The sequence below is a fragment of the Armigeres subalbatus genome, chromosome 3 (genome assembly GCF_024139115.2).
Source record: "Armigeres subalbatus isolate Guangzhou_Male chromosome 3, GZ_Asu_2, whole genome shotgun sequence".
NCBI lineage: Eukaryota > Metazoa > Arthropoda > Insecta > Diptera > Culicidae > Armigeres > Armigeres subalbatus.
This window is the reverse complement of record NC_085141.1, coordinates 366,380,870-366,525,048: the sequence shown is the minus strand read 5'-3', so window position 1 is coordinate 366,525,048 and position 144,179 is coordinate 366,380,870. Positions and strand designations below refer to the sequence as shown.

The window sequence follows — 144,179 nt, the reverse complement described above, 5'->3', positions numbered from 1 at the left end:
TGGTGGAAATGCACGTTTCGCGCACTTCAGTCAATCTCTCGAACTTCTCGTGATATACTGGCTGCCATCTGACCAGTTAGCATGGGTTGTTAAGCAAGCTGAAAGTCCATTCCGATTGACAATAACTGAACGCTGGTGTCTGGCTCTCTTCCTCTCTCAGTGCACTGACTCCCATAATGTACGGCCGGAATGGACAAAACCAACTGCTACCGGCCAAAAGTGTCGGCACATCGTTTAATCCACTTGGGAGCCACGATATTCCGGGAAATGATTTAGTTACTAACTTTTAAATTGAACGCTGATGAGGCGGTACTGGCCCCTCTACACTACAGTTGGTCGCTTTTTTAGCCGGAATTCGTTGGCGTAAATAACGAACCTAATTTGAGGAACTATCTTTTTGTAGCTATCAGCAAATCGAGACTCCACTTGTTGAACTTATTGAACTCCGATTAAGCGGATTATCGTTCAATGTCACGACGCGATGACGGCAATGGGAGTGATGCTTTATGTGTTGCGTTCGTACTTGGAAGACCATTCGACAATACGCAAACCACGAATTCCCAATAATGTAAACGATTTTCACATTTCTGCTGAATTATTCACATTTTTCCTCTGTTTACTCTATTTCTCGTGGTGGCGAACCTGATTACCCTGGTAGTGCCGCAATAATTACAATACGACGGTTGTACAGAGTAGTACTATTGGATGGTAATTGGCAAAAATGCATTGAAGTTCGATTCTAGGATGTTTCAATGTGTATGATGAATGGTTTTGGATTACAAATACAGTCTATATAACTGCTCAAACACAAAATTCTGCTAACTCAAATTTATCAAAAAGGTTTCAGTATATGTGAAAAAACATGACTTAGGCGCATTTCGAAGCATTTTAACCACGATTTCTATACGAATCGCCCATAGTGCACCGGTAGCAGCCGGGCCGAGGCTAACCAATTTATATTTCCAATAACACATCGCAAAACGGCCAATCAGCGGTGATCAGTTTTGCGTGAGGTCCTTCGTATCAATCACTTGACGAAGAACGTCTTGTTTTTAGGCGGTTTTGCACGCGGTAGCAGAAAGCACTTTTCTCCCTCGTCCTGATTCACCTTTTTCGAATGCACTTTTTGTTGCACTCCTTCGCGCACCGCAGCAGCATTCATCTTCCATATATTCCGCTTGGGATGCATTTATCTTTGGAGAATCACAGAAACCGCGCTGCTGCTGCTAGGAAGATTGCAGGCAGGTTGCCCTGCAACGGGTGTCGTTTTTGCTGCCGCTCTGTCGAGCTCATCTTCGTGCATTATTTGACCTCTTTCGACGGGTTTCGCATCGTGATTGTTCTCACGATCAGTTTCGTTCGTTATGTTTTAGCTTATCGTACGAATCGAGCAAACTTCATGCCGTGGAACTGATTCTCGAATTTGTGAATATCTTATTATGATTGTTGTTCAATGTTAGGCATAATTCAAACATATGCCTTTTGCAAGGCTGTTTTTCATTACAAGCCACTCGTCGGAATCTAAAGTTTGAACAAATTCGAGTTACGTAATGGATATTCCATACACCGGTCGATTCAAATTCTGTGACTGTTAATAAGGTGATATTCACAAATTACGCATTTGGGCAGTTTTGACTACCACATGAATTCGGGTTCAGAAAAGTATCCTCTAGTACCGGACACTATTGCATCAGGTTCAAATATTATCAAGTTCCAATTATATGATTAAAGACACCATTCAGAATAGTAATATTTTTCATTCTCTTTAGATTGTAGGCATTAAGATGTGTTAGTTGAGCTTATTTGACTCTCCAGCTAATTTTCTTTCATCCTACTTCGAATATCCAACTTTTTCAACGACATCTTCAATTTTTGTTTTTGCTTATTTCTGTGGCTTTATAATACCTTAGCAAGAAGAAGAAATTGAATTAAGGTAAGTTTAACAAAACAGGTGTGAAGAATTGCTATTTAATCACATGAATAATCTCCTCCTTAGCCGTGCGGTAAGATGCGCGGCTACAAAGCAAGACCATGCTGAGGGTGGCTGGGTTCGATTCCCGGTGCCGGTCTAGACAATTTTCGGATTGGAAATTGTCTCGACTTCCTTGGGTATAAAAGTATCATCGTGTTAGCCTCATGATATACGAATGCAGAAATGGTAACTTGGCTTAGAAACCTCGCAGTTAATAACTGTGGAAGTGCTAATTGAACACTAAGCTGCGAGGCGGCAATGTCCCAGTGGGGGATGCAATGCCAATGAAGAAGAAGAAGAATAATCTCACTGCCCGGACGGGGGACAGCTATCGAATACAGAAATTGATTTTGCACCAAGTATCTAACAAATCATTATCGTTATTTCAAATATGGCTTAACCATCTCCACATAATCAGAATTCATTCGAGTGATTTTATTATAGCTGATTGATACCTTCCAAAGCATGGCGAAACATCCAAATGTTTGGTATTTTGTTCAAGTTCAAATTGATTTCAAAGTTTACAACATGAAGATCTGCTGTTCCATGTTAGTTAAGGGATTTTTCAATGGCTTTCTTTTATACCACATAAGATAGCGGTGGGACCTCTGCTGGAAGTGTAGTTTTGAGAAGTATTAGGTATTGGGAGGTGTCCGGCGCTGGAGGATCTCCCCCTACTTTTCAATCCTATTAAACGAACGAGAAGACATCAACATTCTGAGATTAAATTTATCTGAATTTCTGAAGGAAAATTATTAAGAACTAACGCTGGGAGGTTTTTCCTACTTCCGAATGGATATTCTTCTGAATTTTCGAAGGGAGATTTTCAAATTTCCGAAGAGAATTTTTTCCGAAAAATTCCATTGAAAAGTTCTTTTGAATTAACGAAGGGATATTCTTCCGAAATTCTGAAGGGATAGCTTTCCGAATTGCCGATAAGAAATTCTTTGAAATTTTGAAAGAGGAGAAATTCTCTTGCTAGTGTCTTGAAAGATTCTTCTTCTACTTCTTTTTTTCTATGGCTCTACATTCCAATTGGAACTTAGTATGCTTTTGTAACTTCCGAAGGAAAATTCTATCGAAGGTTCCGAAGGTTCCGAAACGAAATTCCTACAAAAATTCCGAAGGAAAATTCTTCGAAAGAAGAATTACCGAAGGAAAATTCTTTCAAAGTTCCGAAGGGAAATTCCTTCCCATTTTCAAAGGAAAATTCTTTCGATTTTCCGAAAGATTTTTTTTTAAGTTTCCGGAAGGAAATTCTTTCGAATTTCCGAAAGGAAATTCTTTCTAATTTCAGAAAGGTAATTGCTTCTAATTTCCGAAAGGAAATTCTTTCGAATTTCCGAAGGGAAATTCTTTCAAATTTCCGAAAGGAAATTCTTTCGAATTTCCGAAAGGAAATTCTTTTGAATTCCCGAAAGGAAATTCTTTTGAATTTCCGAAAAGAAATTCTTTTGAATTTCCGAAAGGAAATTCTTTTGAATTTCCGAAAGGAAATTCTTTTGAATTTCCGAAAGGAAATTCTTTTGAATTTCCGAAAGGAAATTCTTTTGAATTTCCGAAAGGAAATTCTTTCGAATTTCCGAAAGGAAATTCTTTCGAATTTCCGAAAGGAAATTCTTTCGATTCGAAAGGAAATTCTTTCGAATTTCGAAAGGAAATTCTTTCGAATTTCGAAAGTAAATTCTTCGAATTCGAAAGGAAATTCTTTCGATTTTCCGAAAGGAAATTCTTTCGAATTTCCGAAAGGAAATTCTTTCGAATTTCGAAAGGAAATTCTTCGAATTCGAAAGGAAATTCTTTCGATTTCGAAAGGAAATTCTTCGATTTCCGAAAGGAAATTCTTTCTCGAATTTTCCGAAAGGAAATTCTTTCGAATTTCGAAAGGAGTTAATTTCTTCGAAAGGAAATCTTTCGATTCGAAGGAAATTCTTTTCGAAGGAAATTTCGAAAGGAAATTCTTCGATTCCGAAAGGAAATTCTTTCGAATTCGAAAGGAAATTCTTTCGATTTCGAAATTCTTCGAATTTCCGAAAGGAAATTCTTCGATTCTCGAAAGGAAATTTCTTCGAATTCCGAAAGGAAATTCTTCGATCTTCGAAAGGAAATTCCTCTGAATTTCCGAAGGAAATTCCTTCGAATTCGAAGGAAATTCCTTCGAATTTCCGAAAGGAAATCTTCCGATTTCGAAAGGAAATTCCTTCGATTCCGAAAGGAAATCTTCGATTTCCGAAAGGAGTTCCTTGAAATTCCGAAAGGAAATTCTTCGAATTCGAAAGGAAATTCTTTCGATTTCGAAAGGAAATTCTTTCAATTCCGAAAGGAAATCTTCGAATTCCGAAAATTCGATTTCCGAAAGGAAATTTTCTCGAATTCCGAAAGGAAATTCTTTCGAATTCCGAAAAGAAATTCTCTCGAATTCCGAAAGGAAATTCTCTCGAATTCCGAAATTCCGTTCGAAAGGAAATTCTTTCGAATTTCCGAAAGGAAATTCTTTCGAATTTCCGAAGGGAAATTCTTTCGAATTTCCGAAAGGAAATTCTTTCGAATTTCCGAAAGGAAATTCTTTCGAATTTCCGAAAGGAAATTCTTTCGAATTTCCGAAAGGAAATTCTTTCGAATTTCCGAAAGGAAATTCTTTCGAATTTCCGAAAGGAAATTCCTTCGAATTTCCGAAAGCGAATTTCCAAAGGGAAATTCCTTCGAAAGGGAAAGGGAAATTCCTTCGAATTTCCAAAGGGAAATTCCTTCGAATTTAAGGGAAATTCCTTCGAATTTCCAAAGGTAAATTCCTTCGAATTTCCAAAGGGAAATTCCTTCGAATTTCCAAAGGGAAATTCCTTCTAATTTCCGAAAGGAAATTCTTTCGAATTTCCGAAAGGAAATTCTTTCAAATTTCCGAAAGGAAATTTTTTCGAATTTCCGAAAGGAATTTTTTTTCAAATTTCCGGAAGTAAATTCTCTAATTTCCAAAAGGAAATTCTCTCGAATTTACTAAGGGAAATTCCTTCGAATTTCCGAAGGGAAATTCCTTCGAATTTCCGAAGGGAAGTTCCTTCGAATTTCCAAAGGGAAATTCCTTCGAATTTCCGAAGGGAAATTCCTTCGAATTTCCGAAGGGAAATTCCTTCGAATTTCAGAAGGGAAATTCCTTCGAATTTGCGGATTTATTTATCTTCAGAAATTCGGAAGAAAAACTTTTGAGAAATTCGGAGAGATTTTCTTCGTAAGTAATTTAGCTTTTAATATTTGGAAGAATTTAGCTTCGAAAGGTCGGAACATAATTTATTCAAAAATTTGAAAATTTCTCTAAGGAACTAAAATGATTTGGAACACATACCCTTCGCAAATTGGGAAGAATTTCACTTCGGCAATTCAATAGAATTTCCTTTTCGCAATTCAAAAGAATCTCCTCTCGGAAATTCTAAAAAAAATAACATTCGGAAATTTGAATAAGTTTCCTTTCGGAAATTCGAATGAATTTCCTTTCGGAAATTCGAATGAATTTCCCTTCGGAAATTCGATTGAATTTCCTTTCGGAAATTCGAATGAATTTACTTTCAGAAATTCGAATGAATTTACTTTCAGAAATTCGAATGAATTTCTTTTCGGAAATTCGAAGGAATTTCCATTCGGAATTTCGAAGGAATTTCCCTTTGGAAATTCGAAGGAATTTCCCCCCTTCGAAAATTCGAAGGAATTTCCCCCTTCGAAAATTCGAAGGAATTTCCCCCTTCGAAAATTCGAAGGAATTTCCCGTCGGAAATTCGAAGGAATTTCCCGTCGGAAATTCGAAGGAATTTCCCTTCGGAAATTCGAAGGAATTTCCCTTCGGAAATTCGAAGGAATTTCCCTTCGGAAATTCGAAGGAATTTCCCTTCGGAAATTCGAAGGAATTTCCCTTCGGAAATTCGAAGGAATTTCCTTCGAAATTCGAAGAATTTCCTTCGAAATTCGAAGGAATTTCGAAGGAATTTCCTTCGCAATTCGAAGGAATTTCCTTCGAAATTCGAAGGAATTTCCTTCGAAATTCGAAGGAATTTCCTTCGAAATTCGAAGGAATTTCCTTCGAAATTGAAGGAATTTCCTTCGAATTCGAAGGAATTTCCTTCGGAAATTCGAAGGAATTTCCTTCGGAAATTGAAGGAATTTCCTTCGAAATTCGAAGGAATTTCCTTCGAAATTCGAAGGAATTTCCTTCGAATTCGAAGGAATTTCCTTCGAAATTCGAAGGAATTTCCTTCGAAATTCGAAGGAATTTCCTTCGGAAATTCGAAGGAATTTCCTTCGAAATTGAAGGAATTTCCTTCGAAATTGAAGGAATTTCCTTCGAATTCGAAGGAATTTCCTTCGGAAATTCGAAGGAATTTCCTTCGAAATTCGAAGGAATTTCCTTCGAAATTCGAAGGAATTTCCTTCGGAATTCGAAGGAATTTCCTTCGAAATTCGAAGGAATTTCCTTCGGAATTCGGAATTCCTTCGAAATTCGAAGGAATTTCCTTCGAATTCGAAGGAATTTCCTTCGGAAATTCGAAGGAATTTCCTTCGAATTGAAGGAATTTCCTTCGGAAATTCGAAGGAATTTCCTTCGAAATTGAAGGAATTTCCTTCGAAATTGAAGGAATTTCCTTCGGAAATTCGAAGGAATTTCCTTCGAAATTCGAAGAATTTCCTTCGAATTCGAAGGAATTTCCTTCGAAATTCGGAAGGAATTTCCTTCTTCGAATTCGAAGGAATTTCCTTCGAATTCGAAGGAATTTCCTTCGAATTCGAAGGAATTTCCTTCGAATTCGAAGGAATTTCCTTCGGAATTCGAAGGAATTTCCTTCGAAATTCGAAGGAATTTCCTTCGAAATTCGAAGGAATTTCCTTCGAAATTCGAAGGAATTTCCTTCGAAATTCGAAGGAATTTCCTTCGGAATTCGAAGGAATTTCCTTCGGAAATTCGAAGGAATTTCCTTCGAATTCGAAGGAATTTCCTTCGGAAATTGAAGGAATTTCCTTCGAAATTCGAAGGAATTTCCTTCGAAGAATTTCCTTCGAAGGAATTTCCTTCGAAATTCGAAGGAATTTCCTTCGAAATTCGAAGGAATTTCCTTCGAAATTCGAAGGAATTTCCTTCGAAATTGAAGGAATTTCCTTCGAAATTCGAAGGAATTTCCTTCGAAATTGAAGGAATTTCCTTCGAAATTGAAGGAATTTCCTTCGAAATTCGAAGGAATTTCCTTCGAAATTGAAGGAATTTCCTTCGAAATTGAAGGAATTTCCTTCGAAATTCGAAGGAATTTCCTTCGAAATTCGAAGGAATTTCCTTCGAAATTGAAGGAATTTCCTTCGAAATTCGAAGGAATTTCCTTCGAAATTCGAAGGAATTTCCTTCGAAATTCAAGGAATTTCCTTCGAAATTCGAAGGAATTTCCTTCGAATTCGAAGAATTTCCTTCGAAATTGAAGGAATTTCCTTCGAAATTGAAGGAATTTCCTTCGAAATTGAAGGAATTTCCTTCGAAATTCGAAGGAATTTCCTTCGAAATTCGAAGGAATTTCCTTCGGAAATTCGAAGGAATTTCCTTCGGAAATTCGAAGGAATTTCCTTCGGAAATTCGAAGGAATTTCCTTCGAAATTCGAAGAATTTCCTTCGAAATTCGAAGGAATTTCCTTCGGAAATTCGAAGGAATTTCCTTCGAAATTGAAGGAATTTCCTTCGGAAATTCGAAGGAATTTCCTTCGAAATTCGAAGGAATTTCCTTCGAAATTCGAAGGAATTTCCTTCGGAATTCGAAGGAATTTCCTTCGAAATTCGAAGGAATTTCCTTCGGAAATTCGAAGAATTTCCTTCGGAAATTCGAAGTTTCCTTCGGAAATTGAAGGATTTCCTTCGGAAATTCGAAGAATTTCCTTCGGAAATTCGAAGTTTCCTTCGGAAATTCGAAGGTTTCCTTCGGAAATTCGAAGGAATTTCCTTCGAATTCGAAGAATTTCCTTCCGAAGAAATTTCCTTCGGAAATTCGAAGATTTCCTTCGAAATTCGAAGGAATTTCCTTCGGAAATTCGAAGAATTTCCTTCAATTCGAAGATTTCCTTCGGAAATTGAAGGAATTTCTTCTCCTTCGAAGAAAATTCCTTCGAATTTTCCGAAGGAAATTATCAATTTCGAAATTCCTTCAATTTCGAAGGAAGTTCCTTCGAATTTCGAAGCTTCTTCGAATTTCGAAGGAAATTCCTTCGAATTTCGAAGGAAATTCCTTTGAATTTCGAAGGAAATTCCTTGAATTTCGAAGGAAATTCCTTCGAATTTCCGAAGGAAATTCCTTCGATTTCGAAGGAAATTCCTTCGAATTTCGAAGGAAATTCCTTCGAATTTCGAAGGAAATTCCTTCAATTTCGAAAGGAAATTCCTTCAATTTCGAAGGAAATTCCTTCGAATTCGAATGGAAATTCTTCGAATTCCGAATGGAAATTCCTTCGAATTTCGAAGGAAATTCCTTCAATTTGGAAGGAAATTCCTTCGAATTTCCAAAGGGAAATTCCTTCGAATTTCCAAAGGGAAATTCCTTCGAATTTCCAAAGGGAAATTCCTTCGAATTTCCAAAGAGAAATTCCTTCGAATTTCTGAAGGGAAATTCCTTCGAATTTCTGAAAGGAAATTCCTTCGAATTTCCGAAAGGAAATTCTTTCGAATTTCCGAAAGGATTTTTTTTCAAATTTCCGGAAGTAAATTCTCTAATTTCCAAAAGGAAATTCTTTCGAATTTACTAAGAGAAATTCCTTCGAATTTCCGAAGGGGAATTCCTTCGAATTTCCGAAGGGAAATTCCTTCGAATTTTCGAAAGGAAATTCCTTCGAATTTCCAAAGGGAAATTCCTTCGAAATACCTTCCAATTTTAGGAAGGAAATTCCTTCCTATTTCCGAAAGGAAATTCCTTAGAATTTCCGAAAGGAAATTCCTTCGAATTTCCGAAAAGAAATTCATTCGAATTTCTGAAAGTAAATTCGTTCGAATTTCTGAAAGTAAATTCATTCTAATTTCCAAAAGGAAATTCAATCGAATTTCCGAAGGGAAATTCATTCGAATCTCCGAAAGGAAATTCATTCGAATTTCCGAAAGGAAACTTATTCGAATTTCCGAATGTATTTTTTTTAGAATTTCCGAGAGGAGATTCTTTTGAATTTCGAAAAGAAAATTCTATTGAATTGCCGAAGTGAAATTCTGCCCAATTTGCGAAGGGTATGTGTTCCAAATCATTTTAGTTCCTTAGAGAAATTTTCAAATTTTTGAATAAATTTTGTTCCGACCTTCCGAAGCTAAATTCTTCCAAATATCAAAAGCTAAATTACTTACGAAGAAAATCTCTCCGAATTTCCCAATAGTTTTTCTTCCGAATTTCTGAAGATAAATAAATCCGCACTACAAAAATTAAAGCTATTATGATTTATTGGAAAAAAAAAATTAATTTCGGGATAGAAATTATTCTAAACTTGAAAAGAAATTTTTTCAAAAATTCCACGGAAAATTGTTTGAATTTCCTTGAAAATTTCTTATCAATTTGTGAGCAGTCGAGAAGTAATTTTTATACGAATTCTAATGAATTTCTTCTAAATTTCCAAAACCAAAGGGAAATTCTTCCGCATTTAAAAAGAAAAAAAAATATGAATTTCAGAAGGCATATGGTTCTGCATTTTCAAAGGCAAATTTTCCTTAATTTCAAAAAGGAAGGTTGAAAGAACATTCTTCAATATTTATTTATTTATTTATTTCATTTTTGGTTAAAAACCACACAGACTACAGTATCTTAATCCTATTTTTGAAGACAAGCTTACTAACATTATAATCAAACACATATCAATCACATACATCGTTAAACAATCTATAACATCTGTCAAGTGGTTTGTTGTAACCGTAAGCAGTGCGGTGCACCGGGGTCCAAAGCAATCGGGGATTGCGTAATCGGCGGCTAGGTGCGTGGAAGTTGATTTCCCGGAGCACGCTACTGCAGTCAATGTTGTCACGGATCATGTCAAAAATAAAAAGTCGTTGTAAATACGTTCGGCGTTTGGAGAGTGTTTGCAAGCCAATGAGCGTACATCTGTGCTCATACGGTGGCAGGTTATCGGGATTGGTCCATGGCAGCTGTCGTAATGCGAATCTGACGAAACGTTTCTGGATGCTTTCTATGCGTGATGCATGAATCGCATGGTAAGGAGCCCATATTTGAACTCCGTACTCAAGAATGCTTCGGACTAATGAGCAGTATAGTGTTTTCAAAGCATAAACATCATCGAATTGTGCAGAGTTGCGGCGCAGGTAGCCAAGTATAGTTTTGGCTTTAAAGATTGTCTTTGAGATGTGCTCGTTGAACCGAAGCTTACTGTCCAAGGTAAGGTCAAGATCCTTTATGGAGTTAACTCTCATAAGCGGTAACTGGTCCATCGAATAATCAAATCTGATTGGTGAGTGAACACGGGAAAAAGTAATGATTCTGCATTTGGTGGCGTTGGCTTGCATTCCGTTTATCTGACACCACAATGATAAGCGCACAATGTCGGCTTGAAGTGCACAGCAATCTAAAGCTGACTTCACGACTCGGTAAATTTTCAGGAAGTTATTTCCAGAAATAATTCCTAATGAATATAAAAATTGACTTCCCTTCATATGAATTTTCGTTATACTTTAACATTTTTACATTAAATTTCACTGATTTACCAGGGCGAATTCTTCTGATTTGCTTCGAAAGATTCTTTAGAATTAATCCGAAAAATTATTTCGCGTTTCATTTGCTAAATTATTCCAAACTTGCACTGTCGAAGTTTTCAATCAGAAAACGAAATACGTAACTGTTGATACCAAGATTGATACGAAGTTAATCATAGTGGAAGTAGATGGGAGAAAAAGTCTCTAATAATAATGATTCATTGAAATTCCTTCGAGTATCCCGATGATGACTTTCAAATATTCTCTAAAATATTACGACGATATTTTTTTGTACAGTCCCCTCTCCACATCTCGATATTGAAGGGACGATCGAGGGGCATCAAGATAAGGAGAGATCGAGGAATGGAAGGAAAATAGAAACGGGAACTAGATAAAAAAAAAACTCGTTGCTAGGAAAAGCGACAACAAAACAAATGTCATTTCTTGTTTTCGTTGCGGGTTATTGGTTATTGTCTCAAGATGGTTAGTAGCCTAGAAACTTGAAAATATCGACATAGGGAGAAAGAGAACACTTCAAAATATGACCAGAACACATCAAGATAGAGAGGTTATCGAGATGTAGAAAGCAAAAATGTATGTAGATTAGAGGGACCAAGAAATCCATTGACATAGGGAGAGATATAGAACATCGAGAATTAGAGTTCCGGCTGTATTTCCCATAGATATTACTTCAAGGCTCCCAGGCGAATTTTTCTGTCGAGATACAGAATTTAACCGAAAGAAGAAAAAAAATTAAACGACCTTGTATGGACATGCATTTTAAAACCTCTCACACCCATGATGTCTGTGGAGCACCATCAAATTATGCACCTTCTAACCTTCATCGAATTGTTTCAACAACAAAAAGCAATATTTGGTTGCAAACATAATCAATTTTGAGTACGAAACAATCAAATATTAATTTACAATCAAAAACTGTTTTTCGTTTTCCACTAATTTAAGCTATGCCAAAAATCTTTTGCTCTAGCATTTTTCCCAAATTCCTTCCTATTGAAATCTTTAAAAAAAGTCATGACTGGAAAGAGTTAATCCCCCAACGTAATATGAATAACTTATAGCTTCACTCTAAATGCAGTTTCTGCAAGTTTAATAAATTTCCTATAAAACAGTAACGTTATGAGAAATTAAAAAATCAGAAGCGTGACGAATAGCAGGACTACGATACAAAAATATTAGCGGCGGCGTAATGCCAAAAATATTGGCAGCGGTGGCTTGGGACTCGATTTTTTAATTCCAGATTTTGTCAACCAGTGTTGATTACGTTTGCAACAATAAATAATTTTCCGATATTTTTTATATTTGGATATTTTTACAATATATATCCCTTGCCTCAGTTCTCGAATAGATTTTCGTTAACGCAGACACAACTTTTATCCCAAACAATGTAACGATTATCATAACTTCAAAACTCTTCAAAGATGAAGTAATTAAAAAGCCTCCGAAATTCCAATCACATTCTCCCGCAGTCGAGCGATTGTGAAACATCAAAATAATTGACGATTTTCTCATATGTATCATCGCAGTGCGGTCCAGCATCATCCTCCAAAAGGAAACCTGGAACTCCCTTGTGGTGTACCGAACAGAAGACCCGCACTGCCGTCCACGCTTCCCATACATGGCGGACAGTCATCCGAAAAACTCACAAGCAGTGCTCCCCGGTAATGAAATCCACACTTTTGACATAATCAGCCGCCTTGGGAGGGAGGACCCGCAAATAATGTCATAAATTAAGGCAATTTCGTACTAATATACAGAGCGAACCGAGGAGGGTAGCAAAAACCAATCGCATTCCAGAACGGAGCTCCGGTAGGGCTGCTTTCCTTTTTGCCTTATTTCCCATCCACCACTCGCACCATATCAGTCCCGGTAAATCATCATCGCGGAGCTGAACTCGTTGTGTCCGATGAGGACCATTGCCGGCCGCTTGTCGTTGCTTGATTTGGAAGGAATTTTCGCTGCACCTTTTCTTCGGTTACGGAGTCGTTCGAACTTTTTCTTCCAGATTGGTACCTTCTTACCTTCCTCCGAATCCCAACCAATAAATTAGTGTTGATGAACAATTTTCATTTTATTGCTGCACCGCAAAAGCCCGGGGAAGGATGACTGATTGAAGGGAGTACGCGAGCATTTCTTGCATTCTGACACGTACTGCACACATTGATCAGATTCTGATGCGGATTCTTGCACACACAATCCTCCGGTCGTTGATTTGCTACTTCTCTAGAGCTTGACAACGACGGACAGATTGAGGCACATTTCTCTGACACAATATCTCATTTGTTGAACGATGAGGCTAAGCACTGAGTTCCTTGACCTCTGCCTTCCAGGTTTCACTAGATGAGAAAGATGCTTTTGCCAAAGCCAGCCGAGGCAGGATGATTGATTCCAGACAGTGTTGTTTCAATACCCATCTGCCCGAAATAAAGTCCGCTATCTGAACCCGGCAACATCATCCCACCAGCAAATGATTCTATTATTCTCTTTATTGCTTTTCCCTCTGAGTCCTGTGAGCATAGATAGATAGATGCCCGTGCAATTCACGATGCTGTTGCAGTCGGAAGCAAGATTTTTTTATGTACAGGTTATCCGACTTGTCAATATCCCCAACTCAGCCATTTTGGATTTTTGTATGGAATTTATGCTTGTTTGTTTACGTTTTGCACTGAAAATGTATGTTTCCCCTCCGCGCTGGTTATTCCCATCTATTGACGAAGTCGGATAACCTGTACATAAAAAAAATCTTGGTCGGAAGCCACCGTATGAGACAGACATCCATCCAGAAAGTGAAGCGACGAGCGGTGCCGGACACTCATCAATCTGGTTGTCCGGTGAAACTTGCACCGAAACAGCGTCACATTTCGGGAAGCTTTTCCTTTCTGGGTATGAGAAGCAACAACCACCACTATGTGTCTCTGTCTCTGGTTTGGTTATTGTCTCATTCGGTAGTTGAAGCCCAATCCCATGACAAGCTGCCGGGGTGCGGGTGGTGGTGATGCGAGCTACACGTGAGGAGGATAGTCATCCGGCAAGCAGAATGCGGTAGCAATTGATAGCGATCATTTCTCCCCGGACATCCTTTTTATTATTGAGATGGTCGATATTTGCCGTCTGGTTGAGCGTCAGTTGACTGAAAGATGTACAATCGGGGACATCGATTTTTTGTTTTCGGAAATAAAAGTTTGATACTCCTCTTGAGAGTATCGGATTTGCATCACAAAACAGTCTGTTTTGGTTCTACTAACGGTCAATAAACACGAACTATTACATTGAATAAGTATCGGAATATTCACAGAATTGAAGATTGTAGTTTATTCAAAAATGTGCTTATTTCTAGACGAATGGAATATTCAAGGGACATCATGCGAGTAGAACTCGCACGTTTGGGCCAGCGGATGCTTACCGACATCCTAGTGGTCCGCTTCTTTCTAAACTCTGTGCGGAGCATGGCGACAGTCTTAGAGGAGGTGAAGAATGGTTCAATCTTCACTTTGGCGGGTACTTGCTAGATTGGGACGATTGATTTTCTTTTGCGCTAATTTCAATTGTTCCTGTAAAATACATGATGTCTAGTTCTTCTATGACTATTGTACTGACAGCTTTGTATCATATTGCTTTTATTGAACTAAAACTATGTTAGACGCGCTTCTGAAAAAGCAATTCGCCGTTTCGTAGCACCAATTTATAAAGCTGCTATTCCAACAAAAATGGCAGAACTTGTCCAAACACAACAAAACAAAACAGAGTGTGTAAAGTTACTTTTTACTCCTTCCTTCATCTTTGATGTAATTCGAACGATGTGAAAAATCTCGGAATTCTCATTTTCACTTCAAATCGCTTCGAGGAATCCACTTGACAACATAATTCATTTTTATGACTGCCCATTATCGCCCGATATCGCCCAGATCGGCAATCGGATCGACCGACGCCGCCGTTGTGCGTGCATCGGATTTCTCGATGCAACAATTTAGTCAATCCGTCAGCCGAACGGGCGGCGTCTTCTGCTTCAATTGAATCCGATAAGGAAAGTGAAAATGTTGTCCATCTTCGGGGCCGGCCGGTCGGATTCTGATGGCGAGCCTGTGGAGGTTGCACCCATCCATCAATCTGCAGCAGCATTTTGTGCTTGTTTTTGTTTGAACCCAGCCGCGTTCGATATTATCTACTCGGGAATGAAGGGTGTGATTACCATAGGGCAACAAAAGAGTTGCATGCGTACACGCGGCCGCAGAGCTGGTGGTCATTCCCCGGGGGCACAAAAAGCGCTTGCTGGCAGAGGCGATAAGTTTAATAAATTTCCTATACATACGCGTGATCTTAAAGGGAGGAAAAAAAAGAGGCAAAAGGCACTATGCACATAGTGAATGATAATGATGATAGTAGCTATCATTAAGGAGCCTACATATTTTGCAACAGCATTCCTGAGGTTAAAATCCGGAGAAGTTGAAACGGTAAAGAAAGTTGAGCTGCACGAATTTTCGACAGTTATCCTATATTTTACAAAATACTTTCTCTGGCGGTACATTTTCCCGGTATACACAATAACGTCCAGTTCATCGAAGCTCTTCTACTTCTCCTCCTTCTTCTTCTTATTCTTATTCTTATTCTTCTTATTATTTTTCTTCTTATTCTTTTCTTCTTTTTTCTCTTCTTCTTCGTGATTTGTTTCTATTATGTGTAAATAGCTGCTAATGTATACGGCTATTTAAATGTTTCAAATCACTTAATGTCTACTTAATGTTAAATCATCCTAAGCACACCAATTTCAGTCGTCACCTACCAATTGATTCTTCTAACTGAATCCCGGGTTAAGGTACCAAGAGGTCCAGCAGCGTCCTAAGCTTCCACCCACAACTCGTCTACAACAGTATCCTTCCGAATATCTCCGAGGATATCCACTTTGACTCCCAAAGCGTTCTCTTCGCTTCTGAGCAGCGCAACACAACTGGTACAACGTCATCGCACCTACATAGGTCGGGTACGGATCTAGGAAACACTTCTGCCTCTTTCCCAACCCCTACGCCCTCAACAGAGGTCAAACTTTGTCTTCGGTGGAATATTAACGGCTTTTGGAAGAACCTGCTCAACCTAGAATAGTTGTCAAACGATAGTTCACGCTCTCCAGGAGATCAACGGCACCTCACGAGATTCCAAAGATCGTTCCCTTGGAGGCAGATACAAATGGGTTTGCAAGGTAGGTATAAATATCCGGCACTCCGAGATCCCCTTTGACGTTCTTCAGCTCCGTGAAGACCTCCCAGTCGTTGGAGTCCGTCATTCAATTTCTATTAGCATTGCAAACTGTCTACCTCCTCTTTGGAACGCTTCCCGCCATCAAACAAAAGGTGAGTCACATCATCAGTGAGACCCCGTCTCCCTTTCTCCTTTTGGGAGATATGAACGCCTACCACCCGTCCTGGGGACGTACATGGTCGGACCGCCGTGGTGGTCCTCAAAGCTTTCGAGAAGGCAGATTTAGTTCCCCTGAACTATGGTTCACCCACCTTTTTTAACAGCCAATCGGCCACTGCCATCAACGTTACCATCATAAGCCGGCCCCTTCCTTTCCCATGTTAAACTGGCAATTCAGGTCACTGCCAACGCCTCTCCCCCTATCATTTCCAAGAGGCCATGATGGCGTTATGATGCCGCCGACTGGGAGTCCTTTGATAGCAGCATTCTACACGCGATGAAGCACACTACTCCGCTTACGCTTCCCGACTTCTCTAAGGTCTAAAGCTGGTCTATTCACCCCTCAGACCAGTTCTGGGCCAGGACGCAAAGCCCTTCGTTGGTGGTCGGATGAAAAGTCAGAAGAAAGGCCCTCCGAGCACCAGGAGGCTTCCCCCTGGGCACCCGAAAAAGGTAAGTGCATTGGAATACTACAAAAAAACACTATTAGTGCCGAACGGTCATCCTAAATAACCAGCCCTTCGCTCTTACCAGAAACAAGAAGAAATCTTCTGGCCCGGAAGAAATAGGGTATCCGATGCTAAAAACCCTTCCCCTAAGGCCAAAATAGTATTCCTAGATCTGGTGAAGCAAGCCTGGACCAATAAAACTTTTCCCGACGAGTGGTGGCTCAGCCACATTATTTCCTCCTGTCATCGAGAAGCTGGTTTACCGTGGGCTGCGTGAAAAGTTTGAGTCAGACGGAATACGTGGTTTCCACCAACACGCCTTTCGCCCGGAGTATGGGGCTAGTTCATACTTTGCTGGATTAGGAGACGTACTCCAAACGCCTTCGACCAAGGGAAACACGTCGATCTAATTTCCCTGGATATTTCGAAGGCGTTTAACCGCGCTTGGACCCCACTAGTGCTCAAGGTTTGACTGGTAACATCCTAGCTTTTGTGCACAACTTCCTCTCCCGTCGGTCCTTCCGGGTCTACATCGGTATTTCTACCTCCAGGACGTTCACAGAAGATACTGGGTACCTGCAGGGGTGTATTCTTATGGTAACCCTGTTCCTGGTTGCCATCAATGGCCTTCCCAAGAATATCTACATTTTCGTCTACGCGGACAACATCCTGCTTGTGGTAGTCGGAGACAATTCGGCGCGAACGCGAACGGAGACACTCCGAACCCAAGCAGCGATTAGTGCATTCCATCGCATCGCACAGTGGGGAAAATGCGACCCAAAAAGGTACCTATTTATTGCGGCTACTTGCTGCGCCGGAAAAATACCTTTCTTAAAGAGAAAATCCACGACAAATCAAATGGTGCTATTGTCATTCGCCGGAAATTATGGGAACTGGCCGTTTTGCCCCATTTACCCCTAAAAATCATATTTTTTCTATGACAGCTACAATTTAAAATCGATTGCGGCTAACTATTTCTATGTTTTCTGATGCTAATCAAATAGAAAATACTAATGGTATCTATTCCGACCTTATACCATGACTGGAAGTGGCTGTTTTGCCCCATTTACCCCTGGAATCGTATTTTTCTATGGCAGCTACAATTTAAAATCATATTCGGCTGACTATTTCTTTGTTTTTCATGCTATATCAGTAGAATATACAAATGGTATAAATTCCGGCCATAAAAAAAATACTAGAAGTGGCCATTTTGCCCCATTTACCCCCTGGATTCGTATTTTTCTATGACAACTACAATTTGAAATTGATTTAAGCTAACGATTTCTTTGTTTTCTTATGCTAATTTAGTAGAAAATACAAATGGTATAAATTCCGGCCTTGGATCATGACTGGAAGTTGCCATTTTACCCCATTAAACTTCGTATTTTTTTCTATGACTGTTACAATTTTAAGTCGATTTTGGCTAATTATTTCTATGTTTTCCGATGCTAATTTGCAAGAAAATACAATTGTCATATATTTCGGTCTCAAACCTTGACTGGAAGTGGCCGTTTTGCCCTATTTACTTCTTAAAATCTATTGTAGCCAGCTAATTCTATGTTTTCTGATGCTTAAAGTAGCCTTACACCTCAGGAAGATTTTCCGCTCTTCTCAATAATTAAAATGGAAATAGTAAGGCGCAATGGATTTCAAATAGTAGCTGTGCTAGAAAAAAAAAAGATTTTTAGAGGCAAATGGGGCAAAACGGCTACTTGCAGTCTGGATCATGACTGGAATATGTAATAACCGTATTTTCTTTCAAATTAGCATTAGAAAACATAGAAATACCTAGCCGCAATTGATTCTAAATTGTGGCGGTCATACAAAAAAATATTTTTTCTTGAAAATGAAGCATATTGGCCATTTTTAGTCACGATTCCAGGTTTGTAGTTCCTACTGAATTTGAATTTAGAATCATAGAAATAATTAGCCAAAATCGATTTTAAGTCTTAGCGATCATATGATAAATTGACTTTTAGAGGTCAAGGGGGCAAAATAGCCATTGCCAGTGACAGTCCAAGGCTGGATTATATACAATTTAGATCATTCGTATTTTCTACTAAATACGCATCAGAAAACAAGGAAATAGTCAGCCGCAATTCATTTTAAATTGTAGCTTTCATAGAAAAATACGATTTCAGGGGTAACAGGGACAAAACGGCCACTTCTAGTTACGGTATAAGGTCGGAATAGATATCCTTCGTATTTTCTACTGACTAAGCATCAGCAAACATATAAATAGTTAGCCGAAATCGATTTCAAATTGTAGTTGTCATAGAAAACTACGAGTTTCGTGGTGAATGGGGCAAAATAGCCACTTCCAGTAATTTTTCAAGGCCGGAGTTCATACCATTCGTATTTTCTACTAACTAAGCATCAGAAAACATAGAAATAGACAGCCGCAATTGATTTTAAATCGAAGCTGTCATAGAAAAAATACGATTCCGGGGGTAAATGGGGCAAAACAGCCACTTCCAGTCATGGTTTAAGGTCGGAATAGATTCCACTCATATTTTCTACTTAATTAGCATTGGAAAACATAGAAATAGTTAGCCGCAATCGACTTTAAATTGTAGCTGTCATAGAAAAAATATGATTTTAAAGAGTAAATGGGGCAAAACGGCCAGTTCCCATAATTTCCGGCGCATGAAAATAGCACCATTCGATTTGTCGTGGATTTTCCCTTTAGGAAAGGTATTTTTCCGGCGTAGCAAGTAGCCGCAATAAATAGGTACCTTTTTGGGTCGCATTTTCCCCACTGTGCATCGGTGGGTTTCATCGGTTGACTTCACCATGTCGGCCAAAAAAGCGTTCACGGGGATGTGTGCAATGGGCGGCATCGTCTCTCAGGCCCTAGTCTCAATATTATTGGTCAGCCGATCCCAAGCCGGAAACTCGACAAGGTCCTCGGAGTCTCCATTAATCGAGGACTTACCTTCGACCATCATTGCCATGGAGCGAGGAGCTGGCACTCCTTCACAGCCAACATAAACAGCTCCATTGCGAAGCACTTTAAAAGAGAGGACAACACCGAAGCTCTTCGAAGATCGATCGTCGAGTTGCTAAACACCGAGCTTAGGAACCATGAGCATCGCTACACTGACGAGTCTCTTTTTATTATCTTTTGTGTTCAGGCGTGTATAACACTTAACGGAACTGGGACTCTTTATGACATTTACAATCTGTATCATTATTATCAACAGTTAGTAAGGGGAAGGGGACATAGACCAAGATACTCGTGGTGACTCAGGGTTAGATTGCGTAATTTCAGGACGGATCAGGTTTGGATTTAGGTTTGAGGTATTACGGCTGCTCATCCGGGTATTTGACGTCAGTAACGGTATGGCGTAGCATCGTGCTCGAGTTGTGGTTCGTCAGGGAGCATCTTCCGGATGGCCAAAGCTTCGTGTTACATGGAACAAAAAGACAAAGACAAGAAAACTGAGAAAGAAAAATAGGGGTACCGTCAACTGGGGGAAAGATGATCATTTTTAAGACAAAACATGCAATAACAATGTGTGTTTACATTTTAAATCGAAACAAATATTTTCAAAACATGTAGGGTATCCAATCATGGTTTGAACTAGTGAAAAGCGTATCATGGTTTGAACCATTTTGAAATCAGTAGAAATTACCATCTCATTGGCAGGAAATAAACCTAAAACAGTATGAATGGAATATTTAAGTATACTGGAAGTGATAGAGTTTATTTAAACATTCGTACATATTGTTTGAGTAATAAAATAAAGCGATTTAAAAACGTCCTGAATTTGCGCCAAATCCCCCCTACCAGTGGCATAATTTCAGAAAGCTCGTAAAGGACGCATTTTATGACACAGGAGTAAGATCAATATATCAAAAGAACGCTATTTTCATCTGTAATCGATTGACGTCATCATACAATTGAGAAACAGTTTTAAATAGTTAATATAGTAACATTTATACAAGGTAAAAACTGATCATGGTTTGAACTAAATTCGTACCATGGTTTGAACTTGTAAATGCAGTAATGTTCTGCTGCTGTCCGCTAGGAGCGCTGCATGCGCCTAGCTGGAGCATTTTGTTTACATTTCCAATATGAGAAAATCGCAATTTTCATATCGATAATTTAGACGATTTTCACACGTTTCGAGTTACTAATCGAATGCGAGAAGATGAATAGTAAAACAAATTTGCTTTTCTACAGACTTCCTCAGCATTTCATGCATGTGATTAGTATTATATTTAGGAGCTGCTGGCTGCTGCAGTAGTTCAAACCATGGTACGAATTTAGTTCAAACCATGAACAGTGTAGTTCAAACCATGATACGAATCAAAGTTATGTAATTATTAAGTTTTTTCAATGAAACTAAGCATAAATATGTGCACCCAGGATGTTTTTAGAAAGATAATGAACTAAGCTTCCATACAAACTAGAAATCGCAGTTCTAACATGTCCCTTTAATGAAATAAATCAACTTTACTTTGACGGCTCATCTGAAACCCGCCATTTGGTTCAAACCATGATTGGATACCCTACTGCTATACGTTGCAATAATCAACAACTTTAGTTTTCTGAAATGCGTTATCATTTATTAAAATAAATTAAATTATTACACATTTTTTGAGTAATCTGGTTTGGGGTGAAGTTGATCAAGACAGCTGTACTAAAATCATTATGACCTAGTAGTCAAAATACACTAGGTTATTTGAATGAATGTTGAATTTACTACGTAAAGAATTCTACAAAGTCAATATTTGAAACAAAAATAGCGTCATTTATGACTATCTCTCTCTTACTTCCACAAAATACATTTTCATGATTATAATCGAAAAACTCGGATTTCTACCTAGCGGTAACATTACTTGAACGGAGAATATTGTTGACTACCGTTTCATAAAAAAAATTGGCTCTTTTGACTGACACATCAAATGATCATCTTCACCTCAATGATCATCTTCCCCCCAGTTGACGGTATTAGACTTTTATGTCAGACGAGCAAAGAAAGGCATAGATAGCCTGCATATAAATCACATCGCGATCGCCCAAAACATCTCTTACTTCCCTGTAGGGTTGTTTACCTCGGGCCAGAAGGGTATCCAATAGTTGCTCTCTGGAGGCGTCATTTTCCGTACAATACCAAACTACGTGATCGATGTCATCGTAACCGGCTCCACACCTACATAGATTGCTATCGACCAGGTTATTTCTATAGAGATTTGCGTTTAGTGAGTAGTGATTGGACATAAGCCTCGACATCGTGCGAATGAAGCCTCGACTTAAGTCCTCACCTGACGAGTCTCTTACGAGAGGGAACAACCTAACGGTCTCGGGCCAGCCTTCCTGCACAATGCAGTGTCTTCTCGGCGGAAATCGCAACACTGTTGATTGCTGCAACTACCCTCTCCGACAAACCGGTCCTATGTGATCTGTCGATTGTTGTGGATAAGATTGGATTTAGGAGCTGCGATAAAATTATTATTGAAATATACCATTGTTAGCAATGTTTGCAAAAATGTTTGCGGGTTTTCGAGTCGGTGTCAGAACAAATCGACGACGGAGCTTAGTTAGCTGAGTATTGTTATGACGGTTACAACGAACGGTCGAGCATAGAACCTCGTCCTGGTCACGACAATGACGTAGCCGGTAGAATGGAAAAATTGATTTGTTTAAGTTTGTTGTGCTCCCAGTGTACATCATGGTACATCTTTTGGAATATAAGTGTCATAGAAATCAGATAAACAAAATAATATGTGCTGAAAAATTTAAAAACAAATGGAAGCAAAAAGAAAAATGACTAAAGAATGCTAACGTCCCCGGTAGGCTCACTGGCAGAGGAATAGGCCGGGAAACAAATAAAGGATGCAAAACAAAAATGGCACAAAGAGAGAAACAAAAAACAAGTTAGCGAAATGGTAAACAATACAACGAAAAAGAATGCTAGATCCTGACGGAAGGGTAGCGGACTAGGCCACTTCCTGACAGTAAAGTACAGAAGTGGATAAAAGCACAATTGGAAAAACCAACACTGAAGGCTAAAATACGTGATCGATCGACTTGGATTTGGGTTTGAATTAAATTCGCATTCCATTTGGATTGGATTTGGATTGGATTTGGATTGGATTTGGATTGAATTTGGATTGGATTTGGATTGGATTTGGATTGGATTTGGATTGGATTTGGATTGGATTTGGATTGGATTTGGATTGGATTTGGATTGGTTTGGATTGGTTTGGATTGGTTTGGATTGGTTTGGATTGGTTTGGATTGGTTTGGATTGGTTTGGATTGGTTTGGATTGGTTTGGATTGGTTTGGATTGGTTTGGATTGGTTTGGTTGGTTTGGATTGGTTTGGATTGGTTTGGTTGGTTTGGATTGGTTTGGATTGGTTTGGATTGGTTTGGATTGGTTTGGTTGGTTTGGATTGGTTTGGATTGGTTTGGATTGGTTTGGTTGGTTTGGTTGGTTTGGTTGGTTTGGATTGGTTTGGATTGGTTTGGTTGGTTTGGATTGGTTTGGTTGGTTTGGATTGGTTTGGATTGGTTTGGATTGGTTTGGATTGGTTTGGATTGGTTTGGATTGGTTTGGATTGGTTTGGATTGGTTTGGATTGGTTTGGATTGGTTTGGATTGGTTTGGATTGGTTTGGATTGGTTTGGTTGGTTGGTTTGGTTGGTTTGGATTGGTTTGGTTGGTTTGGATTGGTTTGGATTGGTTTGGATTGGTTTGGTTGGTTTGGTTGGATTGGTTTGGATTGGTTTGGTTGGTTTGGATTGGTTTGGATTGGTTTGGATTGGTTTGGTTGGTTTGGTTGGTTTGGATTGGTTTGGATTGGTTTGGATTGGTTTGGATTGGTTTGGATTGGTTTGGATTGGTTTGGATTGGTTTGGATTGGTTTGGTTGGTTTGGATTGGTTTGGTTGGTTTGGATTGGTTTGGTTGGTTTGGATTGGTTTGGATTGGTTTGGATTGGTTTGGATTGGTTTGGATTGGTTTGGATTGGTTGGATTGGTTTGGATTGGTTTGGATTGGTTTGGATTGGTTTGGTTGGTTTGGATTGGTTTGGATTGGTTTGGTTGGTTTGGATTGGTTTGGATTGGTTTGGATTGGTTGGATTGGTTTGGATTGGTTTGGATTGGTTTGGATTGGTTTGGATTGGTTTGGATTGGTTTGGTTGGTTTGGATTGGTTTGGATTGGTTTGGATTGGTTTGGATTGGTTGGATTGGTTTGGATTGGTTTGGATTGGTTTGGATTGGTTTGGATTGGTTTGGATTGGTTTGGTTGGTTTGGATTGGTTTGGATTGGTTTGGATTGGTTTGGTTGGTTGGATTTGGTTGGTTTGGATTGGTTTGGATTGGTTTGGATTGGTTTGGATTGGTTTGGATTGGTTTGGATTGGTTTGGTTGGTTTGGATTGGTTTGGATTGGTTTGGATTGGTTGGATTGGTTTGGATTGGTTTGGATTGGTTTGGATTGGTTTGGATTGGTTTGGATTGGATTTGGATTGGTTTGGATTGGTTTGGATTGGTTTGGATTGGTTTGGATTGGTTTGGATTGGTTTGGATTGGTTTGGATTGGTTTGGATTGGTTTGGATTGGTTTGGATTGGTTTGGTTGGTTTGGATTGGTTTGGATTGGTTGGATTGGTTTGGATTGGTTTGGATTGGTTTGGATTGGTTTGGATTGGTTTGGATTGGTTTGGTTGGTTTGGTTGGTTTGGATTGGTTTGGATTGGTTTGGATTGGTTTGGTTGGTTTGGATTGGTTTGGATTGGTTTGGTTGGTTTGGATTGGTTTGGTTGGTTTGGATTGGTTTGGATTGGTTTGGTTGGTTTGGATTGGTTTGGATTGGTTTGGATTGGTTTGGTTGGTTTGGATTGGTTTGGTTGGTTTGGATTGGTTTGGATTGGTTTGGATTGGTTTGGATTGGTTTGGTTGGTTTGGATTGGTTTGGATTGGTTTGGATTGGTTTGGTTGGTTTGGTTGGTTTGGTTGGTTTGGATTGGTTTGGATTGGTTTGGATTGGTTTGGTTGGTTTGGATTGGTTTGGATTGGATTGGTTTGGATTGGTTTGGATTGGTTTGGTTGGTTTGGATTGGTTTGGATTGGTTTGGATTGGTTGGATTGGTTTGGATTGGTTTGGTTGGTTTGGATTGGTTTGGATTGGTTTGGATTGGTTTGGTTGGTTTGGATTGGTTTGGATTGGTTTGGTTGGTTTGGATTGGTTTGGATTGGTTTGGATTGGTTTGGTTGGTTTGGATTGGTTTGGATTGGTTTGGATTGGTTTGGTTGGTTTGGATTGGTTTGGATTGGTTTGGATTGGTTTGGATTGGTTTGGATTGGTTTTGGTTGGTTTGGATTGGTTTGGATTGGTTTGGTTGGTTTGGATTGGTTTGGATTGGTTTGGATTGGTTTGGATTGGTTTGGATTGGTTTGGTTGGTTTGGATTGGTTTGGTTGGTTTGGATTGGTTTGGATTGGTTTGGATTGGTTTGGTTGGATTGGATTGGTTTGGATTGGTTTGGATTGGTTTGGATTGGTTTGGTTGGTTTGGTTGGTTTGGATTGGTTTGGATTGGTTTGGATTGGTTTGGATTGGTTTGGATTGGTTTGGTTGGTTTGGATTGGTTTGGATTGGTTTGGATTGGTTTGGTTGGTTTGGATTGGTTTGGATTGGTTTGGTTGGATTTGGTTGGTTGGTTGGTTTGGATTGGTTTGGATTGGTTTGGATTGGTTTGGTTTGGTTGGATTGGTTTGGATTGGTTTGGTTGGTTTGGATTGGTTTGGATTGGTTTGGATTGGTTGGTTTGGATTGGTTTGGATTGGTTTGGATTGGTTTGGATTGGTTTGGTTGGTTTGGATTGGTTTGGATTGGTTTGGTTGGTTTGGATTGGTTTGGATTGGTTTGGATTGGTTTGGATTGGTTTGGTTGGTTTGGATTGGTTTGGATTGGTTTGGTTGGTTTGGATTGGTTTGGATTGGTTTGGATTGGTTTGGATTGGTTGGTTTGGATTGGTTTGGATTGGTTTGGATTGGTTTGGATTGGTTTGGATTGGTTTGGATTGGTTTGGATTGATTTGGATTGGATTTGGATTGGATTTGGATTGGATTTGGATTGGATTTGGATTGGATTTGGATTGGATTTGGATTGGATTTGGATTGGATTTGGATTGGATTTGGATTGGATTTGGATTGGATTTGGATTGGATTCGGATTGGGTTTGGATTGAGATTAGATTTGGATTTGGATTGGATTTGAAATAAATTTGCATTGCTTATGGATTGCATTGGGTTTGCATTAAATTTAGTTGAATTTAGATTAGATTTTGTGGAATTTAAATTGGATATGGATAAGATTAGGATAGGATAAGGATTTGATTAGGATTGGATTTTGTTGAATTTGGACTAGGTTTGGATTAGATTATGTTGAATTTGATTAGGATTTAAATTAAACTTTGGTTGTATTTAGATTGGATTTGTATTTGATTTGCAATGCATTTGGATTGGATTTAAAATGGAGTAAGATTGTATTTAAATTGGATTTGAGTTTTATTTATTTTTAGTTGGTTCGTTTTTCATATATTGTCACATGGACAATTCATAAATAGTTCAGAAAGAATCGAATTGATGTTTATTCAAGAACCAAAGATATTCGCAATATTGGTATTCTAAGTATAAAACATCTCAAGAGTAGAGGATGGGATCAATTTGGTGAATAAGATTAGATTTATGATCTATGATGAAATTATTATTGAAACATACCATTGTTAGCATTCCTCAGTTCGTTCGACATATGTTTTAATGACATGCACTTATTTATTGATTTTTACGGTTTTTCCAGTCGGTGTCAGAACAAATCACCGACAGAGCTCAGTTAGCTGAGTACCCCAAGCAACAAAGCTTGTCAGAACTCAGAAATCTCAACTTATTTACTGTTGCGACTAACGGAGTTTAGAAACCTCGTCCGGGACCAAAGTTTGTCATTCCTCGCTCCAGCTACAGAATACCGACAAACACACGAGAAGCCTTAGCTGACGATACCCCTACCCTTTCTGCCCTCATCTTATTCCTCAAAGATGGATGGCACCAGATATGGATACAGCTCGGGCCTCTCGGGCACCCCAACCTGGGTATCGTCTCTTCATCTTGATACCAACCGACCAAGTCCTGTGTAGCAGCAATACGAAAACTGTCGCTCTCAGAGTGAGCCACGCTTCCTGCGATTGTTTTCTTTACGTTTTAAATACGATCTCAATATTGCCATCGTTTTACTGATGTTCTGTTTAGTTTATTGCGGAAATCCTCCGCTCCAAATAGTTTTTTTTTTGCGGAATTCCTATGTTCTCAAAAGTTGTATGGATCGATGTTATGCGCTAAATTTGGGTTTCCTGTCTGGCTACAGTGATTGAACTCCGGAGAACAGCGCGACTCAACCATTGAATTGCTGAACATCCTTACAGCCACAGTTGGCCACACGGCCAAAGTTTATCGATGGAAACTTCCACCGCGGAGGACAACTCCCCCCTGCCGTGATTGATGTCCTTTGTCCTGTTCTGTCGACCAGCTTATTTCTACCAACCAAGATTTAACGTTTTTTAAAGTGCACAGAAAGAAATAATGAAAAGTAATCGACGCGTAAATAATAAAGACGTGGAAAATTACACTATTATGGGCGTACATGAATCTTTTCCAACAAGTTCGCCCTAAATGTATGCAATTTACATAGCATTATGACACTTATTCGTATAAAAAGTGTCATAATGCAATACAAATTGCATACATTCAGTTGATAATATCGTTTAAATTTACGCTCTTTTTGGCATTCCCTTTATGTGCATTACTTTCGTGTAAATTTCAACAACTTTTTCTATCTGTGTGTGTAGTTAAAATTTTCATTGTTAATTATTTTGTATTGTATTCTCTGCTTGCGGAATGTCCTTGGGTTGGACCTGACGGTCGCTGCTTCCAGCCTCTTCCCTTGTCATTGCTTCCTTAGCGCTGCCTGGCTATATCCCGACAAGTGAAGAACTTATGTCATTTTAAAATTCACAGATATAAAGAAAAATAAATTTACTGAATCGCACGAGCCTGAATCTTATTAACCTTCCGCTTCATATTGAACGACAAGCGTGCTTTTTCTAAGATATTGTAAATGTGTAATTATCCCAACGGTGCGAATCTACAAAGGTAGTACGAGAGTTCAGTATTGCATAGCTTTGCTACGATTAACCATCAAACACCCTTGAAATAGTTTGATGAAATAATCATGAAATTATTTATTTTTTTACGGACAAATAACACAGTTGTTTAGCTTGATACGCATAAATTTCTTCCTATAAAATTGACTCGATCGAGGCAGAATAGCGTGGTGAAATCTGAATTCTAGCCCTCGGGGCCCTTCCATTGGCTCGGTTCAGCGCACCACAAGACTCATAAGCATGATAATTTATGCACGGAATTCCAAAAAGTGGCAAAAGCCGTAAAATTATCGAAAAATTTAAATGATTTATTATTAAAACAAAGCAAAGATCGAAGAAAGCGAAACGACCAATCGCAAGCAGCAAAATTCGATTATCCTTACGCATGGAGCCTCTTTGAAGCAGAGTCGCATCTTGAAATAGCTTTGCCACTCATATTATGACAATCCATCAGATTCGACCCCTTCCAGTTGGGGACACCCCGCGATAGCCCTCGTTGGACGGGAGGCACATGGTCGCTGGGCACCCAGATATTAAACAATTACCGTAATTACAGGGAGCTACCAGATGCGATGATGGTCGCCACAGACCACGTTGACGGCAACGGCGATGACGACGACGACGACGACGTCGTCGATCGATGCAACAACGCAGTGCCTCCGGTCATCTTCGAGCTACGAGCTGTAAGTCGGGCCTCCACCAGTTTTTTTTTAGTCGAGCGAGAACTGCTCCATTACCTAAATCGACACGATGACGACGACGTGCAACTTTAGCCTTTGAGCGAGATCGTTGAGGCGTTTCTTTTGGGGTATCTTTCTGTTCCTTTTTCTTTGCGTTGCAACAAACCCCAAGAGCGAACTTTATCTAAATGTATGTTGCGTTTAGTTAGGGTGATGCTGAATCCAACTTTCCGAATTGATTTACCTACCATAGACTGTAGAATGACGACCATTTTTACGCTCATGTGGAAGAGGAAGCTACATACCTTTGCTAAGCAAAAATTTTTTTTTATCTTTATTAAAGAGATTTTCAGCCCTAGGCTGGCTCATCTCTAAAGCAAAATTCTTTTTCATTGCAATCAGCTTTTTGAAATAAAAAAAAAAAAGGGTGATGTTCTTTTGCAGAATTGTTCATGTCAACTGGTAGCTCTTAATGACCTGTTATTTATTTTATATTGATAATGCGGAGGTGTTAGTGTCTCGGAAACGTTTTGCTTCGCAGAATCGTTAGATGTTCCTATGGTATACCATTGATTAATTTCAGTTTTCTTATATCTTCCTGTCTAATTTCTTTCTTTTACTCATCCGATATGATTTTAAACCTCGATTTTGCTACATATGCTCCAATCTCATTCACGAAAAATATAATGGATTGAGTTTTGCCATGCAATCATGAAGCACCCTAATGTTGCATCGATTGTGGCCTTCTGGGTGCTGGTGGCATTTTACTCCTGTTGTACTCCGTGCGCACAACCTTATGCTGCATTCGCTCCTTATGTTGTACTCACTTAGGTACCGGCCGAGAGCATGTCGGTCGTTTATCGGCGCATGAATGAGCGTAATAATATGCGCTAAATGCTTAATTGATTTGTGATTGAGAGCGGTGGGTCGCGAAAATGATTGCGTTTGGTATGAAGCGTGTGTGCTGTGGAAGTATTGAACAGTAGTGACACAAAACTGCTCGGGGCGAAATTCTACGTATGGCAAACCGAGCCTTACGAAGGAAAACAGAAGTTAAAGCCAAATTACGCGTATGGCGATATGCAGATTTGACATATGCTTGTGTTGAAATGTGCGAGGAAAGGCAGTGGTTGAACAGGTATGCGAATGCTGTGTAACAAATTATGCTGATATCTAATGTATGTAATTACTGAGACATATTGTGAAGACTAGTTTTGATTAATGTAGAGAAAAAAAAGGCCATTGCTAATTAGCTACCATGATGCCCCACATGGATTACTGGTTACTACTTATTTCCATAACTATGTTTACTGACTGTCCTTTCCCTGCTTGCAGATTTCCGTTTATTTATTTTTTCCAAAAAAAGGCCGTCCAACTGCCTCCAAGGAAGTAACGATGGTAAATTTCGACAATTGAAAAAACGCCAATTTCCAAGCGAATAATGTGTTTGCAGTTATTGTTAACAGACAATTACTATACTTTACAAGAGTTAGGGTTCCCTCCAGTGGCGCCGGATTTCCATTTGAGATTTAATGGCAATCCAATTGAGGGTCCGAAAAGATAAAGCATGAAAGCTACCATTGCCACGCCCATCATCTCTGTTTCTAGGGAAGGGAACGAAAAGATGTTATGACATCTACTTTACGAGAGGCCAGCGACTCACCGGCGCCCTCATAGATGTCAGTGAGTTGGATGGTTGGTTACGCGGTCTCCACTGCGTACAAAAAACTTGGTGAAAATCCGAGTAAAATTACTGCGTAAATCCTGTTAACCGCGAAAAAATAGTCGCGAAAAAAAAACGACCCGCTTGGAAAATCTGAGTAAATAGCAACCCAATGTACTTGTAATGGGCCAAACACAATGAATACGTTTGCGTGCGTTTTGACAGTTTTCCCATGGGGAAACTTTAAAAAAAATATTCAAAATTTCATATTTAAAAACAAAGCAAGCATTTCCTTCATGAGTGCTTCTAAAGTAACTTAACAGTTGACAGTCTACGTTTTCATTTGGTGACTTGTCTCACTTGGAGGAATTTTCGAAGGATTCCTGGAAGAAATTTGCAAAAGACTTCATGAAAGACTTTCTAGAGGTATGACCGAATGAATCTCATGGAGAAGTATTTAGAAATGTCTCGGAAATTCTGAACGATTTTCATAGTAAAGTCTTGAAGAAGCAGCCGGGTTATTTTTTGAGAAATTTGCAATAAATTTCCAATCCGGAAAAATTCCTGGAGGAATATCCGCAAAATATTCTGGACGAACTTTCGGAGAAATTTCTGGAAGAACTTTTAGAGAAACTTTCGATGGAATTTCTGGAGGAACTTTCGATGGATTTCTTGGAGAAACTTACGGAGGAACTATACTGGAGGATCTTTCGGACGAACTTCTAGAGAAACTCCTGAAGGAACTTCCGATATAATTACAGGAAGCCCTTCCAAAGGAACTCTTGGTGAACCTTCCTGAAGAACTCCTGGACGAATTTCCTGATGAACTCTTGCTGAAGAAGCTTCCTGAGGAGCTGCTATCTCTTATTTTGGTGTTTCTAGGCGATACCAGAGTCCTAGTTTAGAGAGGGGCACTCTTAGTTTTTTTTTTCGCCTTGGCATTTTTTGTTTATTTTCCCGAGGTGGGCACCGCCGAGTTTCAGCAAACATTTGCGAGTTTTGCCGAGATCCCAGTAAAAGTGGCTTTTTGGTTACTGAGATATGGTTAATATTTTGCTGAGAGACTGTAATTAACGAATATTTCTGCCGAATGTTAGTTTTGAAATTAACTGAGCTACAGCGGTGCCCGATTTTGACAGGCTTTGGGACAGAATGTCGAAAGACAAAAGGTCGAAAGACAAAAGGTCGACGGGACAAAAGGTTGAATGAACAAAAAGTCGGAAGCCTGAAATTTAAAAATCTATAATTCTGTACACATGTACTAAATATACGACAACAAGTTTGAAAACATGTTTCTGAAGAAAAATCTAGCTTATTACATTTCTCAGAGATTTCTCCTTCTTTATTTCAGAGGCAGTTCTTTAACTAATTTAAATTGAATATACAGCAGCCAGGGTGAGCATTGTATGATTTTCATTAGTTCTCGGGACGATGAAGCTGAATAATTAGTACTTGTTAGATCGTGCTCTTGTAACACGTGTCGCTTCGAGTGCATGTTTGAGTGAAACATGTTGGTTTTGGTATTTTTGAATCATTGTCGTATAATGAATTATTTCACAACTAATCAACGCGACTTTCTATGCATTCCTATACATTACGTTCCGATGTCAATCATAGAGATACAGAAGATTGTCAGTCTCTTGTAGCAATGTGTGTCAAAATCATTTTCCACTCCTCATCATGTATCAGATGGGGATGTTATTGGTTTTAATTCAACGTGACGTCGATTTTGGTTTTAAATAAAGAAATAAACACTGAAGCTTGTACACTAAGACTGTCCTTATTTATAAATTGCATATTATTCGGTAATTCAACCGTAAAAATCATTTTAATCAATACTCAAACACGCGTGATGTTGTATTTTGTACAACAATCACGAAAAAATCTTTATAATAATACACAGCATTAACGTGCCTGCATGAGTGTTCCAGGACCGTGCGCGTCCCAAACGGTTTATAATCATGATTGCGCATATGCATAATGCTTATTGGTGGTAGAGTTTTGTGTAGAAATAAGAGGTCACGAACAGTGTGTAGGTCGGCAATCTGAATCGCTCAAAAAGATGTCTTATATCACAATTTCCTTGTGAACAGATACATAAATTTCATTATCAAGACATGCTAATTTTTTGAAAACATGGCCCAATTTGACCCTTATTTGGCCAATTGTCACCCCCGATGACGGTACCTACATCATAAATTTGATTTGTATTGTTCTCAATACTATGGCTTTTTAATTTTAACCAATTTTGTAATTTCAACCTTTTGTTCCTTCGACCTTTTGTCAATTCGACCTTTTGTCCTTCGACCTTTTGTCTTTCGACCTTTTATCCTTTGACCTTTTGTAATAGACTCATTTTGACAAGCTTGAAAAAGAAAAGCTTAGTGTTTTTTTTATAAGGAGTAATGCTAATGCACTGACCCAGCACACGCGTAGTAGTTGCCAAGCTACCACATGGCAGTGTACTGGAGTGTGGGATTCTCACCTACTAAACCCTCCTTGGGCTCCAAGCCTAATTCCCCCCCGGAACAGCTTTCCAGAATTACTTCTGGAGGATATGCTGTACTTAATGTACACATTTACACAGGCACTCACACCATTTGAGACTTGGATGCTCACTCCACTCCACTGCCATGCCTCGAGGAGTCTAGCGGTAACTGCCTAGGCCTACAGATACTCAACACAAGTAGATCACTCGCTCTCTGCTGAAGCAGCACATGCACTACCCTACCGAAGTAGGGACACTCCCAATGCCAGTTGGCACTCCCTGGGCTCCTGTGCGCTCCACGTCCTAGGAAGGCCCCCTAACTTGCACAGACCGTGGAAAGCCCTTGGACATAGTCCCTGCTGCCCCGGCAATTATGACTGCTTGTAATGTGACAAGTGACCGGGAGTCCGCTACATTTTCATTTGCTCTCTTGATCGCTTTCACATGACGATCACGAAAACTACCAGTACTGGCGACAACTAATGCACGAAAACCAAATTTCCGGATAAACTGAAACGGTTGATCAAGGCGTCGATGGATCAGGTGATGTGTGTGGTTTGAGTTTTAGAAGCATTCTCGAGTCCTTTCGAAACACGCAGAGGGTTACGACAAGGTGATGGTATTTCGTGCCCTCTATTAAGCATCGCTTTGGAGGAAGTATTATGAAGGGTTGGGGTAGTCACGAGTAGTACGATTTTCACGAAATCCGTTCAGCTATTTGGTTTTGCCGACGATATTGATATCACAGCACGTAACTTTGAGAAGATAGAAGAAACCTACATACAATAATACATACTTACAATAATGTAAACAAGTCAATTTGGAACCATTTTTAATGGTTCAATTAGAAAGGAATATATTTTTAAAATGGAAGCTATAGATACCAGAGAGAGATTTCTGAGAACTTTTGAGGAGCTCTTCTTTTATCTTTGTATATTAATAAAAAAAATTAAAAACTTTAAAAAGAAAATGTTTTTTGTTATTGAGGAAACAATAAAAACTATTTTTTAAATATAATCTCCCTTATAAGGAGAGTTTTTTATGCGAATTTATAATATTAATATTTAGTAAAAAATATTATAAATATTATTTACACTAATTTTTTTGCTCAATAATTTTTGGCACAGTTCCAGAGATTCACAAGATTGATAAAATTCCAAACTTGAATGAAAAAATAGTTAAATGATTCATAAAAATGTTCTATTTTCAAATATTTTCGCGGGGGCACGAGTGGGTCTGGGTAGGGTTAGCCCTTCTGACCCCCTCCCCCTAGTTTTTGCTCAAGTAGTGGCTACCCGACTCAACCCGCATGATATGAAGAACAGCATCTTTCAGAGGATTCCATCGAATTCCTACACATTAAAATGATAACCTTTTGTTACCAATTTTTATCAATGAAAATGTGTTCGTACTTCACGAGGGGATTACTTTTAAAATAGCATTAAGATCACCGAAATAAAGTCTTAAAAAAAATTCCTTAACGTGGACGTCTTACTTCCCCCACTAAAGCATTTTTTTTCCCTGTTGGGTATTTTAATCACTGCGACCATTTGTTAGATCTATTGTGATATATGCCCCATTTCATATAGCTTTGTCAAGTTGACGCATCATTGCTATGTAGAGCAATTGCATCACCTTGACTACCAGCGTCTTCCAATACGGTATTATGGTTCTGATGAATCGTACTACCAAATTGGGACTTGTTCTCCAAACTTCAGAGGGTTCTATCAACCCCCTGTTGAAGAACTGTAATCTTTTTCTAAAAATTGCCGGACAATGGCATAACAGATGTTCCGAGTCTTCCACATGTATACCGCAGAAGCGACATACATCATCTTGAAGTTTTCCTAGCAGCTTCAAGTGATAACGGCTCGGGCAATGGCCTGTTACAAGACCTGTATATGTGTTAAGATCTTTTTTTGAAAGATCTAAAATTTTGCGAGTGATAAATACGTTTGGTGTGATGAAACGTTTAGACTGCCTCGCAATCAAGGTGTTCTTCCAAATGTCCTCTATTTTTGAATGTTCCCAAGATTTGAGTTCCATTCTAAGAGAACACGCAGATACACCACAAAAAGGTTCTGGACCTATGAATTGTCGAGATGAACCAAGTCTTGCCAGTACACCCGATTCTTTTTTTACACGGGGGATGCGTGCCGTGTGAAAAAAATCCGTGTAAAAATAATCCGTGTTATTTCGAGAAACCGTGTAAAAAAAATCCGTGCTATTTCGAGAAACCGTGCAAAAAAAATCCGTGTTATTTCGAGAATCCGTGTAAAAAAAGCCGTGTAAAAAAATCCGTGTGAAAATAATCCGTGTAAAAAAAGAATCGGGTGTATATCAGCTTGTTCATTGCCGTCAATGCCACTGTCGCGACGAGACACCCCTGTCGTAAGTACACTGTGGCCGGTCAAGGGATTGGTCACAACGATGGTCAAATGTCAGGTTAAAAAACGAATAGCGCGAACGAAAGAGGAGAGAACTAAATTCGACACAATACGTGATCATTGCTGAGTCATCAAAATAGTAGTTCTTCGCACATTTGCTTCGATTACAAGTAATATTATATACATTTTTTCCAATAAGATCAGTTATTTCAATTACATTTGCTTAGTTATAAAATAGTTATCGTAAGTGCCTAAATTATTGTATAAATACTTCGCCAGATATCATCAATACAATAAGGTACATGCTTACTTCACTATATGTTTGACCGATCACGCATTCTAATAAGAATCACTCTCAGATCCAGGTTGAGTTTCATCGTACCTTAGTTAATATGCATCAGAAAGGAATTAGAATAGACATATGATCTGAACTGTAAGTAGTAGCATTGAATTTATCCAGAACTTATCTAAATTTGAATATGTTATGTTAGGGAAGAGTAGCTAATACGCACATTGTCGTTACAAAATCCTGAAGCAAGGGATTGCGTTGCGTTGCGTTGCGTTGTAACAGAGTATTTCGTAGATTGCATACTGATAGCTGTCATGTATTTTCTTTAACTTTCTTATCCCAACTGCTTATGGATTACTATTTGGGATTTAATAGCAACCCAATTGGGGGTCAAAACGATAAAGCATGAAAGCTACCATTGCCGGCCACGTCCATCTTCTCTGTTACTAAGGAAGGGAAGGAAATGATGATATGACATCTACTTAACGAGAGGCCAGCGACTCACCGACGCCCTCATAGATGTCAAGGAGTTGGATGGTTGGTAGGGAATATAGTTTAGGAATATCATCATAAGCAAATGATATAATGCGTTTAAACAGACGTTGGGAGTGACCATGCTAAGAAATTTTTGTCACTCCATTGTTAATTGTCCTGGGATGGGGCGAAGCTATTAAACTTGCCCTGGCTACCGAAGTACACATGTCCCACATAGATTACTGCAACGGATATGCGACTAGATTTGGTCACTATCAAGTTGCTGCAACCATTTTAGTCTGACTTGTGCTGCTCGGGTAATTAGCCTAGGTTTAAGCGCCATTGCTCGCTCTCTGAAACGAGAAAGAATATAAAATATATTAATTTTCCCTCCCCTTATGCGATCCCAATTGAAATTATGTACTCATATTAATATATGCCCTTAGTAAGCGAAAACCAATATGTAACTTTACAATCACAGAAAATTTTATCGAGAAAATAGGAATATTGAGGAAAGCCAATAACAGTCTGTACTTTGGTTGAATCAAAGTTAGTTGTATTGTTTCACTATTCACTATCACTATCACTTACAACCAATAACAAAAAATCAAAGTTTGGGTCGTTCAATAATGACGCCACATGTTTTATGGGGAGAGGAGGGCTACTATTTTGTGACAGTACATATTCTAGGCATACAAGAAAGCATTAAGGGGGTTAGAAATCTCAAAAAGTAGCGGACGGCATATTTGAATCGCCCCTAACGTTCGGACTTAACAAAAATTATGGGAAGACGAATTATTATCGTTGCTACATGGTGACTTATTTAGCTCTCCGTGATATTATTCACTGATAAAATCATTCTCGTCAAATTTTTAAAAGCTATTTAGGTGGTTAGATTAAGACATATTAACACACACGGGTTGTCCTGAATTTGGAAATCACAAGTTCTGCACACAACGCACAACAAATCTATCTATCTGAAGACTTAATTATCACATTTTAGGTTTAATATTTTTCAAGCTTTTACCAGGACATTTTAGAGAAAAGAAAAATGGAAACTGAAAAAATGACACAACGAAAAAAAAAACACAAATTACACTGATTTCCACGTGGATTTTTTTCGTAAATTTCATATAAATTTGTCCATTTCGAACAAAATATTTAACAAAAAAAATATTTTCGTACGGCCGAGTTGCGAAAAATATGCAATTAATGTGTGTGTTTCCATTCTATCTCCCACTGTCCGGCAGTGCTTTTATGGAAGAAACCTGTCTTTATATATTTGATAAGTGATAGCTCTACTGTGCATCCAAAGGCCCTACAACAAGAAGCTACAGACCACAACTTGAGGTAATTTTCAGCACAGTAAGCCCCGCATAAATATACTCAGACATCAAATGGACATTTGTAGTGTATTTAAACTTCCGGGATAAAGATTTACATCAATGATACACATCATTAATACATATGTGATCCTAGCGCGTATTTAGTGAAATCAATTTTATATATTACAAGTATGGAACGGACTCACCAAATTTGAATTTGATTGAACTTCATTTCAGTTTGATGTTATGTAAATATTCTTGAAATACACTGGATTTCTAGCCTCGTTTCATCCTCCAGTAACTAGTATGTGTGCCTGACTTCCGTGGAAGTGAACAAAATCCTGAAGCAAGGGGTTCACCAAAACTGTGAGTATGTCGCCTTGTAGTATCGCAAAATGCTAATTAAAAACATTTTTTAGCTTAAAGCTTACCCTTAAAAAACTGGTTTGCTCTTGAGATTTGGAATATCCACTCCCCCACAACATCCTTTAAGAGTTTTGTACGTGGGATTGAGATGACAGGACGTCATGACCGATCAGTGTATCAGTGTAAAACATGTTCCGGTCCGGATTCAGAAGTCGCTCATATGTTCTCATGTGACCAGTGTCGCCAATGGGAACACTTTCGTTGCGCAGGGGTTGATGAAGCCATTAAACGCCGTCCATTCATCTGCAAAGAGTGCAGACAGGAAGCTGACTGCAATCAACGTGTACTGAGGTCCCAAACAAAGGGAATCCAGGGCATCAAAGACGTTGAAGCGAGATCAGAAAAATCCAATAAAGGCAGCAAGGTGCCGTCTATTCGTAGTGCCGGTTCCCAGTCGTCAGTCACAAAAGCGCAACTGGAACTGGCTGAAGAAGAAGCCAGAATCAAGCAGAAGGAGCTCGACGAGGAAGAAAAACTAGAACAACTGGAACTCGAAGAAGCACAGCGGAAGCTGGAGGAGAAGAAAAAGCTACTAGAGGAGGAATCGCTACTACGTCAACGCACATTAGAAGCAAATCGTCTCCGTCTTGCAAAGCAGCAAACGATCCGACGTGAATCGCTAGAGAAGAGGAACGAAATTCTTCTACAGCTGTCCGAACGAGGGAGTGTTGTGGAGGCCACAACGGGTTCTGTTGAGAAAGTGTCAAAATGGTTGACAGCTCATCCATCCAGAGGGATGACCGACAGGAAATCAACAGGTGTACAAGGTGACGCTGTTACAACAATGGTTCCTTTGGCCCCGATCGAAGTACAGGATGCTTCGGCTTTTATGATTGCGAAGCCAGTTCCCACTGTCGCCACAACAATCTCAGTGCCTGCCTGCTGAAAAAGGCCGTATTACGGGAATGTACCCGGTCAGGAATCCGGTACCACAAGCTGTCATCACTGAACCATTCGGTTCATTGTCGTTGAACAGGTTTGTACGAGGTGTGCAATCCGTTCCACGAGACGTTCGTTCGGTTACGGTCAGGGAACCATTTCAACAATTCGTCTCGTCTTCACGTCCTCTTCATGATTCGGAGCCCATCCCTGCTAGAATTTCTTCTTGTCCACCGATGGTTTATCAGTCATTTAATCCACGAACAATAGGAGCTACTGCACAGTCGCAATCACATCTAGGGCCTTCTTGGAGCACACCCATCCAATACAATGCAGGGTCGCTTCCGAGGGCTTCGAATCTTCGTAATGCTATGGCAGTTCCACGATTTCAGTATCGGGATCCCCCGGCGGAACACAGCCATCCCAGCGAGATTGTGAATCCATCTGCAATTATAAATCCACCTGAAATGCGATCTGGAAGAGAAACATCTTTGTCGGAGGAGCCTCCAGCGGTTCTCAACTCACAACAGATAGTGGCGCGACAAGTTGTTGAGAAAGACCTGCCAATGTTCAACGGAAATCCGGCAGATTGGCCGATGTTTATTAACAGTTTGGAACAGTCTACCGTTGCATGTGGATATTCAAACGCGGAAAATCTCGTGCGGTTACAACGATGCCTCACAGGACATGCCCGGGAAACGGTACGCAGCAGACTTCTACTTCCAGCTAATGTACCTCACGTTATCAATACACTTCGAACACTCTACGGCCGCCCTGAACTACTAATTAGGTCACTCCATGAACAGATTAGAAGAACGCCGGGCCCTAGACAGGACAGGCCTGAAAGTATTCTCGAGTTCGGATTAGCGGTCCAAAATTTTGTCGACCATTTACAAGCCGCGCAACAGCAGGAGCATCTCTCTAATCCGATGCTGATGCAAGAGCTGGTGGAGAAACTACCCGGTTCTATGCGGATGGACTGGGCCGTATTTAAAGGAACACAACCACGTGCTACCGTTTTGACATTCGGCGAATTTATGTCGAAGCTCGTAAGCGCGGCTAGCGAAGTTAGTTTCGAGCTTCCGGGACTTTTCAAAAGCCAAAATGCCGGGAAGCAAGGACATTCAGCAAGAGTACAGGAAAGAGTACGAATTCAAACGCATTCCACGGAGGAGGCCCCTCGTGTCCAGAAAACGGGTGCGAACACGAAGAAAATTGTGAAACAGTGTATAGTTTGCGATCGCGAAGGGCATAGAGTTGCTGAATGTCTGAAGTTTAAGCAGTTGAGCGTAGATGAACGGTGGAAGACAATGCAAAGCAAAGGTTTGTGCAGAACGTGTCTGAACAGCCACGGTAAGTGGCCATGTAAGTCGTGGCGCGGATGCGGGGTTGAAGGATGTCAGTTAAAACATCACACACTACTGCATTCGTCGTCTGTGCCAGCAACATCGACTCATTCAGTGAACATTTCATCAAGTCTGGTTCCATGCGACCAAGACCAGACACTATTCCGGATCATCCCGGTTGTCCTCTATGGAAAAAGGAAGAGTATCACCATATATGCGTTTATAGATGAGGGTTCACAGATAACTATGTTAGAGGAAAAGGTAGCCAAGGACCTTGGCGTCACGGGCCCTATGAGACCACTCACACTACAGTGGACAGGGAACGTGAAGCGCAACGAGATGCGTTCACAGGAAGTGAGCTTGCAAATAGCAGGTAAGAGCAGTAACAAACGGCTGGAACTTCGTCAAGCTCGTACGGTGAGCTGTTTGGTCTTGCCCACACAACGGTTGGACTACCGCGAATTAAGCAATCGTTTTCCACACCTGAAGGGATTACCGGTAGAAGGGTACGATCATGTTCGACCAAAGTTGTTAATCGGGCTTGACAATCTTCGCCTTGGTGTACCGTTAAGATTACGCCAAGGAGGACCACATGATCCTATCGCAGCCAAATGTCTTCTTGGTTGGAGTATATACGGCAATGTGTCAGCCAACCCAACGCCGACCGTTGCTGTTAACTTTCACACTGCGGCTGTAGCGAAGTCTGAAGAGTTACTAAACGAGCAGCTACGAGATTACTTCACATTGGAAAGCTGTGGAATCGCGACTCCTGCTGATAAACTCGAATCCGAAGATGATAAAAGAGCAAGGCGGATACTCGAAGCAACGACACGGCGGATTGACACCGGATTCCAAACAGGTCTCCTCTGGAAATTGGACAATCCAGAGTTTCCGGACACCTATCCCATGGCACTACGTCGTATGAAATCACTAGAGAAAAAGCTGCAGAATGATTCAACGATGATGCAGCGAGTACAACAGCAGTTAAATGATTTCGAACAGAAAAACTACATACACAAGGTTAGCGAGACAGAGTGGACTACTATCGATCAACGGAGAGCTTGGTTTCTTCCTTTGGGAGTTGTCACAACACCAAAAAAACCGGGCAAGATCAGATTGATCTGGGATGCCGCAGCAAAAGTTGGAGGCGTTTCTTTTAACTCCTATTTGTTGAAAGGTCCCGATCTACTTACACCTTTACCGAGAGTCCTCAGTGGATTTCGCCTGTTTCCAGTAGCCGTTTCTGGGGACATTAGGGAGATGTTTCTCCAAATTAAGCTACAGCCGAAAGACAGAAATACTCAACTGTTCCTGTTTCGCCACAGCCCACACGAAGCAGTGCAGACCTATGCAATCGACGTCACTATGTTTGGGTCAACGTGCTCACCATCCTCGGCTCAATACGTCAAAAACGTAAACGCCGAACAGTTTTCCCGATACTATCCTCGAGCTGCAGTCGCCATCAAGGAACACCATTATGTCGACGACTATCTCGACAGTTTTAGAACAGTTGACGAGGCGGTACGAATGATAAACGACGTCAAGCACGTTCACTCCAAAGGTGGCTTCGAGATACGTAACTTCTTGTCCAACAGAGCCGAAGTACTGAGACGAACTGGGGAGATCGAACCAGGACCGTCAAAGGATTTCGCTCTCGTGCGAGCAGAAATCATCGAATCCGTGCTAGGAATGAGATGGCTGCCAGAGGAGGATGTTTTCTCCTACACGCTAGCATTGCGAAGCGATCTGCGACCGATTCTGAACGAACAACACGTTCCCTCGAAACGAGAAGTTCTTAAGGTGGTCATGAGCCTGTTTGACCCCTTGGGCTTCTTGTCATTCTTTCTGGTGCACAGTGTTGATGCAAGACGTTTGGGCATCCGGAATTGCTTGGGATGAGAAGATCGGCGAAGTACTTTTCCAACGTTGGCGCCAATGGGTATCTTATTTCCCCCAGTTGGATACATTACGTATTCCCCGATGCTATTTCCAAGATCCATTCCCTATAAATTTTGACCGGCTTGAATTGCACATCTTCGTCGACGCAAGCGATTCGGCATATGCTTGTGTTGCGTATTACCGACTCGAAACGGAACACGGAACTAGAGTTGCACTTATCGGCGCTAAAACAAAAGTGGCCCCGCTGAAAGTGTTATCCATCCCACGTTTGGAATTGAAAGCCGCCATTCTAGGAGTCCGAATCCTAGAGACCATTCAAGGCTTTCACACGTATCCTATAAGCCGCAGGATTCTCTGGAGCGATTCCAGCACTGTGTTGGCCTGGATACGTTCGGAACATCGACGATTCAACAAATTTGTAGCGGTACGAATTGGGGAGATACTTTCAGCAACCGATGCCCAGGAATGGAGATGGGTTCCTTCTGGAATAAACTCCGCTGACTTGGCTACAAAATGGAAAGTTGGCCCTGACTTCTCCTCAAATAATTCGTGGTTTAGCGGACCGCGATTTCTTTATCAATCCGAAGAGCTCTGGCCTCAGCAAGCTAAGATACATATCACTACCGAGGAACTTCGATCAAACCACGTACACTGCACAACTCCACCGTTGATCGACGTCTCCAGGTTCAGCAGATGGACCAGACTACACCGAACGATGGCCTTTGTACTTCGATTTGTCGACAATATACGACGGAAGTCCAGAGGCGACAAGCTCCACCAAAGTACTCTCCAACAAGATGAACTGAAGCGGGCCGAAGAAGTGTTGTGGAAGGTTGCACAGTCGGACTCATTTCCCGAAGAAATCGCATCCCTTTCGGCCACACGAGGATCCTCACCCAACGCCCGCCATGAGCGCGTTGCCAAATGCAGTTCCATCTACAAGAACTGGCCCTTTCTTGATGAAAATGGCGTACTTCGAATGCGTGGAAGAATCGGTGCAGCAACCTTTGCGCCGACCGAAGCTAAGTACCCAGCCATTCTCCCCAGGCAACATTTAATTACATTTCTCATTACAGACTGGTACCATCGCCGATTCCGCCACGCCAACCGTGAAACCATCACCAATGAAATGCGCCAGCGGTTTGAAATAGCGAAGCTCCGATCATTGATCCAAAAGATCGCCAAAACCATATGATATGCACAGCGAGGAACGCTGTCCCCAACCCTCCTGAGATGGCACCTCTACCGGTGACTCGGGTGCAACCGTTCACATATGTTGGCCTGGACTATTTCGGACCACTTCTGGTCAAAGTTGGCCGGAGCCAGGTGAAAAGATGGGTGGCCCTGTTTACCTGTCTCACCATCCGGGCTGTACACTTGGAGGTCGTACACAGCCTTTCAACGGAGTCCTGTATAATGGCCGTTCGGCGTTTCGTGGCGCGTCGCGGATCACCTGCGGAGTTTTATACAGATAATGGAACGTGTTTCCAAGGCGCGAACAAAGAACTGGAAAAACAAAAAGTAGACGCTCGCAACTACGCTTTAGCTGCCACGTTCACGACCACTACTACACAGTGGCGTTTCATCCCACCTGCCGCTCCTCATATGGGTGGCGCTTGGGAGCGTCTAGTCAGGTCGGTCAAAGTGGCCATGAGGTCGGTCGCAGAAGCACCACGCACACCAGATGATGAGGTGCTAGAAACCGTACTTCTAGAAGCAGAAGCCCTAATCAATGCTCGGCCACTCACGTACATCCCGCTTGAATCAGCTGATCAGGAGGCTTTAACCCCTAACCATTTTCTTTTGGGATCGTCAAACGGCGGTAAGGTACAACCATTTGGACCAATTGCAAATCCAGCAGTATTACGCAGTGGATGGAGATTAGCGCAGTCCATTACGGAAACGTTCTGGGCTAGGTGGCTGAAGGAATACATTCCAGTGATCACTCGACGAGGTAAATGGTTTGAAGAAACGAGAGACCTAACAGTAGGAGACTTGGTGTTGGTTGTGAGCGGAACGGCGAGGGACCAGTGGATTAGAGGACGAGTAGAATCAGTAGTGCCAGGGCGCGATGGGAGAATTCGGCAAGCATATGTTCGGACATCATCCGGAGTTCTACGGCGGCCTGCAGTGAAACTTGCGGTACTCGACGTGCGAGAAAGTGGTGAACTTTCGCTAGGGCCTCTTGACGGTCGAAACACGGAGCTAGGTTCACGGAGGGGGGGATGTCGCGACGAGACACCCCTGTCGTAAGTACACTGTGGCCGGTCAAGGGATTGGTCACAACGATGGTCAAATGTCAGGTTAAAAAACGAATAGCGCGAACGAAAGAGGAGAGAACTAAATTCGACATAATACGGGATCATTGCTGAGTCATCAAAATAGTAGTTCTTCGCACATTTGCTTCGATTAAAAGTAATATTATATACATTTTTTCCAATAAGATCAGTTATTTCAATTACATTTGCTTAGTTATAAAATAGTTATCGTAAGTGCCTAAATTATTGTATAAATACTTCGCCAGATATCATCAATACAATAAGGTACATGCTTACTTCACTATATGTTTGACCGATCACGCATTCTAATAAGAATCACTCTCAGATCCAGGTTGAGTTTCATCGTACCTTAGTTAATATGCATCAGAAAGGAATTAGAATAGACATATGATCTGAACTGTAAGTAGTAGCATTGAATTTATCCAGAACTTATCTAAATTTGAATATGTTATGTTAGGGAAGAGTAGCTAATACGCACATTGTCGTTACAAGATCCTGAAGCAAGGGGTTCACCAAAACTGTGAGTATGTCGCCTTGTAGTATCGCAAAATGCTAATTAAAAACATTTTTTAGCTTAAAGCTTACCCTTAAAAAACTGGTTTGCTCTTGAGATTTGGAATATCCACTCCCCCACAACAGCCACAATGACCAGGAACCCAATATAGGTTCACTTTGTTACGACTACCCAAGGTTTGGAGTGACTGAACACATTCCCAAACGAGTTTAGATGTGCATCTTGCTGATTTCAGAGCATTCAATGCTGCTTGACTATCAGACATTATGCAAATATTTGAATGCCTGTAATTTCGACGTATGCGTAAATTAGAGCATTCAAGCAATTCAACCAATATAACTATATCATCTGCGAAGCCAATTATCTCGAAGCCTCGAGCCTCCAGTTGTTTGAGAAGATCGTCAACGATTAAAGACCACAATAGAGGTGATAGTACGCCACTAAAGCATATGCAATGCATTGCATAGGGAACTGGTTAGGCACTTCATCTTATAGATCCCATATTCATCCCATCAAAAACAAAGCATTTAAAAGGAATTTGATTTGTTTCTTATTTTTGTGATTTTTTTCAGCAGTGAAAAGCGACAAGGTTGGTGCTGTATTTCTTTGTTTGTATATGTTCAGTGAGATGGAAAACGGAACAGTTCCCCTATATAGGGACAACTTAAGAATTTTGTAGATATATAATAGATATTGAAAGGGCCAGATATGTAAACATCGCGTGACATCTCTAATTCTCGGGTACTTATTCAAAAGGACGTATGTGTTTTTGTAAACAAAGATTCAAACGTCGATTTGTCCAATCTTATAGCCCTCCCACGCAAACCATCGCCACAGACAGGTAGGGGAAGCCTTCGGCTACCTGTTGGTGGTGTTGGTTTGCGTGGAAGTCCGATCAGATTGGATAAATCGACGTCTCAATCTTTGTTTACAAAATCACATACGTCCTTTTGAATAAGTACCCGAGAATTGAAAATGAGAAAATGCAGTACTGTTCATAATACACGACCATTTTTAAATATTTTAGTATAATATTTATTATAATATATTAAATTACTACAGCGCCAGTACCGTTATAGTACTTATGCTTCTACTATCCTAACGTAAATATCAAATATATATTCTCGCCTCTCGTTAAAATGTACGTCAAAGTTTGAAAGATTATATTAGTATTCCCATTTCTCATAATCAAATAATGAAAGCTTTTTATACAGATAAAACAAAGAAATACAGCATCGAAATTTGCTTCTTTTTGCTAACATGCGCGCTCACTGCCCAAAAAAATCACAAAAATAATAAATAAATCAAATTCCTTTTCGTGTTTTGTTCGTGTTTTTGATGGGATGAATATGGGATCTATTAGATGAAGTCCCGAACCGTTCCCCTACCACTATATTGAAATAATCGGAATGGAAAGGTTTTTTAAACAATTATTGCTTTAAAATCTCCCAAATTTGTACACAGAGTATATGCCTCAAACCTTACCCTAGTAAGCTGTGGTTAAGCACATTTATCGTTGTAAATTTTCATATTAATCATAAGAGCTTAAAAAAACGATTAATCGGATTGGTTACTTTTAATTATTATGATTATCTTGCGACTACTTGCAAGAACAACAAAAATTGGGCATAATCTTTTATTGTTCCTTGAAACAAAATGACAACTTTCGTGCTCATTTTCCAAGGCTCTCATAGATGTGTCAAATTCATCCGCAGTACAAATAGCACGTGCTATCAAAGCATTCACCGCCAAAATCCACCACGTGGCGGCCAAATTTTCAAAATTATCACAAAAGCTTAGTCGATTATCTGGCGCTTATTTTTCGTAGCGACTAAAAATATGTAGAGTAGTAGATTTTTTTATGTGCGGTACAATATTAAGCTATTGTCGGCGTAGCACCAACTTAGAATTCGGAAGTCGGGACTTCCGAACCGAACTTTCTTCCAAAGTTTTATCTGTCAAACTAATTGATGCGTAGTTTAGCGCATTTTCAGGCGAATCCAGCGAATTGGGTAAAAAGTTGGGTAAATTGCCTGTATCTGGAAAAAAACCCAACTTCGGTATAAAAAGCATACCAACTTTGTTCCGGATAGACAATACGACCGCGCCAAACGATACACCGCAATGTTATTCACCCTCACCCATAAGAATAAAGTAAACGGGGTGCAGAAAACGCGGCGGTACCTTTCCTGAAGGGTAAGCCGCGTGCAATTTTGAGAAAATCAGGCAACAGTGTGATTGTTATGCGTTTATTCAATGTGCGAAAATAGACAAAAAGAAAACTACTCTATTGGACAAAAGAAAAAAATGCACACCCTGCCTGCTTAAGTGGCTGCTAAAAAACGAGTTAACGTGATTATTCACGCAAGTTTATTGCGTTTATCAGTTGAATAAGTGCATGAATCTATGTAATGTAACTAAAATATGCTCGATACACTTTTTAACGAAGCAGTAATAAATATCTCTCCACAATACGATGTACAGTAATATCCCGATTTTATCACCCCCCTGGTGAATTTTGGGGTGATAAAACAGGGTATGTGACAAAATTGGAAAAAAAATATTTTCATTTTTTTGTGTGAACGGTACCCGTTATTTGTTGTCGAAATTGCTTACAGAATATTTCCCAGGTACTCAGAAGTCGTTCGTAATAAACTACAGGTGGTGAAAGTTATTTCATGAAAATCGATGTGATTTTTGGTATTATTTACGAAAATAAAAAGAATGACAAAATGTTTTGGGGTAACAAAATCGGGTCGAAAACGTGACAAAATCGGGACGTGATAAAATCGGGTCGAAAACGTGATAAAATCGGGGGTAGACAAAATCGGGGGTAGACAAAATCGGGGGTAGACAAAATCGGGGAGTGACAAAATCGGGTCAACACTGTATTATTAAGAGATATGGAAATTACTGATTAATTTGCGTGATGAGGCAACGTTACCTCCAAGGCAAACATTACCTCCAGTTACCCTGGAAGATGTCTAAACTTCATTTGCAAGTTTTTTTATGCAGAACTGTATGAAAATCAGCCATCAGTTGGCTGAATAATATAAATATCCAAAACTCAGCCCACTGTTTATATCGCCATGTTATGGCTAACGTCATACCCACCACAAGATGTCTCTACTAGACATTCATTCTGCCATTCCATTAATCCTTTCGGAGGAATTTCTACGCCGAACATCTCTCGGATCTACACTCAATCCTCTCTGTTTTGGTCGTTTCCCTTAACCACCCAACCTTTACCCCACCAGCAATCCGTCACGCAGCGACCATCGTAGATGGGTTTCTGCTGTTATGCTTCGCTCTCTGCCATAATAAACGCCAATCCACTCCTCTAGGCTAGATGATCGGTGTGTCATTTCCATCGCACATCTGCGTGCAAACGGTTCTCGGCTGGGTACATCATTATCGACTATCAAGCAGAGTGTTAACTACATTGACCAATGAAACTTGCCTCACACAGCAGTGGGAAAATGTGATCCTCTCCAGCTTGCGAGCCAGAGGGAAAGCAGAAATGCACGCCATAGTTGCAACGAGTGTCCAGCATCGAGTGTGTTCCGTTGTTTAGTGCCATCTCGGTTTTTAAAGTTCTTTTTAGTTGCTTACGAAAATCCCAGTGAAAAGTCTGCCTCTGAAACAAGGGTGGATCTGCACCAGTATGGCGTCTTCGTATGGCAGCACCAGTTCGCCAGCTGCTTCGATGTTCAAATCGCCGCCAACGGCCCTGCAGCTGCTTCTGGAAGAGATAAACTTCCAGCGGACCAAGGAAATGCGACAACTGCTGAAAGATGGTAAGAAGTTTCCTGCGGATTTTCACAAAAAGCATGATGGCCGGCGATTATCGATTTTTCCGAACGGTTGTTGGCTGTGTCACGAATTTACGCAGAATGCTAATGTTGTGGGGTGGTGGGGTGTGGGTGGTGTGCAGTGAGTTTGACAACCGGAAAAATAGCATATTGCTGGGAGAGTGAGAACGAACTGTAGACAGTAATCTCCAATAAAACGACCAGCTGATCTTTGTTTACTACAGGTTTGGCGAGTGCAGGGAGGCTAGACGAAACAGTTGAGTGCGTATGGCGCATTATTATTGTTGTGAATATGATGCCATCGGGCCTGGAAATTTGATTCAATAAAGGAAGAGCTTTTATGCGGAAGATTCAGCAGACCGAATCATTGTACAACTCGCAAATTGCTTTTTACACGTTTGTATTTTATTATTAATCAAATTATTTACAGATCTAATAGGGCTTTAACAACTTATTAAGCATGACTTGAATCCATTTCTTCGTTTGTTTCATTGAATTATCTTTATTTACGAGATTTTCGGCCCTAGGCCGGTTCATCTTGTCTCCCGTAATATACAATTGATCACTTTGAAAATTGCAATAAACTGGTTAAACGACAACGTAAACCAAAAACATGGCCTGTCGTCTACTTTTCAAAAAGAATTCTATGAGCTGAGCTCTCAACAACTAAGTGCTGAATCATGCCTATGAAAATATATAAAAAAAAAACTAAAAATCAAAGAATGCAAACTCTGATACACATATTAAGTTATTATTGACGCACTGCTACTAATGACAAACTTGTGATATGTGTATGTTCTCTCAATTGAAAGTACATAGTAGACAAAAGTAGTGACAAAAAATTTCTTTACCACCTTCGAATCTGTTCTTAGGTACAACTGTATATAGGCCAATCGGGCTTACTGAGAGAATCTATTATGAGTCTTGTCTTGCCGGCGTTTTTCTTAATCTCGAATTTACAATATGGGACACATACGATTCAACCAGTAGTGCACTGACTGCACTTGTATTACTCATACTCGTGGTTGCGATCTTTTCTGCGGTATTATTTATTGACATACAAACAGAGCTATGGGGACTCCCCGTTGAAACTGGAAAGCCGTCTCTACTGTCTACCGACCCGACATGATATAAACTCATACACATGTGATAAATTGTTTTTGCCTGTTGGCTCTTGGTTCACTGCAAACACTAATTGAGGCTCGGAGACTCATAGTTTGGATTTGGGTGCAACAGAATGATCTCAAACAGTGTTCCGTACAACGCAACGTGTTAAAACTTGAAGTATGGATTATAATTCGACGAAATCTCGCTTAACTTTTCAAAAGGACCTAAGTAACATTTTTTTCATGATTTAATTTGAATAGCGCAATCAACAGAAAAACATGTAAGCTTTTGATTGCAGTACTCAAATTAATTCATGAAAAAAATGTTACTTAGGACCTTTTGAAAAGTTAAGCGAGAAATATACATCAGAGTTGTCCTACACAGTTGTCAAAAAATCTGCTCTTTTGTTTTTCACAATTTTAAACAATTAAATAAAATTCATTCAGTAAGTGGAACTAATAGATGGATATTTCAGTTTTCGAAATGTCACTTCAATCAATCAAAATGTATTACATCACCGCTCTATCTGCTGTGCGCGCGCCCACCTTGCTCCGGTATGTACCAGTTTGACACATCAAAGTAACATTTAGAAACTTCAAATATCAATCTATTAGCTACACTCACTGAATGAAATTTATTTAATTGTTGGAAATTGGGAAAAATAAAATAGGAATATATTCTGTAAAGTATCACTTCAATACAAAACACTGAAAATATGCGTAAAAAAATATATAGGGAATATAGGGGATCAAAAATAAAGCAATGAAAAAAAATTTGGTTTGTTTTTTATTTTTGTGATTTTTTTCAGCAGTAAGCACGCGTGTTAGCAAAAATCATCGACGAGATCGGTGCGGTATTTCTTTGTTTTGCGATGAGATGAATATATGTTCTGTGAGATGGAAAATGGAACAGTTCCCCTATTGTGACAAAATTTTGTCTATGCTACTATATTCAGTAAATTATTAAACTGTGAAGTACCCTAATTCGGATCAGCAAAAATAAAAACATCGACTAACTCCGTCGACGCCATTGATAATGAATGACGTGAACGGAATTAGGCGCAGTTGATACTGATTGGAGTTGGATAGACATCAAAGCTATTTTTTTATGCCTATTATCGAGACTTTCAGCCCAAGGCTGGCTCGTCTCGATTTCAAAGCTATTTTTTTTTGTTGTACGTAGCACTCGTTTTGCCTTTTTCACAATTCATTTGATTAGGCACTTATTTCTCTCTCATCTCAATTCCATGGACTACATATTTCAAATCGGTGCAAATCATTTCGACCTTGAAAATGGTAACGGTGATCAAGTATTTTACTCAACCCCGTTGCGTTATTGAAGTGACTAGCATAGAAAGAATGAATTCTTTTCAATCATTGAAAACAGTTAAAAAAAATTACACTTTTCATATAATCATAAATCTGTAATTTTACATCACCAAAATAAGTTGAAGAAAAAGAAAATAAACTATTTGAAAATTGTGTGTAATTGAAATTGAAAATTTGTGAGCAAATTAATAGAATATATTTTTATTTGAAACGAAGATTGTATCCTGTCTGGCATAAAGTTTTTGGTTCTTGACAAAATTTCTCGCAGTTTTCGGGAGCTTCTTCGTAATACACCCAGGTTTTTTTTACACGGTTGGATTTCATTAATTTCTCGGTTAACCTAAACTTTCACAGTTTTTAAATACCCCCCGAATTTTCTTTGATTTTTTGTGAATTTTTTCGTGGGGTTAACTCATTGCTTCATTGACGCTGAAGGTCTTAAACGACCAAAACCAAACCGTGTAAAAAAAAACCTGGGTGTAGTGCAGAGATAGTAAATGTCACTAATGAGCAGGATTGAATGACTACAGCGCCACCTACAGATAAAAAAGTGAAAAGTATGCATTTTCCGATGTACCGTCAACTGGGGGGAAGATGATCATTTTTAAGACAAAACATGCAACAATAATGTGTGTTTACATTCTAAATCGAAACAAATATTTTCAAAACATGTACTGCTATACGTTGCAATAATCAACAACTTTAGTTTTCTGAAATGCATTCGCATTTATTAAAATAAATTAAATTATCACACATTTTTTGAGTAATCTGGTTTGGGGTGAAGTTGATCAAGACAGCTCTACTAAAATCATTATGACCTAGTAGTCAAAATACACTAGGTTATTTGTATGAATGTTGAATTTACTACGTAAAGAAGTCTACGAAGTCAATATTTAAAACGAAAATAGTGTCATTTACGACTATCTATCTCTTTCTTCCACAAAATACATTTTCATGATTATAATCGAAAAACTCGGATTTCTACCTAGCGGTAGCATTACTTTAACGGAGAATATTGTTGACCACCGTTTCATAAAAAAATTTGGCACTTTTGACTGATACATCAAAAGATCATCTTCACCTCAATGATCATCTTCCCCCCAGTTGACGGTATTTAGTTTATTATTCCCATATAAACTTCACGCTCGTTAAGCATCCACTTAGACTTGACGGATCTGGCTGAAATTTTTACAGTAGCTTCTGGGAGCAAAAAACTTTATTTTCGAAAAAATGACTTCGTATTTTTTCACATAAGTGTGGTCCACCTTAATACCTAAATATATACGTAAAAATTAATTTCTGTCTGTGGTCTTATTATACTACTGAACCGATCGGCGAGGAAATTTGTATGCGGAGGTTTTTAGGGCTGTGGGAGGTTCTTGAGATGGTTCGAGTCCTCTTGCCATTCCTGCTCTAGAAGTGGGGGATCCCATACAAATTGTTCCGATGAAATCCCTGTTCACGGCAACACTGGCGGCAGTATCTCTGAAACCGACTCTGTCGTAAAATAAGTAAAAGGACGAGAGAAAGGAATGCACCAAAACAACTGAGGTGACAGTAGACATGAATAAGTGCCTTGCATAGTGACTCGACAGTTTGTATTTCGATGGTAAAACTACAGTAATTTGTCTATTTCAATATGAATTTATAAGTATAAAATTATTACAGAAATTAAGGCTACAATATCGCGGTTAGACCTGTGCCAAAATTATATCTAGTGGTTCAACTACAATAGTTTAGCAAGTGCGTGTAACGATGATCTTAAACAGTACTTAATATCTAGATACTAATGCTAATGAAATTTCCAGAACGATAAGATACCCTCTGAGGAATAAAATCGATTACTCTCCTCTTCCGAAGAAAGTACACCAAATTTGTAAGCTAATCCTAAGTTAATCCTAATGAATTCAGTACAAATAAACTTATTCTTCTAGCTAAAAGCATTACACACAAATCTTGGTGTTTGCTATTTGGAGTTGGTTACATAACCCAACATTCTTTTAGAAATTTGTTCGGGTATCGGGAGAAATGTCGAATCAAGAGAATTCCCCTCGGAACTGCCAGTCCTGTTCTCGGAAGGACTCTGCAGAAGACGAAATGGTACAATGCGACTCATGTATGCTCTGGGAGCACTTCGGCTGTGCTGGTGTCGACGAGCAGATTCGAGGAATGAACACCACGTACTACTGTAAGCGATATGCAAACCCAGGGGTTTCCAACAACAATCTTAAAGTCCACGGTACTGAGGAGACACGATACAAAAATGTAAAAGCTAGTTCGAAGACTTCCAAGGCGAGTTCGAAGAGGAACAAAAAAATCCCCGAACCTACTGGAAGTGTAACGTCCAGCGTGCGTGCAGCAATGCTAGCGGAGCAACTGAAACTCATCGAAGAAGATCGACTTCTGCAAGAACAAGAGCTAAGCGAACAAGAAGAGATGAAAAAACGACTGTTGGAAGAGGAAGAACGACAATTGGAGGAAAAAAGAAAGCTTGCAGACGAAGCGAAGCAGATACGTGAACGGAAGCTGCAAGAGGAATTGGAGGCGAAACGCAAGCAGCAGCAAGTTAGAAGGGAATCCTTAGAAAAGCGCCATGAAATTATTCGACAACTGGCGGAGGTGAGCATCCGAAGTGGATCAATAGTGAGCAATGAGAAAAAGGTACGTGAGTGGTTGGATCAGAGTGCCGGAAGACCCGACGGAAGTGATGTGGGAAATGATAAGGAACTCGACATCAATCGGATTCCCGAGGACCCGGTGACAGTTGCTTCTATCCAACAGCCATCTGAACAGAACACTGTCAGAATCAACACCATTCCATCACCAACGAGTTCGAATCGAATCTTATCCCAAACGCAAATCGCTGCTCGACATGTTTTAGGAAAGGATCTCCCAGTATTCAGCGGCCACCCGGAGGAGTGGCCCATATTTATTAGTAATTATGAGCAGTCTACGTCAACGTGCGGTTATTCTGATGCAGAAAACCTCGTCCGTCTCCAAAGATCAATGAAATGAAATGCTTTGGAATCTGTGAGAAGTCGTCTGCTACTCCCAGCAAGTGTGCCACACGTCATACAAGCATTGCGTACCATTTTCGGAAGACCGGAGCTCTTGATTAGGTCGATGCTGAGCAAAATTCATCAAATTGCTCCTCCGAGGCACGATCGTCCTGAAACATTGATGCAATTTGGACTAGCAGTACAAAATCTAGTCGACCACCTGAAGGCGGCAAACCAACACAACCACATGACGAACCCGGTACTAATACAGGAGCTTGTGGAAAAGTTGCCTGGGTCTATACGGCTCGACTGGGCTGTCTTCAAAAATAAACATCAACATGCGACACTCGAAACCTTCGGCGATTTCATGGCAGGATTGGTAACAGCAGCAAGCGAAGTCTCTTTTACGATACCGGAATTTAGCAACAGTCAAAAGCACGTGTCGCAGACGGAATTCCGAAGTAACCGCCAAAAAGTTGGAAATATGGGAATGTTGCAAGCACATTCTACCAGTGAAAACCAAAACAACGAATTCGCCCATTCTGTCCCAAGTTCCAAACCAGCTAAGCAATGCCTGGCGTGTGGTCGTGCCGGTCATAGAGTAGCTGAATGTCCTCAATTCACTGCAGCCAACATCGATGAGCGCTGGGATTTAGTTCGACAAAAAGGACTCTGTCGAACCTGCTTGAACAGCCATGGGAAATGGCCGTGCAGAACATGGAACGGCTGTGGAATCGACGAATGCCGTCAAAGACATCACACTCTCCTTCACTCTGCTACTTCCATAGAGAGAGTGAACGTATCTTCCACACATGTTACTTCCGGAAACTTCAAATGGCCTCTCTTCCGAATAGTACCGGTGACCCTTTACGGTTGCAACACTTCCCAATTAGTATATGCCTTCATAGACGAGGGGTCATCGTACACTCTCCTTGACGACTCTGTGGCAAAGCGGCTGGGCGTCAACGGCGAAATAGAGCCCCTGACTCTTAAGTGGACTGGAAATGTGACACGTGTCGAGCCAAGATCCGAAATTGTGCAACTTGACATTTCTAGTAAAAGTACAACTTCTCGATATACGCTTACCCACGCTCGAACGGTTAGTCGTTTGGTTTTGCCCACCCAATCCTTGAAATACGAAGATTTAGCACGTCGCTTTCCTCATTTGCGTGGGTTACCGATCGAGGACTATGAATTAATTCAACCCAAACTGCTCATTGGACTGGATAACCTTAGATTGTGTGTTCCACTGAAGATAAGAGAGGGGGGGTTATTGGACCCCATCGGCGCAAAATGTCGATTAGGATGGAGCATCTACGGCTGTGTTCAAAATCATACATCCAGATCTGCAGTCGTTGGGTTCCACGTCGGAGCAGTTTCCGATCCAGATCGTGAAATGAATGAACAGCTTCAAGAATACTTCGCTCTAGAAGATGTAGGCGTCACAGGGTCAGGCACAGTTGTTGAAGCAGCGGATGAGAAACGAGCCAAACTGCTGCTGACAGAAACGACACAGCGTATTTCAACAAAGTCGAATTTCGAAACAGGGCTGTTATGGAAGACCGATAACCTGAACTTCCCCGACAGTTATCCCATGGCCGTTCAGCGTTTGAAATCGCTAGAACGTAGGCTCAAACGCGACCCAGCTTTGAAGGACCGCGTACGAGATCTGATTGCGGAATATGAGCAAAAGGGTTATGCGCATAGGGCAAGCTTAACGGAGTTGACATCAGTGGATTCAAATCGCGTCTGGTATCTTCCACTTGGCATTGTCACCAATCCTAAGAAACCTCATAAGGTACGACTTATCTGGGATGCGGCGGCAAAGGTGGGTGGCATTTCCTTCAACTCCAAACTTCTCAAGGGACCAGACCTCCTAACACCTTTGCCAAAAGTTCTACATCAATTCCGGCAATTTCCGGTCGCAGTCACGGGTGACATAATGGAAATGTTCCATCAAATCATCATTCGCAATCCAGACTGCCAATCTCAACGTTTTCTGTACCGTGAACACGATACGGACCCGCCTCAGGTCTATGTGATGAATGTAGCCACATTTGGAGCCTCATGTTCCCCAGCGTCGGCGCAATACATAAAAAACCGAAACGCACAGGAGTTTGCCGATCAGTACCCCCGTGCAGCCGCAGCAATCATACACAAGCATTACGTCGATGACTACTTGGATAGTTTCGAGACAATTTCCGAGGCGATAGATGTCATAAACGAGGTCAAACTAGTGCATTCTAAAGGCGGGTTTACCCTTCGCCGTTTTCTTTCCAATGAACTGAAAGTCTTACAAAGTATTGGAGAATCCGTAGAAACAGATTCCAAGAACTTGGACCTGGAGCGAGCTGGAAAAATAGAGTCAGTGTTAGGAATGAAATGGGTGCCAAACGAAGACGTATTTACCCGACTAGAAGAGCATAACAAAAATTGAACACAATTTTAACATATTGTGATATTTATAACTTATTTTGATACAATTTTGTTCTCAGTAGCTATTATCTTTCAAATGTTGTAACAGGATTATATCATGATATGATTTGAAAAATGCTTAACACCGAATTGCCCAATAGTAGGCAATTAAAATAGATGTAGCAAAGTCTCCCAGCCATAGGTATCACAACGCTGATATAATTTGAGAAGGTTGCCTTATTTGTTATGTTGTTAATTTCATGTTCTCGAAAAATATTCTTGTTCAGACAAAAACAAAAAAAAAATACGATTCCAACTGCACAGAAACAATATATTTTGTATCTGATCCTGTTATAAATTTCTAACAGAATATGTTATTTTTATGATAAAATTGTAACAAAATTTGATAGTTTTTTGTTTCCAGTAGTGCAGTTTTTGATAGAAATTTAGTTATTTTAACAACATCCTGCACCATGTTTCTAACAAATTTTGTTATAAAAATTTAGTATAACATAATAACATAGTATGATATAATTTTGATATGACCTTCTAGTCGGGTATCTATGAGTTCGGCGCACGAGAAGACATTTCCCGTATCCTGCACAACCACTACATTCCAACAAAGCGAGAAGTAGCCAGAGTAGTCATGTGTCTGTTCGATCCACTCGGACTCATTGCTTTCCTATTGATACGTGGAAAAGTTTTGATACAGGAGTTATGGACGAAACGCACGGAGTGGGATCAACCAATCCCTGAGGATACCAATCAGCGTTGGCGGCGCTGGGTGGATTCACTACAGCAACTAGAACAACTACGCATTCCAAGATACTACTTCCCCTCATCTCAACCGGTTAGCTTCGTCAATTTACAAATGCACCTCTTTGTAGACGCAAGCGATACAGCGTATGCAGCCGTGGTGTACTTACGCCTGAAAACCGAACGTGAAATACAAGTTGCACTTGTTGGTGCAAAAACCAAAGTTGCACCACTGAAGGCCCTGTTGATTCCGCGACTTGAACTTAAAGCGGCTGTACTCGGAACACGTCTATTAGAGACGATTCAAAATCAACATTCATATCCGATAAATAAGCGTTTCTGCTGGAGTGATGCAAACACAGTTCTGGCATGGATTAATGCTTCTGATCATCGACGGTATCACAAGTTCGTCGCCGTTCGAGTCGGTGAAATATTGTCGTCTACGCAACAATCGGAATGGCACTGGGTTCCATCGAAAATGAATGTAGCGGACTTAGCAACTAAATGGAGCAACCCTCCGCAGCCAACATCGAACAGTACATGGTTCCACGGTCCGTCCTTTCTCTACACTCCAGAGGACGACTGGCCTAGACAGAAAGCGAGTACACAAACTGAAGAAGAACTTCGGCCCAGCCAATGTTGTCTATCACACTTTTCGCCTAGCATAGTACTTGAACGATTTAATCGTTGGTCAAAGTTGCAGCGTGTAACTGCGTATGTCATCCGCTGGATTGATAACCTTCATAGGCGCAAACATGGAGATATCCTCGAACTCGGCTGCCTTACCAGTGGCGAATTGCGTCGAGCTGAAGAAATATTGCTGAAGACAGCCCAAGGCGAGTGCTACACCGGTGAAATTGCCATTCTCAACAAGACTAGAGGGCGCCCTGAAAGTCATCATCCCATCGTACACAAATCCAGCACAATCTATAAAAGACTTCCATTCCTGGATGAAGTGGGGATTCTACGTAGCCGGGGCCGAATTGGTGCGGCACCATACGCACCAACTGAGGCTAAGTTTCCAATCATTCTTCCTAAGCAGCATTTGATTAGTTTCCTTATTGCAGACTGGTACCATCGCCGCTTCCGCCACGCCAATCGTGAAACCGTGTTCAACGAGATGCGTCAACGCTTTGTAATAACTGCACTCCGACGGCTGCTAGACCAAGTTGAACGAGCATGTACTTATTGTCGAATCGCAAAAGCTGTTCCTCGACCACCGGTCATGGCATCACTTCCCGAGATGCGCTTGACAGCATTCATTCAGCCGTTCACCTTCACTGGACTGGACTACTTTGGTCCCATATTGGTAAAAGTTGGTAGAAGTAACGTGAAGCGATGGGTAGCCCTCTTCACCTGCCTCACTATCCGAGCTGTACACATGGAGGTAGTGCATTCATTAAGCACTGTGTCGTGCATCATGGCAGTTCAACGATTTGTTGCTCGCAGGGGCCAACCAAGAGAATTCTGGTCCGATAACGCTACATGCTTTCAAGGCACAAGTAACGAGCTCAAAGAACGTAATAAAATTCTGGCCGAGAAATTCACAACGCCGGAGTGTACCTGGAAATTCATCCCCCCCGCGGCGCCACACATGGGGGGTGCATGGGAACGGCTTGTACGTTCAGTTAAGGTAGCTATCGGAGCAATTTCCGAAAGTTCACGTAAGCCAGACGATGAGGTACTGGAAACAATTCTGGCGGAAGCAGAAGGAATGATCAATTCAAGACCGCTTACATACGTCCCTCTAGAATCCGCTGATCAAGAAGCTTTGACCCCCAACCACTTCTTGTTGGGTGCGTCTTCCGGAGAGAAATTTCTCCCCACTGAAGCCCTTGACAGTCGAGTGACACTGAGAAACAGTTGGAAACTTGCTAGATACATTACACAAGACTTCTGGCGGAGATGGATCAAAGAATACTTACCGATGATCACTAGGCGGTGCAAATGGTTCGAAGGTGTAAAGGAACTGGAAGTGGGCGACTTAGTATTGGTGGCAGGCGAAGTGGTGAGGCACCAGTGGATTCGCGGACGGATCGAAGAAGTGGTTCCCGGAAAAGACGGGATAGTGCGGCAAGCGTTGGTGCGGACATCATCGGGACTTTTACGTAGAGCCGCGGTGAAATTGGCTATACTAGACGTCGAGAAAGATGGTAAACCTAGTTGCGGTACTCTAGGTCGTGCAGATCCACACCAAGGTTTACGGGCGGGGGTATGTTCCGATGAAATCCCTGTTCACGGCAACACTGGCGGCAGTATCTCTGAAACCGACTCTGTCGTGAAATAAGTAAAAGGACGAGAGAAAGGAATGCACCAAAACAACTGAGGTGACAGTAGACATGAATAAGTGCCTTGCATAGTGACTCGACAGTTTGTATTTCGATGGTAAAACTACAGTAATTTGTCTATTTCAATATGAATTTATAAGTATAAAATTATTACAGAATTAAGCCTACAATATCGCGGTTAGACCTGTGCCAAAATTATATCTAGTGGTTCAACTACAATAGTAGCAAGTGCGTGTAACGATGATCTTAAACAGTACTTAATATCTAGATACTAATGCTAATGAAATTTCCAGAACGATAAGATACCCTCTGAGGAATAAAATCGATTACTCTCCTCTTCCGAAGAAAGTACACCAAATTTGTAAGCTAATCCTAAGTTAATCCTAATGAATTCAGTACAAATAAACTTATTCTTCTAGCTAAAAGCATTACACACAAATCTTGGTGTTTGCTATTTGGAGTTGGTTACATAACCCAACACAAATGAAACACATATTTCTGCATAACTCGCTAACTAATTAAGCAAATGAAACCAAACTTAGCATGTGGAGGTTTTTGAAGACGAGAAATGTTTCTATGCTAGTTCTTGAACCTTCCCTGGTCAAGAAGGGGGTGGGGGCTCCTATACAAGTAAAACTGAAATTTTTGTATAACCCGAAAATTAATCAAGCAAATGAAACCAATTTGGAATGTAAAAAAATAAGTTTTGACGTTTACTCTGCCAAACGAAATCGAATCGCAGAGCAAACATTAAAACCTAAATTGCGAATAGAAAATAGATGTTTATGCAAACTAAGGAGCAAGTCAGAGTAAACGCGACGTGCGTTTACTCTGGCCTGTCTCTAACATCTTTAAAGCGAGACGAAGCTCGACGGTTTTGCTGGTAAAGAATAAAGAAGCTGCCTGTAAAAACGGGATTAATGTTGACACACCTACCAGCAAGATAAATTAGCATTAGCATTAGCATTAGCATTAGCATTTAGCAGTTCGCACAAATTCGTAGGTGGTACAAGCCAAGACTATTGTATGAGAGTAGCATTACTTTCATCCGTTACCACAGATATTGATTTGGGACTAATCACTAACTCTTAGATGGAAGCAATGTACTCTCCAATAGTCGAGATCTGTCCTGGCCACGTCCTTGCGAATGCTGAGGAAGGGGAAGGATGGTTTGTTGGATACCTACTTAAGAAAGATGCAGAGAACTCTACGACCTCTCATAGGTGCCACGGGAGGTTTTGGGATTGCATGGAAGGTTATAACAGTAGGAATCGTTTTGGTATAACGTGAAACACAGAAAGAACTAAGATAGAAATACAAAGTAGGAAAGGGACGAGCCTGGAATTGAACCCACGACCTCCTGCTTATAAGGCAGAAGCGGTAGCCACTAGACCACCGAGCTCGTCTACACCTACCAGCAAGATAAATCATCATTAATTAATTTGACATTGGTGGCTAGTTTTGTTTTTCATGTAAAAATATGCCAGAAAACTTGCCCATTTCTCTCTTTTTTTAAGGAAAAGAATTCGTATTCTCTCACGCGCTATGAATAAAAATTGAAGAAGAAATCATCTTTTCGCGTACTCCCAAAACGCTCATGCATTGCTGACATCACTTCTATTTGTCAAGCTGAGTCTTTTGGTATATATCATTAAGGAACAGGCCTTCTATTAGGCCATATATTCTATTCCTAGACAGGACTTATGCATGCTTTAAAATGAAGAATCAAAGAGAGGAAAAATGCATGATATTTGAAAAGGATTTATTTTGAAGATATGATTATATTTTTGCTTGGCGTAACGTAGCAAATGCATCGAAGGGATCATATATCCCCGTGTATTGAACCAAGCATGCTCGAATTGAACAAAGGAGTCATAGCCTCTCTGGCTTCTTCTGGGCAAATGCATCATTCGAAACAAAGGGATCATTACTTCCCTTTCCTAAACCAAACAAATGCCTAAATTGAAAGAAGAAACCATATCGTCTCTAGCCGTCTGCCGGGAAAATGCATCCTTGCAATAAGGGATCATATCATATCTACCCTTGCCTTGCCCTACCAAAGCCTGAATTGAAATTGATCATTGTATTGAACTGAGCGAATACTTGAATTGAAAGAGGGAACTATATCATCTTTTGCTTGGACCTTTGGACCTTTTGCCATCCTTTGAAAGAAGGGATCATATCTTCCCTCATTTAAAACCGAGAAAATTCCTAAATTAGAAGAAGGAACCATATCATTTTTTGTCATCTGCCGGGCAAATGCATCCTTTGAAAGAAGGGATCACATTCTACCTTGCCTTTCACCGATTGCCTGAATTGAAAGCAGAAACCATATCGCCTTTTGCCTTCTGATGGGCAACTGCATTCTTTGAAAGAAGGGATAATATCTTCCGTTGCCTTAAACTGAGCCAATGTGTCTGAATTAAATAAGGGATCCATGTCGTATACAAATGAAACACTAATTTCTTTCTTTCGAGAATTAATCAGAGAATAAATCAATATTAGGCGGAACGAAGTTCGTCGGGTCTGCTAATAATTAATACAATAGTTTTTGCTCTTCAGCACTTTTGCTATTCGAATTCCCGTCTTCTGTAGTTTGTCTTAGTCAATGACGATCTTGCAACTGACCCAGAGGTAGAAGAATGTTATGCGGAAGAAGCAGATAATTAAAATTTCATGGAGTCTACCAATGTTCCTGAGCAGTGATTTGATACAATCTTTAATTCAAAGCATCTCTCTTATAATGTTCGAGCGATAATTATTATAAATAATTGAACATATTATGCATTAGTTTCGAAATCGGTGATCACTTAACAATTATACCAAACGACCTTATGCAAAAAGGCCTTATGCCAAACGACGTTATGCCAAATATCCTACCACCGATATATTCAATTGTTATTTTATTCTCAATAGAATGCAGACACAAAGTTCTACGACTTTTTTAATTTAAAAGTTTGAAATAAACATATGACTGACTAGCCTATATCTGTTATTCATAAGACTAATTGTGTTAAGAATATACATATGAATGACTATATAGCTCATGTGCTTGATCTTGTAAGACGAGTCATAATTTCTTCATGATCAATTTTGAATAACTATCGAATTGAGTGGTTCGGTTTTTGGAAAACTAAGAAGAAATAATTTCATGTGTATATTCAATGAAGCTTCCTAGGATATTCTAACTAATGGGGTTGAGGGATGTCCTGTACGATAGATGACTAATTAGATCAGCTGCATGAAAATTTGGGTAAAAATAGGTTCTTGTAGGGATTTATCAGAATCTCGGCCAATTAGGATTTGAAAATCTTAAGTGACAAACATATGCCGTGCAAACTCAAACTTCGGACGCTTAAGCACTTTCTAATGTACAATCATCCTGTTAACTCACATTTTAAATCACACCGTTTAAATCACCATTGCAATCACTAGGTACAGTATTCATTTTTTAACTACGTATTTAATATATGCAAGATATTGCTAAGAATGTTTGCAATTTATGAAAATATCCTGCTTCAAAAATGTTAGAAGTGAATAAAAAGGTCTAGCAGGCCACATATTATGATACTTCATTGAATGGATGGTTCATCTTTTCGGCATCACCGGTCGTAAGCTAGAGATCCACTACCGGAACGAGAGGTGGGGCACCAGTCGTCGCAAGCACGCTAACGTTCTCAAAGACAACGTGCTTGCACCAAGTGGTGCCTCATCAAATATCAATGGCTGGCGCCGCCAGTGTAGAGTTCTATTTGTATGAGCACTTTCACTTGTATTAACTGCTACCTTTTATTACCAATTTCTGCCGCCTCATTGCAGTGCTAACGGAAAAATGTATTCCATTATTAAAAATTGTAAACATATAGAATGGATCGTCCCTACACAAACTAAAGCTGTAGAGGCGCAAATCGCTTCTTACTATTACGGTTCATGTGAAAAACTCATGATCTTTTTACAGAGTAAGTATGGAAAATTAGTCGTAGGGGTCAAATAAAATACTCTCCCTGCATTGCGACTAAACATGACATGACTTGATAGTTTGTCCTACTTCCTTTAACAATATTTTCAAAATCTCAGAGCGCAAGTGCCTGTAAAAACTCATGATCACGTGGAATTTCCCTAATTAAAGTATGCTTAAGACGAGAACAAATTGTACTAGGGGGCCGTACACATATTACGTATGCCCTTATGGGGGAGGGGGAATATGTCGTTTTACTTATAAATAAAGTTTGTATGTAAGAAATTTTCGATGAAAGGAGGGGGGTGGATGTTAAAAAACCCAGAAATAACGCTTACGTAATAAGTGTACGACCTCTAGACAATTTTCAGCTTATGTCACACCATTATATTGGAACAAATGAGAAGTAGAAGGAAAAGAGAAAACAAATTGTGCGTTGCTATATTTGTCAAAATTGATTGGCAAGACCGAAACGACCACTGTCACTAAAACCGAAATAACTGAGCGGGCGGAGGGTGGCGGGACCTAATTTTTGCAGGATTGGATTCCTGACAAAAAAATTAAACAACACTGTGAATTTCATTGATGGGTACTGATGGGTACCTTTTTGAATTTCACAATGAATACAGCAAGAAGATAATACAATAATTATTTTAAACATAATAAAGACCGAGTACTTTCTGCGCGATCAAAAATAATTTACGAACGTATATGCGTGGCTTTATTAGTTTTTGGACTACACTTTGTGATGGTGCTAAATATAATAAGGTTGGGTGATGTATACGTTGTAGCCAACACAATGAAGCAGTAAGATAAATGTTAGAAGATTTAACAGAATAAAAAATCGACAACATGCTCAACTTGTATTGACTGTAAAGGTAAGATCCACCCGAATAAAATGACTCAAAACTATGTTAACATCATCGTCAAGTATTCTACTAACAACCCATGACTCAAGTTATCAATTTGGATCATTTTGCAAAAATGGTTTTGACCGTCTTTTTGAGGATTGGTCCTTCTGTGCGGCGCGGCGGGGTTGTAGTCATATTTCGGACACAGAGATTCAAACTTCGGACACCTGATTACACAGTACCGGGAAGAATAATTAAAAACAATTTTCACTGCACAGTTCAGACTGTCTTTTAATCATTTCATCGCATTGTTTCAACATGTCTTATTTAAATGTAACTAGGGGAACGGTTCCGTTTTCCATCTCACTGAGCATATATTCATCTCATCGCAAAACAAAGAAATACAGCACCAATCTCGTCGCTTCTTTTTGCTAACAAGCGTGCTCACTGGTGAAAAAAATTACAAAAATAAGAAACAAACCAAACTCCTTTTCATTGCTTTGTTTTTGATGGGATGGAAATAGGAGCTATGGGATGAAGTGCCGAACCATTCCCCTATACTAAAACAAGCGAAAACTATTAGTCTTTCCAATCCAGCTTCACGAAACATTTCGATGAAATATTTCAGAAAATTTCCCATACGAATTGAAGCGTCCGAAATTTGAGTGTGTCCGAATTTGCGATTATGATTTGATTCACCAACAAACCAGTTCGTAGCATTTTCATGATTATCCTAACTTCAATAATGATCGGTACTGACAACCGCAGCGGTACGTGTGAAGATTTCGGGCGAACAATCCAGTTCGTTCGAATCGCGCCGGGGACTAAGACAAGGTGATGGACTTTCGTGCCTATTGTTCAACATTGTGCTAGAAGGTATCATGCAGAGAGCCGGGTGCAACAGATCCAGTCAATTTATTTGTTTCGCGGATGACATGGACATTGTCGGACGAACATTTGCAAAGGTGGCAGAACTGTACACGCAAAAAAAAAGCGTTCATGAATTCGTAAACTAACAAGTTCACGGTGTATTTTTTCGTGAACAACACCACGGATTCGGGAATACGTCACTAGTGTTCCCAAATCCATAAATTAAATCACGGTGTATTTTTGCTGGTTCACGAATTCGGGAACGCTTTTTTTTGCATGTACACCCGCCTGAAACGTGCAGCAACAAAAGTTGGACTGGTGGTGAATGCTTCGAAGACAAAGTACATGCTATTGGGCGGAACCGAGTGCGACAGGGCCCGCCTGGGAAGCAGTGTTACGATAGACGGGGATACCTTTGAGGTGGTCGAGGAATTCATCTACTTTGGATCCTTGCTAACGGCTCACAATAATGAAAAAAATAAAAATGTATTGGCATATCGGTCTCAATGCTGCTCGTATAGAGGAAGGAAGCAGCGTGTGTGCGAAAGCAGATGGGAAAGAAACGGTATCCGAATGTTGTCAGCTAGGCTGCGACAAGTGTAAAAATTGTTTGAAAGGTGTTGAAGTATGCTAGGGCCATTTGAGAATAATTAAAATTATCGAAGCGTCCGTCTTTGTCGTATATTTTTTCTGGAGATGGCTCGGGCAGTGAATGAAAGTCACTGTTACCGAGACTGGCAAAAACGGAGGCAACGATACGCATATTTATTATTCGGCTAATACTTAATTAGTTCTAGCGATCGATGTTCATGATTCTCCAAATGATGAACATTTAATTATTGTCAAATGGCCCTCGTATACTTCAACACCTTTCAAACAATTTTCACACTTGTCGCAGCCTAGCCAACAACATTCGGATACCGTTTCTTTCCCATCTGCTTTCGCACACACGCTGCTCCCTTCCTCTATACGAGCAGTATCGAGACCGATATGCCAATAAAATTAAATTTGAACTGATTACGGTCGTACAGCTTCTGGCTGATAATAATGTTAGTTGTGAAATACGAACGCGCATCAACTGTAGAAAGTGGGCCTACTACGGGGGAAAGGTCGTTTGGCCGAAACCCATTCTGCTGAAAGCCACTAGGTCGAACAAACCATTAGGCCGAATCCCATCTGGCTGAATGTCATTTGGCCGAAACCCATCTGGCCGAAAAGGTTATTTGGCCGAAAGGGTAAAAAGTGAGAAGTGAGAAGTGAGACGTCTACAAATACAACCACTATAATTTAATCTAGAACAAAATTAAATCCAATTTCAATTTAAGTCCAAACAAAATCCAATACACATTCAATTCAAACCGAATCCAAATCCTATCAAAAATCCATATCTAATCCAAATCCAATTTTCATCCAAATGCAATCCAAATCCAATTCAAATCTAATCCAATCCGAATCCAATCTAAATCCCATCCATTTCCAATTTAATCCGAAGTCAAAGCAAATCCAATAAAATTTCAGACAAAGTCCAATCCAAATACAATCCAAATTTAGTCCAATTCCAATCAAAATCCAAATGCATTCTAAATCTAATCCAAATTCAATCCACATTCCATCAAAGCCGATCTAAATCCAATTCAATTGCAATCTAAATCCAATCCAAACCCAAACCAAATACAGTCTAAATCTAATGCAAATTCAATCCACATCCAATCAAAGCCGATCTAAATCTAATTCAAATGCAATTTTAAATTCAAATCCAGTTCAAATACAATCTAAATTGAATCAACAATCTTTTTTTATCTCTAACAGAACTATCTAGATATTCATATATGAATATTATTATTACATATTATAATATTGTGTCATAGTAATTACTCCTTCTTTGAAAATTGCTCGTTATTCGACTTTTAACGATGATTAAGAATTACTTCGGCTTGAAGGTGAATGCATTTCACAAATTCCTTTGCAATACACTCAATTTGTTATCAACCTGTTCTTGATCGAAAATTGTCCCTTTCGACTTTTTTTTCCGATCTTTTGTCCCTTTCGACCTTTTGTCCCTTCCGACCTTTTGCCCCTATCGACCTTTTGTCCTTTTGACCTCCTGTCCCTTCCGACGTTTTGTCTTTTCGACCTTTGGTCCTTTCGACCTTTTGTCTTTCATCTTTTTGTACCTTCTACCTTTAGTAATAGATTTGGGAACACCAAGAGCCAACCCAACAAACATTGAAAGCTAATAATTTGTATTTCGTCAAACTCCTGTATGAAGGGCCAAAAATGGGTGGGGTGGTTCCATAAGCAGAGATAGAGAATTTTGCTTCCAGAAGAAAGTTCGAACATACAATAATTCAATCTAGCCCTCGTTCCCCAGATTGGCCCAAAAGATGGGGAGAAGAGGCCGCTCTTTATCCACGAAATGTTAACAATAGGAAGTTGGCAATCCCACTCTTCCTATCCAAATCGCTTCAATCGGGTGCCCTGATTTTATATATAATTATATAGTTTTCATGTAAATTGTGATTATTTGCAATGGAATTTTTTCACCAAATTTCAATTCGTCTGTCCCAAATGTGCAAAATCCTTTCTTCAACATCAGGTTGTTTTAATATGAATGGTTTTCTTCAGAGATGGAAAGAACAATTGTTCGTCGAGGTTCTTGTTAAAATCATTTTACGCTGGATTTTGTTTTTGCACGATTTATATTTTCTCAATAAATGTTTAACGCATATCAATTATCATGTAATTTTTCTTTGATTTATCCTGGATTTTTTGAAACATGTTGCGAAGAGTTTGGTGGTTAATTGAAGTCACACGATCAAAAACACGAGCAAAAAAAAAGTGTAAAAACAAAATCCTCATATGTACTTGAATCCTAATATGATTAGATGAGAAGAAGGCAATATAACGCATTAATAAAATTTTTTTAAAAAAAGAGGGCAGTATCAAACATTACAACATGAGACTTTTTTTTGTAAATTTCACCTTTTATAAGGTCCAAACAGTATAATAAATTTGTCTCAAAATTTGACGTAGTCCTTAACAAAATTCTACTCAACCTCATCTTTCGTCAGATTTTGGTACTCTGTGTATGTGCATATGTATATATCCTTTAGTCTTGCTCTGAATGCGGATTCAATGTTACCTAACGTATGAAAATATGTAAAAAAATAACTGTAATGCACCACGAGTCAATATTCAGTGTTTCCGATCAACAGTCAAAGTAACAAAAAGCAAAGTCTTTTTTCCTTTCTAAGGATAATTACATCTTCCAAATTAAATAACCAGCACTAAGATATGGAAAACACAACATTAAACGTTCTCACCCTTTTTCATAATGAACGACTCAGTCTCTCGTCAGCTCTGGTATAAGATGTTAAGGTATGTTCTCTATTCTTGATGCAGGTAGCGAATTCTGACACCATAGATTGCCGCTTGAATCCATTCCGAAGAGAACTCCGCCACATTCCCAAAGCGTTCATTCTAACTCCAACCAACAGCACAGTACTAGAATTCGTCTTCTACCATTTTAAACATGGATAACATCGGATTTCACTTTCAAGACTTCAAAATTAACACAGTCTCCGGGACTCTGCCATCTTCAGCCGAATTCAAGAAAAATTGCGTAGATACAAGTACAAGACAAAATGACAAGCAGGTCCGTTCTCAACCAAGGCACACTTCGTTTTGCGAAACAGTTAGATTTTTATACAAAAAATGTAAGCTCACACACAAATATTGTAAGAAACACTTGCAAAATTGTAAGGTCTCATACAATATTTGTATAAGAATCTAGCATTTTCGCATATGCCTGGTTCTTATACAGGTTTTGGTAGATTCTTATACAGAATTGTTATAAAATCTAACAATCACCGGTTGGGTGTAACCATTTTGAATCTTATCACTCAAATAAACTATTCATCGAGTTGAAAACTTGAATTTTTGCCTTCTCGTCGATTAGCAATCCTGGAAGCACTCACTATGGGTTACCCGATCCAACCCGGTGACTTGTATCTTCGTTGAGGAACTTTGGTTGTTGATTAGTGTTCCGACTTATTTACGGTGGGCTGGGGCACAGGCGTTTACTTCTGACAGAAACGGTTGACGACGGCAAGGCCCTCCTTTGTGAAATCTCCTTAATATTTAGGGTCAGCCAAGTGTGTATTTCTCCAATGGCCTAATAAGTCATTGCACTAACTTCCCGTCTTTATATTAACAACTCTGCTGAGGGCCTATGTTCCGGGTATTAAGCCACCCGGAGTAGAAATTATTTACTATGTCTGAAACTTGATTTATGCATATGCACAACATATGATAGATTTAGTTCGGAAAAGGTGTTGGAGGGTAACCACTCCCTTCGGTGGGGCTTGATCGCAAGAAACCAGTACGCTAGACAGTTGTTTGAATGAACTGAACCTTGCTGATTAAAACTCAGTGATAACCTTCAAAAATCGATATCAAATTGCTATACATTGCCATGCCGGAAGAATCCTTCAGTAGGAAGCATTTGGTACTTCAAATTAAAGATCAGATAAGCGCAGCTTCTCTTCTACGTGATTAGAAAAATATTCGATCTGCCATTGGCGATATCGCCGCAGCCTGGTATGGCGACGAATACAGTATGAATAGTTAGTGGAAAGGAAAAATGCGGCACGGTGAATATGACTGAAATACGGCATTAGAGCGAAAAAGGCACGCCGAATAAACAAAACTCAACCTTCCAGAATAAAACTCCAGCAGCAAGACCGAAACCGTGAAGTGAGGAAGTAGCAGTCCTCGGGAGGTCCACATTTTTTTCTTTTCCCTTCGATTAGTAGGACTTGTTTACCGACTTCAGATGTACCAATATATACGCTACACATACTGTCTATATTCTATATGGTAATCAGCAATGCTGTTTAACTGAAAAGATAATATGTACAACGCCACGATCGGGTTATCAATTCCTCTAACCCATCGGCTAGTTTTGATAGCTTCTGTTATCATCCCCATGAATGCATATAACTTCCCGTTCCAATACCTTATCTTATCTCGCAACAACATTCTCCTCTCCTCCCGTTTCCAGACGGTGGCTTCGTCGTTCTGCAGGGCACCACCTACTGGACGGATCTCTTCGTGCGCCACTTTCTCTTCCAAACCGAAAAGCAGCACAGCATCGATTGCGATGACTTGCTGTTCTTCGTGCGCAAGAAGCACATCAAAGGCTCTTCCCGGGTGATGCCAAAGTATGAAACGGAAATCGAGGTCTTTCGGAAGGATTCCCGGAAGCTGCCCATCGGCGATCCGGATGTGGACTGGGAGGAGACGGTCTACCTGAATCTGGTGATCCACCAGTTCGACTACACGCTAACGTTGGCCATCTGCACCAGAACGTCACCGAAGGAGCTTCAGGTGCTTCGGCGCCACTCGCAGAAGGTGTACGCATCGCCCAGCCGAAGGAAAATGGACACCAAAGGCGAGAGCGAAGAGATCACCTATCCGCACATTTGTTTTATGGTGGATAATTTCGATGAAGTTTTCCACGACATTCTGGTGCGAGATGGGGAAATGGTCTGCGTGGAGCTGGTGGCTACCGATAGGGACGGTAGCGTTCAGGGTGTGATATTTCTGGGTTCGATTCGGTATGATGCACTGAAAAGGGTCTACGACGCCAGGGTAAGTGGGGAAGATGGTAAAAGGATTGCAATGTTGTTCTATATTGGATTTTTATTACAGCAATCTAGTCTTAGCTCTAAGGTAGCACAACGCATGTCGTTCGGATTGTTCAGCTCCGGAGGACCGCAAACTCGCTGCGAGTTCGTGAGGATGAAAGGTCCTCAAGGTAAAGGTCACGCCGAAATGGCCGTCACTAAGCCGAAAGGGTCAGGAGTAGAAACCCCTACCAGTGAACCAGGGTATGTTCCAAAATACACTTCTATTAGGTCGTAAATAAAAATCATTTACTTCATTTAAGGTTCTGCGCCACGGACATGTGGGACTCGGAATGGGAGGAAGACTGCGACGAGTACTACAACTATCGGCACCAACGACGGCTGAGCGATCCCAGTGCAAATCTCAACAACTTCAGCCGGTACGGGTGGCGCACCAAGAACGCCAATGATTCATCCTATGGTGGAACGAAAGCACGCTCGGAGAACGAGGGACTGGACTGTTTAGCAAATGAGGTGTCGGAAATCGAAGCGGGGGATTTGCGAGACGGTGAGTCAAAGGCGATTGTTTGGATTGCTATTATCGTGTGTGACCGTGTCTGTTATTATCGCTATCTGTATTTATTTTATTTAGTTGCGTGGATTTATAACCAAGCTTATTCAACAATATTGGATGTTTTAATGCTATGAAGAGACTCGGCATTGTTACAACCTTAATGCTCAAAATGCTTATATTTCCAAACACGGCCTAATTTATACGATATAAATAGCCCCTACATCTGTGTAGATAACGAGCATAAAATATGTGCTATATGGGGGCCCGTGTCCATGCGCTTCAAATTACCTATTTTTCTGTTTTTTCATACTTTGAAAATGCCAAACAAATTTTCGGAGATTCTCCAAAAATTTTAGTTTCTACGAAATATTTTTCATATTCTCATAGATTTCCCTGTATTTTACTTTCAAATATTTTATGGGAAAATGGTCTAAATTTCCATTGGAATTTTCTTTGCATCTTCACGGAAAATTTATTCTGACTTTCTAGCAAGTTATCTCCGATTTTTCACTAAAAAAAATTCAAACTTTTACAAAAAAATCATTTTGGAACTCCACAGAAGAATTCTTTCAAATCTCTATGGATTTTTTTTTCAAAAATTTTGATTTTTTTAAATTAGAACTTTAATTGATATTTTTTCCCGAATTTCCATGGGATTTTTTTTTACTTTATTGAAACATTCTTTAAAATTAATTATCAACAGTGGCTGATTTCCTTCCCGTCGCAGCCAGCATCCAGGTGCTAACGTATATGCAAAAATAGCCAACATGGGATAACCGCCGGAAATATGTATAGCGAAAGACATCTAACGCAAGTTTTCTCAAAAATAGGAACATTTCATGAAAAACTATTGTCTACCAGTTATGTAGGAAGGTGTCCGCTGCTACGCTTCTCAAATACTTGTTTGATTTCGAAAAATTAAATAAATGGACTTTGCCATACAGATTTCGGAAAGGTAACTGCTGTAAACACGCTCAAAATGGGTGATTCATTCCCGTGGGAAATTCTTCCAAATACATCTTCTGCTTCCATGATACGATCATCTCGTCAACAGTTTCGATGTCGCAATTAAGCTGATAGTTTTCCTGGGCCAGATGGAAGGCACCGAATCCGTGTTTAGCTTCACACACAGCGCGATAGATGTTGTTGCGGTACTAGCTCTCCCGGAAATTTCGTAATATCTTTGCAACTGCTGGATCTGGGAAACAGTGCTTGTATATTGGTGACGACTCTTCCTTCTACTGCACGTGGCAAGGTGACTCTCTCAATGGGTGATTTTGTATGGCGCATGGGATGTTTGTTGAACGCCACCAGTACTGCTCGTTCTAACGCCTCCTAGTCAGTAATGGTCCGTTTCACCATTCCGAAACTGTAAGTAAACAATAATGTGACCAGCAAGCGTTCTGCGAAACGCGGGACGCCTATCTGGATTGCGTCACTGGCTTGAAAATGGATCCTTCAAAAGTGCATTTTGCATAGATTTTGGGCCAAAAAAAAAATTGGAAAAATATTTGTAAGGCTGTATGAATTGTAATAAATTTGTAAAACGAAGTTGAAAAATGCAGCGTCCTCCGAAACGATTCCGATTGAGATTCCAATCGTTTGTAAACGATTGAGATTGAGATTCCAATCGTCAATAAAGGTATGGGCGATGGAATAGCCTTGGAATATTTCCCTTTCTTTCAAGGGGCCGTATACTAATTTCGTAAGCACTTATATGGGGCTGTCATTTTTAAATCCCCATATGAATGAAAAATAATTTGTATAGGAAAAATCTTACAAAGGAAGGGGGAAGGTTCAAAGAACTAAGAAAAATGCTTACGTCATTAGTGTACAAGTTTACGACCCCTAACTTCATTTCCGTCAATTTTGAAAAGAATTCAGTTCACAAATGAATTGTCATTATATCGGCAGTGCTAAGAGAGCAACTGGCAATAAAGGGCTAAAAAATAAAAGCTGAACGAAAATACGAGACAAAAGACATAAATCAGGGTTGTTTTCAAAGAGTCTCCATTGACAAACTTCGGCAGTCAGATCTAATAAAAACAAACTTAGCGCATAACATCGATCCATAAAACCGACCAAAAAGAAAAACTTTTAGTCTGTTGGTGTCAAAACTTGTGAACGATTTTAGCGAAGTTGGGGAGTATAGTCCCCTCCCCCACAGCTGACCTTGTAGAGATTATGATTGAGGAGCAGGAGACTTAGGACCCTCGTTAGATTGCCCGTGAATCCTATAGACATTTGTGGGATGGGGGGGGGGGTGTGTCTTACAACCCTACCAGGGAGGTAAGTCCCATGATCCTGGTGCTGAAGCGTGGAGCACAAGCGAGTGGTACATGCTACAGAAGGCTGGCTCAGAATGTCCTGTGCGAAAGGGTGGAGGTCAGGTCCCTGGGCACCGTGGTAACTCTCCGGTGTAAGCAGCTGGATGAAGTTACTAAGGCAGAGGATCTCATCTCCGCGATGAAGGTACAGTCCGGGACAGAAATTAAGCGAGCTTCTGTACGACTTAGAGGGGGTCCTTTGGCACCCAAGTAGCTTGGTTCAAGTTACCAGTTGCGGACCCCAAAAAGGTCCTTGCGCTTGGTAAACTGAAGGTCGGATGGTCAATATGCCCAACAAGAATGTTGGTGCTTCGAGACCGGTCACAAATCATGGAAATACAAGGGGCCGGACCGTAGCAACCTTTGTCGACGTTGCGGTGAAGAAGGACACTTTGCATAAGACACCTAGGTGCCTTAGCTGCACTAGTAGGAAGCAAGCCCGCAACCATTTTATGAGCGGACCTACTTGTCCGTATGGTCTGCTTGTCAGCTGAACCTTAACCATTGTGCAACTGCTCAGCAGCTGCTGTGGCAGTCGGTTTCCGAGTCGGAGATCAACGTCCCTATTCTTGCAGATCCATACCGTCGCCCTACCAACAATGGTAACTGGGTCACGGACGGGTCGAAGACAGCGGCGATTCACACAACGGGCCGGTTTCCGGTCCAAGAGGATGTACACACACCTACCGAAGGTGTTGCCATAGCTAAGGTCAACGGGGTGTTCTATTGTAGCTGCTGTGACCGTGGTGGGGCACCAATAGAGCAATTCACCCAAATAGTCAACAGGCTATCGTCCGACCTTGTAGGTCGTTGTACCAACCAGAGAGGTCGGGCTTTGCTAGAGGCTCTAGCAAAGCTGGAGGAAGTGTTGAGCAACGGTAGCTCAGCCAGCACGTTCTGTAGCCTTGGCTTGACCAGGTGACTGAACTGGAGAGTCGACGAGGGCTACACCCATAGCGACCATCTATAGCAATCCACTACGTGGTTAGCCATGGTGTTCAGCAACCTAGGTCAACCAACACCCATCAAATTCGAGGGTGTAAGGCCACAAGCTTCGACAGCGAAGCATTCACCGTGGCTCTGGGACTGGAGGCTGGCACCGATAGTCTAACGAGGGCCCTACCGAAAAATAGTCGATCTCCAGCATACTGGTAAAACGCTGCGATCACAGACCTTCGGTCAACCTGCCTTAGAGCCAGGCGCATGATACAAAGAGCTCGCTCTGAGCATAAGAGTTTTGAACGCTGCTTATCGCCAACGCTAATTCCTGGGGCGATGCCTACAGTATAGTAATGGCGAAGACCAGACGCGGGCTAGCATCCCCCGAACAGTCTCCGGCAAGGCTGAAGCGCATTATTGAGGTACTCTTTCCGTCCCATGTCACAAGTCCCTGTCCTCAAGCACCATGTCCATGCTTGACATCAAAAATGCATTCAACAGCGCTAGCTGGGATGCCATCGCGCTCTCGGTACTGCGGTTGCTTAATCCTTTCAGGCCCAAATTTTTCCAAGCGGTATTACCCAGTAAATTTGATACATTCCATGTGTTTTTGTGATTAATTATGGAGAAATGACGAAGCAAGCTAAAACATATTTTTTTGGGATGTGTTAGATCATCCAAACTATCCTTGAGTCCAGAACCTACAGTTACCATACTAGCTTTATCAGTCACTCTCAGCTTGGATATGTATTCAACCATATCCATAACATATCCCTGAAGATCAAACGACATAGTAGGATGGTTTGGGGATATCCTGGGTCATCTAAATTGTCCTTGAGTTTAGAACTTGCGATCTACAGCCACAACACAAGCTTTTTTCGTCATTCCAAGCTTGGATATGCATTCAACCATCTCCATAACATATTTCTGGAGATCAAGAGACATAATCAGATGGTTTTGGGATATCCTAGGTCTACAAATCATACTTGAGTCCAGAACGCGATCTACAGCCAGGACACAAGCTTTTTCGTCACTCCAAACTTGCATAGGCATTCAACCATGTCCATAACATATTCCAGAAGATCAAGAGACATGGTGAGATGGTGAGATGCAATGCTTATAGTTGAAAACGTAACAAATGCTTGAGTAGTTGAAAAAGCCATGGCTACAACTGTTAACTGCACCTCAAGGATAGTTTGGATGACATTTATTAAGAACATTTATACTATCTGCCGATCCATTTCATACTTCCAGGAGATGTAACGGGTGTGGTTGAACTCGTGTCAAAATTTTGTGTAAGGAAAAAATCTACTGTCACAAATAATGATCGCACGTCACAAACACAAGAACAATTTGGATTACTCAGAATATCTCAGATCAATCTTGGTTTTTTCTTCTTCCAATAGATGTGATGAACAGAGTTGAACGTAAATCAAGACATTGTATGGCAAAAAACTATAGTTTGCAAGCTTAAGAACGTAGATTCTGTACTACAAGACAGTTTGGATTACCTAGAATTTTCCAAGTATCGCAATTTTGAGTCGTGAGATCTCCTAGGAGCTATAATAGATATAACTGAATGCATTGAATTGAAGCTATAAGACTGAGAAAATACTTTCTTGTAGTTGTAGATCTTAAGTCCCAAACTCAAGGACAGTATGGATTACCCAGAATATCACAAAATCACAAAACTATCTTACGATATCTTTTGCCCTCCCAGGAGCTGTAATGGATACAACTGAATGCATATTGAAGCTTTGAGGACTGAAAAGGATACTTTCTTGCAGCTGTAGATATCAAGTCCCGAACTCAAGAACAGTTTGGATGGCACAGAATATCCGAAAACTATCTCACGATATCTGTTGACCTCCCAGGAGCTGTTATAGATATAACTGAATGTATATTGAAGCTTTGAGGGCTGAAAAAAGACTTTATTGTAGCTGTAAATCTCGTACCGATCTCAACGACAGTTTGGATGGCTCAGAATATCTCAAAACTATCTTACGATATCTTTTGCCCTCCCAGGAGCTGTAATGGATACAACTGAATGCATATTGAAGCTTTGAGGACTGAAAAAAGGCTTTATTGTAGCTGTAGATCTCAAGTCCCGATCTCAAGGACAGTTTGGATGACCCAGAATATCTCAAAACTATCTTACGATATCTTTTGCCCTCCCAGGAGCTGTAATGGATACAACTGAATGCATATTGAAGCTTTGAGGACTGAAAAAAGACTTTCTTGTTGCTGTAGATCTCAAGTCCCGAACTGAAGACCAGTTTGGATGGCCCAGAATAATTTAAAACTTTCTTATAACATCTGTTGACTACCTAGGAGCTGTAATGGATATAATTGATTGTATATCGAAGCTTCGAGGACAGAAAATCAGATTTTATTGTAGCTGTAGATCTCAAGTCCAGAACTCAAGGACAGTTTAGATGGCCCAGAATATCTCAAACTTTCTTAGGACATCTATTGACCTCCTAGGAGCTGTAATGGATATAATTGAATGTATATTGAAGCCTTGAGGACTGAAAAAAGACTTTATTGTAGCTATGGATCTCAAGTCCCGATCTCGAGAACAGCTTGGATGGCCCAGAATATCTCATAACTATCTTACGATATCTTTTGCTCTCCCAGGAGCTGTAATAGATACAACTGAATGCATATTGAAGCTTTGAGTACTGACTAAAGATTTTCTTGTTGCTGTAGATCTCAAGTCCTGAACTCAAGACCAGTTTGGATGGCCCAGAATATTTTAAAACTTTCTTATAACATCTGTTGACTACCTAGGAGCTGTAATGGATATAATTGATTGTATATCGAAGCTTCGAGGACAGAAAATCAGACTTTATTGTAGCTGTAGATCTCAAGTCCAGAACTCAAGGACAGTTTGGATGGCCCAGAATATCTCAAAACTTTCTTACGACATCTATTGACCTCCTAGGAGCTGTAATGGATATAATTGAATGTATATTGAAGCTTTGAGGACTGAAAAAAGACTTTATTGTAGCTATGGATCTCAAGTCCCGATCTCAAGGACAATTCGGATAGCCCAGAATATCTCAAAACTATCTTACGATATCTTTTGCTCTCCCAGGAACTGTAATAGATACAACTGAATGCATATTGAAGCTTTGAGGACTGAAAAAAGATTTTCTTGTAGCTGTAGATCTCAAGTCCAGAACTCAAGGACAGTTTGGATGACCCAGAATATCTCAATACTGTCTTACGATATCTTTTCCGCTCCCAGGAACTGTAATGGATACAACTGAACGCAAATTGAAGCTTTGAGGACTGAAAAAAGACTTTCTGGTTCCTGTAGATCTCAAGTCCCGAACTCAAGACCAGTTTGGATGTCCCAGAATATCCCAAAACTGTTGACACCTGTTGATGTATATCCAGCAGTAAAGCACATGCGGAGATTGGACAAATCAAGCATCTGAAAGGTATTCAATTTGCAAAAAAAGAGCTAACTGCGGTGGAGGATGGTACTCGGATTCTGATGGCTTTTCCACAAACGTGACCTTTAAGTGGTCTTGTTGTGTAGGGGTTATCACGCCTATCTAGAGATTAGAAGATTGAGAGTTCGAGTCCCTCCAAGACTTGTGGATTCTTTTTCACAAATTTCATATCAATTTGTCCATTTCGAAACATGTGCTGTGCATATGCAAAGTCAAGATATTTAACAAAAAAATGGTTTTCGTACGGCCGAGTTGCCGAATAATATGCAATTAACTGCCTCGTAATGTTTATCGATATTCCGTAGCTGGATCGAGGAATGTCGAACTTGAACATCTACAAATCACATGCTCTATTGTGTTTTGTACCTCGCATATTTCACAAACGGTCCAGAAGGGCTTACCGCCGAAATTATGTGTAAAAATCGGGTGTAACTGGTGCAAAGGCGGGAGATGGCGTGCTTGTCCTTGAGACTGGGCATGTCTCTCCAGGGTGCAGTGGATTCTTTAGTCTTTCGTAGCTGCGTGCTCCTGGAAGCTGCCGATTGGTTCTCCCAATCCTGGCTGACTATGTATTTGATTTAGCAAAAGTGTCCGCAGTGACGTTCTCTAGCATCAAACGAGAATGGCCTGGTCGATTTGCAGCGTAGCAATGGCACTAGCGGGATCAGTCAGAAATAGGACCGGTTTGTCGGAGAGAGTGGTAACGACAATAAACAGAGCTGCGATTTCCACCGAGAAGATGCTGCATTGTTCAAAAGGCCATCTAACACCGTTATGTTGTTTCTAGTAAAGCCTAAGTCGATTCCTTATCTCGAAAAAGACCGGTAGTGTAACGTAGAGTTTCTATATTGTCCCCTCTTTCAAAGCGCCTCGCGATGGAGCGGTTTCCATTGTCTGTGGATAAGTGCCAGCTCCTCGCTCCATGCCAATCGATTCTAGCCACCGGGGGAAGACTGACGCCGGTTACCGTGTGTAGGAATCGATCCCCTTAAACAAGGATGGGAGCTCTGTGGTTTCAGGATGCGGCGGCTTTTTGGCGAATAGGAACTGCACTAATCGCTGCTTGGGGTCGCATTCGCGTTCGGCCCTTGGTTTTCTCTGGGTAGGTCCTGGAGGTAGACTAGCCGATAAGGACACGGAAGGGCCGGCGGGAGAGGCAGTTGTGAACAAAATCTATAATGTTGCCAGTGAAACCCCAGTCCACCAGCTGATTCAGCACTAGTGGGACTCAGGTACGGTAGAATGCATCCGTAATATCCAGATAAACTAGATCGACGTATATCTGTTGGTTGAAGGCGCTTTGGAGTACGTCTCCCAATTCGGCTAAGTACGAACTTGCCCAATACCCTATGCGAAAGACATATTGGCTGAAACCAAATCTTCCGTCAACCTCAAGCTTTTCACGTAATTTACGGTTAACCAACCACTCGACGATCTAATCCTCAGTCTCGTGACAACCTTTCTGTTCCTTGGTCATCAGGTTGTTGACATCGCAATGGTCCTGCACGTTCCTCGCCATTACAGATGACAGAACGTTGTACAGACTCGCAAGACACATTATTCGTCTGTATTTGGTCGGTTTTGTCGTTTCGATTGTGGTTTTAGAACTTCCTTTCGTGGATGTTGAACTTTCGGTTTTGCTCCTTTCTCTTCGAGCATTCTCCATAGTGTCGCATTCGTTTAGACAGAGAACTCAACCACCGTTCATGGGTGTCGAGGATCTCAGTTATGTTAACCGTCCATCACTCTCACTTTGCGGGCGAGTTCGCAATCTCAACGTCCTTACAGCCACTACACCCGAATACATAATGAAATGCAGCTTCTCAACGTTTTCCATGTTTTCGATGTACAGTTGCAAAATATTCTGATTAAGGATGGTTACTGCACTCGTCAACTGATGGGGTCTGTCCGCGGGACTGTGTAACTGCTGTGCCCATATGATTGGCTAGTTCGTCCATCAATTGCTGTCGTTGCAAAACCACGTTGGTTCTGGAGCGGCGCGTGTAATGGATCCGCGACGACTACTTGCGATCAATGCATCCAACACAACAAAACTCCTTCACGACGTATCGCTCGATCTCGCCTCCTAGACATGATCCATAGCCGATCAATCACATCAACATCAGAGGGGGCAGAAAGGCCCTGGCCCTGATAATATCTTCTGCTTCCGTTTCTGTACGGGCCCGATGGCTAGAGGTTCGCTGTTGCACCTCTCCTTCCTCTAGTTGCTAACCGCTCGCTCTGTCCCTCGTCCCTGGACCAGCTCCAGTAGGAGCTCCCTCCTCGGGCAATCGCATGGCTGGTATGCTTCTTGGACGTAACTTTATCTCTGGGTGTGCCTTCATTCCCGAAAGCTACTGATTCTGTAAAGTTATCTATACTGCCGCTAACCGCAAGTTGAGCACATCTGTATATGGAGCCCCATATACAGATGTGCTCGACTTGCGGTTAGCGGCAGTATAAATCTGTTATAATTTTTGAATATCTTCGGGGCCCTCCCTAGCCATGCGGTAAGACGCGCGGCTACAAAGCAAGACCATGCTGAGGGTGGCTGGGTCCGATTCCCGGTGCCGGTCTAGTCAATTTTCGGATTGGAAATTGTCTTGACTTCCCTGGGCATAAAAGTATCATCGTGTTAGCCTCATGATATACGAATGCAAAAAATGGTAACTTGGCTAAGAACCCTCGAAGTTAATAACTGTGGAAGTGCTTAATGAACACTAAGCTGCGACATGCGAGGCGGCTCTGTCTCAGTGTGGGGATGTAATGCCATTAAGAAAAAGAAGAAGATCTTCAAAAATCCTTAAATTGTTTCACACGAAAATTAGATTGCCTTGATTATTTTTGCCTTTCTCGTACAACGAAGTTGTACCGAAAGGCTATCATTTCACTTCAAAAACGAACTTTTTATAGAAGCCTCTGAGACCCATAGTGTTATATACCAATCGACTCAGCTCGACAAACTGAGCACATGTCTGTCTGTCCGTGTGTATGTGTGTGTGTGTATGTGTGTGTATGTGTGTGCACAAAAGCTATAAAAAACATTAGACAACTTTTCGTATAGTAATCCTTAACCGATTTTCTCTCAACAAGTTTTATTCGACAGGGGACAAAGCCTTGTTGATCACTATTGAATTTGATAACGATCGGTCATTGCGTTTAAAAGTTATGATGAAAATGGCACATCGGACTTATAAACCCCATATAAGGTTGGTGTCTTCACTAAATGCGAGAAAGGCATCACCAACGCTAGGTGGATTAATCTGGGTTTTTTTTTGCTGGATCACCTAGTAGAGATTTTTCTTTCGAGATTTTTTATCTTTTCACGAAGCTTCGAGGTCCATGCGGTATTGTTCTCACAATTCATTTTTCCGGTTATCGAAGCAATCACCAGCTTCTGTAATAAAAAAAATAACATTCTTGTCTAACTTTTTATCTTTTGCATTCACCACGCTTGCTTCCCATTTTATTTATAAACTTGTCTTCATGTTTCTATTAGTTCATCAAAAACACATATTCCAAGCATCCATTCATTTATTTACACATTCAACATGATTTTGACATCATATTTTAACCATTGATTGCAAACACACCCTACTATTTTGCTTAGCTTTGAATTAGGACCAAACCAGGGAAGCAGGACGATCGCTCTGTTAAATATTTTTAATATTTCTGTTATTTTGAGTTCTTCCGTTTTTAACCACATTATTTGTTACAATTCCCAATTGCCCATAGGTTGCACACAATTTTGGCGCATACATTCTACGATTTACACCGTTGTTATTTTTTATTATTATCAAAATTCAGAATTTCCCCGCCTTATTTCAAAATTTTCTGTTTCTTTTTCTTTTCTCGTAGATCGTCCTGCTTCTTCGGTGTCCGATTCGAAACTGGACACCGCGCCCGGTCATGGAACACTGAGCAAGGCTGCCGAACAAGCGGCTGCGCGACGAATCAGCAGAAGTAGCGCTGGGTCGGCTGGGTGTTGCACGTGCTTCGGGCCCCGCAAGCGCTGGAGCGACACGGCTTCGGCACAAATGTCCGACGTGTACTACGTGCACTGTCCCAAGTGCGAAGAGGACACACCGGAGCTGAACGATTCGCCGGCTTGTTTGAGCACGGTTTCCAAGAGCCGATCCATAGCCAAACATCCGAGCTTGCTGATCGTGGAAAGTGAGATTGAGTATGGGAATGGGAAGAAGAAAACGTTGAATAGGAGTGGAAGTTGCGGAGCGGAGAGGAAAAGTCCGAAGAAACCGTCGATGTCCCCGAGTTTGAAGAAGAAGAATGTCAATAATAATAAGAACGAGAATCCTCAGGACGCTGAAGAAGTAGAGATAGCGGACGATGCTGTTTCATTGAATGGAGATTTGGGCGATGATGTGGTAAAGATCGGAGTCATGAACGACTTCGATGCAAACCAGATGATTCGAGTCAATGGGAAGGAGGAGTTTCCAGCGAAGGAAACTGTAGGTACTGTAAAGGTCAAAGCAATATCTCAGCAGAAAACAAACGCCAAGGAAGGTAAAACTGTGATGAAGGAAAGCATAAAGGAGTACCAAGATAAGAAATCCAATAAAACGACTGCGGCTTCCACAATTAATGCCATTAACAATAGTGGCAATAGTAAATTTTCTATAATGTATCGTAAGAGTAGTAATAAGTTGTCCATAAAAAATAAGTATCCCTCGGTGGATAGCAGTACTGAAAACGCTAACATTAAGCTTAACCGTAGAAATAGTACCAGCAATAGTCCCAGTTGTAAAGCTAAACCCAAGAACGACGTCAACGGTAACTCGGGAGCCAAGAGCGACCCCGAACGGACCGACGACGGGAAAGATTCATCGCCGGAGCAGGAACGACGAGAAAGTGCCAACATAATGGAAGCATTGCGTACCCTACGGGCCAAAAAGCTGTGCTCAACGTTGCCTAAAGTGAAGAAACCGAGCTACAACAGTTTCTACCTGCGGCCGCACAGCCTGACCGGGGGGAGATTGATCGAACATGTGCCTAAACGACGCACCCCAGATGGGACCGACATCTACTATTGGTGTGACTATCACCCGAAGCGAGGAAAAGGTTAGCACTGCGTCAGGGTGATTTGGCTGGGGGCACAATGAATACCACATACAATTTTGGAAAATTTACGAATCTTTAATTACGCTTTTTAATCATAGAAACTTTTAATATTTTCTTCTAGAATTGGACGACGGCGCATATAATCCGCTCTGGACAACGAAGGGTTTCACGCAGACTTTCCACTTCTGGAAAGAAAACCGACGCCAGCAGTCAACGCCGCTGAATGCATTCCTTACGTACGTTACATTGCCTTGGTGGAGCATAGCAAAAGGTAACCATCCAATATTCAAATTGTATCAGAATGTTAAATTTACGTCTTTTCAGACCTGTTGGATCATCGCGAACAACCGATTCTCACGTTCTAAGCCACCGTACTCATAGCGGTGATATATTCCTATACTCTGCATACTACAGAACATCAAAGCTGGTACCGTAAGGTACTGAGAAACTTTTATATTTTGCTACAAATTTCAAATACTAGACGAAAATGATCAAATTTACTGAATGCTCGAAACATAATTTATTTTATTAACATAATGTGATGGAAATTGAGGGCTGGGCAGCTAATCCTTCTCTGCGACTTTTGAAATCTAAATAATCAAGAAAGATGCTTGTGATATATGATCAATCGACTTAATGTTTTAGTGTTTCGGATAAATGTTGTATCTCGTGTGATTCTCTCTAAACAAGAATATCAAAAAAAATCATAAACATCATTCTTGATCATTAAGAATAAAAAAGCTTTCCTATAGCGGTTGAAACGTAAGCCTGATCCTTAGGTAGGGTTAACCAAATACAGAACACTCACGATATGTTGATCCATTTTATAATTTGAGATTGGTAATTTCCAAGGAATTGTAGTCACTCGAAATTATGAGTTCCAACATCATTAAATGCTTACAAGGTGTTGCCACACCATTAGTGAAAGGTTTTCTCTTATCAACTGTATCTAGGTTTTTATTTTGTTGTGTTTCATGTTAAAAAATAACTCTTAAAAAATAATCTTAACGATTTATTGTAATAACTAACAATAAATATAACAAAGGAAACGTACTCTCACTTTTATAAGGAGTGATAATTCATAATGCATAGAATAGTGATCCTTTGAGGGTGACATCTCTAAAACAGCAGAACAAATAAAAAACAAAAACAAATAAGAACTAAGATACGTATTCTAATACTTGGATTATTTGAACTCTGTTCTGAAGATTCCTTATGATGACATCCACTACAAATCCATATCTTTCGTTTAACTCCGGACATAATTTTAAGGTTCCAAAAATTATTCCGTACATTGTCCGACCTTCTACATTTGTAGAATTTTACGAGTACTTTGGCGTTTCGTACGGATATCTAGGAGATCCTTCAAAGTCCACCAAACATTTACAAGGGTACTAATAAACGGAGGAGGGTTGTTTGGTCGCAACCCATTCGGCCGAAAGCCATTTGGCCGAATGCCACTTTTTCGTCTTATTGGCATTACATCCCCACACTGGGACCGATCCGCCTCGCAGCTTAGTGTTCATTAAGCACTTCCATTTCATACTTATTAACTGTTAGGCTTCTAAGCCAAGTTACCATTTTTGCATTCGTATATCATGCGGCTTACACGATGATACTTTGTTGCCCAGGGAAGTCGAGACAATTTCCAAACCGAAAATTGCCTAGACTGGCACCGGGAATCGAACCCAGCCACCCTCAGCATGGTCTTGCTTTGTAGCCGCGTCTTACCGCACGGCTAAGGAGGGCCCCGAATGCCACTAGGCCGAACAAATCATTCATCCAAAACCCATTTGGTCGAATAAGTCATTAGGCCGAATAGTTCATTTGGACGAACAAGTCATTCGGTCGAATTGGCCGAATAGGTCGTTCAGCCGAATATGTCGTTTGACCAAAAAGGTTATTTGACGTCTCTCTTCTCAACCATCATTACTCACTTCTCACTGCGAAGAGAGACGTCCGGTGTGTTGAGTGTGTTGAAATATGTTAGATATTGAAAGTTGTAGTTCTTTATGAAGTTCGTCCAGTAAAAATGATAGTATTGAAGATTGGTAATATTTTGATGTAATGTTTATTAGTCGAGTTTCAAGTTCAAACCAATGATCATTTGACGTGTCCATTCCCGAATCGTGAAAACGTACCATCGCATTGCAACACTCTTATTTGTCAATCGTCTGTAACGATGTAATGCTGGCTGACTCTATTTGCTAGTCTTAAAGAACGCCAAAAGCAATCGTTGAGTATAAGTAAAACCCACTCTTTGACTCTTCTATAAGATTCTACTTAAATACTTTGTATGCTAGACAATATTAAAGTCTGGATCGTACTATAAAAGGGGTCTGCAAATCAATCAATAACCTAATCATTACATGTGAACCATTGGGATATCACATCTTCATCCTGCGCATCCTCTCCTTTTGATCGAGAATTTAACCGCTTGACAATGCTATATACTAATTAATGATTTGAATATATTACTTCTAGGTGAAGTTAAACGATTTACAATGATATGGAATTGCTAATATCATCTTCCAAACTTAGACGTACATGTTCATGATAGAATTAGAGGCGAAAGTATAGAATTGATAGTTCCGTTAGGATACGGCAGGCATGAAGAATGTTTTTATAGAAGTTGATTTGAAAACGAGCGGATTGCAATGCAATATTTGTGATGGCACATATCGCACGACCTTCCTTCTGCCAAACTCCCGTATGAAGGGGGAGGGAAGAATATCAGTGTGGAAGCTGATATATCTCCACTGGCAAAAGGAAGGTGGTTTGATTTGCTCATATGCCATCGCGTGCGGAAGGATTTTCTATCGACAGTACTCTCCATCATTCCACGTCGAGCATCCGTGTGAGACGGTTGTAAGTTCGCGTACGGTCTGCTTCTCATTCGGTTTTTTTTCCTGATGTACAGGTAGCGTTTTTTTTTCGAAAGTGTTTTGAAGCATAGTGCTTGAGTGGAAGTGGTGCTTAGCTGAAGCAGTTAAGTAACCATTTCGTTAGTTTTGCAAAACTACGCAAAACTTTGCAGTTTCTTCGGCGTCCATCGCAGGCGCAAGCATCATCGCATCGTCCCACGCCGACAGTCGTCATCCATCGTGCGTCTCTACCAACACAGACGCTGCCGTCCTGCCACCATCCATCCACCCAGTTGCAGTGTTGTGTGCGGCGAGAACACCAACAATAGCGTGTGTAGTGTCGTGGGCTCTCGTCGTTATCCTGCCTCCCTTTTCGCCCCGTTCCCTTGTCTCAGAGAGAATAGGAAGAGAGGCGAAGAGTGTGAAGCCAAAAATACCTTATCGAACTGTCAAACTGGGATCCTATCGAACAAAATAAACAGAAACGTATGTTTGCTGATTTGGTGAAAGGAAGTATTGTAATCGGTGCAATCATATTTAGGGGGAAACTTTCTAAGATTAAAACAAACAAGATTTTTAAAATAAATATGAGTTTTTGTGATGAATAAAGTATTTATTTTGTATTCTCGCAAACATTTACAGTGCCATTGATCGACTATCGTGCTTGATCATTCGCGCCTTGTATGGTTCATGTATTTTAATTCTGAAGAGTACAAATCTGTTAATAATCTTTGAACGGATATCGTGACATGTTTCAAATGAATAAAAATTTAACGATTGCATCAAAATAGTTAAATTGGACTCAATGTTATGGTTGTTGTGCTCGAACTTTCCAATATTTTCGCGGAAAATTCTTTCAAGCGCCACAAAGAACATATAAACTGGTTCAGTAACGTAAATCAATGAGTCACCAGTATAGTCCTTCAAGATCGAGTATTTTGTATACGGTTTCAAAAATGGATATTCACTAATACATGGCATAAAACAATCTTCGCAAACCTTATAATTCTTAGCAACGCTCCCTAGTATGTATCCTGCAATATGGTATATCTGATTTTTTTCCGAGTTGTCGAATGTTTCGTCATCAAAAATTTCGTTGGGAAAGTCAATGTCAAATTGTGCGTTATCTTGTCCGTTATTATTTGTATCGGATGTTTGGTTCAGGTGTCGAATCTTAACCGTAAAGTCGGTTAGCCACGTCCTGTCATCTGGATCATACGATGAAGAGGGGATTTGCATCATAAACTGGGACACAGAAAGCAGCTTAAGGTTGTCTTTAAACTGTAGAGCAGTTGGACGTTTTTGCTTGAATCTTATTAACGAGAAAATATTCTCGACACAATCTTGTGTGAAGCGTGATGTAAACAGACAAGGATATTTTTGGTCGAATAAGAAATACGTTTGTAAACGGAGGATGGAATTTGTACACAAGATTGCTGCTGCTTGCCAAGGTTTCCAGATCTTACGAACACCAACCTTGCATTCGTAAATAAACTTCCGGAACGACGAGAGAAAATTAGTAGATTCCTGGTATGCTTCCTTGTTATGGAGAGAAAGCGCCAAGGCTGACCGACGAGATGACATAAGTTTAAACCACCGCCAAACGTTTTGAATGAAGAAAGCCGTGGTTAGGAGTTCCTTTCTTCCGGTTTCAGCACTCATGAATCGTAAGGCAGCAGCAACATCGTGATTTACCAATTTGTAAGAATTGGCAACTTTCATTGCATCAAGGCGATTTCCGTTTAAAAAATCTACCTCTTTCCAGGTTAGTCGAGAAGCCATCTTCAAGTGCTTACCTTTCTCAAATTCGACCAATTGTTGCAAATGAAAAATATCAACAACATCCGATGTTAGACCGTTTTCTCTCACGACATGTGCTGGAAGATAAATGAATCGATTCTTCACCCATCCTTGGACGCAGCTCTTGAAGACATGCACAGCGTCTGGAATTAGCTCGAAGCTCCGTTCATCACTAAGAGGATGCTCCAAAGGAGGACTGCTTAGAACTTGATGCCTCGAATGATTCAACCCGAAATCATTCCACATTCGAACATTGTTGGGACCGCAATCAGTCGTTGCAAAATGAACTTTCAATCCAATCTGTTCTGCTCTACTAATGATGTCAATCATTGTGGCTTTTATGAAACCCTCTGGTATTGAGTTTCCGGTGAAGTAATACGCGACTATTTGCTTCCATCGACTTGAAACGCCCACCAGCATGAATACAAGCGCATGCGTGGCTTTTCCACTCTGACCGGGAATGGTGATATCACCGAAGTATTTCTTGTTGTTGCAACAATAGGTCTTACTCGGGTCTATCGACATTTCGTCCGCAACTATGCCACAATCTCGCTCGGTAGATGACATACAATTCACCTTCGGTTCCATCAAGGTGAACACCTCACCTAATACTCCACTATCGAAATGAAGATTTTTCAAATAATCCTGTTGGGAGCGAATCGAAGGAATTGGGAAGTGCTTTTCGTCACGAAGAAAATTGTAGCCTTTTGATCCACATGCGAAGCGATATTCAAAACTGTCCGTTATTGTTTTGTCGCTCCATTTTTAACCTGCTTTTGATTTCTTTGCAGTTTGCAAATTTGATCTGGATTGAAAAGTTTTGAAGCAGCTGTAGTGTCCGAGTTCTTCCGCCGAATCGGCCATGACAGTTACCTTCGATACCGTAACAAAAAGAAATGACTGTTCGCCTCTAAAATCGTCACAAGAATGCCCGTTCTTCGATCTCCCGGAAACCGCATTCACTTTCTAGAAGCTTGCTATTTTTCTCCCTCGCGCATTCATGTCGAACGTGTTTTCTCTTTCTATATTCATGCCGGAAACCGATTTCGAATACAAACACGAAACGTTTCGACTTGATCTGTTTAGCTTTTTTTAATTTATCAGAATCCGGGTGATTTTGAAATATTTCATCTTATAACCGATACCAATTTGCCGTGTACAAAAGTTATCACGCTTCCTTGATATTTACACTGGGGCGAGAAACGTCAAATTAGTGTTTCATATATACTTGTCCTTATTTACCTTAGCAGGCATGTTTTTATATACTTCGGTAACCAGGAACCGAAAGGTTTGTTTATTTATTGATATTTTTCTTCCATCGTGATTTTATCATCTGCTGTCATCAACTCGTAAGTAGTGTAATTTATTCATTTTATTCTTATTTATTATCTACTTCTACTTCGTACTCTACATCATTCTCCTTCTGTACTCTCATATAGCTGTTACCATGGTCACCGTGGTTTCTTAATTGAAGACACTGTAGACGAAATTTTCATCGTATCGAGCAGGTCGCTGAATATGAGTTCGCTGGCGTAGATTTCTAGTTGTACCTCCAAGATTTTGACGTTCATCGATATCTTCATTCGCTTCGCTGCTAGAAACATCTTCATCTGCTATATCATCTGGACTGTCTGCTGCTGGAAGCTCCATAATTCCGTCTTGAGCGTGTGCATCTAGGTCGAAATCTTGACGAATATTGGAAGCCGCCGTCGAATTCAAAGTAGCTTTTTGACATCGTTTACGCTTCGAGAGTATTGAATGCCGTTTGAACTCATCAGTACAACTTTAGCACCGTCTCTCGCGATAACCCGGTAGCGTTCGTTGGAAAAACTGCATCGGTTTTGCTCTTTTCTGCTGCGCTATGAGTACCATATCACCAATTCTAACGTCAGAATTCTTGGCACGTCGGGATGTATCCGCATCTTTTTTGCTTACAAACTTCGCGTGATCGTCACATTCTCGAACATCAAGCCGGTCCAGGTCAGATTTGGAAGGATGCCATAAGCTAGTGAAGGTTCCTCTGTACCTCCATCCTACCATCAATTCAAACGGAGTAATATTCAATCTGGAGTGCGGAACTAGAGTATTACGATGATGGACGTAAAGCTCCAAAGCGCGACGCCAGTTGGAACCCTCCAATCTCGAAGCAGCTAAAGCCTTTATGATGCCAGGGTTTTGCCTTTCAACGGCGCCATTCGTTTGAGGACACAGCGGTATTGACTTGGGACTTTGATCCCTTTGTCCTCCCAGTATTTTATGAAAGTTGCGCTTTGGAATGGTGGTCCATTGTCGCTCTGGATGGTTAGCGGGTAGCCCCACTGCTTGAATATTCCGCAAAGTGCTGCATTTGTCCTATCCGCATCGGTATATCTCATCTCGATCACATTGAGGTACCTAGAGTACGTGTCTACCACTACTAGGAAGTCGCCTGTTCCGAATCCAGGTGCTTTCAAGAAATCGACCTGTAACACCTCCCAAGGTCCATCGGGAAGGATTCTGCTTGACAATGGAATGGGCGGATTTTTCCTGGACAGCTGTATACACACTTCACAGTCCTTAACGAACTTTTCGGTGGCGGTTGACATACCTGGCCACCAGAAGAACTGTCTCATAATTTTTTTCATTGCAACGATTCCAACATGTCCACCGTGTGCCGCCCGCAGTGCTACCTGTCTCAAAGCTTCAGGCAAAATAGCGCGATCATCTTTGAACATGAGATATCCGAGGTATCTGAGATTTTTCTTGTGCGCTTCGTATCTATGTAAATCCTTTGGCCAACTATCCAGTTCGAGGGCTGTTCGCACTCTCCGTAGTTCATCGTCTTCTTCGGTAAATTTTTCTATCTCTCCCCATGTAATATCCATATGCCCTATGTCCAGCGCGTACAGAAAATGATTCTCGTCATCTTCATCAACTGGAACCGCTTCTTGTGTTTGACAGATAAGCCTGGAGAGGGCATCTGCAACGTTCTTGTTTCCTGGGACTCTTTTAATTTCGAAATCGAACGATTGTAGACGCAATGCCCATGCATCGGCTCGTGACAATGCTCGTTTTCCCAGACGATGTGTGCCATTAAATATGAATTGGTTTGCTTCGGCGTCCGTCCTGATTACGAAAAATCTGCTGAGAAGATAGGTGGAGAAACGCTCTACACCCCAGACGACTGCTAGAGCTTCTTTATGTGTCTGAGGGTATCTTTTCTCCGTATGAGTGAGCGATTTCGAAGCACACGTTATGATTCGAGGAATCTGATTTTTATTATGCTGTACCAACACGGCTCCCAGGCCCACTGGGGATGCGTCAACATACAGTTCAATTGGGTCCGTTTGGCTGTAATATCCGAGAGTTCTGATTGTTTTTAGCGCTCCAGTCTTCAAGAATTGAAACTCTTTTTCCTCGTCGTTGGTCCAGTAGAATTTTTCGGCGTTAGCCAATGGCCTTAGGAACTGAGTTAGATCAGCCCTATTGGGAATGAAGCGATCGACGAAAGTCACTAAACCGAGGAAACTTTTGACTTCAGAACATGTTTCCGGTCGCCTACAACTTTCTATCGCACTCAGCTTTTCTTCTTCTATCCTCCAACCGTCACCGGTCAATGTAAATCCAAGGAAGGTCACTATTTGACTACCGAAAACGCATTTTGCTTCGTTCAGCCTTACATTATGGTCTCGAAGCCTAGCCATAACTGCTGCCAGGTTTTCATCGTGTTCTTCCTTAGTGGCTCCATAAACAAGGATATCATCCTGGTAGTTTCTCACGCCTTTACATCCACCGAGAATTTTTCGCTGCATAGTCTCCTGAAACACGTCCGGCGCGTTACACAGCCCAAACGGGAGTCGCACGAATCTGAACATACCAAACTCTGTACAGAAGTTTGTTAAGTGTCGAGATCCTTGGTCCAGCTCAATGTGGAAGAAGGCGTTGCTTAAATCTACTGTTGAGAACCACTTCGCTCCGTTTAATTCGGCGAGTATGCTTTCTAAGGTGGGCATCGCAAAAGGGGTTCTGTGGACATATCGATTAGGCCCTCGAAGATCTATCACTAACCTAATGTCATTCTTGGCCTTCGGCACGACTAACATGGAAGAACAAAAGGATGTATCCATTTGATCTGTTACCCGTTCGATAATATCGGTTGACTCTAGCTTGCGTAGCCGATCTGATCCTTGTTTTATATTGTAAACGTCCGCACCGTAGACCCCGCTTCCCATCAGTTCCGTGAACATGTCCTCGGTGAAGGTATTCACATGCGCCCCGGAGTCGATCAAAAACCGACATGGCATACCCGCCACTCTCGCTACTATAAATCCATCGTCCTTCGCAGATGAAATTGCAGCAACACAAGAAGATTTCTGGTTCAGTGATATGATCTGTCGAAGATCAAAGTAATAAGATTGAGTTTTTGCTACTTTTGTTTATTTTTTTTTTGTGCAACGTCATATAGTGTGTTTCAAGATATTTGAGGTACAGTATCCGTAAAATTCATAGTATTAAAACGCAAAATCAAGAAAAGTATTTCATTTCAAATTATTCTCTTCACTTGTTATGTAACTAAATAGCTCAAAGAATGATAACAATTTCAAAGTCAAAATTAAGCAAAGATGAAGAAGATAATGAGCACAAGAAATCGGCAGGTAGAGCAGCCTTTCAACTCGAAAAAGGAAAAACAGATTCAATCATGTACATTAGCTGAATAATATTCAGCTTTCTCACTTACTTCTTGTGTCGCTGCCGTGTCTTCAGACTTCTCGACCGCTGCAATCGTGCCTTGACTGGACTCAGCAACAGATTCTTGGACCCGAAAATCTTGCTTCTTAAAGGCTGCCGCTGGAGGCAGGGGACACGCTATTTGAATATGTCCTAATTGCCCGCATTTTCTGCAGTCTTTGTCGACAGCATGACATCTTGCCGGTACGTGGTAAACGCTGGTGCACCTCCAACATCTAGTTGCTTGAGGTTCGTTGTTGCGTTGTGTATAAAGACCAGTACGGGCGCCTGTGTTTCGTGACATCCCTTGATAGCCCCCACGTCGGGCGCCTACTGAGATGCTGCGGTTACCTCGTTGGTATGTCGCTCTTCCTGGATATCTTTGCTGACCACCGCCGCGCATAGGGAAGTCGGCTCTGACCGGTGCAACGACAGTCGCGTTATTTGATCCGTGCTTTTGAGCGAAGAACTGCTCGTTGAGACGAATGGCCTCTATTTCTCGGACTTTGTCGACTAGGTCGGAGAAGGTTCCATTTCTACCCAAGAGCTTCAGTGCCATCGTACGCACCTCTCTTCTTTGAGCGTGTGCTGCGATGGTCCCGACGATTTCTTCGAACTCTTTCTCTTTGCCATAATTACACAGTCTAGCAGCAGTTCCAACGCGTGTTATAAACGCTAGGTCTGATTCATCGGCCTTTTGCTCCATCAAAGCGAGCCTACGTCGTTGAAGCAGTGTATCCGAACCTAGTTAGAATCAAATGTCTATCAAATGCCTCTTTCATTCAAAATTAAACCATATTCAATCGATAATGGTAACATATTTCCACTAAAAGATATAATAATCGTAAAATCAATGTCGAACCAACGTATCAAATGCATTTGGACGGCAATAATAACGATTATATATATATATTTTTTATACAGAAGTATATACCAATCATCGAATGATCTGAGTATCTCATTTTATTACCTGATCCAAAATATGTTTTCAAACGACACAAAGCATGAGCAAACGGGTATATTTCTGCGTCTGGAGCTGTCTCGTCAGCCTTGGAATTTCGATAAATATCCAAAAGGCGTGGCCCGGCCTTCACCTTAAATATGGTGTACTTTGTAGCCTCATCAGTTATACCCGCAAGTTGTAGTGAATCAACTAGAAGGTCACGCCATTGCTCAAATGTGTGTCTGCCGATTTCTTCGTTTTCGCTTGCTGGTCTGCACTCGGGTACACATATGGAAGACACTGAGAGTTGGTTGATGGAAGCCATGAATTTTGACTCCTCGAAGTCCGTAGTTTCTCTTTCACGCCGAGTACTAGACGGTCCGACTGCTTCAAATTCAATCGTGCTACGCTCAGCGAGTTCTCCGCCAGCGTCCGACAGAGGTTTCTCGATTCCTGTTTCGGTACCCAGTTTTGAACTTCTCGCAATTTATTCATCTCCTCAAGCAACAAAGCGTTACGACTCTTTTCCTCCTCTAAGCTTCTTTCCAGTTCTTCAAACCGTTTACGCTTAATGACCCTTGTTCGCACAGTTCTTACAACTTTCGGATGACGATCACTTGGTATAATTTTCCGCTGCTTTATTGCTTTCGTAGCTGAGGTCTTTTTCTTCCTCTTCAGTGCCTCTCTGTAAATTCATTGATTAAAATTTCAGCTTTTAGTAACTTGAATTAGGTACGTTTATTGATGTGTATAAAATATGTTAATAATATTTTACTTTAGTTACTAATCAATATCTCATTCATACATTTTGACGTAGGACTTACGTCTCTCTTCACTATACCGGGTGTCATTTCAATATTTCTAAATCTACCGCGTTACGCTGTGTTGAAAGATTTTGAATGATAATAGCGTTTGTCCCAGTGAACGGATCTCTTCGGAAAACCCCTTAATCGGCAGATCTTAAGTATGCCTTTAATATTCATACTTGATATGACCCGAGAAACTTGTTTCATCAGGCCTAAAACTGTTTTCGAAGCAAAACATTGACTGCACTGAAACCTATAAAATGGGTGCCGCTTGTTCCTCGCGTCATTTGTTCGCTTGATTCTGATGGGTGCAGACGCTAGCGGATAAGCTGCAACTGCGCACCAAAATAAGCCATAAAAGAGGGTGATGCAATTTTTCCTTCTCATTCTGTTCAGAACTTCCAACGGGATATTTTTCTTTCATTCTAACCGGGACAAGCAAAGCCACAGCAGCATCGATTCGACAGCACTCGCAACTTTTCGCAAAACAGCATCGTCCGCATCATCCGCTTTTCGGCCCGGCAGCGCCGAGGCCACCATCAGCCAAAGCATGCCAGTACAGCCGTAGAAAATGTTCCAGAAGCAGCCCATTCTACAGACCCGACACCGCAGCATGCCGACATGCCGAGGAGATACCGGCAGCAGCAGCAGAGTCGAGCCGAAACTAGCCGGCATCAATGAAGAGCTGAGGCCGACTAGCATCAGTGTTGAGCCGAGACCGGCCGGCATTGGTATCGAGCCGAACCAAGTTGAAGAAAATCAAGAGAAAGACCTGCAATGTTCTTGAAGAAATCGCGTTTGTGTGTTTTGGTTTCGAGTAAAGAAACCCCCTCGGTCAACCAGTTCCCCGAAAGGAGTTGATTTTCAGCCCTTATCAGGGTCAAGAGAGTTAATAATAATTTTCGCAATTGGGTGGCATTCGTCACTGGTTCGTCGCATGCTGCATTAAGGCAATTCGCATCCCGCTGGTTCCATTGAAGAAACAGCACACGTCAAGCGGATACGCTGCATGAAGACAGCTTTGGTTTTGCGCTCCACCCAGGAGCACCCAGCATCAGCCTTACAGTCCGCTGCAACATGACGCAACAGATGGAGATAGAAAATGTATTTCTTTGAAGCAAACGGTTCTTCTGAGAGCCACTGATATATATAATATCAAAGTTTTAAATACCCTCCGCGTTAGAAAATGTACTTGGGTGTCAAATCCAATATTCTAGAGATAAAATGTTATACGCGAATAGCAGATTTTCAAGATTTTTTATAACCGTGACATAACAAGAACTGTGACCGCGAAGTGGACGAAAAACTAGACATGACAATGCCTTTAAAGACACTTAATATGTCCAAATTTCTCACATAATCTAATTTAGATAAATAAATCGGTGATAACAGCCCAAACATTAGTATATAACAGTTTTCGTGAGCAATTTAAAAAGATATCTCAAAATGAAAAGCTATCAATCGATTTATATAGAAAAACATTGTTTGATACTGTTCGCGCACAAAGCGAACGTGACTGAATGTTCTCCCACTTCCGCACTTCCCACCGAAACAGCAATTCTTAGCTCGATTGCCTGGCTTGTGGCCAACAGCGAGCAACAAAAGAAAGAAGAAGAAGCCCATCACGAACGCGTCGATGATGATGACGCTACGGCTGACAAAGGAACGGGATACAAGACGCTTACTGATTGGCCGACCAATCGGGAAGCAGAGAATATTCAAAATTAAGTATAAAAGAAAAGTACATTCGCTTACAGAGCATTCAGTTCTTCCTTATTAGTTGGACCAAGCCGAAACAAACAGCCCTTTTCAAGGCTATAAGAGTTAAATAATTTCCTTATTCAGTCGATATCGCATGGACTCGGACTCAGTCGAAGCTGCGAATGAGCTGCTGCTGGGTCTGACGAGAAGGCATAAAATAGCGCAACGTGATTTTTTTTCCTTTCATTATGACCGGGACAAGCCAAGAAACAGTAATATCAATTCGACAGCATTCACACCTTTTAGCAAGGCAGCATCGTCCATACTATCCACTTTTTCGGCCCGGCAGAGTCGAGGCCAACATCATCCGAAGCATAGCCATGAGTACAGCAGTAGAAGAAGTTCCAGAAGCAGTCCACCCCACAGACCCGACACCGCAGCAATGCCGAGCAGATACCGGCAACAGCAGCAGAGTCGAGCCGAGGCCGCCCGGCATCAATATCGATCCGAGACAGGCTGAAGAATAGCAAGAGAAAGAATTGCGATGTTTTTGAAGAAACCGTGTGTGTGTGTTTTGGTTTCGATCAAGAAACTCTTTTGATCAACCAATTGTCCATGAAAAAGTTAATTTCCGGCCCTTATCAGGGCCAAGAAAGATAATGATAATGCTCGCAATTGGTCACCGGTTCATCGGTCGGCAGTTCGTATCCCGCTGGTTCCATCTGGAGCAGGGATGCCAGGTGATATTTTCAAATGTCTTCCGAGTCGAGTAAAAATGTCTTCAAATGTCTTCAATATTAAAATTATGATTATCAGGAATTTCAAAATCCAATAGGTTTGTAAATTTAATAATCTCCTTGTTTTATTGATGTGGAAATGTGATTTTTTAAACATTCAAATGAATTATTGGCAGTGGCTGATTTTCTACCCGCCGGTGTCGCATCCAGGCGCTATAGTATATACGCAAAATAGCCAGCATGAGTTAACCATCCAAGACTCTAACGCTGGTTTTCTCAAAATTGAAAACTTTTCATGAAAAACTATTTGGTACTGGTTATGTAGGTTATATTTTTTTGATGAAGATGTTTATTTTGAGAAATCGAACCTTAGATACCTTTCGCCATACTGATTTCAGAAAGTTAACTCCTAGTGTGCCACTGTAAGCACGTTCAAAGCAGGCGATTCGTTGCTAGAATTCAAGTAAGTATTCTTTCAAATTTTTACGAGATAGTGTAACGAGTTTCCCCTTGATTTTCTATTTACTGATTCTTTTATTAAAATTCCACCGAATTTTTTAACTGAATTTAAAAGTGGAATTCTTCCGAACTTATTTTTAGAAGAATTCCCTGTATGGGTTCAAAATTTATCGTGAAATACTTGAAGCAACTTTTAAAGGATTTCCTGAAGGGACTTTCAAATAAATTCCTAATCAGCTTTTGGAGGAATTTCTGAAGAACTTTCTGGAAGACTCCTGAAGGATTTTTTTACGGAGGAATTCCAAAGGATTTTCTGAAGGAACTTCCGGAGACATTTTGACGGAACTTCAGAAGGAATTTTAAGAGGAATTCCTGGATGGACTTAAGAAGAAATTCCTGTAGAAACTTCAGGATGAATTCCAGAGGTATTTTCTGGAGAAATCCCTGAAGTTTTTTCCTTAAGAATTCCTGAGGAGCTACTGACTGAATTTCCGGAGGAATTCCTGAAGAAATTTCCGGAGGAGTTCTTGTAGGAAGTTCAGGATGAATTCTTGAGGTATTGCTGCAGAAATTTCCGAAAGAAATCCAGGAGGAAATAACAGAGAAATTCCAGAGTATTCTTCAAGAGGCATTCTTGGATAATATTTCGGCAATATTTTTGGAGAATCTTCCAAAGGAATTCCTGGAGAAACTTTCGAAAGAATTCATGGAGGAACATTTGGAGGGATTCCTGGAAGAATTGCTGGAGGAATTCGTGAAAGAACTACCAAGAGAATTATTTAGGAACTTCTGGGGGATCTTCCAAAGGAATTGGATGAACGTTCGCAGGAATTTATGGATGAACTTACGGACGAGCTCCTAGAGAAAATTCTGAAGGAATTTTTAAAATATTTTCGGAGAAATTCTTGAAACTTCCGAACAAATTCCTGGAGGAACTTTAGGAGAAATTTCTGAAAGAATTCCAGAAAGTTTTTTTGTAGAAAAACATAGAGCAATTCTCAGAGAAAATCTTGGAATGTTCAAAGATATTTCTAGAAGAATTACCAAATCAAAGGAAGAATTTTACGATAGTGTGTAAGAAGTTTCCTCTGAATTTTCGTTTGAGTCTTCAATTGAAATTCCACCAGATTTTTTGTGGAATTTCCTTGGATTATCCTGTAGAAATTCACTGTGGAAATCTTGAGAAATATTTATTTAATACAAACAATTTCAAGTTTATGCTGACTTTATGTAAGCATTGTCTTTAGAAATTAATTAATGCAATTTTCTTGTGAAAATTAAAAGGTATTAGTTATGGCAGTTCAGATGATTTTCTCGCAAGAACATGGAAAAAATGTGGAAATTAAAAAGAATATCCTGAAGGATTTTCTTTATTTTCAATTCAATACGAACATTATCATAAATGTCTACGATTTCAATTTCTTTTGAATTTAGACAAGAAGTTTCTCATAATTTTCATCGTGTTCCATGTACCATGAAGCACTGGCCATTCGGAAAATGCTCCCTGAAGAACGATAACTCGAGCACGACGCTACGCATCAGCAGTCAAAAAGTCAAATACCCGGATGAGCAGCTGAAATACCGTAAACCTAAATCCCAACCCCGTCCGTCCTCAAATTACGCAATCTAACCTTGAGTCACCACGAGTATCTTGGTCTATGTCCCTTCCCTCTTACTAACTGTTGATAATAATGATATAAATTGTAAATATCAAAAAGAATCTCGGCTCCGTTAAGTGTTATACACGCCTGAGCTTGTAAAATAAATGCAATAGTTAAAAAAAAAATTTCATCGGAAATCAATCTTATTTTACTCGAAAAACTCTTCTATATTTTCACTGAAATTTATTTTGAAAATCCACGAGAAATTCAAAGAGTTTCACAAAACCTATTCTCGACGGGTATTCAGAGGAATGCCACATGGGAATGTTGAAAAGATCAGATGAATTATTGCGCAACGGTTGAATAGATTAAATCTAGACATAGAAAAATTCAGTCTATTTTTTCCGTTTAAAATAAATTAGATCGGTCATTGCGTTCCGATGTAATGACCGAAATACCTTTTTACAGAAAAAAAGTGCTGTCATCGGCATTTTTTGTAACAGCACACAACTCAAAGTTCAGTGCCTTTGACGTTTAAAATGCGGCTAATGTCAATGTATTTTTATGTTTGAGATTTTAAGCCCGAGACAAAGACTATTATAACTTTTAAAATATTTATATAATTTGCATATAAAAGTCGCAGAACTTATAAGTAATAAAATTGTATTTTCTATTCGCTGGCTTATTGATTGTCTTCGAGTATCTTCAAATAAGTAGATTAATCTTCAAATATTTTGAAAAGTCTTCAAAATGTCTCCACGAAAAAAATGTCTTCACAGAGATTCAAATGTCTTCAAATTGAAGACATGTCTTCAAATCTGGCATCTCTGATCTGGAGAAACAACACACGGCGGCACATACCTACACTGCATAAAGACAGCTTTGGTTTCGCGCTCCACCCGGAGCACCCAACATTAGTTTTACAACCCACTGCAACATAACGCAACAGATGGACATAGAAAATGTTTATTTTCAAAGCATACGGTTCTTCTGAGAGCCATTGATAGACTTACTAAAGAGTTCTTAAAAATTCTAAAATACTCTAGAGATAAAATGTTATACGCGAATAGCAGATTTTCAAGATTTTTTCATAACCTTTACATAACAAATCTGTGACATATAATGAAATAAATCACAAAAAAATTCCACTATTAGATGAAAAATCGATTGAGAGCTTTTCTTTTTGAGATATTTTTTCCTATATTGCTCATGAAAATTGTTATAATAATGTTTGGGCTGTTATCGCCGATTTTTATACAAATTAGGTGACGTGAGAGATTTGGATATATTATACATCTTCAAAGGCATGGTTAAGTCAAGTCCTACGTCCACTTCGCGGTTATGTCACAGACATTACCCACTGTTCGTTTTTTGTGGATTCTTTGATTACCGGTACATTTATACGTTGTTTATAATGTAGTGAATTCACTACCTCACTTTAAATCAATTCCCACTGAGTTCATTTCAGTCCTTCTTTTTTTTTTTTTTTCAGTCAGCCTACTCACCCTCAAGTGAGCCTACTGCACTGCAGAAGAAATCATTCCATCAACAGCCTACTCTTGTGAACAGGAAGCCTACTGTTGAGTGATTTCTTTTATGATTCTGTTTGGGCAGTTTCTGTTCACATTCAGCCTACTCGTAACCTTTTAAGGTGGAGCCTACTGAATGCCTTCTTGGAATAGTTTATGTCAGCTCAAAACTAGTCTGCATTCCGCCATTCATTAAAATCAAACTATCGCCCGTTGTCTTTAAATGCAAATACCTACCCTCGCGGAGCGTGATGTGCGCCAATGTAGTGTCCGAGTTCTTCCGCCGAATCGGCCATGACAGTTACCTTCGATACCGTAACAAAAAGAAATGACTGTTCGCCTCTAAAATCGTCACAAGAATGCCCGTTCTTCGATCTCCCGGAAACCGCATTCACTTTCTAGAAGCTTGCTATTTTTCTCCCTCACGCATTCATGTCGAACGTGTTTTCTCTTTCTGTATTCATGCCGGAAACCGATTTCGAATACAAACACGAAACGTTTCGACTTGATCTGTTTAGCCCCTTTTAATTTATCAGAAACCGAGTGATCTTGAAATATTTCATCTTATAACCGATACCAATTTGCCGTGTACAAAAGTTATCACGCTTCCTTGATATTTACACTGGGGCGAGAAACGTCAAATTAGTGTTTCATATATACTTGTCCTTATTTACCTTAGCAGGCATGTTTTTATATACTTCGGTAACCAGGAACCGAAAGGTTTGTTTATTTATTGATATTTTTCTTCCATCGTGATTTTATCATCTGCTGTCATCAACTCGTAAGTAGTGTAATTTATTCATTTTATTCTTATTTATTATCTACTTCTACTTCGTACTCTACAGCAGCATCATCCTTATTACCGGTCACCTTCTTTATACGCGCTAAGTTTTGCCGGAGAAGTTTGATAGTCTTGCTCTTCCGCAAATCCCGTTGTTTGAGCTTGTATACTGTTCGGACAAGTCTATAAAATAAGTAAAATAATCATGTTACGAATAAGCTGCACTGGGTTTTATACAATTCACTTACTTTTCAACTGTTTTAGAGGGCTGAGAACATTCCGTCGAGAACGCCGTTAATGTTGTTCCGGAGCTAGTTCCCAATGAATCTTTGGATGTGCTTTCCAGGCCCACAACATTAGGCGGATCCTGTTAAAATGATAATATTATGTTTCATACCAACACGCAAACAATTGATTATCAAACCGAAACACCGGTGCCGAAATTCGCAACGATTTCGTATATCGGAACTGAATTGGGTAGCCTCATTAGCCTGCCGTTTTCGGATATACGGTAAAGGTCTTCGTAGTTGAAATGGAGCTGGAAATATTTAAATAAATGTAATATGTATGATGATTTTGGAGTTATCGAAAACCATCTTACGCTGCAAATTCTGCTATTGTCAGTAACGATATAATTATCCGGTAGCTTGCAAAATTGAATCCATCGCTGTCTAATTGTATTATTTTTCGGAAATCTAAAGAATGTGATGTTTTTGAGACCTCCCACAAATACATTTTGGCAAAAACTCGCGATGCACTTCATTTTCAATTACGATAAGTAACGATGACGAAAACAAAACAAAATCTTAAACGCGTGAACAAACTTCAACAGAGTCATTCGAAGTGTTACCCGCAGAAACAGTTGCCATATTCTCTCTGACGAAACCACAACAAACAGAGTGTTGCCGATCACAAAGTTCGTCACTCTTCGCCTCTCTTCCTATTCTCTCTGCCTTGTCTTAGTGCCCGTCATAGCACAATAATAGAACCCTACAGCGTGGTTCGCTTGGACCGCACCACCGGCGAGTGTCCATCGAGCTAGTGTGTGCTGCCAGACCAGAACTGTTAGCCGGCGACACAGCAGTGTGAAAGCAAGTATTTACTTGAGCTCCCTCTCATTGTTTCCCTCTCTTCTCCATCTTATTGGAATAGTTTTTTACATTCTTTTTTACTCGTCTTTCCCTCTTATTTTGTGTGTGTGTGTTTTTTTCTGTCCTTGTGATAAGTGTTTAGTTTTAAAATATATTGTGCCTCGCTGCAGCGGCGCATTTCGTGTCCGCAATGCGCGAAGGCGAAGATGGCGGGGGTACTTCGTATTCCATGTCAGATGTTTCGTTGCATTCGGGTGTTCCAAACCAAAACGAAATGGACACCAGCAACGCTAAAATTTCCTCTACGAGCCCCCGTCCCAAAGTCTACCCTCACGACTCTAGTGGGCCGTATGTTGTTTTCTTTCGACCCAAAGGCAAACGTTTGAATATCAGCCAAATCAGCGAAGATCTGGAAAAGCGATTTTCATCTGTCACGACCATTGACATGGTTGGGTCCAGTAAGCTTCGCGTCACGGTCAGTGATCGCAAACAGGCCAACGAGATTGCCACTTGTGAGCTTTTCACTCTCGAATATAAGGTGTATTTACCGTCAGCAGTGTGTAAGATCGCGGGCGTGGTGACGGAGGGAAGTATGACATGCGACGATTTGAAACAAGGTTTCGGTCGTTTCAAGAACGTTTCTTTGCCTCCTGCTGCGATACTGGATTGCAAACAAATGTATTCGGTGTCGCAGGAGGGAGAGAAGCGGAGTTATTCCCCGTCTGACTCTTTCTGCGTCACCTTTTCCGCGTCCACACTGCCTGACTACGTAGTGATTGGCAAACTTCGTCTACCTGTTCGGCTGTATGTACCGAAGGTGATGAATTGTGTTGTGTGCAAGCAGCTGGGCCACACCGCTCAGTACTGCTGCAATAAACCTCGCTGTGCATCATGCGGAGAGAAGCATGTGGAGGGCGCGTGCAAGACGGCACCGAAATGTGTCTATTGTAACGAAAGCCCTCCACATGCTCTTGAAGCTTGCCCAACGTAAATACAGCAGCGAATCTACCAGAAGCGGTCTCTTCAGCAGCGTTCTCGGCGAAGTTACGCCGAAATGTTGAGGAAGGCCGCTTCTCCACTCGTTTCTGACACCATCTACTCGTCTCTTCCTTTGGTAGAGAGCGAGCAGAAGAACTCCCGAGCGCCCCAATGTTCACACTTTCTGGCATCGTGGAGCTCATCCTCAACTTCTTTGATGCTTCCGACCCCGTGAAGAACATGGTCAAAACTGTTCTCCCTATTCTGACTCCTCTCCTGAAGCAGTTGGCTTCAAAAATGCCCCTCCTCGAGTCATTTGTATCCTTCGATGGCTAACTCAGTCAATAAGGGTAACATGATTTCGATTCTACAGTGGAACTGTCGAAGTATTCTTCCAAAATTAAATATTTTTAAATTTTTAGTTAACAAATTACAATGTGATGCTTTTGCTTTATGTGAAACATGACTAACACCAGATGTGAACCTTCATTTTTCTGATTTCAACATAATCCGCCGCGATCGGACAAATCGATATGAAGGGGTGCTTTTAGGGATAAAAAAAACAGCACTCCTTCTATAGAGTCGATCTTGCGTCGATGTTTGTACTGAAGCTGTCGCATGTCAGGTGACTATTCGAGAAAAAGACCTCAGTATCGCCTCGATATATCTTCCTCCAAACAACGCGATATCTCGTAGAGATCTCTCGCACATCTGCTCGGTTATGACCGAGCCACGGTTGCTCCTGGGAGATTTTAACTCCCACGGAACAGGCTGGGGGAACTGTACGACGACAACCGTTCAACAATGGTATACGACCTCTGCGACGACTTTAATATGTAAATTTTGAATACAGGAGAAGTTACACGAGTGGCTCCTCCAGCAAGAGATAGCCGTCTAGATCTTTCCATTTGTTCCAGCTCATTATCGTTGGACTGTACTTGGAAGGTGGTCCAAGATCCCCATGGTAGTGATCATTTGTCGATCGAAGTCTCGATTTCCAATGGACGTAATCATTATGTTTCTGACGACCTCTCATATGACCTCACAAAGCACATCGATTGGGGATCATATGCGGAGGAGGCCATCATTGATGGCGTAATGTCGATAGAAACACTTCCCCGAGAGAAGAGTACGATATTCTAACCGAGTTGATTATTGACAGCGCTCTTCCGGCACAACGTCGGCCAGTGCTAGGAGCTTCGATTCGTAGGAAACCACACAGTCCGTGGTGGGATGTCGAGTGTACTCAACTTTATCGCAAGAAATCCGCCGCGTTCAAAGAATTTCGAAAACACGATTCGATCGTACTTCACAAACGGTACGTTGCGCTCGATATCCATTTCAAGAAACTGGTCAAAGCGAAGAAACGCGGATATTGGCGCACTTTTTCCGTTCTTTTCCGTAAATGCAGATAGTGAAAATTCGTCGCGGTGGATACTCGACTTCGCAAAGAAAGTTTGTCCGGATTCGGTATCGGTGAGGCAAGAGCTACGGAATGCTTTTGCTGACAGGGATGATATGGTCCTTTTCGATAATTGAATTCTCACTTGCTCTCCTTTCATGTAATAATTTCGCTCCAAGGATGGATCGAATCAGGTTCAATTTGCTTAAAAACCCCCCAGACGTCGCGAAGAGGCGCTTATTGAGCTTGTTCAACCGGTTACTGGAGTGCAACATTGTTCCGAAAGATTGGAGGAAAGTGAGGGTGATAGCCATCCAGAAGCCCGGAAAACCTGCGTCGGATTATCGTATCGTATTATCGTATGTCGGATTATTCGTATCGCCCAATCGCGATGCGAAGTTGTATCGCCCAATCGCGAAGTTGTTGGAGAAGATGATTCTCTTCCAGCTAGACAAATGGATTGAATCGAATAGTTTTTTGCCAGATTCCCAATTTGGTTTCCGCAGGGGAAAGGGAACGAACGACTGTCTTTCGTTGCTTTCTTCAGAAATTCAGCTTACCTTCGCTGGAAAAGAGCAAATGGGCCCAGTGTTTTTGGACATTAGGGGGCTTTTGATTCAGTTTGCGTTGATGTCTTATCCGTCTTATCCATTTCGGGGCAAACAGCGGTTGATCTGCAAGGACCATTGCAAGATACTTTGGACAATTTGAGAAGCTTTCACACAGATGGGTCAAAAATAAATGACTCCACTGGTTTCGGTGTTTTCAACGTTTTTCATAGCGTCTACTTTAAGCTCAAAGAGCATTGTTCCGTGTATACTGCTGAGCTAGCAGCTATACGCTATTCACTCGAGCAAATCGCATCCCTACCTCATGACCACTTTTTCATCTTCACCGACAGTCTAAGTTCCTTGGATGCTGTTCGGTCAATGAAACCGGTTAAGCCCTCCGCGTATCTTTTGAATGGGATACGGAAAGCTTTGAGTGCCTTATCACAACAGTCTTACACAATCACCATGGCTTGGGTACCTTCTCATTGCTCCATCCCGGGAAATGAGAAAGCGGACTCTTTGGCTAAGATGGGCGCTATGGAAGATGATATTTACGATCGGAAAATCACCTTCGATGAATTTTTCACATTAGTTCGTCAGGGAACCTTGAATAACTGGCAACAGAAATGGACAAATGGGGAGTTGAGTTGATGGCTGTATTCAATTCGCCCGTAGGTATCGAATCGTCCATGGTTCAAAAAATAGAATATGGGACGAGACTTCATTCGAACCATGTGTCGTCTAATGTCCATCACTACACTTTAAATACACATCTTTTCAGAGTGGGGCTCTCGGAAGGTAATCTCTGTGTTTGCGGCGAGGATTATCAAGACATCTATCATGTCGTGTGGGCGTGCGAGGAGCATCGTGGCCCCAGATCTGCGCTAACTGAACATCTCCGGAGGAATTCCTGGAGGAACTTCCGGAGGAATTCCTGGAGGAACTTCCGGAGGAATTCCTGGAGGAATTCCTGGAGGAACTTGCGGAGGAATTCCTGGAGGAACTTCCGGAGGAATTCCTGGACGAACCTCCGGAGGAATTCCTGGAGGAACCTCCGGAGGAATTCCTGGAGGAACCTCCGGAGGAATTCCTGGAGGAACTTCCGGAGGAATTCCTGGAGGAACTTCCGAAGGAATTACTGGAGGAATTTCCGAAGGAATTACTGGAGGAACTTCCGAAGGAATTCCTGGAGGAACTTCCGAAGAAATTCCTGGAGGAACTTCTTGGAGGAATTCCTGGAGGGATTTCCAGAGGAATTCCTGGAGGGATATCCAGAGAAATTCCTGGAGGGATTTCCGGAGGGATTTCCGGAGGAATTCCTGGAAGGCTCCGGAGGAATTCCTGGAAGAACTTCCGGAGGAATTCCTGGAAGAACTTCCGGAGGAATTCCTGGAGGAACTTCCAGAGGAATTCCTGGAGGAACTTCCAGAGGAATTCCTGGAGGAACTTCCAGAGGAATTCCTGGAGGAACTTCCGGAGGAATTCCTGGAGGAACTTCCGGAGGAAGCCTGATTGGGTGGTCGATTTTATCGGGATTGATTGCCGGCCGTGCAAGAGGATTTTTTGCCTTTTCATAGGGAGACAGTAAGAATTGGACTCAATACCAGCAAAACGAAGTACATGGTCGCTGGCTATCAACGAGAGGCCTGTCAGCCAAAGGGCGATGCCTTCGTGTCATTTGTAGTATATACTTGCACATACATAGCACATACTTGCAAAAATTAAAAATTTCCCCGAATGCTTTCAAAACTCAGCTTATTATTTTCCCACATAGCCCGAGAGCTTCTTATTTGAAACCTTCTAGCAGACATATTGTCACTATGAATGGGGTTCCAATTAATTGGTCTAGCAAGGCTAAATATTTAGGACTTCTGCAATCAACTTTTAAAAGTCACATTGATGGCATTCAAGCCAAACGTAACAAATATATTAAGCGTCTATATTCACTTATGTATTAACATAAAATCAAAACTTTGTCTTAAGAATAAACTTTTGATTTACAAACAAATTTTTAGACCAGGCATGTTGTATGCTGTCCCAATATGAACTAGTTGCTCCAATACCAGAAAGAAGGTACTTCAGAGGATTCAAAATAAAATTTTGAAAATGATTCTGAAGTTGCCTCCGTGGTATAGTACCAATGAACTTCATAGAATTTCTAATATTGAGACATTGCAACAAATGTCCAACAAAATAATTTTCAGTTTTAGACAAAAATCGTTGTAATCTTCTATTGCAACGATTAGCTCCTTGTACCCTTAGTATAAATTAGGTTAACTTTAGTTTAAGTAGACAACATCGTAATTCCTACATGGTTCAATTTAACCAGAGGAAAAATCCTAACTGCCAGAGGCAATTGAAATGTATTAATAATAACTAAAGATGTAATATAGAAAATAAGGATGATAGTGTTAAGAAAACACGGAACATCTAGTCTAAGAGTGGTATGCATGTATTAGATTATTAGCAAATAAAATAAGTTAAAAAAACGAGCCCCCAAAACCCGTTTTTGAATGGCTACATTTCGCGTGCTTTAATAAATGAATGTTTGCAAGGTGTATTCAATCATTTATTTATATAACAACTCAAATCTCATATAAAATATCCAATAGGAAACTAAGTATTCTTCGACGAGATTCAATTTGAGTATTTGAAACAAAATGTATTTTACTAATGTTACTATTAGTAGTTTTACTATGGTTTTACATCAGTGTTTACTACTATGTTCTTTCTACGCGCTTGTAAAAAATATTTGACTTCGATGACATGGACAGTGAAGGAATTGAATTGTATAGTATTAACTAGTAGAACAAGTTATGACAAGTTGAATAACAGGTTATTCAGTCACCGAGCAAACGAAGTATTAAAGAATCGGTCTGGACGACCGAAAAATAACCTAAAATATAGGTAATCTCTCCATCCTAACACGGTGGCCCGGAGCATTTGCGCCGCTTCACTTGTCTATTGGGGCATGGTTGACCGCCATTTTGCGCTGGAACCACCACGTTACGGTAGCGCTCCGATCGACCCGTTCCGCAAGTCACACTGCATGAGCTCCACTCCGTCCAGTCGGATAGAACGCAATCTACCGGTAGTCCCCCCACTAGATCTTGTCCGTAGCGTAGCGGTCCAACGGTTGAATGGCTGTATTCTGAAAATTATTCGAAATTACAAAACTGATCCTGGCAATTCATTGATTCACAAACCTTTAGTAGTTCGACATGTCTGAAGGCAGTCCTCATTCGTTAGGAAATTGTTACGATTTCCTCGACAGCCACCATAGAAGAACGGAACACAAGTGTCCCGTTCGCCATCATACGCAAATCGTTGGTATTTGCCCCGACACGGTCCAGATTCCGGAGGTAGAACACAGATTTCTCTTGCAGTGGATAAATCGATTGAACAATCGGCCTTCTCCGAACACGGTCTTTGTTGGTTCAGCTCTAACCTCTGAGAACATTTCTCTTGCAGGTCTGGACCAACCAAGAGGAGACGAGTACGGATTCTGACTCCTTTTCCACATGTCGCACTGCACGGACTCCAGTCACTCCAAACAGTAGTTGGGCACATCGAATCCGGAACTTCTACGTCCAAAAGTGAGCACTCCGGTTTCATGCATTTCTCCTTTTCAACTGTAAACATTAGAAATAATTACAAGTTGTACACTAAAAAATTATTTCAACTTACCAACACTGATATGTGGACACTTCTTTCGTCCCACATGATTTATGAAGGTCCGAGTTCTCATACTGACTCCAATTCCGCAAGTAGCCGAACATTCCGACCATTCGCTCCACCTCGTGGTCTGACACACGCCAATGCCTTCACCATTATCATCCACAGCAGCAGCAATCTTACGAATATCCTCCGAGCTGTCTTCGGACTCGGAACGCTCAGGACATTCTGGAATATCCGCTACGCACATCTCTTTCGAAATTAGTTGTCTATTGCACTGGAATCGAGCTGCCTGCTCCGGTTTAAGATACTCTCTAGTCCTCATGTGGATCCCTTTTCCACAAGTGACCGAGCATGGCGTCCATTCACTGTAACCTGTTGTCTCACACTCTGGCCTGCTGGCCTCCTCGGTGTTCTCCGCGAGTTCCAGTACTTGCGACTGAAGAAACTCGTCGTCACAGTTTCCATGTATGACCTTCTCTCGACGGAAGTAAACCCTTGCCAATGGAATCATATCCTTCGATCTTGAATTATAGAACGGGGCTCGGGGATCCTCTGGATATAGTGTTGTGATACGCGTCATTCTTTCTCTTGGCTGAGTTTCAGCATTCGCAGACATATAGCTAATACCACTGTCGGTACCAGCGTCCCATGGATACAGATCAATATCCAACGACTCCACCCAAGTACAGTCTTCACTGCATAGGTCCAACCCGCTGACTCCAACCACCCAATCAGGCGACGGGCCAAACATGGACGCCAAAGAAACCTTGTGATGCTTTCTGTCAACCCGGAAATTTGAGGTCGTATTCGAATTCACCCTCGGATACCACAGACCAGCAGCTTTGATCAATGTCCTCAGTCGTGGCCCCTTCGCTCTCAGCTCTTGTTCCAGTTGACGAATTGATCCCCACTCAGCCAGTGATCGGAATCCATCGGTGGCAATATGATTTTCACCCCAAAATGAGAAATTTGTATCATGTGAAGCACCAATGACATCGGAAAAGTGAGTTAACCAGACGGCGAATGGAAAATCTTTCGGGTGCGTCTCGTTGGACCAGATTCCCTCGAAAACAAACTGAAATGAAAAAAGTCTGTTAGTACGAACTCTACTACAATTCCAATAAAACACACGTTATACTTAGCTTCATCGCACGCGCAGCATTCGCCTTTGACCACCGTCGGGTCCGGTTTGATTTCGCAGAGCACCTTCGTTAGCGAGCCCTCGTCCGAGTACCACGAGTCCTCCCCCTCGAAAACCATGGCCGACAAACTAACGCATCCGGATCCGCTGGCCGGTGCCACCCACATCACCTGAATCTCCGTTTTGGGGAAGTCATCCGCCTGGGTTACCGTGTTGACACAGTGGTCGTAGAATTTGGTAAGCGAATCGCTGAACAGCTGGAACCGACCGACCCGCTTGGGACCGGCAATGACAGTGCGAGCATTTTTGGCTGTTCCCGTGGTGGCCTGAGCCGTCAGCATGAAATGCGTAAACTGCTGGAGCTTCACGTGGGTCCGGGAACCGACCAGAAACACTTGGTGGGAGATGGAGGGAAAAGAAAAAAATTAGCTATAATTTTTATGATTCGCGATATTTTTCTCTTTTTTCGTGAATACCTATCGGAAAATGAAAATTCCATATTTTCGATTTATTTTAATGTTCATAACGTCTAATTAGACAAATAAAATAAACATCATTGGCCACCTTCATGTGAGCTTTTGCTGGCTTTCTTTTTGAATAATATAAGAAAAACGAACAGTTGGTAATGTCTGTGACATAACCGTTAAGTGGACGTAGGACTTGACTTGACCATGCCTTTAAGATACATAATATGTCCAAATTTCTCACATAAACTATTTTGGATAAATAATCGGCGTTGCATACCATTCCTTGGCAAAATCTTCTCATCAAACCGACACAGAAATCAAATCTACCTCGAACAAGAATCATCAAAAACAATTCAGGAAGTATCTGTCCTGTCACGGAATATTAGCCTCGACAGTGGCAACCTTCCCACTGAAGGACTGCCTGAAATAAGCCACAAGTTGGCCCAGCAGGGGATGTAAGGCCTCCTAATCCGTGCGATAGCAACTGAAAGAGAACATTATTTTTAACTCTTAGAGCCTTGAAAAAGGCTGTTTGCTTCGGCTTAGTCCAAACAGTAAGAAAACAATCTTTTCAAATAACCGCGAATTTCTAGTGGTGGTATAAAAAAGACTGAATGCTCTGCGAGCGAATGCACTTTTCTTTTATACCTTATTTTGAATCTTCTCTGCTTCCCAATTGGTGGGCCAATTAGCCAGTGTCTTGTATCCCGCTTCTTTGTCAGCCAAAGCGTCATCATCATCAACGCGTTCGAGAAGGGCTTCTTCTGTTTTACGTTTGCTGCTCGCTGCTGGCATCTATTTCCTAACGGGACTTTTCGCTTGATACAGGCCAATAAGCCGGGCAAGCGAGCTTAGAATTGCAGTTCAGGTGAGAAGTACGTGTTCTTTTCTGAGACAACATTGTTAGTAGTAGATGGAAGGAAACACCCGGGATTTCGGGTGATAAGATTTAGAATTGGTAACATGGGACGATCATTCAATCACGTTCGCTTTGTGTGCGGTCAGTATCAAACAATGTTTATCTAGATATTTCTTGATCAATGCCAAAAAATCCAACATTTGATGAAAAATCGATTGATAGTTTATTAATGTTTGAGCTGTTATCGGTGTTTTTTTAATCCAAATATCCAAATATTATGTGAGAGATTTGGACATCTTATGTTTTTTTAGGCATGGTCAAGCCACCCCCTGAAATGAGATGTAGTTCTTGAAGCCGTCTACCGATTGGGTGGCGCTAGTGTTGCCTTTCCTATTTTAAGCTCCGTTCATACCGCCGCGAGAGCATTGGCGATTGGGGCTTTGATGTTGCATGAAGAAGAAGAAGAAGAAGCAAAGAGATGATAATCAAAAATATTTGCACGGGAAAACATACGAAGAAATTTTTGAAAAACTTCTTTAAAATTCTAGAAGCAATTCAATTAAAAACGGTTAGCAGTACGGGGTTAGTCTTGTTTTCTACTGCACAATAAACACAATATTTCAATTTCAAGTTTTATTCTGAGATATCATACTTAATACACAGTATAAAAAAAGTCCAACCCCGTACTGTTTACCGTTTAAATTAAATTGCCTCTAGAATTACAGAGAAGAGTTTCAAACATTTCCTCGTATGTTTTACCGTGCGAAATTTTTTAAATATTATCTTTCTACTTCTTGTTCATGCAACATCAAAGCGCCAATCAATAACGTCGAAAATCACGCAGCAATGAAATACATCTCGTTGAATATAATTTTACAATGCAACACATGCCGCTTACGCATCCGACTGTTCTGACTTCGTGTGTTTATTGCTTAACCGTCAATGTTTACATCCAGCACCATGTTGCAGCACCATGTTTTTGGCTTCAGGCGAGTTGTTCGTGGATGACAGCCGTTTCATGGGGGTGGGTCAAGCGATGTCCTTCGTCCACTTCGCGGTTAAATCAGAAAAATTATCCACTCTTAGTTTTGACGCTATTTGTGAAAATCACGCATAAAATTTTATCACTAGAATATTGGATTTAACACCCAAGTACAATTTCTATCCCGAAGGATATTGAAAGCTTTGATATTGATATCTATTATTGGCTCTCTGAAGAACCGTTTGTTTTTTGGACATACATGCTGCATCATGTGGCTGTTCTTCAGCCTGTCTCGGCTCATCACCGATGCCGGCCGGTCTCGGCTCGACTCTGCTGCTGCTGCCGGTATCTGCTCAGCATTGCTGCTTTGTTGGGTCTGTAGGGTGGACTGCTGCTGTACTGGCTAGGTTTCGGATGATGATGGTGGCTTCGATGGTGTCGAGCCGAAAAAGCAGTCGGTGCAGACCTCATTCCCTGCTAAAAGGTGTGAGTGCTGTTCAATCGATGATGCGGTTGCTTTGCTTGTCCCGGTCAGAATGGAAGGAAAAAATCGCGTTGCGCTATTTTATTGCTTCTCGGCAGATCCAGCGGCTGCTCATTCGCTGGTGTCTGCACCAATGAGAACGTGATAATGGAATGATGCAAGAATTATGCGTTACCCATATTTATAGGTTCCCTTGATCTCAATGTTTTTCATTGAAAACAGTTTCATGCCTATTGAAACAAATTTTTCGGGTCTTATCAAGCATGGACATGAAAGGCATACTTGAAATCTGTCGATTGAGGGGCTTACCGCAGAAATTCGTCCATTGAGACGAACGCTATTAACGTTTAAAATCTTTCAACACAGCGTAACGCGGTCGATTTGAATATTTTGGAATGACACCCGGTATAGTAAAGAGAGACGTAAGTCCTACGTCAAAACAGACGATAAATTAATGCACGTTTCTTATGATTAGGGGAGGAGGCCATATGACAGAGCCAAAGTTTTCAACATAAATTTTTATCGGTCAACAGTACACAGGGTGGTGTATTCGCCCTCCTCATATGCATAGGATTGCTAACACCCCTCCTCGCGAATTCATCCCTGATGCTCTCTTAAACCCATTGCGACTGCAAACTTCTTCAGCTTGACTGAGCCAAGTGGCTTGGTCAAGACATCAGCTATCATTTCTTCCGATGTACAGTACTGTAGCTTGATAACACCAGCAGCACATAGTTCTCTGGTGTAGTGATAACGTGTTGCTATATGTTTTGATCTTCTTTTGAGTTGATCCAGTAAAACGAAGTCAAGGCAGCTTTTATTGTCCTCATAGATCACTGTCGCCTTATCTTGTTTAACACCTAACTCATCCAGCAAACCACGGAGCCACACAACCTCCTGCACAGCTTCGGAAAGGGCCACGTATTCTGCCTCCATTGTGGACATAGTAACGCAGCATTGTTTCCTACTTGACCAACTTACGGTGGCTCCTCCTATGCGGAACAGATAACCACTACATGATTTGCAGTCCGTGGTATCCCCGGCCCAATCAGCGTCGCAATAACCAGTCAGCTCAAAGGGTTCCTTTGCATCGCCAAGCTTCAACTTTTTTTTTGTTCCTTTATTTATTTAATAGGCACTCTGTGCAGGGTTGGTCATTTCTCACACTTCGTCTTGAAATGTGTAGAGAATTTACAACAAAAGAGAAGTGTATTGATTCACACTCGAGAGCGTTCACACGTACGTGTGATTGAAGCCAAGAGAAACATGCTCGATAAAAAGTGAGAATATTTTCGGTCGCGTGTGTTTTGACACTGTGTACAAAATGGTCTATGTTTAGGCACTCACAACAGCGTATTTACATGGAAGATTTAGAATATAGCCTAAATGTATGCATTTTGGTAAACAGCAAATAACCATTTTCCTGTACTCTTTACACTTGTGGACTTGTGCGACGAAGAGTGGATACTACGCACGCTCCTTCATACAAAGATAAAGTGTATTTCTGCACAATACACTCGGATAACAGATCGAGAAAAGAGAAGTTTTTACACCTTCTCTTGAATACTCCTCAGAGCGAACCAACCCTGACTCTGTGTTACTTGACCGCTACTGTGCCGAGATCTACTGTGGTATTCTGCAGCCAGAATCCACACAGAATCTATTTTTAGATTTTTCCATTATTCATTGTTGTTGTCGTTGCCGGTCCATCTCGTCGTGAGTCCATTGTGTTCGTTTTGTCCATGTCGTGTATCCAATGATCGTTGCATTGTCCGGTTGCCATTTATCCGGGTAACGTTGGAGGAATGCCTTCGAGAAGAACAAGTTGTCAGTCGTCATCAGGCAGCCGTGACGGTGAGGCGTGCACCCCAATACGCCACCGCATAGGCTGCGCATCCGGCGACTGGCAAGGGTTTTGGTGGAGGGGCTGGGAATCGAACCTATGACCATTCGCTTGAAAGGCGAACGTGTAGCCAACTACGCTACGGGACCCCCCTGAGCTTCAACTTATAGTTCTTAGTATAAACTAAATACCGCACAATCCTTTTCGCCTCCGTCCAGTCCACCTCGGATAGACAACTAATTTTCTGACTCAGTGTTCTGACACTCACAGCTATATCGAAGAGGCTATTCGTAGCGAGATAGAAAAGCTATCCAACCAGGCTATAGTACTCGGCATTGTCCTTCAGTTTCTTGCTCTCGCTAGCTATATTAAAGTAGCCTGTGTCGATAGGAAACTTTGATCCTCTTGATTCATCTAATCCGAAACGCTTGGAAATTTTTACGATGAACGCTTCCTGGCTAAGACTGTAGATACCAGCAGAATCACGCAAAACTCGTATGCCGAGGAAACAACTGATGTTGCCCAACCTCGTGATGTTCAGTCTCTGTTGTAGCTTCACTTCTAATTTTTCAATTGCCTCTGCATACTGGCAGACAACCAAGATGTCATCTACATAGATGGGAAGATCCGTCCCCGATCTGCTTCTTGTACAAACAGGTATCCGAATAGCATTGCGTAAAACCCAGCTTCAACAGGATGCTTGTTATGGTTTGGTGCCAAACCCTGGCGGCCTGTTTCAGGCCGTAAATCCTTTTTTGTAGCCGGCAAACTTGTTCCTGTTTATTCTTCTCAACGAAACCCGGCGGTTGCCGCATGTAAATCTCTTCGTTGAGTGTGCCATAAAGATACGCGGTCTTAACGTCTAAATGTTTCACTAGCATCTTGTTACGCCCCGCAGTTACCACAGACTGCATTGCGACCGGAGCAAAGGTCTCGTCGTAATCAGACCCGTCACGCTGTGTAAAACCTTGTGCCACGAGCCTAGACTTGAACCGCTCTACTTTGCCTTCTGTGTCTAGTTTCTTGCGAAAGATCCACTTACATCCAATGATATTACGGTTGGCCGGTGGGTCTACAAGCTTCCAGGTATTGTTCGAGATCAAAGAATTCTTACAATTAATTGTACTCCTCTTTCATCGCACGCATCCACTCCTCCTTGCGGGAACAGTTCACATATCTCACTGGTTCTTCTTGGTCCATTGCAACCATTCCGAGTTCATAGTCTCTGAATCTAAAGGGCAGAACACCTCTCGTTGATCTACGGGGCATATTGTTTTGTCCATTCCCTTGTTCAGTTTCACAAATTTGTTCTTCTTCCGACACAGGTTCTTCACGCACTTGCTCTTCTTCTTCTTGTTCCAAGGACTCTTCTTCAATTTCTCTCACTTCTCGTTTCGGTGGCACTAGATCAGTACGAATCACCTCCATCTTCAGATCTTCAATGAACTTAACGTCCCGACTAATCGTGATCTGACCGGTAGTAGTATCAAGAAAACGATATGCTTTCTGTTAAGTTGCATAGCCAACAAATACCAGCTTGCGGGCTTTCACCTCCATCTTCTTCCGGCGTTGTGCAGGAATCTGCACCCATGCTTCACAACCAAAGATCCTGAAGTTTTCGTATGACGGCTTTTTACCGAACCACTTTCCGTACGGGCTGATACCAATTGATCGAGATGGAACACGGTTCTGTATATATGTAGCTGTCAGGATTGCTTCACCCCAATACTTTTGCTCTAGACCAGCTTCCAGCAGCATACACAGCACCATTTCCTGGGTTTTTTCTCTCCGCCAACCCGTTCTGCTGGGGAGAATACGGAGCTGTATATTGGGTAAGTATTCCTTCGTTCCGAAGAAACTGCTGTAAATCCTTATTTAGATATTCGCCACCACGGTCTGATTGCAGAATGCGTGGTGTTTTGCCAAATTGCGTCTTGCAGAAGTTGACAAAATCTCGTATCTTTTCGGCAGCCTCGGATTTCTTACACAAAAAGTAAGTAAAAGTCATCCAGGTGAAATCGTCGATTATAGTAAGGAAGTACAAATTCCCACTGAAAGTGTTGGTCATCGGTCCGCTTAAATCCGGAAGAATAATATCCAACGTCTCTTGCGACCCACGGTCGACCTTTCTTCGAAACGGGGTCCGAGACATTTTACCCTCGACACAACATCGGCAAACGCTATTTATACCGCAATCCACATCGTGAATTATTTTGACTATTTTCAGGTCACGATAGCCCAATCGTCGTTTCCAAGTATGTTGGCAATAGGACGAATTATTAGTTTGAATGGAGATCATTGCTTGATCATAGTTTGTCTGATCATAGTGCATAGTCTATTCAAACTACCATACCGTAATGTCACCGGCACGGTATCGCATCGCCGTTGAAAAGTACATGGAAACTTTTAGTTGTTAGCGTACTCACCGAGATCAGCCCGGTAGTGAGCCCAGGAACAAACAGAACCTCACCCAGCACGATATCGATTGGATCACCGTCACCATCCAGCGCGACAAGCCTCCCTTGCCCAATTTCAGCAACTTCTGCCTTTTTTCCATCGGCCAGTAGTACACTCATTCTGGTGGACTCCTTCAGCGTCGAAGAGAATTTCTTGTCGCCTGTCAAATGTCGTGAAGCACCGCTGTCTACCTCGACGGCTCTCCGTGGCCGACCATCCATGGCAGCGGGCCTTCAGAAACGCTTGCCTGTTTCACTTTAACATCTTTCCCATTCCTCGAATAACCACCGATTCCTTCTTTCTTCTTGGATCCCGAAAGGCCTTTCTTCTGGGCGTCCAGTTGCAAACGACGACAGTTTCGCTTTAGATGTCCGGGCTTTTTGCAGTAGTAGCACACACGGGATTCTTTAAGCCCCTACCACTAGAACTGCCTTCCGAACTACCTTCGCTCCGGCGGAAACCCATCCGCAACGCTTTCTCATTAGATCCTGAACCAGTTATCTCCCGTCGCTTATCACCCTCTGCAAACAGCTTTGACTTGACCAAGTTCAATGTCAGTTCATTGCGGGGTCGCTGCTCTAGAGTTGTTGCCAGCGGACCGAACGAATATGGCAGTGAGCACAACAACATTGCAACCTGCCATTTCACTGGTATTGGGTCTCCCGCGATCCGTTGCAGCAAATCGGTGAACTGTTGTAGATGTTGCTCCATGTCACCATCCTCCGGAAGCTCTAGCTTGATGAGCTTTTTCAGGAGGTACACTACCAAAACAAAATTTGGGAAAAATTGACTTTTTGGGACTTTTGATGTTTTAGAAATGCATGAAACGTCGAGATCTGGTGTTGACTCAACGTTTCATGCATTTCTAAGACATTTGGCATAAACATAAATCGGTTTCGAATTTTTCCTGTACCCGTTCTTGGGAAATTTTCGTGTTACAAAATAGTCAAACTTTGACCGCTTTGGTCAAACAAATGAAGTCCGATTGAGCTGAAATTTTGCAAAGGGACTTTTTTCGAGGAGATGAAACTTTTGAGCACCACCCTAGTCTGCAGTCTCCGTTACAGTCGCTGGAAATCGTACGTAGTTTGGAATCCGCAAAACGATCTGATCGAATAGAGTTCGCCGCCGTAACGAACTTACATCTACAAAACGCTTTTTAGACTGGGAGTCCTCTACGAACACGAGACCTGGAAGATGCTCGCGGAAGACCAACGCGCACTTGGAGTTTTCGAAAGGAAAGTGCTGCGTACCATGTATGGGGTGCAGATGGCGGATGGTACGTGGAGGAGGCGAATGAACCACGAGTTGCATGAGCTGCTGGAAGAACCATCCATCGTTCACACCGCGAAAGTCGGACGACTGCGGTGGATCGGGCACGTAGCCAGAATGTCGGACAGTAACCCAATGACAATAGTTCTCAACAACCATCCGAAGGGAACAAGAAAGCGAGGTGCACAGCGAGCAAGGTGGATCGATCAGGTGGAGGACGATTTGCGGACCCTCCGCAGACTGCGTGGTTGGGGACGTGCAACCATAGACCGATCTGAATGGAGAAGACTTTTATGTGCAGCACAGGCCAATCCAGCCTTAGTCTGGTAGTAAATAAATAAATGTAAGAATATGTATCTGAGGCCAATAATAATTGTTATAAAATATATCCAATTTTAACTAGAAATGAAGGACTAAAAGGCCAACAATTCAAAATGTAGGGGAAGGTGGGTAGAATTGATCCCCGGTGAGACCTGATCACCACCTGATCGAGAACTAAAGTAGTTTTGTTCTAGTGTATTTTTTAGTATAGATCCCCTAGACAAATGACCTTTATGTGGTGAGTTATTTTTTGGATTGACAACCTTATTTATTCTGCAAGGCGGTTTGTATGTTATGACCTTCCTGAAGATTTTTTTATTGGCCACGCACAATTTTAATAACTTTTCATAACAATGACCAAATGCTTTCGTTTTTATAGTTATAGGATATTTGGATTTGAAGTTATTGCCTCAATATGGAGACATTTGTTCCCCCATTAGTCACCCATACAAAAATTGCATGTGCTGTCGAATTGAATAACAAAAATCGTTCATGTATAGCAACAGCAACTCGAAAATTGCGCGTATTTTGAAAGAAAAATATTTAAAAAATCTGAGGGCGCCTTTCTAATTTTATCAAAGCAAGTTCATGGAGAGGGATCAATTTCCCCCGAATATTTTAAAAGTGAATTTTTGACAGCACTCTAAAAAATCGATTGTGTATCAATAACAACAATAATTTAAGGACTGTCATACATCAGTAAAGTTAAATACTATATTCCTTAGAGAGTCTGTGTGGAAATCGCGTATGTTTATTTATTTTTGGCTGTGATACATCGGAAATCAGAAAAAGGGATCAAGTCTACCCAGTCTCCCCTAATGTAAACATTTGTGATAAATCATTTGTGATTTATCCGTATTTTCAATTCCAATGTGAATTCTATGCTGCACTACACTAAAGCACGATCACGATCTATAGCCGGCTAAAGCACAGCGACCATTTTCGTTCCTGGCGCATGCTGTCGCTCTCCGCTCTATCCTATGTACAGGGGTTAGACAAAAAGGTTGAGATAGGCAAAAATTTGTCGAAGTTCAAATCTGCATAACTTTGCGTAGAATGATCCGATTTTGATCAAACTTTGACCCTCGGACGCGGAAACTCTTCTAGTATACTGGCCCTATGCGAAACCTCTGATTGACCCTTGGCCACCGGTGGTGTTCCGGGTTTTCGAGGTATGTTAAAAGGCATTTTTCTGCTGCTTGTCATTTTCTATGACGTTTACTGCCATCATGTTTCATGCTTTACCCAGAAACTAGAACTAATATGCTGACCAATGCTGGCTGCAGATCGAAAATCCGGTATGTATACGCAGATATATGGCCATTTTCGTGAAAACGATACGGGAATGGCCATACACCCTGAACAAATGTCACTTTCGCAGAACTTCATGTTCCCGGTACCGTTTTTACGGAACTGGCCGTATCTCTGTGTAGTTTAGATGGATTCTCAATCTACAGCCACCATTGGCCGGCATATAAGTTCTAGTTTTCGGAGAAAGTATAAAACATGATGAAAGTTAACGTCACATAAAATTACAAGCAGTGGAAAAAATGCATCTTGAACATACCCTCGGAAAACCCGGAACATTTCCGGTGGCCAAGGGCCAACCTCATGATATGAAAGAGGACAGTATACTAGAAGAGTGTCCGCTTCTGATGGTCTTGGTTTTATCAAAATCGGATTATTATACGCAAAGTTATGCTGATTTGAATTTCGACTTATTTTTACCTATCTCAACCTTTTTGTCTAACCCCTGTAAGTAAATACTAGACCTGTGCGTCGCTGCGCCACGCCGCCGCCGACGGTTTTGGGTCAGCGCGCCGCAGATCATAATTTGGCCACACCAATGACTAATCGCAATAAAAAAAATTCAATTAACTTGAGTCAAGTCGAGTCAAGTACGAGACACAGAAGACAATTGAGGTCGAAATACGTATCTGTAAAACAATACAACGTGGTGGAATTAATTGAAATAGTTCTAAACTTGTCTTATGACAATTCATGTTAAGGTGGAACTCGTCAAAATTCAATTTAAAATCTACCTCAAGTGATGGTGTCACTAAGTCGGTGTAGTAATAAACATTGTCTTGGTTAATGAATAAGTTGGTTGATTAGTTTGAGAGTTCGAATGAGGCCTTACCTAGTAAAATAATACAGAAATTGTTTAACTGGTTTTTGGAATTGTGTTATTAGGACAGATGACATATTTGGCAAAATTTAGCAAAGTAATAAAATCCCTACTGTCAACGCTTTTCCGTGTTTTTGTACCGAGTAACTAATTTTTATTCAGAAATCAATTTTTGTATATGATTGTCAAAACCACTTGGTATGTGGCGAGCATCAGTTGAAAACGCCTCTTCTTGTCTTATTAACTGCCAATGTAATCCAGAGCTGGGATGTTGTCGCCTCGCCGCTTAGTATTTAGTACAAACATTACGAATCTTTTATTATATTTGATTTTCTTGAAATTGTTTAATTCTTAATTGTAAAAGCTCTAATAAATGATTCTTCAAAAACTTCCAATTTTTGGAATTCCTGAGAATATTTGAAGAAGTATCGAAAATTTCGTTGGCAATTCCTTCGGATACTCCACAAGGAATTTCTTAAGAAATTCCGTTAGGAGTTTCTCCAAAATTTTGTTTTGGATTTTTTTAAAGCAATATCTTTGGAAATTTCTTTGAGAATTCCTTCGGAAAGTCCTCCCTTTTGAAATTTCTTTGGGAATCATTCCATATTTTCTATATTTCCATAAATTCTTCAAGATATTGCATAAGGAATTCCTTCAAAATTTCTTCAGAACTTCTTCAAGCAATTCCCTTAAAACATTCTCCGGATATTCTTTTAGAACTTCCTGCAGGAATTCCTTCGAAAACGCCTTCATGAGTTCTTTCCAAAAATCATTCAGTAATACATTCGGTTTTTTTTTCAACAATTCTTTTTAAAAGCCTTTTAGTGCTTATTTCAGGAATTCTTTAAACAAATTAATTAGTAGCGGAATATATTTTTAGATTACTTAAGAAAAAAAGTCTTAGAGCAGTTCTCAAATGAATTTTTGGAGGAGTTATTGGAGAAATTCATTGAGGGTTTTGGGCAGGAATTTCCAAATGATTTTGAAGGCATTTCCAAAAGAGAACCTGAAAGGATTTTCGAAAATAAATCCTGAATGAACTGCTTAAAGAGGCTATGAAGCTATTTCTAAAAGATTTCCCAAAAGAAATCCTAAAGAAATTTCCAGAGAAATCCATAAACAATGTCGGAAGGAATTTAATTTAGGAGTTTCTATTGGGCATTCCTTCGGATTTTTAAAGAAATTACTTTGGAATTTTCTTAGAAATTTCTCTAGGGGTTTCTTAGGAATCCTTGAAATTATTTCAGAACTACCTTAACCATTCTCCATTTCTTTTAATTTTTTCGGGGATCTCTTCAGAAGTTCATTCAAAACTCCTTTATATTTTTTTAGAAAATTCCTTCGAAAATGCATTCGGAAATTCTGTTAGGAATGCTTTTGAAAATGTCTGTAATGATTTCTTCAAAATTTCCTTTAAAGTTTCCTTCTGATTTTTCTTCGGAAATTCCTTCGGTTCCATAAGCTCTTCCGGAAATTCCTTTAAAAAGTTTGCCGGAAATGTCTTCGAAAACTCTTTGGTACATTACTTCAGAAATTCTCGCAGAAAGTTCTTTAGGAATCCATTCGGAATTTCTTTTAGGAATATCATCGGAAGCTTCATTCCTCAATAAATTTCCGAATGAATTCCAGCAGGAATATTGTATGATTTTACTTAAGAAATTTCCCAAAGAGAACATGAATGGATTTCCGCGGGAATTCTCATAGGATTTTATCAAGACGAGCTCGGTGGTCTAGTGGCTATTGCTTCTGTCTTATAAGCAGGAGACCGTGGGTTCAATCCCAGGCTCGTCCTTTTCCTTCTTTGTATTTATATCTTAGTTTTTTTTCTGTGTTTCACGTTCTACCAAAACGATTCTTAGTGTTATACCTTTCACACTAACAATTCCAAATCCTCCCGTGGCGCCTATGAGAGTAGAGTTCTCTGCATCTTTCTTAAGTAGGTGTCCTTAATCCTTCCGCTTCCGACGATCGCAATGCAAAGATTTAAAATCCTTTAAAATTAAATTCACATTTCATACATGAATTACAAAAAAACTTCTAAGGCAAATTTATGGAAACTTTTAAGAAGAATATAAGAAAATTCTGATGACAAACTAGATTTATTGTTTGGGGATAATCTCATGAAACTTTCAGAAATTCTCTAACAAAACCGTTAAGATCTCCTTAACACTGATTCTAATTGTTAAGCCCATTTTCTTCCAATTATAGCTCCGAATCTATAGAAGCCTTATGAAAAAGAATTCTTGATTGATTTATTAAACTAAGAAAATTATTTTGAGTTTTTTTGTGGAATGTCTTCACTTGTCATAAGACGAGTTTGTACCTTCCCATTCAATTCCACCACTTGATTGTACCTTGACAGATACGTATTTTGACCTCAACAGTAAGGTCATCTTCAGTGTCTCGTAAGTCGAGTCAAATATCAAAAATCAAGTGGTGGAATTAAATGGGAAGGTACAAACTCGTCTTATGACAAGTTATTAAACTACTTAATTTAGTCAGTTTTTGTGACATGTGCACAACAACAACTAATACAATATGACTAGGTCTATTGGGATAAGTATCGTGGACGCCGTGGTTGATTTGGTAAAACATTTGTCTCAAGTTTATGAACTATTAGAAGAAGTTAGTAGGATATCTACATTTACGTAAAGTTACAATCAAGTAGAAAAATTGAATGGAATAGTACTAACATACCAAGTTATTAATTTCGTTAGGAGGTAGGAGGAGATCCGCCAGCGCCGAATGTTGAAGGATAACAATCCCCATATTCGACCTTATGTCGTAACCCCTTTTTGAGCAGACTGTCATTACTGGATATCAAATGTAAACACAACATAACCAAACGTATAAATAAAAACGTGTTTTATTTCTCTCCTTAAATATTAAAGTTTAAATCCTTATTATCACGGAATAACCTGTTTCCCAATAGGTTATTGGCCCAGGTTTACGCGAGTTATCGGTTCGGTAGTGTTTATCGGTCGGGAAACGTAGAATCCGTGAGAAATGGAGGAGGAAAAGGATGTGCATCGTGTGCACCTGTTTGACGGGACCAACTTTTCGACGTGGAAGTATCGGATGGAGGTAGTTCTGGAAGAACACGATCTTCTGGATTTCATCACGACGGAGGCACGAGAGCGGAATGATCTGGTCGTCAAACCAGAGGACACGGCACAGGAAAAGGATCGCAAGGATAAGGAGATGGACAAGGTGAAAAGCGGGAGCGCAAATGCAAATCGCTCATCGTTTCGCGGATATGTGACAGTCAAATCGAGTATGTGCAGGGGCACGATACGCCAAAAGCAATCTGGACTGCACTATCCCGTGTGTTCGATCGTAAAAGCGTTGCGAAAAGAATGCATCTGAGTCGACAGCTGAAGGAGCTCAAACACGAGGGCGGATCGTTGCAGCAACATTTTATGAAATATGAATCGCTCGTTCGGCAGCTGCGCGAAATCGGAGCGGTGATGGCTGATGTGGATGTTGTCTGTGGATTGCTGCTCAGCCTGGGTGAAGAGTATTCAACTGTTGTGACGACGATGGAGTCGCTGCCGCAGCAAATGCTCACGTTGGATTTTGTGAAATGCCGGCTGCTGGACCAAGAAATAAAGCAGAATGCATCCGGTGGTGCTAGTACGATGGCAAAACAGGACTCGGCGGCGTTCAGTACCAATCCAAAAGGAAAGTTTTCCGGTAAACGGAAGAAATTCAAGTGTTTTTACTGTCAGAAAGTTGGCCATAAAGCTTCGGAGTGCCCGGATAAGGAAAAAGCGAAAGAGAAGCAGAAACCGAAGCCGACTGCTCATTTCACCAGGGAAAGTAAGGGTGTGTGCTTCGTCGGTGTTGAAAAGGCGTGTGCGATCAATAAAATCCAATGGTTCGTGGATTCGGGCGCATCGGAACACATAGTGAACAATCGAGAACTTTTTGTACATCTCCGTCGGTTGGAGCAACCAATGGAAATTGCTGTTGTGAAGAACGGTGAAAGTGTCGTCGCCAAGTATTCGGGAACTATCGTCGTAAATTCCGTCGTTGATAAGAAGAAGATTGAATGTCAAGTAAAAGATGTGCTCTACGTGCCCGAAGCACGGTGCAACTTATTCTCAGTAAGAAAAGTTGAAAGTGCGGGAATGTCAGTCGTTTTTCAAAACGGAACGGTAAAAATCTTAAACGATTCGAAAGTGGTCGCGGTAGGTAAACGTGGACATTTGTTGTACGAACTTGATTTCTATGCAGTTGACAAGTTGACCAAAGCGTCGTCACTGTACTCGTGCGGTGAGATTCGTAAATGTGACGAATTGTTGCATCGTCGGTATGGGCATCTGAGCCAGAAGAACTTGCTGTGCCTGGTTAAAAACGAAATGGTCGAAGGAATGGACAAAACTCTGAAGAAGAAGAACAGTGAATCGGTCGTAATTTGTGAACCGTGCGTCGAGGGTCGGCAAACCCGGAAGCCTTTCGAAAAGGCACACGTCGGGAAGCGTTCGTCGCGAGTTCTCGAGTTGGTGCATACCGACGTTTGTGGACCGGTCACTCCCATAAGTCATCATGGTGCAAGGTACTTCGTGTCCTTTATTGATGATTGAGTCGTTTCGTGAAAGTGTACCCTATTGCGACGAAAGATCAAGTACTACAGTGTTTCGAAGAATACACGGCTGTTGCAGAGGCGCAGTTTGGCCAGAAAATTTCTCGTATTCGCTGTGATAATGGTGGCGAGTACCGAAGCAACGCGTTCGTCAAGTTTTGTCGCTACAAGGGCATACAGGTGGAGTATACCGTGCCCTATACGCCGGAACAAAATGGGGTCAGCGAGCGCATGAACCGCACCTTGGTTGAAAAAGCTCGTTCGATGCTCGCCCAATGCGGAATCAGTAAGGGGTTTTGGAGTGAAGCGATTGAAACTGCTGCCTACTTAACAAATCGGAGTCCGGCGAACGCGATAGAGTGTAAAAAGACGCCATTCGAGCTGTGGAGTGGATCGAAGCCAGATATCTCCAACTTGCGCGTATTTGGTTGTATTGCGCACTGCCATATTCCCAAGGAGCACAGGAAGAAGCTCGATAGTAAATCGTGGAAAGGTACATTCGTTGGGTATGCCAAGAATGGGTACCGTGTATTCAATCCGAAGATTATGAAGGTGGTGATCGTTCGAGATGTGGTCTTCGACGAGAGAATCGATAGCGATGGCGGTGGTACTGTTTTGCTCATAAGGAGCAACAAGTGTGCAACGACCTCTTAAGCATTCATCGTTGTGAGTCAAATGATTCGTTAGATAGTGTTATTACCGAAGTGTCTGGTGGCACACCCGATCATCAAGAGCGGTTGTCGGAAGGTGAAGTACACGCGAGTGATGAAGAGTTCTATGGATTCACAAGCTGCGACGATGATGAAGTTTTAGAGGATGATCAAGAAGCGAATGAAGAGCCGGAACTGGTGGAGCGAAGTCGTCGTATTCGGAAGCCTCCAGTGTGGCACAAGGACTTCGAAATGGACTTTGCTGGATTTGCTTTGAGTGCTATCGGATTTGTTGAGGATCTTCCGGATACCTTGCAGGAAATGCAGAAACGCGACGATTGGCCTAAATGGCAGAAGGCCGTGCAGGACGAGATGGATTCATTGACTCGTAATCGAACATGGACGCTGATGCAGTTGCCTGCTGGGAGGAAGCCGATATCTTGCAAATGGGTTTTAAGGTAAAACATGGTGCAAATGGAGAACCGGACCGCTACAAGGCAAGATTGGTGGCCCGTGGGTTCACTCAGCGCTATGGGTATGACTATACCGAAACATATGCGCCTGTGGCCAGGCTGAATACCCTACGAGCGGTATTAGCAGTAGCAAATCAGCAACGACTATTAGTGCATCAGATGGATGTCCGGACCGCCTTCCTAAATGGTCAATTGGAAGAGGAAATATATGTGGTCCAACCAGAAGGGTTTCAGCAGGGATCAGACCTGGTGTTCCGTTTGAATCGGTCTATTTATGGCCTAAAGCAAGCTTCGCGGGCCTGGAACGACCGGTTTCACCGGTTCGTGACCAGTATTGGATTCAAGCGCAGTGACAACGATCCATGCCTGTACATTCGGGAATCTGGACTGGAGAAGGTGTTCCTCGTTCTTTATGTGGACGATATTCTAATCGTCGGCCATAATTTGAAGGTGATCCGAATAGTAAAATCGCTCCTATCAAAAGAGTTTGAGATGGTGGACTTGGGTGCTGTGAGCAACTTCCTTGGCATACACATCGAGCGCGATGTGGACGGAAGGATTATGCGAATTGGTCAACAGGCATATTTGAAGGAATTGTTGAAGCGATTTGGCATGGACGAGTGCCGACCGGTGTCCACACCGATTGAATGTCATCTTAAGTTGCAGAAAGGAGAAGAAAGTCGACGTACCGATAAGCCCTACCGTGAATTAGTGGGTTGCTTGATGTACGTGACCCTTGCAAGCAGACCTGATTTATCAGCTTCTGTGAACTACATGAGCCAGTATCAAAGCTGTCCAACAGAAGAGCACTGGGTGCACCTAAAAAGGATCTTGAGGTACGTTAAAGGAACGTTGAACCTGGTGTTGGAGTTTCGTGGTGACGATCGAGAAATGGCCCTGGCTGCCTTCAGCGACGCAGACTGGGCAAACGACGTGAACGATAGACGTTCTGTGACCGGATATTTGTTCAAGATTTTCGGGAGCACGAGTGTTTGGCTAACTCGGAAACAGTCAACCGTATCCCTTTCTTCAACAGAAGCAGAGTTCGTCGCACTATGTACAGCCGCTTGTGAAGGAATATGGTTAGTTCGTCTTCTAGCCGATTTGGGAATCAAAATTGATCGTCCGATTACTTACTATGAGGATAATCAATCTTGTGTACGAGTAGCGGAGGAACCTCGCGACAGCAGAAGGATGAAGCATGTAGAAGTCAAGTACTATTTCATTCGTGACCTGATTAAGAATCGGAGCATTCATTTGGAATACGTTCGTTCTGAGGATCAACTAGCCGATATTCTAACGAAGGGATTACCGACTGCAGCGTTCGTGAAGTTACGGGAGATGCTTGGTCTAATGGAATATAGGAATTGAGCAGGGATGTTGAAGGATAACAATCCGCATATTCGACCTTATGTCGTAACCCCTTTTTGAGCAGACTGTCATTACTGGATATCAAATATAAACACAACATAACCAAACGTATAAATAAAAACGTGTTTTATTTCTCTCCTTAAATATTAAAGTTTAAATCCTTATTATCACGGAATAACCTGTTTCCCAATACCGAAAACATCCCAATTTCGAATACATCTCAAAAGAACACTTGAAGAGGTCTCTGTACCATCTTATTAAGTACAAACGATAGCTATTGAAAAGTCCTTTACCTGCATGGAATACCAGACCGTCACATTGAAAAATTTGTGCAAAATTTGAAGTTGAACGAAAATGTCAAAAAAAATTCTTGTTTCGCCATACTTTAGTAGGTTTTCATCAAAAATATTCAAATCAATTGAATAAATTTTGATTATGTGGAGATGGTCAATATTGGACATATTTCAAATAACGATCATGATTTGTTTGATATACAATGCAACTGTGGTACAAAATCAATTTCTGCATCCGATAGCTGTCCCCCGGGTCCGGACACTGAAATTGTTCATGTAATCAAAAGGCCATTCTCTATACTAGTTTTATTAAACTTTCTTCAATTCAATTATTTCTTCTTGCTTAGGTATCAGAAACAAATAAGCAGAAACAACAATTGAAGATGTCATTGAGAAAGGTGGGAATTTGGAGTAGAAAAGAAAATTAGCTTGAGATTCAAATAAGCTCTACCAATACATTTTAGTGTCTACAGCTTAAAGCAAGTGGGAAATATTGCAATTCTAAATGATGCCTTTACTCATGTAAAAGAAACTTGGTCGTATTTGAACATGATGCATGAGGTACTTGAGGACACATTTCTGAATCGTGAAATTTTTTTGTGTATATTGATAAATAGAGAGTTTTCCATTAAATGGCTTATGTGTCCTGCATTGAGGGATCTCCCATGTAAATAATAACACTTTTAAAAACACGTTTTAAAGTTTTGTTACTGATCACAGGTAAATGAGTACTTCTCATCTTTAGACCCATGCTACATGACATACTATTCAAAGCCTCTTGGACTTATCAATCGAATACAAAAATAAATACATCCGATGAACCCGACACAAACAAATTCCATCATCATCCATAGCAAAAAGCATTTCCGCCACAAAGCACACACGCGGACTGCGACCTATGTTCCTTTATATGTTCACAAATGACCAACTGTGATAGCCAGACACACATGTAGTTATCAGTGATGAACCAGTTGCATTGCGTTTTGCGTACTCATCAATAATTAAACCAGCATCGTTCTTGATTAGAGCACATCGTAGCCGGGGTTCTAATTCACATTTGCTCAAACCGTTGCAGCTTAATCCTAAGCAAAGAAGGTACAGCATGTTTGGACATTTACAATTATAGATCTTGCCCGGTTCGTAGCCGCTGGGTTCGTTGCGCACCGCAAGCCGATATCCGTTATCGCCGGGTTTCTTCTCCTTGCCGACCGCACGACCATTGAACACCGGAACCTTGCTGCAAGCCCAGCAGCACTGGCCCAGCACTAGCACAATCAGTCCCACCCGAAGGGACACCATCACCATCAAGGGTCTTCGAATCACACTTTCTGAGTCCCTTATCAGCACCGGCTAGCGCCACCGTACACACCCGTTATCAGTTTCTGTGAACCCAAGTGATGAACTCTGGTGGGCACGTTCAGGATTCGATCCCGTCGAGAATGTTACGTCCGATTAGCGCGGCGGCAGATCTATGACTGACTGACTGGCCGAATTGAGAAGACGATCGACGTTGGACGGATGAGTGGATTAACTGTGGCGCTAAGATGAAACCGGGATGGAATGAGCTCAATGGTTATCAGTTGTTGAGGGAGAGTCTGCACTAAATAGAGAATTGGTCTTTGCTAGATTAGCATCTTTATAACTTATGAGTAAGTTAGATGTTGCTTCCGTTTTCGTCTTCAGAAAACTATTTTACGATATACTATATTTAACTAAGTTTTTCAGATACATTAATTTTACATTCTTTATATTTTTGATTGTGGTTCTTTATTTTTGAATGCAATTGGTTTAAAATTCGCAGTCTCACATTGAAATTTTTCGAAAATGACCACTTTCTTCAAATAAAAATTATGACTTAGAAAGGTAATACAACCATTATTCGATTCTCGATTTCTTTGATTTAATCAATATAGAGATACTGACAATGTCGATGTTTTCGTTCAGAAATCAATGAGTTATTAGAGAAGCCGCCGTACCAGCATGTATGCTACAGCCGCAGCGTGGACTCCCAGCGCCCTTTGGGAGATCTTCATTGGACACACTGAACTTTTGCGATAACTCTAGACAATTTGCAACTATCCACGGGATCTTGCAGAGCCGGACTGAATATTTATAAAAATTACTGAAGTTCCTCCACGGCCAGATCTATAATACTTCACAAAGAAAACGAATTATCGAAGCACTTTTTTGTGAATTTTGATATTTGGATCAGTTCTTCAGGATCAGTAAGTAGCAAGGCTATGCGCACTTGGAAGGAGGAGATGACTTAAAATGGCCACTTAGATCTAACCTTAGGACCTTTCATAGGCAAAGTTTAATTAAAGAATACACATTAAGTCTAATATTGATAATTTCAATTTCTTTTTCATTTTGCAGCGTTTTGTTGGGCAATGAGAGCACAACTCAATCCAAGGCCGATAATAGAGAGGGAAATGGCAGAAAAGTCCTTGCAGACCACTTGAAAGCCAGGAGGTAGGATAAGGATAAGTTGAAGAGAGGTTCGGATTTAGATTCGACTCGACACTAATGCAAAATGAAGGTGATTGCAAACTAGTCAATGATAAATGGTTAAAATGTTAATTTCAAAAATTCTAGTACAACGTTTTTCTAGTTTTCTGAAGCAATAGGGTAGTAAGCTAATTCCCGTCGTAGTAGGTAGTGCTTGGTTTTCAAATCTAATTTATACGCCAGCCCAACTACTTACTCTAACTAAGTTGTATTGTAACACGTATTTTAGAGTTCCTAGTTTTCATTGTGTACTATTAGCGCATTGAACAAATCATAGTTTATTAGGAATCGGCAAACAAAAATACCCTTCAATTTTTTTAAATTTGTCTTATGAAAATCTGTTTACGTCCATGGGAATTTTCATTCGTCCAGTCTAAAATTCGATGGATTGCTGTCAAATAAATCTGTTGGTATAGATATGCGATTTCTACAAGTACATCAAATTAGTTTTTTATGAGGTATCATACCGTGTTAAATAAAAATAACATAAATTCAATTAATATTGGCCTGTTCTGAATATGATACGTGTACATTGCGAAACATTTAATAGAATATGTGTACGGAGGATGTTTGCGGTTATCCAAGAAATACCTGAAGTGGAGCGTAACCAATGATCTACAGGCCTATTTTGTAAATTTAATGTACAAATTGTAGTACATATAACAGAATCTGCGTATGGAAGACGTTCAGAAGACGTAGGCCTTACTCCAGGGATTTCTTGGATGACCAAGAACATATGCAGTGAACGCATTCTGTTCTTTGTACTGCAAAGGGCATGTACCATATTTGAAACCGGAAAATTGATTTTTAGTTACGCGTGTAGATTGAAAGGCCTTACTCCAGGGATTTCTTGGATGACCAAGAACATATGCTGTGAATGAATTCTGTTCTTTGTACTACAGAGAGCATGTATCATATTTGAAAACGCAAAATTGATTTTTAGTTACGCATGTAGATCGTAAGGACTTACTCCAGGGATTTCTTGGATGACCAAGAACAAATGCTGTGAACGCATTCTGTTCTTTGTACTACAGAGAGCATGTTCCATATTTGAAACCGGAAAATTGATCTTCAGTTACGCGTGTAGATCGAAAGGACTTACTCCAGGGATTTCTTGGATGACCAAGAACATATGCTGTGAATGAATTCTGTTCTTTGTACTACAGAGAGCATGTACCATATTTGAAACCGGAAAATTGATTTTTTGTTACGCATGTAGATCGAAAGACCTTACTCCAGGGATTTCTTGGATGACCAAGATCATATGCTGTGAACGCACACGGTGTCTTTTGTAGAACAACTTCAACTAAAAAAATCGGCATTTCTGAAATTTTGCTACATGACAGAGGGGAGTCATACCATTCATTTGCGACCTGGATGTAAATAATCCGTCGGGGGGTCTAGTGCAACTTTTTTTTTGAAGTTTTTTTTATCAAAATGTTTAAATTTTCAAATGAAAAATGAACTTTGAATGAGAGTTCTCAAGTAATCAAAGCCGAAATTTGCATAGCATTATTTTAAATTTATACTTGATAAGGAGAAATAGTAAAACCGTACCCACTAAAAAATAAGAAAGGGGGATGGGAAAGGAGGAGGGGGGGGGGTTTATATAATATATTTTTTATCATTTTTATTTATACTCATGCGTTCATGCTTCTAAATCCGAATGATTCAAAGAACAATTTGGGAATGGTACATGTTTTCGCTATGAAACACGATCATCTAACTTAAAAAAAAGTTGTACTAGACCCCCGACAGATTATTTACATCCCGGTCGCAAATGAAAGGTATATGCCTCCTCTGTCATGTGGCAAAATTTCAGACATGCCGAATTTTTTGAAATAAAGTTATTGAAAAAAGACACCGTGCCCATTCTGTTCTTTGTACTACAATTGAAACTATTTGAAACCGGAAAATTGATTTTCAGTTACGCGTGTAGATCGAAAGGCCTTACTCCAGGGATTTCTTGGATGACCAAGAACATATGCTGTGAACGCATTCTGTTATTTGTACTACAGAGAGCATGTACCATATTTGAAACCGGAAAATTGATCATCTACGTATTCTTTCTCTGTACCACAAGGAGCATGTACCATACTTAGAACAGGACTACAAATCTTTGTTCCTGAGCTCAAGCCATTTCTTGGATAACTGGACGATAACTGTGACTTTCTTCTTCTTCTTCTTCTTCTTCTTCTTCTTCTTCTTCTTCTTCTTCTTCTTCTTCTTCTTCTTCTTCTTCTTCTTCTTCTTCTTCTTCTTCTTCTTCTTCTTCTTGGCATTACATCCCCACACTGGGACAGAGCCGCCTCGCAGCTTAGTGTTCATTAAGCACTTCCACAGTTATTAACTGCGAGGTTTCTAAGCCAGGTTACCATTTTTGCATTCGTATATCATGAGGCTAGCACGATGATACTTTTATGCCCAGGGAAGTCGAGACAATTTCCAATCCGAAAATTGCCTAGACCGGCACAGGGAATCGAACCCAGCCACCCTTAACATGGTCTTGCTTTGTAGCCGCGCGTCTTACCGCACGGCTAAGGAGGGCTGTGACTTTATGCAGAATAACTATCATTTCGGTCAATTTTGAAAGTCAAACTTAAAAGTTTATTTCGGTTCCAGTACACAATTTTTTCTTATTGCAATCCCATTTCGACCGCATAAAAATGATTTTGATTGTGCTGCCATTCAGTTAAATGCCTCAGTCTGTCAAACAACTAACACACATGCTTAACATGTACGTGGGTAGTGCTGTCAACAAATTTCTATTATGAAATTATTTTTCCTGTTTCAAACTTTTGGAATAGTAGAAAATTTTAGTATGAATGACGAGTTTGAATGAAAAATATTTATTTGGAAGACTTTACTGTTATTACACTAGCGGAAAATAATTGAAAACCCTACTGTTATTGATTGCATGATGTATTATCAGATGTGTAACACAGTGGCGTAGCCAGGGGGGTGGTTTTGGGCATAAAACCCCCCCCCAAAGACAAAATTTTTAGAAGAAATTTTTTTTTTCGAAAAAAAATATGTTCAGAAAACCCCCCCCAGACCAATTTTCTGGCTACGCCACTGGTGTAACATAAGATTTTTTCAGTTCAAACCGCCAGTTTGACAACGCGTTTTTCAACTATAAACAAGGCGACGAAGAAAATAAATTGAAAAACGCTTCAAAGTTTGAGAAAACGGATCATTTGAACGCCTTCCGGTAGTTATTATGGTAGCAATTATTATTCACTTGAGCAATAAACATTGCTTTTATATAGTGCGCAGTGAGAAATTTATGTGAAAAAGTTTTTATTTATTTATCATCAGACTAAGGCCGGAGTGGCCTGTGCTGCACATAAAAGACTTCTCCATTCAGCTCGGTTCATGGCTGCACTTCGCCAACCACGCAGTCTGCGGAGGGTCCGCAAGTCGTCCTCCACCTGATCGATCCACCTTGCCCGCTGTGCACCTCGCCTCCTTGTTCCCGTCGGATCGTTGTCGAGAACCATTTTCACCGGATTACTGTCCGACATTCTGGCTACGTGCCCGGCCCACCGCAGTCTTCCGATTTTCGCGGTGTGAACGATGGATGGTTCTCCCAACAGCTGATGCAACTCGTGGTTCATTCGCCTTCTCCACGTACCGTCCGCCATCTGCAACCCACGATAGATGGTACGCAACACTTTCCTTTCGAAAACTCCCAGTGCGCGTTGGTCCTCCACGAGCATCGTCCAGGTCTCGTGTCCGTAGAGAACTACCGGTCTTATAAGCGTTTTGTGGATAGTCAGTTTGGTACGGCGGCGAACTCTATTCGATCGGAGCGTCTTGCGGAGTCCAAAGTACGTACGATTTCCAGCCACTATGCGCCTCCGAATTTCTCTGCTGGTATCGTTATCGGCGGTCACCAGTGAGCCCAAGTACACGAATTCTTCAACCACCTCGATTTCGTCACCACCGATAGAAACTCGTGGTGGGTGGCTCACATTGACCTCTCTTGAGCCTCTTCCTATCATGTACTTCGTCTTCAACGTGTTGATGACTAGTCCAATCCGTTTAGCTTCGCTTTTCAGTCTGATGTAGGCTTCCTCCATCCTCTCAAAGTTACGTGCCATGATATCAATGTCGTCGGCGAAACCAAATAACTGGACGGACTTCGTGAAAATCGTACCACTCGTGTCAATCCCTGCCCTTCGTATTACTCCTTCCAAAGCGATGTTGAATAGCAGACACGAAAGACCATCACCTTGCCGTAACCCTCTACGGGTTTCGAAGGGACTCGAGAATGCCCCTGAAACTCGAACTACGCACATCACCCGATCCATCATCACCTTGATCAACCGTATCAGTTTATCCGGAAATCCGTTTTCATTAGCTGCCATAGCTGGTCCCGATCAATTGTATCATATGCGGCTTTGAGGTCGATAAATAGATGATGTGTGGGCACGTTGTATTGGCGGCATTTCTGCAATACCTGACGTATGGCGAACACCTTGTCTGTGGTAGAGCGTTAACCCGTAAATCCCGCCTGGTACTGAACCACGAACTACCTTGCAATTGGTGTTAGTTGGCGGCATAAAATTTGGGAGAGTACCTTGTAGGCGGCGTTCAGCAATGTGATTGCGCGGTAGTTGCTACAATCCAGCTTATCGCCCTTTTTGTAGATGGGACACACGACACCATCCATCCACTCCTGCGGCAGAACCTCATCCTCCCAAACCTTGGTAATCACCCAATGCAGCGCTCTAGCCAGTGCTTCACCACCGTGTTTAAACAGCTCTCCTGGTAGTTGGTCAACTCCAGGGGCTTTGTTGTTTTTCAGCCGGCCGATCTCCTCCTGGATTTCCTGGAGATTCGGAGCCGGAAGTCGCATGTCCTGCGCGCGTGCTCCTAGGTTCATTACCATACCGCCACCGTTGTCTGCCATATCGCCATTCAGGTGCTCTTCGTAGTGCTGCCGCCACCTTTGGATCACCTCACGCTCGTTCGTAAGAAGGTTCCCGTTTATTTCCTTACACCAGGGAATCATTTTTTTTTGGAATGCGCATGCGAAACAAGCGACAAAAGAGAACCAAGGACAAAGCTTTGTTTTTGTCGGAGATAATAATGACAAAGATCCGAAAAATTTTGTCAGCAACAAAAAAAGGAGACAATCTTGTTGCTAACTTTTCATCCCGTTATTCCGCATTATTTCTAGAGCAAATTTCGGTTATATGCTATCATAGTTTCTGTTTTTATGGAAATATTCGAGAATCGAACAATGATTACATAATTAGCATCGTATTTTCGGAGATATCAGAGCATGCAAGGTAAATGATTCTTGTCATTGTGTGCGAGTTCTGATAAATAAAGGTTTGTCGTTAGGTGCGTTTGTCAGTAACAAACTCTGTTGATGACAAAGAGTATATTATTAGGCGTTGCTCGAATATTGATTCCCTGCCTTACACATATCGGGCTGCGACACGTGGCCCTTACGTGAACGTGAACGCGCCCGTTTGTATCGTGCCTCGTTCGCCCTCGTGCGGTGTTGCAGCAATCTCGCCCATGCTGCATTCTTCTCCTCAACTAAGTGCTCACATTCGCCGTCCTACCAGTTGTTTCTCTGATCCGGAGCCACCGTTGCAGCGGTTGCGGTGCTTCCAATGGCGGATCGAATATCTCTCCAGCCATCTTCAAGAGATGCTGCGCCTAGCTGCTCTTCCGTTGGGAGTGCCACTTCCAGCTGCTGCGCGTAGTCTTGGGCTAGTCTACCGTCTTGTAACCGCCCAATGTTAAGCCGCGGCGGACGACTCCGACGCGTGTTGATCACCGTCTAGAGTTTTGAGCGAAGACATACGAGGTAGTGGTCGGATTCAATATTCGCACTGCAGTAAGTGCGTACGTTCGTGATGTCGGAGAAGAATTTACCGTCGATTAGAACGTGGTCGATTTGGTTTTCCGTTACTTGATTAGGTGATTTCCATGTGGCCTTGTGGATATTCTTGCGGGGGAAGAAAGTGCTTCGGACTACCATTCCGCGGGAGGCTGCAAAGTTTATGCATCGTTGGCCGTTGTCGTTCGATACGGTATGCAGACCATCCGGTCCGATGACCGGTCTATACATTTCCTCCCTTCCTACCTGAGCGTTCATGTCACCGATGACGATTTTGACGTCCCGCAGTGGGCATCCATCGTATGTCTGCTCCAGCTGCGCATAGAACGCTTCTTTCTCGTCGTCGGATCTCCCTTCGTGTGGGCAGTGCACGTTGATGATGCTATAGTTGAAGAAACGGTCTTTTATCCTCAGCTTGCACATCCTTGCGTTGATTGGCTGCCACCCAATCACGCGTTGGCCCATCTTTCCCAGCACTATGAAGCCGGTTCCCAGCTCGATGGTGGTGCCACAGATTTGGTAGAAGGTAGCCGCTCGATGCCCGGAAAAGCGGTCCTTTCTGTCCTGTCCAGCAGATTTCCTGCAGCGCTACGACATCGAAGTTGCGGGGATGTAATTCATCGTAGATTATCCTGTCGCAACCTGCGAAGCCTAGCGACTTGCAGTTCCATGTTCCAAGCTTCCAATCGTGATCCTTCATTCGTCGTATTATCTTCTATGTCGTTCGTAATAGTTGTTTTTAAAGGCGGCTTATTGGGCCTGCGCAAACCTCCTGTCTCGTCGGAGGGCCGTCGTGTCAGGACTGTTTAGCGTCCCACCTAACACCAGGACTTGGGCTTGTGCGCTTTGAGCGGCACACGGTCGCTTTGGCGGAGCCTACTTGCGGATACATGCAGCTTTTTATAGAGGTTTAAAAGTGGCCCACTGTCAAACCCCACCACATCCTAGGCAGGCGCCACAACTCGCAGATGGCCTGGGGAGGGATCGTCAAGCCCTTGGACATAGTCCCTGCTGCCCTCAGGCCAACGTGATCCCCTTGATTCTCTGCAGCTGTCCAGCAGTGTTGTCCTACATTCTGTGCAAAAAAAATCTGCTCTTTGATTTTACTCCACATAAACGGTTTTTTGATCTTAATTCGTAAGTGCAACTAATAAAGGGATATTTGAATTTTCCAAATAGGGTAACCGGCGGTAATGTTGGCCCTGGATGTAACATTGGCTCATCACGCAAATTAATCAATATTTCAGCGATAATACGTCGATTTGTAGGGAGATATTAACCACTGCTTCTTTAGAAAAGTGTATCAAACATATATCTGCTTCATAACTCTAGATTTATAAACTTCTTAAACTATTAAAAGCAATTATGTTGCGTGAAAAATCACTTTGACTCGGTTTTTAGCAGCTATGTTTCGTTGACTTATGCAGGCTGGCTGTACTAGAGTTTTTCTTTTGCCCAATAAAAGAGTTTTCTGAATGAACATACCTGCTTTCGCACATCAGATGAATGGATACCAACCACACTATGTCAGCTATCATTTTTATTTCACAATTTCTATTAGTATAGCGACATTATCAACCAAAACTTTTCTGGACAATACTGGGGGCACCCGTAGTCAAATGTTGGCATGCGCTTTCGATTTGTAGCACTACGTTAGTATAGGTGAAACTCTAAAATCAAAACATTCTCACCAATAACCCGTACTGGAGAAAATAACTGAAAGCTGCAGATAGAATATCCGATGCTTGCGATTGAGATGCTGATTTTTGTAAACACAGGTTAATCCACTCAGCGGTTAAGTTTCATTCACAAATTACATAACGCTAAAATCAACCCACACCAAGCCTCTAAGAATGCTTAATATATTGTACGATTCTGAAAAGTCCTTAACGCTCAGACATGTACCCTCCCACAACCTAAAACGTCATGTAGTTTGTGAATGGGCCTCATGATGCTTTTCTCGAAACACGATATAATCGCTTTCATTCGCAGAACATGCCAAGAATAATTGCCTACCTTACGGCTTTCAAACACGATTCAAGCGAAAGCGATTCAAGCATCAACCTTTTGGGTTCGATACATCATTTTCTTCAGAATTTCGCAAATAAATGATTCAATTAGTGTATGAATATCTTCTTTCGCACGAATCCTACAAACATTTTCTCATTTAATAATGGAAAGATACAATGGATCATATATTTCATTAGATAAACTTTCAACGTCATTTCATGTGAATAATTTCAAGTCAAATTACATCATAATTTAGATCTATACTATTGCTTGCAAAAAGTATTTTGATCTGTAACATGATTCCGAAAAAGTATTCTTTCAACTCGGGAAGTTGATACACGTGAGAGATTTGAGAGGATTCACAACAGCTGATCGATATAGGGAGGAGTGGAGTCAAACGCACGTAACAATCATGAAACTTCAATGCAGGCAGAGTTGAAAACAAGCATCCAATAATTGTATTTATGAATAATTGTGTAATAATATCAGGTAGTTGGCTCAGTTATAACTGTTTATGCACAGTACAAAGCAAGGAATTGCCTAGAATAAGTTTTATAATTGGCTTTCTTCAGTAGTGCATTTTGCATCATCCCCACCTAAATCATTGTTTACGTTTTGGAACAAAAGTTTCTTTGAGAGTATCGCGAGAGGGAGAGCAACACAACTGCCATGGTTTCAACTAGCAGTAAATCTCAAAATTATGCGGCAGCCAATAATTAACGTATGCAATTTGTTTGAAGGCACAACATGAGGGCTAGAACATGTAGCCTTTTTGCAATTGCAATTTTTAATACAGTTTTCATTTTTCTAAACTTCTTCACTAGCAAATATGGTAAATATTTGGGAAATAAATGATTCATATAATAGAATTTTCGTTAGCATGTCCTTTGTAAGCGTGCTATTGGGGGAATCAAAACGCACTCTCACAATCCGTGTGGTAGTATTTTACATGCAACCAATTAGAATTCACGCTCAATCAGATGATTTGATTTTCTCTATTTATTGCATGCTGTCTTTATTCAACGCAAGCAAAATGACTGGTACAACAAACAGCAACCCATCTTTATCTTTCGTATGTTCGAAATCAACAATCACTCGTCCCAAGTGGGCTGAAAAATGATCCACCTGATAGGGACAAGGATGCCGACATTTTGTCAATTTCTCTCGAGACTTTCGCTGGTTTAAATGAGATATTGCGGACATTCATCGCCGTTTTTCGCTATTTGGCGTCAACACCAAATGTAAGCAAGCCGGCTGATGGAATAATTCTGGTTGGAAATGCAATATATGAAGATTTATAACGATAAATGTGCTCAACCGTAGCATAATGGGCCAAGGTTTGAGCCGTTACCCCTATCATGTCAAATTTTCAACAAAATGCAAGCTAGAGCCACAGCACGCGCACTGAAAATACACTGGAGTGTATTTTCAGCGCGCGCTCCTGTGACTCTGCGGTGTGCATTTTTTGGTAGTTTGACATGACGCTCACAAAATTCGAATATCGTTCTATTAATCGCACTTATTTAAATTAAGATAATAAAATCGTTTAGATGGTGTAAAATCAAAGAGCAGACTTTTTTGCACAGAGTGTAGAATAACACTGCTGTCCAGTGGTGGAAGCTCTCCATGACATTTCCCAGTTGTCTTGCACTGTCTTTCTTATGGCCCGTTTACATATGAGCTAGTTCTAGCGGACAATGCACTATCCGACAATACTAGCACGAAGTTAGCATAATGTAAACGCTTATTAGCGAGGACAATTCCTGTTTACATTGTGCTAATAACGCGCTAGTATTGTCGGATAGTGCATTGTCCGCTAGAACTAGCTCATATGTAAACGGGCCATTATCCAAGTTTTTACGTCTTCCACAGGGACAGTTGACACATATCGCCGACCTTGATAACCGATTCCGGCAGGGTGATCGGCCGTGGTGTTGCCAGGCACTCCGCAATGCTCCGAGATCAAGGTAAGTCCGTAGTATATTTCCGGGAGTATATTTGCTAGGATATCTTGGATCCAGGGGTGTTTAGGCGTTTCGCTCTGGAGTGCAGAGTTAGCACTAGCAGAGTGGGATACGACGATGGCAATGGATCGCATTACTGGGGAGAGATCGACGCCGGCCATCACGTGCAGTATTCCGTCTCCTTCGATAAGCTCACACACGATGGCTAAATGGCAAGGATGCCTGCCTCGGCACAGGCAGAATCAGCTGGTGTATAGGGTAGCAACCCGGAAGCGGCTCGAACGTTGAAGCTCGGTGACAGTTTCAATATTGTCGATGCAGATGAAATCAAGAACATGTATGAACTTGTCTCAACTACGTCGCTCGACTTGCCCGATCATTATCCGGAGCATCTTGTTATTGATTCGGTGCGGTTTGGATAGCATTCGAACCAGATCAACTCTTGTCTTACAATTAACTTTGACTTCGCGGAAGTGCGGTAGGAACAAGAGGCTCCTGTGTATGGACACTCCAAGAACTTTTACAAATTTCTTGTCGGAGATGGGATGCTCTCCCAACTTGACGCTCGGTCCAAACAACTGGTGCCACCAACGGCAGACGTGTCCACGTGTCCTCTGCAGTGTTGGTAGAATCATGCTCAAATCCCACTCACCGAAGCCTCATGCGCGAGCTGACTCGCTTGCGATTCTGCATGGAGAGCATCGCGCATGAGTTTTTCAACGCAGAATTTCGCCGAAAAATGATTTCAAAATTGTCAATACCCAATCGAAGCGTATTTTATGATTACGTATGGATTTGTTATCCATTGTTTTAGAAGTCACAGAAGTCACGCAATGATGCAAATTGCGAGTCGAATCATGGACGATTCTCTGGGCCATGAGGGAAGATCCATTAATTACGTAACGCAAAAACTTCAGTGAACCCCCTCCTCCCTCTGAGCGTTACGTAGTTTATAGATGCTCCCTGATTCGGTTGAGGTTTGCCTCGCGCTTGATTTGAATCGTGGATGAGATTTGAGAATTTGAATTTTACCAACACTGGTCCTCTGACGCACTTACTGGCGGTCATAGTGTAGTCTACAGAGCTGGCCAAGCGATGGACAGCCCTGACGGCAGCTTCGCGCGCGGCCTGGAGTGTCGCCAACGATTACCAGCAATATATCGTCGGCATAGACAAAGACGTAAAAGTTCTGAGGAAGTGAATGAAACACACCGTTCATGGTGACAAGGAACAGAGTCACCGCCAGAATAGAACCCTGGTACCCCAGTCCCCTCCGGGAGAGTCCTTGAACCATGGTTTACAATTACAAACCCCACTCGCTCAAGTGTTGAAGGACGAAGGGGGTCCAAGTCCTTGGAGATATCCAAGGATACCATATCAACGTGTTTGACCTCATTGTAAGCGTTTTGCAAAACGTCACCCAGGTTTGCAAAATATGTGCCAGTTCCGTTATATATAATGCAATTATCTGGAACTGTTGTTTTGTTTCGATTTGAATAGAAAAACTGCAAACATCATCAACTCTGCAATCGATTCTCAGAACTATCACAGATAACAGACATACAGGGATACAGGCACCCTGTTATCTGTGACATAAACGAGACTGGTAATCCAAAGATTGGTAACAGAAGGTTTTGGATTCGAGTCCACCAAGTGGATTCAGAAAGATGTCCAAATTAAAAATAAATCGCAATAAATTAAATAAAGATCGATTCAAATTACCGGGGGTTCGAGGTAAGTTTAATACTAAAACATTTTGTGAATGCGGGATTGCTCAACAAGTGAATAAAAAAACTTCAAAAACGATAATGTTTATGAAACATATTTATTTCCCACTAGTCCATATCCAGACCTTACGATGACATTCAAGGCCACGAGGGCTTCTCGCCTTCCTTCAGAACTCTTCCGTAGAGCGCACTCTTGTCGCGGAACATGGTCATCCGTTCGGTTTCCTTGTTATCCAGGAACCACCCGATCCCGTACCCGGTCAGTGGGATGAAAGCCCACAGGTACTGTTTCGTCAGTCCGAACATCCTTTTGTATCCGACTCAATTACCCTTGCGGAACCTGAGCTGGTGCGAGCTGCTGCTGCTGTTGCTGCTTCCAGCTGCGGGTGTACGAATAGTCGGCGAAAATCGAGCTGATGGCCAACGTTGGGAATATGATAACCACCCGATATCGGCGCCAGAAGGATAAAATCGACATGAAGCCTAAAATTATTGGGAGAAATTGATTCGATTGTAGAAAATATACCTTGCCGGAGTTACGCAAATCGGTGGATTACAATTTTGTAGCTGCCAGTGCACAGAGAACTTTGACGGATTCGGTCAGATGCGGACAGTGTTGGGGAAATGTCAACATTTGGTTACATAACAACATAAAAAGACTATACGTGCATTAGACTGGTTCGAGAGTTTATGAAGTGGCTAAAAGCTGGGACGGGACTTGCAAAGAGGAAAAAATGTAACTTCAGCTGCTGCCAGTCAACTGCTGTCACGAACTGTCAGGTGCAACCAGCAGCTTTTTGTGTGAAAGTATTGGTATCTCGAATAAAATTTTCCGCATGATTTTTGTTTTACGAAGACTTTTTCACTTTAACGAGTATTCCAAATCATCCGTTTAGCTTATTAATAATCAGTTATAAACGTGTTGTTTGCTCCAGGGATAAAAATCCTTATGAAAATGAATTAAATAATTCGTGAATTGGATACACTTTTATTGTGCTCAGAAGAGTGCACCCGGGGCTTAGGTGAAACAGTCAAGGAAACAGTTGAAACTCGATGGTCAACTGTGATGAAAAGAAGAACAAGTGTCAAAACAAGAGAAAAGAAGCAGCGTCTTTGCAGGTCTCGTCTCAGGCTAAAAGTTTAGGTATTTTGCGGTCAAAATTTACCATGGTCCAATGCACCGAGTTCATCATTGACGTTTGAGACGGGCGCTGTTTACTAAGAATGAATACTTTTTCATTCATCGAGTTCATGCAAGTGTTCATTTTTAGTAAACAGCGCCCGTCTCAAACGTCATTGTGTTCATTCGGTGCATTGGACCATATCGATGATAAATAATTTAATAATAAAACGAACAAAACGAAAAAAAAGCAGCTGTGTCTCGCAAACTATACAGTCACATCTTTTGTTATAGAGGAAAACAAAACATATCGAGAGTAGCCTACGGAAATCATTTTAACTGTCGCTTTTTAGTTTAATTTACATTTAATTCGGAAATTGACCTTTCAATTGTTTTTTTGGTCGGCAAGCCATGGTAACAAAGTACGGCAAGAACAAGCTTTATCACTTTTTCACTGCATATAAATCAGAAACCCACGGCCACTAAAATGCCAAAATTGTCATTTGCAGCGGCCTTCTTGTATTATAACTCTCCGGAACAACGAAAGAGGAATAGATTCGTTCGTGCAGTGCCCTATTGGAAAATTATAATATCTGTTGTGTTTGAACGGTTTGAACATTGTTTTAATGTTGTTATGGAACATTAAATATTGTATTTTAAGCATGTTCGTCATTGCACCTGATATGAATCGTTAAAGAAATTCCGAGCAAGTCTAAAATATGTTGAATCATCAGATGAAACGGGAAACGGCACAGCTCTAATTTATATACTGTGGCCCCGAATGAAGATTTGTCATCATTAATGAAAATCATTACAAACCACCCGCGCAACATAATCAGTAACCAAAACAAATCAATAAAAGAAAAACAGTCCCAAGATGAATACACCACTAGGTGTTCCAATCTGCCAAATTCACGATTCAGCCATCTTGGATTTTAGTATGGTAGAGCCAGCCGGTTTGTTTATGTTTTGCACCGAAAATGAATTTTTCACCCCCGCCTTCTTCTCGTCCATAAATTGGGCAGATTGAAACACCTAGCTGTGTATTCATCTTGAACAGTCCCGTCTGAACGAAACGAACGGGAATTCGCCTCTTCATTCAAGTTGAAACCCTTCGCGTTCATAGTTCGCTTTGTCCGTCGATCGTTCCGAATGGGTGGCTACGTGTGGGGCGTGTTTACATATCTATTTTAGATTTTAGGCAGTGCTCTTCCGGTTGTGCTGAATTCCGATTCTAACATTTAAAAATTTCAACCCAATTTTTGGATTCGGTTATTTCCGC

At 41.2% G+C, this 144,179-nt stretch overlaps 7 protein-coding genes and 1 long non-coding RNA gene across 9 annotated transcripts; 3 read left to right on the top strand and 5 right to left on the bottom strand.

Moving 5' to 3' along the window:
• Positions 1–38,696: 38,696 nt before the first annotated feature.
• LOC134222874 (uncharacterized) lies at positions 38,697–41,570 on the top strand. The gene has a single exon (XM_062702017.1). The coding sequence runs from the start codon at positions 38,697–38,699 to the stop codon at positions 41,568–41,570; it is 2,874 nt and encodes a 957-aa protein (XP_062558001.1).
• Positions 41,571–43,950: 2,380 nt separating this feature from the next.
• Positions 43,951–44,487, top strand: LOC134223493 (uncharacterized). Its single transcript, XR_009982594.1, has 4 exons — positions 43,951–44,113; positions 44,175–44,248; positions 44,307–44,369; positions 44,423–44,487. It is a non-coding gene; the product is annotated as an uncharacterized LOC134223493 (long non-coding RNA).
• Positions 44,488–47,709: 3,222 nt separating this feature from the next.
• Positions 47,710–83,934, top strand: LOC134226343 (uncharacterized protein KIAA0930 homolog). 2 transcript variants are annotated; one of them, XM_062707060.1, is made up of 7 exons: positions 47,710–48,160; positions 69,810–70,399; positions 70,460–70,638; positions 70,698–70,942; positions 81,534–82,754; positions 82,876–83,025; positions 83,079–83,934. In XM_062707060.1, exons 1-7 carry the CDS (start codon positions 48,028–48,030, stop codon positions 83,117–83,119), a joined length of 2,559 nt encoding a protein of 852 aa, XP_062563044.1. In that variant the 5' UTR covers positions 47,710–48,027; the 3' UTR covers positions 83,120–83,934. The 2 variants fall into 2 exon arrangements, with proteins under 2 accessions (XP_062563044.1, XP_062563045.1); XM_062707061.1 differs by lacking the exon at positions 81,534–82,754.
• Positions 83,935–89,577: 5,643 nt separating this feature from the next.
• LOC134222873 (uncharacterized protein K02A2.6-like) lies at positions 89,578–91,701 on the bottom strand. Its single transcript, XM_062702016.1, has one exon. The coding sequence runs from the start codon at positions 91,699–91,701 to the stop codon at positions 89,578–89,580; it is 2,124 nt and encodes a 707-aa protein (XP_062558000.1).
• Positions 91,702–91,868: 167 nt separating this feature from the next.
• On the bottom strand, positions 91,869–94,603 carry LOC134222872 (uncharacterized). The gene is made up of 3 exons (XM_062702014.1): positions 94,345–94,603; positions 93,096–93,521; positions 91,869–92,869 (listed from the first exon to the last, which is right to left on the bottom strand). The coding sequence occupies exons 1-3, from the start codon at positions 94,601–94,603 to the stop codon at positions 92,091–92,093; spliced, it is 1,464 nt and encodes a 487-aa protein (XP_062557998.1). The 3' UTR covers positions 91,869–92,090.
• A 6,108-nt stretch (positions 94,604–100,711) lies between these two features.
• On the bottom strand, positions 100,712–101,342 carry LOC134222871 (uncharacterized). Its single transcript, XM_062702013.1, has 3 exons — positions 101,107–101,342; positions 100,931–101,049; positions 100,712–100,865 (listed from the first exon to the last, which is right to left on the bottom strand). Exons 1-3 carry the CDS (start codon positions 101,167–101,169, stop codon positions 100,712–100,714), a joined length of 336 nt encoding a protein of 111 aa, XP_062557997.1. The 5' UTR covers positions 101,170–101,342.
• Positions 101,343–107,260: 5,918 nt separating this feature from the next.
• Positions 107,261–129,198, bottom strand: LOC134226341 (spondin-1). Its single transcript, XM_062707058.1, has 5 exons — positions 128,827–129,198; positions 109,514–109,917; positions 108,392–109,457; positions 107,911–108,336; positions 107,261–107,855 (listed from the first exon to the last, which is right to left on the bottom strand). The coding sequence occupies exons 1-5, from the start codon at positions 129,011–129,013 to the stop codon at positions 107,626–107,628; spliced, it is 2,313 nt and encodes a 770-aa protein (XP_062563042.1). The 5' UTR covers positions 129,014–129,198; the 3' UTR covers positions 107,261–107,625.
• A 12,658-nt stretch (positions 129,199–141,856) lies between these two features.
• Positions 141,857–142,422, bottom strand: LOC134223491 (NADH dehydrogenase [ubiquinone] 1 beta subcomplex subunit 1). Its single transcript, XM_062702650.1, has 2 exons — positions 142,304–142,422; positions 141,857–142,190 (listed from the first exon to the last, which is right to left on the bottom strand). Exon 2 carries the CDS (start codon positions 142,081–142,083, stop codon positions 141,916–141,918), a length of 168 nt encoding a protein of 55 aa, XP_062558634.1. The 5' UTR covers positions 142,084–142,190; positions 142,304–142,422; the 3' UTR covers positions 141,857–141,915.
• Positions 142,423–144,179: the final 1,757 nt, after the last annotated feature.

Excerpts from the sequence above, each read along its gene's own strand:
- LOC134222874 (XM_062702017.1), top strand. The coding sequence starts at position 38,697 with ATGGCAGTTCCACGATTTCAGTATCGGGATCCCCCGGCGGAACACAGC.
- LOC134226343 (XM_062707060.1), top strand. The coding sequence starts at position 48,028 with ATGGCGTCTTCGTATGGCAGCACCAGTTCGCCAGCTGCTTCGATGTTC. Across the intron at positions 48,161-69,809 it reads GCGACAACTGCTGAAAGATG|ACGGTGGCTTCGTCGTTCTG; the intron begins GTAAGAAGTTTC and ends TCCCGTTTCCAG. Across the intron at positions 70,639-70,697 it reads ACCCCTACCAGTGAACCAGG|GTTCTGCGCCACGGACATGT; the intron begins GTATGTTCCAAA and ends ACTTCATTTAAG.
- LOC134222873 (XM_062702016.1), bottom strand. The coding sequence starts at position 91,701 with ATGCCATGTCGGTTTTTGATCGACTCCGGGGCGCATGTGAATACCTTC.
- LOC134222872 (XM_062702014.1), bottom strand. The coding sequence starts at position 94,603 with ATGCCGGCCGGTCTCGGCTCAACACTGATGCTAGTCGGCCTCAGCTCT. Across the intron at positions 93,522-94,344 it reads TGTTTTGCGAAAAGTTGCGA|GAATCGAGAAACCTCTGTCG; the intron begins GTGCTGTCGAAT and ends GTACCGAAACAG. Across the intron at positions 92,870-93,095 it reads GAAAACATATTTTGGATCAG|GTTCGGATACACTGCTTCAA; the intron begins GTAATAAAATGA and ends GATTCTAACTAG.
- LOC134222871 (XM_062702013.1), bottom strand. The coding sequence starts at position 101,169 with ATGAGGCTACCCAATTCAGTTCCGATATACGAAATCGTTGCGAATTTC. Across the intron at positions 101,050-101,106 it reads ATTTCGGCACCGGTGTTTCG|GATCCGCCTAATGTTGTGGG; the intron begins GTTTGATAATCA and ends TCATTTTAACAG. Across the intron at positions 100,866-100,930 it reads CCCTCTAAAACAGTTGAAAA|ACTTGTCCGAACAGTATACA; the intron begins GTAAGTGAATTG and ends CTTATTTTATAG.
- LOC134226341 (XM_062707058.1), bottom strand. The coding sequence starts at position 129,013 with ATGGTGATGGTGTCCCTTCGGGTGGGACTGATTGTGCTAGTGCTGGGC. Across the intron at positions 108,337-108,391 it reads GTGTCCACATATCAGTGTTG|TTGAAAAGGAGAAATGCATG; the intron begins GTAAGTTGAAAT and ends TAATGTTTACAG. Across the intron at positions 107,856-107,910 it reads GACATGTCGAACTACTAAAG|AATACAGCCATTCAACCGTT; the intron begins GTTTGTGAATCA and ends AATAATTTTCAG.
- LOC134223491 (XM_062702650.1), bottom strand. The coding sequence starts at position 142,083 with ATGTTCGGACTGACGAAACAGTACCTGTGGGCTTTCATCCCACTGACC.